We start from the raw sequence: 144,179 nt of genomic DNA, 5'->3' as shown, positions 1-144,179 counted from the left end.
GTACACAGTGCTTCTGTGATAAAGGGAAAAATAAGAACCCTTTACAGTGTGTACACTAAACGTTAACTGTACATATTTGTACAATGGAGGGCAAAAATCACTAATTTGTCATTTTGTAGACTATTTTACCAAAGACACTTAAGTATACTATTTCTTGGGCAACCTATCTTAAACCCTTTAAGTGACCAGCCCATATTTTTAAGCACTAGGATACATTACCTCTGGAAAAAGTGAACCAGGGACTAAAGGTCGCTAAACAGACTCTTACACTCGCACATTGAAGTGATTTATCAGTCACTGGAATAAACCATCGTTCTCTATTTTAAAGGAAATAACTCTAGCAGAACCGTAAACGGGCAGTATTGTGTCTAACACTAAAGCACACAGACTGTATTTGAATTTGGCTTTGAGCTGTTAACCCTCTGGTCTGACTGCATGCAAGCTGCAATTTAAATGTTTTACGACTCATTTCCCACATTATCACAAAACGAGTTGACCCGTAAAATACACTCTTCAGAAGTGTTAATAACTTCCCGTTGGTGTGTCTGTGATCACTCATGACTTGCAATCTTAAAAAGGTGACCTATCTGCAAGTTTCTCCCATGAACACCCTAATCAGCAACTTGAGGTCTGTGTTCACAGTATGTATTGGTTCTTTCTCCACACCATGTGTCTTTTATCTCCATTTAAATGCTGAGATGAGTGTGCAGGTTCCGTAGGTATTTATTAGCGGGACTCATGTGGCTTTTAAAGCCTGTGATGAGAGAGTTTTCCTTGCCGCCACATCTTCTGATAACATCAGAGAGAGTTCCTTATGATCGCTTGAAAAGAGCTCCGTCACCCTCAGAGATTAGATAAACATCTAAATCAAGATCTAACTGTGATCAAATGTCTGGGAGAACTGTTTAATTTCAGTGTACCTCCTGTGGCGAATAGGAAATGCCTGCCTTAAATTCTTCTTGAATGAAAAGCGGGACTCGTTATGTCGATGTGGGCTTAATTTAACTGACAGGATGCGATTAAAGTCCATATGTAATTCTGTTTGCAACATATGTTACAAACATAATCAGATTTTTGAAATGGGATATATTTGACGAGAAAATCTTGGGTGGGACTTGAAAAATGGGCATTACGTACTAGAATGGTCCGTTTCAGAGGCGGAGAAAGTTATTACATTTTGCTAAAAGTTTCTGATAAACATTTTAAATTGTGATTTTAAGAATCACCCTACAAGAACGTGCATTATGAAAGTAAACAGGCTCAGTTTTGATTTCATGTTGGGTTTAAAACAGCATTTTATTAATTTGATTTACTGGACCTTTTTGTGGGGTAAATAGTTATATTATTTATAACTGGTTATATTTTTGCATGCAAGAGTAGAAGTGTATTGTTTATCCATTACACTGTAACATTCAGGCCTATCAAATTAGCTTTTAATGAGCACGTTTACATGCAAACCACCAAAAATCAGCATATTAAAAAAATCTGTCAATGTAAGTAAACCACAATTCAATTTGAAATAATCAGATTATTCTTTGCTTTTGACTAGGGATGGGCATTTGGTTGTGAGGACTCTAACCCACATAAAACGATTAATCGATTACTCGTAAATCAAAATGTAAGTTAAAAATAACAAGTTTGACATGTTCGTGAAATGTATATTTTCACAAACTTTACCAAAAATGGTTTCAAAATAATCTAACTTTGACAAACTATGCTTTTCTTTTTGTAAAAAAATATGAAATGAGCAATGTGCATCAACAACAAAAAAAAAGATTAAAAAATATATGCGAAAACAGTTGCACTCACTCGCTTACAGAGAAACCAATTCTGATGACATTTGGGTAATGCACATACTTTATATAAACTACAAGGTTATAACAGTTTTATCGTTTTTAATAAAATGCACTTCCATCTCTTATCCAACACCTCGACAACACACATCTACAACGCCCCCAGTGGACTTAATTGGAACTGCGAGATTTGGTAAGCGATTCAGAGGGAAAGTACAAGGAAAATCAATTTGCAATATTAAAGGTGCAATATGTAAAATTTTTCACGTAATATTCGCCTTTTTTGCCAATGTGTGAACGGCTTGTAATGCAACTTAAAAAATGAGCCCTTCCCGGACTTCCTAGGTTGCTTAGTAAAGCCTGTAGACTGATTTTCATGTGAAGGGAGCGGGTCGCTTTTGCCGGGGAAATCCAAAGGATGTGACATTTATCCGCACTCCCAAGAGCCTTGCCTCAGTGCTTCTCTTCCGCTATTCAACAGCGACAACAAACTAGGTAACGTTATCTTAGAGATGGAATCCAGCAAACGTCCGGATCCCAGCACAACATCGACTCCTACACAAACTCTGAGTAAGCCAAAAAAAAAAAAAAAATGTATCTACTGAATCCCGTCTGGCTAAGCAGGAACGTGATCATAGTTAAGTGAAAACTAGAGTGAACATCGGCAGGGCATTTGATTCTTGGGGGGACCTTCATTTGGTTTTGGGGATCAAAACTGACCCTGAATTGGCGTTCTTCTTATTGGACAGGTAAGCCTACATAACTGCAAAGAATGAGAAATATAGTGCCATAAGGACTGATCTGTGTAATTTTAGCTAAACTACAATAACACATGAAATGAATGCTAGACAATGTTCAAGATAATGCAAAAGACCCATTCATTAGTGTATCGTAACTTGGTTATACAGAAAATATATACAATCTATTATTATAAAACAATAGCGCATTGATATATCAAAATGACAGTTGTGATGGAATCACATCAATACCGATTTGTGTCAACATATTTATAACGTACAGTCTATTTTATAAACAGCTACTGTCATCATCCACCAAATTTAGCTAACAGCTATTGATAAAGCTGGCTAGCTAGCTAACGCCGACATAGGTTATCGTATAAATGCAGTCAATGTATCATGCAAAGAAAAGTGATTACTTAAAACTACAGTCTCGCATAGTCAGACCTATATCCACACTTTGTTTTAGCCCTGTTCCAGCACTGGAGAGTCAAATATAATATACAGTCTCAAAGTTTGTAGTAAAACAATCATAACTGTAATTTTAATTATGCTACCTCATCTGTCAGCATGATGCTGGTGAATCACGTTCAGTGTCTTTGTTTTGGTCGATGCTCGCGTCCCTATGGAGTGTGTGCGTGCGAGCAACAGGCAGCTGGCTGCAATTCACTTAACGGCCACAGGTGTCCTTAATAACAAGGGTTTCTGAATCTTACATACTGCACCTTTAAAATAGTTTTTTGAATGGTCGACTAGCTGGTGCCGAATGAGTACTTGATTAGTTGATTATTCGTGCACATTCCTACTTTTGACGTCAAAAGTAATTAATCAACACTCGCGTGCATTGAAAAGCAGGTAAAGGTGTTTACGTGCAAAATGCATAATTGGGTTAATGGCCGAAAATCTACCTGTTTGATTGGTTTTTGCTTAACTTTAAGCTGTACCCTGATAAAGGAAAACCGTTTAAGACATTTACAAGACCACACACGTTGTTGGCTAATATGAGCATAATCCTTGTAAGGTTTTGCATGTATATGCACTCATAATCTGATACTTGAGTCTGTGTGTTTTTTCTACTCAAAATCACTTTTTCATTTGTCACTTCTGCACGCAGCACAGCTGGAATCAAGACAGCCAATGATTTCACCTGAGAGTCTGCTAATGTAATCGTGTATAAACCCTGTTGTCTTTCTAGGGCCAAGATGTCCAGTGAGGTGCAGAGACCAGACGATAGCCCCAGCACAAGTGGAGGGAGTTCAGATATCGAGCAGCGGGAGACGGCACCACCTCAGCAGGAACGTGACCTGGTTGCGCCCAAGAAGAAGGAGACCAAGATCTCCAGTAAAACCGCTGCCAAACTCTCCACCAGTGCCAAGAGGTAACACTCAATCAGTTTGCTTTAAGCAAAGCTGGTCTATGTCAGTGGTTCACAACTGGTTTTGCTTCAGGACCCAGGTTTTACATTTGGCGAAATACTAGTTAAAATGATATACTGGTAGAAATGTGTCAACCTGTTAGAAGTCTGGTAATTGATTGCAGTATTGTAACAATAAACATACAGTTTTAACAAGGCATGACAGCCCCTCAGCACACTAGAGCGTAAGGGAAAAAAAAACATTGGCTTACCATTTATCAATTGCAGAAACTAAACAGAACAATCTGGGATCATGTGAAACAATGTAACAGTCACATTAATTACTTTTTGCAGCCTGAACGTGTTCAGAACTTTGAATCTTTTGACACCTGCGTTAAAAACAAGCTAGACACAATGTGGCGCAACAAATGAAACAGAGCACAGGTGTCTCAGCTTGCATTTTTGAAACTTGAAACCATTATATGTCAAGATAAAACTTGACAATGTGTCTATAAATGTGGCAGTCCATTTTTTAATTTTTTTATTTAATTACATACCCGAACCTGATCTGAACCTAAGTCACACAGTACTTAGAAAAACTGACCTGAAACCCAGCGGTTTCTGGGGTCCAGTTGGGCCCGGGTCGGGTTACACAGTACACATTTCAAGTATCGTCTGTCTATATCACGTCTATGGAAAATTTGCTTGAGAATCAAAGTGCTTATATGTTCAAATAATGAGAGAAGCTGATTTTTTTCTTGGATTGAAAAATTATGCAGAGAAAATAACAGTCCAAAAAATATTTTTAAAAATGTACGCATTTCAATTTCATAACAAAATTCCATCATATTAAATTGATTAATCTATAGTAAAATAAAAGAACCAAATATTTTCATTCATTATTTATTCAATTTTGTTAAACATTACACAGTTCAATTTAATGGAATTTTGTTATGAAATTGAAATGCGTAAATCTGAAAAAAAAAAGACAAAAATATTTTTTTGGATAACATTTTTGTTTTAGTAATTAGTACTTTACTGATAAAGTAGCTTCATTGCTATGTACAAGACTGTCCAAATTAAAAATAAATGTTTCAATGTTTTACATGTGTAAAGGTGTCCAATTACTTATAGTATAGTCAGGACATTACTGATGTAAAAAACAGCACCATCACTATTTGAAAAAAGTCATTTTTGATCAAATCTAGACAGGCCCCATTTCCAGCAGCCATCACTCCAACACCTTATCCTTGAGTAATCATGCTAAATTGATCATTTGGTACTAGAAAATCACTTGCCATTATATCAAACACAGCTGAAAGCTATTTCATTCGTTAAATGAAGCTTAACATTGTCACTGTGTTTGTTTTTGAGTTGCCACAGTATGCAATAGACTGACTTGTCTTAAGGTCAATATTAGGTCAAAAATGGCAAAAAAGAAACAGCTTTCTCTAGAAACTCGTCAGTCAATCATTGTTTTGAGGAATGAAGGCTATACAATGCTTGAAATTGCCAAAAAACTGAAGATTTCATACAAAGGTGTACACTACAGTATTCAAAGACAAAGGACAACTGGCTCTAACAAGGACAGAAAGAGATGTGGAAGACCAGATGTACAACTAAACAAGAGGATAAGTACATCAGAGTCTCTAGTTTGAGAAATAGACACCTCACATGTCCTCAGCTGACAGCTTCATTGAATTCTACCTGCTCAACACCAGTTTCATGTACAACAGTAAAGAGAAGACTCAGGGATGCAGGCCTTATGGGAAGAATTGCAAAGAAAAAGCCACTTTTGAAACAGAAGAACAAAAAGAAAAGGTTAGAGTGGGCAAAGAAACACAGACATTGGACAACAGATAATTGGAAAAGAGTGTTATGGATCTTAACCCCATTGAGCATTTGTGGGATCAGCTAGACTGTAAGGTGCATGAGAAGTGCCCGACAAGACAGCCACATCTATGGCAAGTGCTACAGGAAGTGTGGGGTGAAATGTCACCTGAGTATCTGGACAAACTGACAGCTAGAATGCCAAGGATCTGCAAAGCTGTCATTGCTGCACGTGGAGGATTTTTTTTTGTTTTGATGAGAACTCTCTGAAGTAGTTTAGGAAGTTGTGATCGGTACCAATTTCTTTCCATAAGAGCAAAATCTGTACATTATTCCAAACTTTTGGCCACCAGTGTAAATTTTTGCTTATGTTGCCCACCCCTACATTGGACATCAAGTGGTGAGGTAGCACAGTACCAGAACTGTTTAGTGAACAAAAATGTCCTTAAAATCAAACATTGAAATGTAGTAATACTACAATAAACTGCATGTTGCTTGTCAAAAAAATTAAAAAAAAAAAATAGCTATGGGAAGCGTGTTCTCCATTTTAAAAGTTGATAAGCATACTTTGTTACAGTAACTACACATAATTATATAATTAGTTGCAGTTTATTATTCGCATTTAACATTATGTGTGACCCAATCAGAACAGACCTGCGACCATTTTTTGGAAACAACTCCGCATCAAGGCTTTCAACTTCGATCCAAACTCAAATAACATTGGATGCATTTACACAAGATCTCTATAATACCTGTAAAGATTTTAAAAACATTTCATCTGTTTGTGCAGTGAATGTGTGTTTGTCTGAACTGCAGGCTGATAATTGGAGCAGGTGATTAAACAGTAGCACGCTTCACTGCGTTTCTGTTGTTCTACAGGCTGTGAAATGGCCCTCGCTGCCAACACTGTAGATTTTCCAAAGGCCTGACTGCAGTATGATAGCCTTATGCAATTTGTCGAGCAAAGCTTTGCTGGCGACATGGTGCCTTTCATAACAGTGACTGCAGCACTCTGTTTCCTCTGTTTTTAATGCGTTTCAAGATCCAAATATTCAAACTTGAGGGTTTTCCATGCTTGACGTTACACAATACTAGAAGCTCCGGGTAGGGTTTAGATCGTCAACATCAAAGCTGTTTGTTTCTGAATAGAAAAATTATGTAGATATTTTGTGCATTCAGATAGAAGGGTAATCTAAGTGCATTTTAAAAAGAATTTAATTATTCTGATTCCTCTTAACGATTGCAGTGCCTTAAAGGCTCTGTAAACAATTCTTTTATTAATTTTGAGGAAAAATGGACATTATGACAATTCATAAAGGAATGTTCCGGATTCAACAGTGTTTGTGGCATAACCACTCCCTCAATTTATTTAAAAAAGCAAAGTGTTTTTGATTGAACAGAAGCAACATCATAAATAAATTATGTGCATTTACAGACAAAAAGATTACCCATTCATTTATTTTGCTGTCTTTATCTCTCTTAAACATACTTTGTATTAGTTTGTCTTTGAGGCATGCCAAGTGTGACCGATCTCACACTTTCTGTTTACACAGACTTTTAAATCCTATAAACGATCCAGTCACACACTCGAAAGTTGACTGTTGATTCTTGCTCACAACCGACAGAAAACAAGACAATGGCTCTGATGCTTATATTGCACGTTATTGCAGTTGTTCACTTCCAGACATGGAGACAGTTCTGAATATGAACCAGCTCTTGATTCCCAACCCTTGTTTTAATTAGTACCACAGTTGCATAAAGACTTCTGTGCATGCATGCATAAGAGCTATGCAGCCAATTTTTATAAATAAACTTACAGTTTGAAAAACTTTAGCTTTAATTCTAGCTTAAATCTGACAGAGTGGGCCTTAAACGCTCATAGTAACCCACTACTCTAGGACAATGTTTAGATGATGCATGGTTTCCTGTCGTAGCTGACTGTCGAAGGAAACATGTGGCTAAATAACAGGCGTCGTTGCAGTCACTGTGTGTGTGTGTGTCACTTTTTCATGGAAATGAAAAAACGCTTGATTTCACACACATTGACTCGCTTTGACATCTGAGATAACAACAGGTATCACTTATAAAAGATGCCAGCATTGTTCAGACTTGAAATATAGCAACAGATGGGTCCTGGATGTTCGTTTGAAAGTTGTACAATTTTGTTTTAATCAGAGTTTAAATTAGAGTTAAGTCTATTAGGAGTGAATCCTCTAAATTATCATTCTGTGTGTGTACAGAATAAAAGAGTGTCCGAATGAGAGTTTACTCGCCCTCATGTTGTTCCAAACCCATATGACATTTTTTTTTTTTCAGTGGAACCCAAAAGGAGATTCGGAAGAACGTTAGGGACTGACAGCCTCTGTCACTATTCACTTTCATTGCATAGAAGGAAAAAAAGTAGCGTCAACATTCTTCAAAATCTTTCCTCTTGTGCTCCATGGAAGAAAGTCATACAAGTTTGTATGGACATGAGTAAAATACATTTTTGGGTGAACTAAGGTAGACTGATATATCGGTTTTACAGATTAATCAGTGCCAATAGCTTTTTGGAATTATTGGTTATCTGAAAAAATCTGTGCCATTTGTTGCGATTTCGTTTTTTCTTTTTTTTTTTCAACTTCATATCTTGTGAATTATAATAAACCTTATTCCTCATTAAACCTCATATGGTGAAATATACAGTATATACACAAAACCCTTCAGCTGATGAATATATAGCTTTAAAAGCTTAACTTTGGAAATGCTTTAATGTAGAGCATTGTGACGCAGCCAAGTCTCTGTCATTTCAAAATAAGAGTCACTGGTTTCAGGCTTGCTTTTTAGTTAAATGTTCCACATTATGCACCAAGATTTTGGTTGAACAATAAACTGCATCTGGGATTTTATTCATTTTGGACTCTTGTAGCATCTCTGTCTGTGCCCATCATAGTAAGGAATGAATAAGAATATTTTGTAACATTCTCTAAATCGAGTATTAAAACTATCGGCTGATTAATCGTTATCTGCCTTTTCCACCACCTTAGTTATCGGTATTGGCAAAATCCACTATTGGTCAACCTCTAGAACTAACTCTTTAACAACTTCAGTTCTGTTCACACTGCACAGATTTAATTCAAATTTTGTTACCATTACACATTTTTTGGGATTGATTTCAGTTGTAGAAATTCAGAACCAGTTTAATTTTCAGGAATTACCCAAAAAATTATTTGTGACTTTCGTCCATCCTTTTCTTTTAAAAATATATAAAAAAAAAAAATAAAAATCCGCTTGTTAACATGATTTTAGTGTGATTAAAATCACATAGTAACCATTTCTGCGTAAAGTTATATCCAATTTTACAACTTCATTGCCATGATGACGTAAAAGTGTAGAGCCTAAAACCCTTAAAATTATTATTTAAAAAAAATGTACAGCTCAAATAATACAGAAGATAATGGAAGAATTCATGTAAATGCTTTTTTAAATTTCTGCCTTTTTAAACCCTCCCAAAATTGGCCCCATTCACTCCCATTCACATCCCTCCTAAACGTGGATTGAATATGCCTTTTTACGGAACCGGAATCGTTAAGAGGAAATACAATCGTTAAATTCCCATCTCTAGTGCAGAATGTCTTTAAAAGAGGAGTGACAACCCTCAGCTGCAGTGTGATTGAGACCTTTAAGAATTAATGAATGATGTTTCCATTGCAGGATTCAAAAGGAACTTGCAGAAATCACACTTGACCCTCCGCCGAACTGCAGGTAAGCGCATGTTTCTAAACGGGCTGCTCTTTTGTGCTGGCTTCTATTTCTGAGATAGCGAGAGGGGGTTGTTGGGGATAATGGCAGAGAGAGGATAATGGTTATTGTGTGTTGATGAGGCTGTCAGGCCGGCGAGTGAGAAGAGAGCTGCCACATGTGCTGCAGCGGGGGGTGAGGGACTGGGGCTCCCCAGGGACCGTGGAGAAAAAGCCAGACCTTAATAAAGCACATAACTGGAACTGACACGGTCATTGATTGCCCTTTTGTTTGTATCAAGAGAATAATTTCCCAAAAGAAATTTCACAGCATCACATGAGACTAGGTAATAAATTGTAGATTTCATACATCTACTTAGAATAAAATATAGACAATGCGGGATGACTAGGTTTGGTGTTTACCTGTGCAAAACTCTCCACTAAAATGCTAGAGTTATTTTTAGTAGTGGTTAGCTGTTTTTATTTTATTGTTTTGTGGCTGATATCTAGAGAATTAAAAATAAAATTCAATGATGGCAATTAAGCTGAAAACACAATTTCTGGAGTTCACCGATGTATAAGCCTATCATCGGTGATGGCCGATAAAAGCAATTATCTGTTATATTGGACATCAGCCGAGCCGATTGTTTGTTTAAAAACAGCAGTTGATCAGGTCAGATTATTTCCTGTCAATCAAAAGTGGGCGGAAAAACACGTTGGACAATTAGCCTACAACTCGTGCTGTATGCGAAAGAAAATGTCTCTTGTGTGGAATTACTTTGAATTGGGTGACAATGACAGCACAGTTGCAATTTGTAAGGTTTGCACTGCTAGAATTTCACGAGGTGGATCAACTGTCAAACATTTTAACACAACTAGGTCAATTTTATTACTCACCTTAAAGCTCGACACAGCAAGGAGAATGATGAGTTTGATAAATCTAAAGTGGAACAAGCTTCATTGTTTCAGAATTCCTTTAATATGAGTTAAGAACATAAGAAATAAGAAATGAAGCTATTTTTGATAAAGATTATCAATGATTCCCAAATAAACCAATGTCTGTCATTTAAGATCATAGATAAAGCTGTCAAATTTGGTGTTCCCACATTTGTAGGGTGGAACAAACACCCAAATCTTGCATTTTAGGAATTATTCTGTCAGTAGCGGAGTTTCCACTAGAGGTCGACCGATAGTGGATTTTGCAGATACCGATAACTAAAGTTGTAAGAGAGGTAGATAACCGATTAATCGGCTGATAGTTTTAAAAATTGATTTTACAGAATGTAAAAAAAAAAATGTCTTACTCTTTCCTTACAATGATGGGCACAGACAAAGAGTCCTAAATAAATAAAATCCCAGATGCAGTTTATTGGTCAACCAAAAGATTTGGTGCATAACACGGGACTTTTAAAAGGATAGTTCACACAAAAATGAAAATTCTCTCATTATTTACTCAGCCTCATGATATCCCAAGTGTGTATGACTTTCTTTCGACACCAGAACACATTTGAAGAAAAATAGAAAAATATCTTAGCTCAGTAGGTCCTTAAATGCAAGTGAATGGAAGATTAAAGATTTCTCATTTAAAGCTCCAAAAATCACACACAGTCAGCATAAACGTCATCCATACAACTCCAACGGTTAAATTAATGTCTTCTAAAGTGACACGATCACTTCTGGTGCGAAAAAAGATATTTATGTACTTTTTAACTATAATCCAATGCTTCGGTCTCATGTGACGTATTCACGTTTCCATGGATACAGATGTAATCTCATGTTCTCCACTCGGTTGAGTCCTCCTGGATGAGCACACAAACTCACCATTGTGAGTAAAGAAACGGATCAATACAGATTTAAACTAGGGATGGGCATTCATCAATAATTTAGTTTTAAAATATTTAAGGTCATAAAAAACGAATACTCAAATATTCTATTATTTAAATTAATGTAATTAATTAGAAAGAAACATTGTAAAATAATTTAAGTCAAAAAGGTAAAAAAAAAAAAAAAAAAAAAAAAACCTTATTATATCCAAAACAAGCTTATATTATGTCCTTTTTTTTACATTTAAACGAGCAATGCTTGAAAACAAAAAAGTACAGAATGAAAGCATTTAAGCTCACACAAAGCGAAGAAAAAGAAACCGCTAATAAAGTAGACTGATGCAATTAACGTACATGACGAATATAAACACTTGACATAAAATAGTTATGTTTATATTGTATCTCATGTCATGTTTTTGTTGAGAAAAACAAGCATATCCACATGCTCAGTAAACTATACCCATTTATACACACCAGTTTAAATAATGGAATGTCCCTCCGCTAGCGAAGTCTTTCTCGGATGCCATGTTTGTTGTTTACAGAAGCGTCGCGGGATTATGTTGCTATGGGGATGCTGCTTTCTCACGAGCTGCACATATACGTGAGTAAAGAGTACACCACTTAAACAGTACATTTAAACAGATTTATAACTGCCAGTTTTAGTTTGTGTGTTCAGGATTTAACATGCATCTCACTTTACATATGGCCAGCAAAGCAAAACTATTTATTTCGTATTTTTACTTTTCGAATAATTATTGCAGAACGAATGCTTGAGTATTCGACTACTCATGCATATCCCTAATTTAAACCAAAACAGACCAAGATATGGTACAGCATTCTTCCTTCTCAGTTGTAAACAGTGCTGCTCTTCCGTCTGTGATGCGAGAACTGACGCACATGCCTGTTTCAAATACCGATGCAATTACATCACACACGTGTACAGCTGCCGACTGGAAGTGTGATTTAGAGTAAAAAAAAAGTACTTAAATATTTATCTTTTTCACACCAAATGCGATCAAGTCGCTTTAGAAGACATTAATTTAACAGCTGGTGTTGTTTGGGTGACGTTTATGCTGACTGTCTGTGATTTTTGGAGTTTCAAAAGAGAAATCTCCATTCACTTGCATTTTAAGGACCTCTTCAAATGTGTTCTGGTGAAGAAAGTAAGTCATACACACCTGGGATATCATGAGGGTGAATAAATAATGACAAAATGTTAATTTTTGGGTGAACTGTCCTTTTAAGTATAAACAAGCCTGAAACACACCGGGGACTTGTTGAAAATTTTTTGACAAACTATCGGCAACTATTGCCATAGGTTTTTGCAGATAACGATAATTCCAAAATGCAACTATCGGCACTGATTAATCGGTAAAACCGATATATCGGTCTACCTCTAGTTTCCATCCATCTATTTTTATGCACATTTAAAAATTTTATATGGAAACGCTTGATATGTGAATTAACTCTCAAAGTTCGCTTAAAATTAAGTGCGCTACATAGAGGTGGATTTTCTAGAGTTTACGTTTTTTAGTTGAAATGCGTATTAAAGGTGGAGTAAGCAATTCCTGAGAAAGACTGTTGATATTTGAACTCAACAGACAAACAAACACACCCCTCTCTTCAGTTCCCCTTCAGAAGCTCCGCCCAAATTCATGCACGCGCAATAGTGTTGTGTGGATCAGTCCGTGCCAGGGCTGTGTACGAACACCGTTTTTTTTTTTTTTTTTTTTCAGCACACACACAGAATGGACAGTTAGCGGGCCGTGAAGAGTTATTCGTGGAATTTGACAGTGTATTGGATTTAAATGACTTACTCCACCTTTAAGGTGATGGAAACCATTTATTTGCACTATGCTATGTTATGAGTGTGCGATAGCTCGATGTGACTGGCCCAGCGAAAGATCCGATATTCGGAAGTGTTTTACCCACAGCTGGTCGTTTAAGTGAATCCTCACAATTAGGGCTGGGCGATATATTGAATATTAACGATATAATTGAGATCATTTTGCTGAAGATGTAAAATTGACCAGTATCGTGAATATCGCGATGATTTTAATGTGCTTTCATTTGGCCATTATGTTTCATAAAGAGAGCATCAGTAGACTGATTTCACGATCCTTCAGGACTGCACAATTAAATAAAATAACATCAAAATGACAAGTTGGTCTTATGAGATTATTAATCCACAAAAGGCTGTGATTTAAAGACAGATAAACATGGTCTGGGTGTGATTCAGAACAAACCAGTGATGCGCTGATCTGTGTGTACACGCATGGCGCCGCTCTCAGATCAGTTCACGTGCATTGTGAAATCAAAGTAATGCGGGTTCAAGCATTTGCGCAATTTCAAACATTAGTAACAGTTACAAGTTATTATACAAATCTACAAACGCGGCACAGAGTAATAGAAAAGGGGGAGATTACAGTGTTTCAGGAAATGCAGAACATTGTAAACTGTCAAATACACATTGCCTTTTCTGTGTCTAAATAAAAGCTCCTTGTGAAGTTGAAGTAAATACGACAGCACTTTCGGTGTCAAAATAAAAGCCCACAGGTGAAGATGAAGTAAACAGGACATAAATATATTACTTTTGTATAATGCAAATCTAATAATCAGAATAATAATGATAATTCAGCATTATATTACCGTAATCAACCTGACGTGTCCCACATTAATAATTTAGTATTATGCAATGTTCAACTGGTGTTTCAAAAAATAAGTCGGTGAAGTAGCTATTCACAGTAAAAACATTTGAAGGTAAATAGTGCTTTTTATTAAGCTACTATGCATCATTGTGTATGAAATATAAATATAAAGTGCATGTCAATGAAAATGATTGAATTTCACTCTCCCTTGTGTATATTTAATGAAAAACGAATTATTAGATTTTATGTCTTTAAAATATTTAATCTACTTTGCTTCAATGGCTGTTTGGATGAAATGATGGTTCCTCTGATTAAAAAAAAAAAAACAACAACTCTGAGCCATTTTAGAGCAAATACATAATTATCGAGATGTATATCGAATATCGTCAATGGACTGAAAAATATCGAGATATAATTTAAGACATCGCCCAGCCCTACTCGCAATCTGCCAGAGCAGTTCTGAGAGTGGGCACTCCCAGGTATACGGAGACTGGCGGCGTATGGACAACGCAGTCCTCTCAGCCCTCATTATTTCAGATATTACACTTATTCTGGAGCATCTCCTGGCAGCGTTTAATAAAACTAGGTACAATTGCTTCAACAATTCCAAACTCTCCCAAAAGCAAGGGGATCATTCAGCTGCTCCATCATGACAAGGCAGCTCCCTCAAGATAATGTGCATAACGTAGTGGGTGGAAATGTGCAACGATTTGTATTTTCTTTAGTCAAATTTTTTAGAAATTTGCTTAATGTGAAACATTTCTATGGAAACCTAGCTAGTGAAGTCCTTATGGATTCCTATCGGGTTACTTCATTCATAGCTGAAAGCTATATCCCTTCTGCCAGATGATTGATGAACTAGATGCCAATGTAATATATATCTGATCACTGGTACTTTGTTAGACATTCACTAGAAGGCTAGAGCCAGAATTGAGTGGTGTGTTTTGTGTAAAGAGCTTTCTATTCAACCCTTCTCATATCAATAAGAGTGTCTCCAAATTGATATTGAGTTTATGCCGCCTGCAAAAGAAAGCTGTAGGTGTTCTTTCAGTATTTGAGCACAGGGAGTGTTTGTGCCTATGAGCTGGAACGACATTAATAGGATTTCGTCAACAAAGAAAACGAGAGGCACCGTTTGAGACTGAATGCTTAGGTCTAGGAATAAATAATGTTACACTTTTTTTTGGCTGAGTATTGGGGTTGGTAAGCTGTCGTGGAACCATGCAGCTCCGATTTTACTAGAAGTGAATGACACCGGCAGGGCCGAATCAGGAAAAAAGAAACTCGCTGGCCGGCTAAATTCAGACTGATGTGATGTAATTGCAATCAGATGGCTGGGTAGAACTGTGTCAGAGAATCTCATCTGTGTTTTACTCATTGTTAGGGCAGGACAATAATGGTAATGTGCAACTTGAGAAATGTGTTAACCAGTACAGATTCTGCTATACCATTTATACTGCTGTCAAAGTGCCCACGTTAATATTAGTGGGCAGGACTGCTTTCTGTTTTTTAAACGTGAAACTAATTTTAATGATCAAAAAGTAACTTACCCATTCCTTTTATTGAAACATATTATTTAAAGTATTTAAACATGTCGCATATTTTTGTATCAGAGTTGCAAAGGTTTGCAAGCCCCATATAAAATGAAGAAAATGGCTTTATAATTATATTATTAGTTTGCTTAATAGTTTGACCTTTTTCATAAACATTTTCTGGAATTTGCACCTTTCACTGACCATTTGTTGAAAGAGAAGAAAAATTACCTATAATTTAGGGTTCCCACACCTTTATGAACAATGAATTTCCATTACTTTTTTTCTGGTGATTTTTGTGATTTACTTCAAGGATAAAAACAATTTGCTAGTTTGTAGCAAATTAAATATTTTAGAGCTGAGCATAAATAGAAACATGTATATTCACTATAGAAATGTTCTTGACCTTTCCTGTCAAGATTTTATTAATTTCTATGAAGTTTCCAGGGTTGGAACTCACAATCATTTAAAATTATTCGATATTTGCAGGTTTTCCATGAAGGGGCCCTATTTTGCACCCGATTCATGGAAACTGCCATGAATACTTTTCAGACACTTGTTCCCATGTGTTCAGGTCCTGATTTATCCAGTACAGAGCATTGGGAAAACCTGAAAATTATGCCAGTATGTTGTTTGATCTGGGTCCTATTTCAATACTTTCTTTAAGGCAGGATATGTTTGCCATATCCTGCTGCACTACTTTCCCAAATCATGTTGTAACTCGCAAACAAACAGGAAGGAGGGATTTGGCTCTGTGATCGTCAGAACAGCAGCATTCACTGCATGACACTTCGAATTAGATACCTGTTTATTTTAGTGTTCTCCAAACACCACGTCTTTTGGACATGTTTGCATAGCTGCGGTAGAGGGGTTTATTTAACACATTGTGCAGTGTTTATCCCAACACCATCTATCGTTCCTTAAAAAATATTTAGCACATGAAAGGTTTTCATGGCAGCATTTTGCTGCAACAAGTTTTTTTTTACCATCTTGATTTCTGTTTAGCATGGGCTTCTATTTTTATTTGTATTTTATTTTTTTCTATTTACTTTTATTTCTTTTTTATTGTTGAGTGTTAATGATTGTTATTGTTAATATAAGGGCTGTCAATCGCTAAACAATTTTTTTATCAAATGCCAATTAATTGATCGAATTAATCACAATTAATCATATAACAATATTTACTGAAAAAGACCCCCATATAAAGATAGTATGGTATTTAATTATATAATGTGTAATAAATATAGTGTGTAATGGTAACACTTTACAATAAGGTTCCATTAGTTAACATGAACTAACAATGACCAATACTTAAGCATTTATTAATCTTAGTTAATGTTAATTACAACATATAGTAATACATGTTCAAAATAAAAAGTTGTACTTGGTAACATTAGTTAACGCAGTGTGAACTTACATGAACTAACAATGAAAAATAGTATTTTTATTAACTAACATTAACAAAGATTAATAAATTGTGTAAAAACAATATTAATTGTTTGTTCATGATACCTAATGTATTAACTAATGTTAACAAATGGAACGTAATTGTAAAGTGTTACCTATGTAATACATGTTATTATTAAATTATTATTATTATTATTATAAATATGATGCAATAGAAAATCGTTATTGTTCATATATTTATCACACTAAATTAACATGTTAAATCTATAGCCCTAGTTAATATAATAAAATAATAATTATTTTACAGTGCCCAGTCTTTCTCGAAACATAAAATTCACAAGATAACAGTTCAGTTAAAATATTTTTTAAAAGTTGCAGTTGTAACTTACACCTGATGTGGACGCATCTTAAAGTGTTAAACATGTCAAGAGATGACTGACAATTGTTTTGGGTATCTGTTACATGTGTGAGCTAAGAAACTCACGTTTAAAGCATTACTCTCTGCTTTAAAGACTGATCTTTTCTTTGAAAGCCATTTTTTTTTTTTTCGATTAACACTTTTTTTAAAATTATTATTGATTCGTAGATATAACACAGAAAAACACAACATTTGTACATTGAATCAACATTTAACCCCCACTATTACTCCTCCCCCTCCCCAGTCACCAACCCCACCCTGACCCCCAACGAACACCTCTGTGGTAACACATAAGAATACCAAAAAAAAAAAAATGTGTGTGTGTGTGTGTGTGTGTGTGTGTGTGTGTGTGTGTGTGTGTGTGTGTGTATATATATATATATATATATATATATATATATATATATATATATTTTAGTCATACACATCCAAAACTATACCTCTCTCTCCACAGCCCCTCCCCGAGAGTCCCCCAAAAACGCTAAATAACTGCCCCGTTTCCTATCAAACAAATCCCAAATCCCCAGCCTTCTACATGAAACCTCCTCGAAAGCTGCCACCCTCCCCATCTCTGCACACCACTCCCGAAATGAGGACGCTCCAGCCGACTTCCATCCCCTTAAGATAAGCTGTCTGCCTATCATAACACTGGTCAGAACCCAATTTGTTATGTGTTTATCCTCCATATTGATAACCACCCCATCACCCAAAATACAGAGTCTGGGGCAAAATGAAATTTGAGTGCCCAATACGTCACATAAAACTCTGAACCTTCAACCAAAATTTTTGGATCTTAACACACCACCAAAAACATGGGTTGTGTCTCCATCTTCTGATTGGCATCGCCAGTAAGTGGGTGTGTCTTCAAGACAATCTAAAGGGGGTCCAAAAGTATCTATGTAAAATCTTGAATTGCATAAGGCGCACCCTTGCATCTCTAGATACAGACTTGATGTTTTTTAGAGTCATAGCCCACACTCCCTCCTCCAATACCAAGTTTAAATCTTTCTCCCATAATCTCTTGATAGAAGTTAAAGCTCCATCCCCCAGACTCTGAATTAGCAGGGAGTAATACACTGATTCCTCATGACCTTTTCCAAAAGCAGTAATCACCTCTCCCAGAGTATCTGCCATTTTAGGGGGGTGTATGCTACTCCCAAAAATAGTACAGAGCAGATGGCGCAGTTGTAAATACCAATAAAACTGAGATCTGGGAATCCCAAATTGTTGAACCAAATTTTCAAAGGATCTCAACAATCCACTCTCATATAGGTCACCGAGCATATTAACCTCCCTAATATTAATCTCTCACAATCCACTCTGACCAGCAGAAAGGGAATTTATTAATAAATCATTTGGGGTTCAGCCATATGCTCGAGGCAACATTTAAATAAATATCCGAATTAAACACTCTGGACACTTTTGTCCATATCGAGTGCAAATGCGAGATAACGGGGTGTAATTTAACTTATCCGAATAGTTTGATAGAAAGGCTTTGCAGTGGCAAAATAGGGGCAAGAACATCCTGTTCAATACAAAATCAGGGAGGAGCTCTCTCAGGTGGAAGTTACCAATGAGCCAAATGTCTGAGACCGAATGCATAATAAAAAAAAATCTTGGGTAGGCTTAGCCCACCATTGTCAATCGGCTTATGTCACTTATTGATATGTAATCTGGGATGCTTACCACTCCTAATGAAGGACTTTGCTATGCTATCAAATTGCTTGAAATAAGAGAGGGGGACATCTACAGAGATGGCAGCAGGTAGTTGAATTTTGGAATACATTTCATTTTAATAACATTAACCTTCCCAATCATAGATAAATGTAATGAAGCCCACATCGCTCAAAAACCTTTTTATTAAGGGGTCAAAATTAGCTCTAACTAAATCACACAATTTTTTTGCGAATAAAATGCCCAAGTACTTAATGCCCTGTTTGGGCCACTGGAAGACGCCCGGCTAAAAAACCTGTCGCTGGGCAGTACGCCGTCAGAGCCAAAGCTTCGGATTTAGACCAATTGACTCTGTATCCTGAGAATTTAGAAAAGGAATTAATAATTCTGTGGAGGCAAGGCATAGATCTAGTAGGGTCAGAGACGAATAATAAAATATCATCTGTAAAGCAAAAGCTTATGCGCCATACCTTCCGCCACTACCCCTGGAAAATCATCTTCCTTTCTTATCGCGGCTGCTAATGGATCCAGGGCAAGACAGAACAATAATGGGGAAAGAGGGCAACCCTGCCGGGTGCCCCTATCCAGAGTAAAATAATCTGAAATTAATCCATTTGTTTGTACCGCCGCTACAGGGTGTCTATAAAGTAACTTAATCCATCCAATAAAAGTATTCCCAAACTCGTATATTTCCAAAATCTTAATAAGATAATCCCATTCTACCATATCAAATGCCTTTTCGGCGTCAAGTGAGATGGCAGCGACCGGAGTCTGATCATTCGCCACTGACCACATGATATTGATGAAACGGCTAATGTTATCAGAAGAGCTGCGGCCCGAATAAACCCCACCTGATCTATATGTATAAGAGATGTCATAACTTAATCGGTTAGCCAGAATTTTTGACAATAATTTTACATCTAGCTGGATCAGGGAAATTGGATGGTAACTCTTACACTCACTTGGATCTTTGTCCTTTTTAAGAACCAGACTGATCCGGGCTTGTGTCATGGTTGGCGGAAGCTTTCAATTCTTTAATGATTCCATATAAACTTCTAGCAAAAGTGGAGCCAGTTCTGTAGCATAAGATCTAAAAAATTTAGCGGCAAAGCCGTCTGGCCCCAGAGCCATGCCTGTAGGCAAGGCCTTGATTACCTCGCCAAGCTCCTCCAAGGTTATCTCCGAATCAAGAGAATTTCTTTGCTCCATCGTCAGTTTAGGGAGTTCTTTCCACAAAGTTTCTAATATCTTCATCAGTAGATGAAGACGTGGAACTATAGAGATCAAGATAGAATTCTTTAAAAGCATTATTAAGATCAATGGCCGAGGTAAATATTTTACCACCAGCAGATTTCACTGAGGGAATGGTAGAAAAAGACTCTTTCTGCTTTATATATCTAGCCAAAAGCTTCCCTGGTTTGTGCCCCGACTCAAAGTATGACTGTCTTGCCCTGAATAGCCAAAACTCCACCTTCCGTGACAAAATAGTATTATATCTGTATTTCAATCGGGTCAATTCCCTGAGGCCATCAGACGACATTCGGCACTTCAGCTCTGCCTCGGCACTTTTAATATTCCCTTGCAACTCCACGAGTTCTCATGCTTCGGATTTTTTGGTGAGTGAGGCATACTGTATGATCCGACCCCTAAGAACTGCCTTAAGTGCCTTCCAAGCCACACCCACATTGGATACTGAGGACCAGTTGGTCTTCATATAAACATTGATTTCAGCCTTTAACATTTGTTGGAATTCAGGATTTTGCAAAAGGGATACATTAAAGCGGCAACTATATGATTTATTTTTCTCCGTATGTGGCAACATCTCTAAACTCACCAGGGTGTGATCTGAGACTAAGATGTTTCCAATTGAGCAATCTACAACAGATGAAATTAGGAACTTAGATATAAAAAAGAAAATCTATGCTAGAATAAATTTTATGGACTAATGAAAAAAATGTATAGTCCCTACCAGATGGGTTCAAAAGTCTCCAAATATCTGTAAGACCAAGATTTTTACGCATGAGTGTTGCTCTTGGGGGCTTACACACTTTTGCTTCATTATGATCAAGGATTGAGTCCATCAATAGATTAAAGTCTCCTCCCAATATTATATTATGAGGGGTGCCAGCGGCTTGCAACATCCCTTCAAGATCTATAAAAAAGCCCTGATCATCAGCATTAGGTGCATAAATATTAGCTGAAATCAACCTTTGTCCCTGAATTTCTGGTAAAACAATAATGACTCTTCCTAATTTATCTTTAATCTGTTTGAGACATTCGAATTGTAGATGCTTATCAGTGTAATGACTCCCCTGCTCTTACTTGAGCCAGCACTCAAGTTCCTTGTTCCTTTAAATTCAGTTTACAGTCATAAACCAATTGTCCATTTTCAACATCAGAGCTAAAGATTGCATCATATTCTTAAGTTTAAAGGACTTAAAATGATGTTTTAATTAAAAATGAATTAAAGTCAATTTACTTCTCGTAAATGGCTGAGTGCATTTTTATGCTTCAGAAGTAATATCACTCATGCACACTGTACAAAGCCTGTTTATTATTATAATTATCTGCAATGAATTATTTCTAGACGGCCTAATGCGAGCATGTGAGTTTGACTGTTTGGGTGGCATTTTCAGATTTTATTGAATTTTGGGGAAATGCATATAGTGTTCTTTCTAAATTCTTTAAAATGCTTTGAAAATTTGTTATCTTGGCATTTTGTAGATCCATTATTATAGGTAATGTGATAGATATACAGTAAGTGCTTGGTCGCTAACCACACGATAATGTTTGACAAAATGCCCATGCACTTAATGTTTAAAGGGATAGTTCACCCAAAATTGAAACTTCTGTCAGCATTCACTCACCCTCATGTTGTTCCAAACCTATATACATTTCTTCCAGGGAAGTGAATTTATGAAGAATATCTAAGCTGTTCTTTTCCATGTAATTCAAGTGAATGGGGACTAAGACTTTCAAGCTCCTAAAGTATCATTAAAGTAGTCCACATGAATTTGTATAGCTCACAAGTAATATGGAAAACTTATAATGCTTATATAGTTGCCTTTTTTTTTTTTTTTTTTTTTTTTTTTTCATTTTGGAGACTGACAGACCTTATCCCCTTTCATTACTTGGAAAAGAGCAGCAAAATGCTTAAAAAAAACATAAAAGATTAGCTTCATTCTTTTCCATTCACGCTCATGTTGTTTCTAAATCCCTGTGACTTTCTTCTGTGAAACACAAAGGTGAATACCTTAAGCTAATCTTTTTATGTTTTTAAGTTCTCAGTTGTACACTTAAACAGCATTGTCTATCTTTATCAATTGATGTCTTACTGTAAATGAGGCACATAATTAAAAAAAATTGTTGTCTGCTAAATTCATCAATGATAAAATGTGTCAAAGCTGTTCAGTTAAAACTGAACTATGTTATAGTTTATTACAACTCTGCCAGCTGCTTCTGTTTAATTCTGCTCTGACCTTCTGGCAGAATCTGTGTTGGCTAATTAGATTTGCACATTGACAGATCGTGCAGCCTTGCCTGCAGCCCACACATTAATAATCACACATTGTTTCATTGCTTCACAATTTCTTTTCGCAGTAATTGGAGGGTCTGTAAAGCAGAGGTACAAACCAAGCAAACCGAGGACGATGGTATGATGTTTGCTGTAGAAAACAATTCAACTTTAGGTTCTAAATTTTTCTTTTTGTTAAACTGTTAGGTAGTAGCCAGAAATGTTCACGTGAACTGTGCTTTAGTGATGCACTCTTTAGAAATGCGTGTTCGTTTGGCCACTATATAAACTCAAAAAGGATATTAGATCATTTGAGCAAAAACAGTGTTTGAATGCTTGAATGCTAAATGCTTAACATAACCAATTACATTTACAAGCATGTTCAAGTGCAATCAAATTAGGACTGGGTGATAAAACAATCTCTATATTTATCGCGATAAAACAATGCATGATATCGATGATATGCTTTTGAGTCATTTTCGATATTTAGCCTATGTTCTTAATCTAGACCCAGGGGCATTCAATTAAAATTCCATGAGTAATGGAACATTTCCTTCCCAGCAAAGGTCAGGTCAATAACTTACATGGTGTCAGTAGTCAGTATAGTTATGAAATGACATAAGGAATCCTTTTTTTAAAAAGGTATTATAAATTTCCAAGTTGGCAGCAGTAGTACTTTGTGGAAAAAAATAAAAAAGTTAAAAGATAAAACCGTTTCTTGAAAACTGGGCAGGGATGAGGACATGTGGCCCCAGAGACAAAGCCAAAGTTGTGGGGTTTGGGGGATCTTTTACCAAAAGATTTAAATATTTCAATGAGTTCATAAATCATGTGCACTTTGATATGAATATTAAAAGATAAAATTAACTGTTTGTTTTGAAGCTAAATGACAACAGCCCTGTATTTGTGTTTGAATATTTTTAGATACCCAAGGGGCACAATGCTTTGTGACTAAGGAAAGATACTGTTTGGGGGTTGAGGGGTATCCCCCAAGAGAAAAGTTTTAAAATGTAAAAGTCTGAATGAATCATATTTATATTTTCTGACATATTTATATATCTGCTTATGTAGACACTGAAGGGCAGTAATAATAATAAAAAATGTTTGATCTCTTATATCTACATAAATTATGAAAGGGGTGTGAACATTGATGAGACAAAAGAGGAATGCAGACTTGCATATCTTCTCAGCTATATATACAGTTTATTAAACTACATTTTAGACGGGAAAAAAACGTTACTTTAAAGGCCCTCTGGAAGCGCATTGTCCCGTCACAAGCCTGGTTTAGCTGAACGGTTGGATTCATTTCAGACACATGAAGTTGAATTTACTTCGCATTATTCTCGTTTTCTGCAGTGTGTTTTACGAAAGACGCCAGCATCCATCTATATTGCTGCTCACTGTATTTCTCCGCTATGGACTACTGTCGTTAAAATAACCGCGTCTGCAACTCTGCGCACACTGCCACATATGAAAGGATGTAAACGAAGCAAGTTCTGCAATAGAGAAAATATTTGAGGATACAGTCTGAAAGATCAGTTCTATCTACACCCGAGTACTTGCAATATACACAGCTCTGTTGCTTTGTCTCGCTGATCACTTGAAGTGTAAAAACGGTGGGGCAATCGATGTCATGATGTCTCGTGGTCCGGATGGAACCAAACCTGGGTCCGAACCCGGACCATGATCTGCTAATTGGTGACCACTGAGTTTGGCTTTCTCAAGCTATGGTTCCTCTGGCGTGGAAGAAATCCGCTCAAAGCCACTCGCAATACTAGGGAACAGCTTGCTCCGCACTGCTGTCAGTCCTACAATCCACCTTGCGAGCATGACGCTCAGATTCCATAGAAATGAATTGAAAACGCTCGCTCAGCTTCGCTCACAGCGCATCAGTGGATACGTAGGGTCAGACTGTATGAAGTTGCTAATGTTAGCTGCCTTGCTAACGATTAGGCTACGCCGATCACTGCGGTCCAGACCCCGGATTAATTCCATCCAGACTGCAAGACTTCATGATGACGGTTGTGCCCACTCATCGTTTCTAGTGAGCAGCACGACTAAACAACAGTGCTATGTGCACCAGCTCTGATCTTTCTGCATTGTATTCTTATATATTTTACTCTAGCACTGAACACGCTTCATTTATGCCCTGTCATGCTCTGCACATGTTGCCTCTTTTCCCCGAATGTGAGTAGACATGAGGCATCGCATAAGTTAACGTGGTTCCAAAGCGCCTTTTTACCATAACGTTTTTTCCTTCTAAATGTTACTTTTATTAATCAGCCTGTTACGAACCTTTAATAATAAACAAATATATTTATGTTCTAATTTTGTGAAAATTAATCAGATGTCATCATCTCTGGCATGGATGACAAGGAAAGACAATGAAATTACTAGATGGTTGCCTAGTCTTTCTCACTTTAATGAAAATATACAAATGGCCCACAATGCAGTTTTGTAGAGACTATTTGACTGTTTAGGATGGTTGCTGTTTGATATGGTTGCTGTCAGCAATTGCGTTTTTCATCTCTCATTTGCTTTTTATGACACTGTCGGTTGGGTTTAGGTTCAGAGTTGGGAGGTAGGTTTTGTTGATTTAAAATTTGATAGGGCATTAACTTTAACCTCATCTTGTTTTTTTTTTAGCGCTACTCGGTGGGCATTTCATCTCGGAACCACCAAAATACATGTAATTAACTATGTAATACTGTATCATTTTGCGAAAATGTCGCCACAGTCACAATTTTTAGCAAATCGGGCTCAAAATATAACGGGTTTTCCATAAAAATGGAAATCATGTAACTATTTACTCACAGATGAGTCGTCAGCTTTGTCTAGATTCTTTGTCTAGAAGGTACGTCAAAGTAGTAGTGATAGACCGATGTTTAGACCAGACTGACAGCAAATAATGCCTATTTTGAGATTAACAATAAAAAATGGTGCCTGCTACAAGTAAAATGTTTGGTTTTCAATGTTTTTTAGTAATTATTTTGTAAAATAATTGTTCATTGAATTAATTTTTTGCTGTCATTAAATTGTAATATATTGTATACATGCTGTATATATCAGCATATATCAGCCATTAGTGTAACCATGCTCTCTAGATATTTGTATTCGCATCTGCAATTAAAAAACTCATGCAAGTCAACCAATAGGTCAAAGTATGTTGTCACTGAAAAGAATGTATCGCCGACACGTTACGCTGGACTAGAGTGGGGCATTTAGATTCAACACTAAATCAAGTGGTCCGTATGTGCCTGCATGCAGAGAAAGAGTTATGTCCTTAAAAGCCTTAATTGACATACACAGCTTGTGTTCAGAGGTTACTTGTTTTCTCTAGAGTCTTTAAAGAGCAGCTATTATGGTTTTTAAATGTGCCTAATTTTAAAGGTCTCATACAATAGATTTACATGCATCCAAGGTCAAAAAACACTTTAATTTGCTCATAATTTAAATTGCAGCATTACCTTATTTTCCCAGTGTCAAAAACGACTCGTTCAATGATCCGTTCTAAAGGATTCATTCTAAACTCCTCCTTTCAGAGAGCCTACACTGCTCTGATTGGTCAGATGTCCCAGTCTGTTGTGATTGGTCTACCGCTTAGTGTAGTGTTTGAGGGCGGGTCAAAGCTGTTCGTGAGCAGCCAATGAAGACCAGAGGCAGGTTTTTTGTTACCATATTACGTAGGTTAGTACAGGAAGTAAGTCTGCAATTACTAACGACACATTTCAGGTGTTCAGAATCAGTTCTTTCTTTTGGGAGTCAATGGCTGTGTCTCGTTTGGAAGGATGCGTCCTCTGGAGGTTGCATTTGACGGCCGCATACGTCATAGAGGCTGTCTCGTTTCAGAAAAGTGAATAGGACACTTCGAATACGACCTGCTTTCACGGGAATTCAGAAGATGCATGAGGTGTCTCCTTCGTGGGCACTCACAACCCACAATTCTTTGCTTCAACGGAAATGTCTAAAAACAAATGACGCCAATTTGCCTGTAAATATGATGTTCAAACGCAAGGAATGTTAATTCCCAAGTTGAAGTACCTCAGTAGATGGGTGCAGAGTATATAATATGTATAATGATATTAATATATAATTAAAATAAATATATTAGACTAAAAGTACACCTGTAAAATCTATTTTCTTTTCTCTTTACATCATTATAACTCTCCTAAAATGTACCTCATACATTCCCTTCCAAAGGGACTTTGTTCCCTTCTCACTCAAAGCGCTCGCGATTGTTAAAGAGTGGCGTGCTGTCATAGCAACCATGTTACCTTCCGTTTCCGTTTGTCCTACGAAGGCCATCTCGTTTAAACAAGGCTTGTTTAAAGGAGGACACTCGGTATACTGCAGCCTTCAAAGGACGCGTCCTACCTAGCATGCAGCCTTCCAAACGAGACAGCAAATAACTCCATTTGTTGTGCACTTTGATTTTTGAAACTTTGCAGACTTTTTTTTACATTCACAAACAGCTATATAACACACTACATGAACGGTAATATTTGAAAAACCATAATAGGTGCTCTTTAAAGCTTGTAAGAGCTGCATGGAAAGAGTTTGGCTGATTTTCTTTTTTGGACATTACATTTCTGTTCCAAGTGAAGTGCATAATCTTCTTTCCAAAAAGCACAATGGTTGTCTCGGCAAAGATGAGATTTCCATGCACAAGTGATACATTTTGATTTGTTTTTCTGCACTTTAAAGGAAATTGTTATTTTAGTTCTCCACTGCCACTCTTGTTTTTGCACCAACATGACCACAACGCAAGTACCACTGTTCTTCAAAGCGAAACCACAGACGTCTATGGAACTCTGTTTTGTATGAGTAACACTAGACCATTTTGCCGTGTGCTGTAACAAAACTTTAAAGCGCTTTCGTCAACTGCTTATACAGCTACGACAACATTTGGTTTGTTGGTTAGAGGTGGGTTGGATGACCAATATCTTATATCATGGTATGAGTATTTTTATATCATGCTTTCAGTATATATATCACAATATTATAGTAATTATGAAGAGTGCAACAGTGCCTGTTTATTTTTTCAGCAGTCTTTGTTCCGTAAGTATTTTTTCCACTGAATTTTTTTCCCAATGGGAATTCAAAAAATCCTTCATTCTAAGCCATGAACAAAATCAGCCAGCTCCGAGCTGGATCACAACATTACAAACTTTGATTTGAAGCGAAAAAGTATTAGAAAATCGGACAGGATGATAAAGGTACAAGACACTGTGTACTTAATGTCTTTAATGAACAAATGAACTAATCTAATTAAAAAAGGTAGAAACATTTTTAAAACCATTGATTTAAAAATGTTGATTATAAGTATAGAAACGATATATTTGAATTTAATTGCAAAATATTCAGATGTTTGCAAATATACAGGTAGTTTGAGAGTGTAGGGAGAGCGACTCGATTGCGTCATTCATAGTGCGTCGTGGTAGTGGGCAGTCGCTGCAGAGCTCTTTTGGTGCACTTTTGTTTGCCGATCTCTGATTGGTGGATCTTTCTCTGCTGGATCAATGGTTGTGTAGTTCTTAACCAGATTAACATGATTTTTAAATATTGAAGTTGAATTAACGTGGGCTGATGGCTTCAATAGAGGCATAGCATTGGTAAACAACTCCAGATTTCAGCTATTTGCAACAACAAAATAAATCATACTAAAGAGCTAAAACCTCTATGAATTTTTAAAAACAACTTCTTAAATGTCCCCAAAAGTTACCTTTGTCCAAGCAAACATAACCTAAAATAATTCAAGTGCAAGGGATTATGGGTATTCCCTACCGCCTCAATTTTGTTCTTGATCGTTTCAAGTTAACACTTAAAATCTTAAGTCTCTGTATTTTTTAAGATAAATAAGTTCTTGAAAAAGATAGTTGATTTATGAGCCTAAAACTTGACATTTCAAGTAATGCTTAAATGAAAACAACGTTTTCCCAGTAATGACAACATTACGGTTTATAGTGTACTGTATGATAAAAGGAGAAACCCAAGCTATACGTATATAGAACCAGAATAGTCTACAAATATGGGCATTAAGCAACCACCAGCAAAATTTGAAGATAGCCAGAATGACAGATAAATATAATGAAAAATAAAAGATTTAAAAAAAGATGAAAACATATATAACATGAAAAAGGTTATTTTGCTCTTTTAAAACATTTTTGCATAGAGATGGTTCGCTTTCACTGTTCTAAACTATAAAATGCACATTTTACATATTATGAAAGAACATTACAAATTATTCATTTATTTTGGTAGGTACTTTATATGATATAAAGAAAAAATTATAAACATTATACAATGCAATAAATGTATGTAATTCATTATAAATACACCATTGGTAATTTGGTCAATAATTGGCTGATAAATATCTGTGGCCGGTACATCGGTGCATCAGTTCGGCGAAATCAATTTTGAGTCAAGTCCCCCATGCGAGTTGCTGCCTATGGTTTGTGTCCCAAATTGGTCACTTATGAGTTAGATTGTACTACATTTACACCCCTCTTCCACATTGGAACGGCATTGTCCTCAGAGCAAAAACAGAGCATTTTGAAAATGCTCTCCATTACCACATACTTCAGAAAAAGATGACTCAAGAAAACAGAAAAGAGTTGGTGTGGATGTGGCCTGTAATGGCAGTTGCCTATGTAGGCAGTAGACTATAATGCAGCTTACTAGGTTTTGGAACAGAGTGTTTCAAAGAGAATGTAGGAGCATCATGGGAAAAAGAATACCCTTTACAGACCACGCTCCAGTGCCTACTCAAGTGTGTTTGTTTGTGTCCACTGCTGTTTAACTGAGAACAAATCTAATGATTGTTTATTTTCATGGGCTTTCAGAGCTGGATATCGTCCCAGTCTGTGTTTCTGGCATAGATACAGCTGTAGACCAAATGGCCTGAAAATCTTAAATATGACACTTATCTCAGGGGAATCTGGCAGATGTGACAACCCTTTTCACAAACAAACAATTACAAAGTTAGTGATCTTAAAGTATGCTACCGTCTTTAGCTCAGCTGTCAACTTCATTTTAGCAGATGTTAGTGTGAATTTACACTTATTTTATGCATTAATGTCACTTTCAGCCAGAGGGAAAGAAACGCCTTTGTCAGCTTCTGATTTTCTTCGAAGCATCAATTTCAAGTGCTTCTTTTAATTGATCGTTCATCTTTCTGAATGAATTTGACCTGAAACAGCTGTGTTAGTTAGTCGGATAAAGTAGTGTGTCATATTGCTTTGAATTCTGGAAGTTATCTTAGTCGAGTCATCTACAGGCTACATTTACACTGCAAGACCTAGTCAGTCACAACAGAGTCATACAGATATTTTTATTTTATTTTTTATTATTGGGGCCTAACATTACTGAATTTGCAGGGGCTTTCCTCAAAAATTGCGATGCCATATGCTAAATTATTATTATTATTATTTTTTTTTTTTATATTCAACCTCACCAATAAATTTAGTTCATACAGTAAACGTTAACAAAAACGTTTTCCCTGTCAGACATAAATACATGAACTGTGTTGATCAATTTGATTGGCTTGTGATTAGTGGATTTTGATTGGCTGATATTGCTTTCTTTATCCCCAAAGTTTGCCTTTTATGCGGCAATATTGCCGATAGCTAACACAAGCAGATATACTCATGTTTAGAAGGATTTAATGCTTTAAATCCTTGCGTTAATATTTGATTTATTTGTGCATTCACATCATTTCCTAGGGTGATTCTCGTGAAAACCTGTCAAGAAAATATCCTGGCCCGATTTAACTCCAAATAAAAAAAATAAAAAATAAGAACTGATATTGTTGCATATAGAAAATCACGCATATTTTTTGGGCCATTCTTGACATTATTTTCATGACTGTTACACGCATTTTGCCCCCCCAATTCTCATTACTGCAACAAAACAAAAAAAAGTTACAAAGTTACGAATTTCTTATTACCGCAATGTGAAAAAAACATTTCATTTAAATTGTGAAGTATTTATACGTCATAGTAGTTCTCTGTTTGTAATGCCTTTTAATTTTCACAGATTTTAATAAAAAAAAAAACCACATTATACAACAGCATCTTTTTTTTTTTTTTTTTTTTTTTTTACTGTAATACAATAAAAAAAAATGACTGTCACGGTAATGAGAATCATCACTGAAAACAATGGGAATAGTAATATTAATATGTCCGGACGTGTTATGATAATGATATTTGGGTGGTAAAATATGCTTAACGCTGCACTACGGAACTTTGTACTCTCTAGCGATATCTGTGGTTGAAATTTAAAATTGCAAGCAATTCGCGGAAGCACACTTTACGTGAGTTGTGTTTCAGCACTGCTCTTCTGGTGGATGTATCTCATGATTTGAGCTTACCCGGACATCGCCTGTGTGTGATCATGACCGGGAGATATTCAGAGCTGGAGTCATAACGTGCTATTTTCATGTTGATATAATGTTATACGATTAAACATTTAAAACTGAAATATTACTTGCTTTGATGAAGACAAACAACGCTCGTATTCATATATTTTCAATGAATGGATTTTACACATAGCGCTTTTCTGACACTACACTCAAAGCGCTTTTACATTCATAACAAACCGCCACCAGTTACCAGTATATTTTAATATGATCAATCAAGTGTTTTATCTACTATTAATGTATGTATTGTACTACACTTATCAATTTAAGAGGTGATACTCGTGATATGGTTGATATGAGTTCAGTGGAAGACTTTTTTTTTTTTTATATTATATTGTACAGACTCAGTTGATAATGCAAGTGAAACGTATTACTAAAATAGTACATCTATGCACTGCACACAAAAACACTAAATTAAAAACACAAAATGAGGATTTAATAATGATGGGGATGAAATGTTCTTAAACATGAAATAATATGCAGAAATATTCAATACAAAAATTACAATAATATGTTTAATGAATAATTTCTTTAGCAGTAAATATATATTAGATAGATGGTTATACTAAAATTAATATGTAGATACTAGGCTATAAAATCTGTACATTTTAAACAACTTGAGATGATTATACATTGTAAACAGACATTTCTGCAACTGGGGCAAAAGAAATGAGAGAACATATCCAAGCATTATAGCAAACACTTTGCCAAACAGTTAACAGATAAACGTCAATCCAGACTGCAGTGATGCTGTCCTGAACTGTGTGACAGTAACTGACTGAACTGAACAGCGTTGTTTCCCTGCCTTAAAACATGACAGTTGGTAGTCCTTTTAGATGTTTACGGACATGATGGAAGTATGAATGATATGAGCCTGTGATTTCATGCCAAATCTGACAGCTCAAAATACAAATCATTTTTGTAGATTTACAGTAGTGAATTAGGATACGGTATGAACTCTGTTTTGAGCACTGTTTTTTGTATTATTTTTTTTATGTACTCAGTCAATAATGGCATTTTGTTATTTTTAACCAAAAAAATCGTCCGTAGTGCAGCTTTAATTGTCCTGAAAATAATGTCACAATGCAAAAAAATATATATATATTCATGGTGCTAAATATAGGCTTCATTTTCTTCTTCTGAGAGAGTTCAGTCAATGAAGATGCAGGTCATCTAAATGAGTCGCCATACTGGACAAAAGTGAAGCAAATTCTTGCACATTTGCCGCAGTTTAAATAGTGATCCAGTCACCATATTGGGACGCATCACTATGATTGAATCGTTAGCTAGTTGACAATAACCAGCCCTATTAGCCTCCAAAATTCCATCAAACTTCCATTCTTTTATTTCAAAAGAAAATCTTGTTTTCCATGTTATAGGCCCCTTTTAAGATGAGGCCGATGAGTTTTTCCATTGGCACCAATGTCTTCTAATGTCTTGTTCCCATCTTGGCTTTTCACTCTTGAATTAATGATGATTTATCTTCCTGTAATGACCAGTCACTCACTGTTCCTCTTCTCATATCTTCTCATAACAGTGCTGGTCCCAAAGGAGATAACATCTATGAATGGAGGTCGACTATTTTAGGACCGCCGGGCTCTGTGTACGAAGGAGGGGTCTTTTTCCTTGACATCGCATTTACACCGGACTACCCATTTAAACCCCCCAAGGTAAGGGCAGAAAAATATCTCTGGCACTGAAGTATACTTCCGAATGAGTCACCACATTTGGACATTTTATTATCAACATTTGGTAGATTAATTGGTCGATTCGGTTTTCTTTTTTTTTTTTTGAAAATCATAAATATATTTTATGTATATATCAGCATTCTGGTCTGTAGATTAAGCTATTATCATAAACAACATTGCTAAAATAAAACTTGTATTTATATTACACTACATTTCTTCAATTCGCAAAACAATATTTTTGAAAACTGGAAATACATGCTACAACCTGTTCACAATGTGTTTTGGGTGCTTTTCCAATTGCGATCTCATCACTGAAAATGCATGTTAATGCCAGGCGTAAATTGGGCCATAGTCTTTTAGAGAATTAGAGGGATCACGCCTTTTCTTGATCGGTGAATGTGATGGCCCTCTGACAGAAGAGGGTAAGATTATGGCGAAAATGGTTGTTTGGTGTTTTTGTGGTATCAGAGTGATTTGCTGGTGTGAGGGGATTCTCTGGTAATGGAGGGTGCAATCATAGGGCCAGCTGTTCTCTCTTTGTTCCTCAAGGGACATGTCTTTCTCTCTGTCTCTCTCTTCCCAGCCCCCCACCTACAGACCCTTGGCTGACAGCAGCAGACACCCAAGCATGTCTCAATAGCATGCGGCCCCAGAGCCCCCTGTGTCTTTCTTTAACCTATAACACCCCTTTCAATCAGTCTCTTAAAACCCTTGTAAAATAAGATGTTTGTTTGCACGCGGGCCACATTATATCATATATGCTTTTGTTCTTCCAGCTGTGGGTTTGTTGGGGGGCAGGATGGAGTCAGTCATTCTGGTGGCAATTAAACTGTCATGAATCTCAGGCATGGAATGTCAGGGTCCATTACAGATTACCCCTGAAAGCCTCGGGCACTTACACAGATGTCTTACACGCAGAACATGTTTATGCTTTTTTATACTTCCTCTAATTCGTTCAGAATCATGCCTCCATGTTAGCATGCAAAAATGCCCCTGTTAGTGTCCGCTCAGAATGAACACCTTCTTGCTTTTAAAAAAAGCATGACGCAGTGCAATGAATGGAACAGAATGCAGGTGTCTGAAGATGCACTTTTAAAAGTGGTTTTAAATACAGGTAGACCGATATATCTGTTTTACTGATTAATCGCTGACGATAGTTGCTATTTGGAACTATTGACAGTATGTATCCATATTTTTCATGCCACGGTCGAAATCACTGAGATCACATTTTTTCCCCATTCTGATGGTTGATGTGAACATTAACTGAAGTTCATGACCCGTATCTGCATGATTTTATGCATTACACTGCTGCCACACGATTGGCTGATTAGATAATCGCATGAATAAGTAGGTGTACAGGTGTTCCTAATAAAGTGTTCTGTGTGTGTGTGTGTGTGTGTGTGTGTGAGAGATATATATTATATTATATTATATTATTTATTATTAACTAGTAACACTTTGTAAAAACTATGTGAATTCAAATGCACAATCCAGAAATTATAATAGCCACAATATGTGGAAGGGTTGACACTCCTGTGAACATGTAATATTTAATTTTTAATCATTCTTGTTCTCACATTAATGCAGAAAAACTGCCATAAACAGACGTGACCGTTGTGAAAGCTACAGTTGTTTAGGCTGCGTGATGAGGGAAACCATCCAAAACGTTTTGAAACCAGTAGACTTTGAATTCTGAGACAAAGGGGTTTTGTTCCTTTGGTTAAAACATTTTATTTTTCCATGATGTGGTTGACATTTACATGGAATTGCCCAATATATGCATAGTATAAATTTGTAATGTTCTATCATATGTAGGACATACATGTGCAAAAAATTTTAGATTTACAAAATAAAAATAAAAAATCATTTTCATCACCATGTTATAGTATTTATTTATTTTATTTATTTTTTTTATCTTATTTATCCTTTTATCTTCTATTTATCTTTCATTGTGGCTGTCTTAAAAACAATTCCGGTCATGTTTTCAACAGATCCAGTCCATGTTCAAAGGAAATTATTTATTGTTATATCATTCTATTGTTAGTTTTTGTACCTCTTTGTACATTTTTTAATGTAAAAAGTGATCTTAAATATTAATTTCGGCCTAGTGGGTTTTTTTTTTTTTTTGGGGTTATCGGCCTTTTCCATCACCTTAGATATCGATATCTGTAAAATCCACTATTGGTCGATCTCTAGTTTTAAATTCGCATGGTGACTTAGAGACGCAGTGCAATGGTCAAAGACATCCATGTGCATGTTTACGTATTAAAACAATTCAAAAACAGTGCAGATGGACACAAAAACTTGTTTGATGTGAATGACCCTAAATACATTAATCTGATGTAGTTTTAACTATTCTAATCCAGGCCTAGTTATACATATTAGGACAAAGTTTTCTTAATTAAATTTGTAAGTAACAATCTAATTATTCAGACTGAGAATTATAGATAAGTTTATCTGAAGTGTTTGGCATAAAAAGGATGACAACAGTATTTTTATTTGTGTAGACAAAGTATGCCCTCTTTAAGTTAGAAAAGGCCAATAAAAATTAACTCTAGAGAGAAAATATTGTCCCAAAACGGAAAAGTTTGTTTCTGACACTGATTTAAGCTCTTTTGTAGTGTGGTATGGCTAGGGCTGAGAAAAAATATTAATTTTACCATTTATCGCAATATTCATTTGAATGATATTGATTGATTGATTGATTGATTGATTGATTGATTGATTGATTTTTTTATTGCAATATCTTTTATTTTGAAGTTTTGGTTGTTTTAAATATTGCATCTGTTTTGAACTACATAGTTTGGGCCCTGTTGTTCATTTTTAAAATGTATATTTATATAATGTACCAAGTTTCCCCATATAACTTGACTGTGACTGTGGCATCGTGAGTTTACTGAAATAAGGGGTAGATGGTCATGGAGCTCTATTGGATGATTTTGTGTCTTGGTGTGATATACACAATTTAGAATTAAATGTAAAAAAAAAAAAAAAAAAAGGATATGGTTATTGACTTTAGAAAGTGTACACCTGTTCCAAAGCAAACTGTTATCAAAGGGAAGGTCATTGAACTGGTGGATAACTATAAATACCTGGGGACTGTTATTGACAACCACTTATATTTTGAATCAAATATAGATGTTATCGGCAAGAAGGTTCTTCGATGTATGTTCCTCCTTAGGAAAATGAAACATTTTAATGTGTGTGGAAAAAAAAATTATGTCCCTGTTTTATCATAATTATATTGAATCTGTGTTAACATTTTGTATGGTGGCTTGGTTTGGCCAATTGAGTCTTGTTAATAGAAACAGACTGCAGAAATTGATAAATGCTGCCAGTAAGGTCTTTGGGACAAGCCAGACTCAACTGTCAGTGTTTTATGACAGGCAAGCCTTAAGGAAGGGGGAGGCCATTTTAAATTATCTTGACCACCCTCTTAAGGGTCAGTTTGTATTGATGCCCTCTGGCCGATGTTTTAGAGCTCTCAGGATACATTCCAAAAGAGCGGGAAACTCTTTTATTCCAATAGCGATTAGAATGTTGAACTTGCAGAATAAGTAGTGGAAGAAGGGCAGTTCAGGTTTTTAATTGATTTATTAAATGGAACAGTATTTTTATGATTGTGATTATTGTGGGTTTATATATATATATATATATATATATATTATATACATACATATTTATGGTGTCTTCTACTGTAAACCAAATTTCCTGAAATGGATAATAATAAACTGTAAGCAAAATGGACATTATAACTTAAATATACCCAAATGAATGAGAATTTAATTGGAATCAAAGATCTTGTGAATTGTGAAATCTGTAGCAATACCCAGCCCTAGGTTTGGCCTCTGTCTGGGCCTGACTAATAGTAACCAAAATAATGAGGACTGGGGAATTCTCTCTGAATGAATTGTACCTGTTTATAGAATTGTTTATTTGCATGTGTTGTGCTGGTACCTGATTCAGTTTTAAGAAAAAAATGCCGTTTACATACAGCTAAGCCTAGCCCTAAAAGCCCTTTCATACTGAACGTGACTCGAAAAGGTGAGACGAATTGCAGACAAATGGCCCCTTCACACCAATAGCAACGTGAATACTCACCTGCACATTCATGCTGATCAACAATCAATTTTAACCCAGTAGAGTAGGTTGTGGAACGCACCTGTCAGCTGGTCCGCCTATCATGGATGAGAACTAAAAATATTTGCAAAACAACCATTCATTCACATTACAATCGACAAGCAAGCGATTAAAAGAAAATCCTTTCAGTCTTTCAGTGAATTTGGTATGTTTTCCCAGGTAACGTTTAGAACGAGAATCTACCACTGTAACATCAACAGTCAGGGTGTGATCTGTCTGGACATTCTGAAGGACAACTGGAGTCCTGCGCTCACCATCTCTAAGGTGCTGCTGTCCATCTGCTCTCTACTCACAGACTGTAACCCAGGTGAGACTCAAAACCTTGAGCTTCAAATGAACGGTTTAGAGGTGGTGCATTTAGTATCCACCACAGACTTTTCTTCTAATGACTTGTAGTTGCCGTTCTGTGATATTTTGCAATAAGGAAGGCGAATCATGACTTGTGTTGCTAATATTCAACAGCCTTCTAGGCCACGACCACACTATATGCATCGACTTCGCTAGGTTTACGCCTCTCATCCACACTAGAACGGCATTTTCCTCTACTGAAAACAGAGCTTTCAAAAACGCGCTCCATTACTGCATACTTTGGAAAACGATGATGTTAGGAAACTGAAAACAGAGTTTTCAAACGAAAATGGATCAGTGTGGACGTGGGCATAGTGTCGAGGAAACGTTTAGCCCCAGAAAACCGATCCATAGACAAACAAGCCTTTATTGGCTTTGTGAATAAATAAATAAAGGTACATTCCTAGTTTCAATGTTATTTGTACTTCAGACCTTTGTTTTGCTGGACAAGGAAAAACTAGCTTCATACCATGTCACCCACATTTGGTTTTCGACCATTGAAATTGGGCCCAGTTTAACCATTTATGCATGGAGCCACATTGAGAGCCCCATATCTCTGGGATTTAACCATATAGAGCCTTGTAAATGAAGATAGAAAAGGGAAAGTTTGTTCAGAACCAGAATCTAAAAGGATATTAATGTATCTTTGAAGCTTGTGGAGTTATAGGCACTTTCCCCCCCATTTTTGGACTCTCACCATTGGCATATAATGCAACAAGTGGTGCTGAAGTCAACTGATTTAAGTAATAGATCTGCCCATCTCTGTGTAAAAGTCAAATAATGATGCTGCCACCTTTCTAATGTTATTTGTTTGACCTGTAGATTTGCTCCAAAACCATAGGTGAAAATGTATGTTTTTGACCCCCTATACAAATAATGGATTACTTGGTAAATATTGACCTATGGCATTTAATATGTTGGCTTTCATCATCAGTTTATCTTTCTTTTCATTCTAAACTTTCTAAACTAAATCTAAAATTTCAGCCAGGGAATGTTTGGTTGCACTAGTGGCACAAAATGACACCCTTTACTTTCAAATGACCTCATTTAGTCCCTACAGAGAAAAAGGTGGTTGGTATTTGTGCTCTAGATTATTTGGCTCATTAATATGCTGATGTTCTTGTGTCTGCAGCTGATCCTCTGGTTGGGAGCATTGCCACACAGTACTTGACCAACAGAACGGAACATGACAGAATAGCCAAACAGTGGACGAAGAGATACGCCACATAAATCACTCTTACAATATCGACACAACACACACACACACACACTATATCCCCTCCGTCCCGCTCCTTCTGCGCCTCTCTACCTCTCCCTGTCTGTTCAAAGCACACTAACCAAGTGCAACAATACATCTGGCCCCCCCTTCCTTCAACTTCCTGTAACCCTTTCTGTGAAGACGACTGTCCTTTTTGTTCCTTGTTGACTTGAAAGCTTCTTTTTATACAAAGAGTAGATTGGGACTTTATTTTCCAATTATCTGAATGTTTGAATTACCTTAGGAGAAAAGGAATACTATTGTTATCATTATTATTATTATTATTATTATTGTCCTTCACCTTAATGTATATCCTCTCTTTTTTTTAAGTGGCATCAGGAACAAATACAGCTTATAAACCTTTTTTTTTTATTACTGCATAGTGTATTTCTTTTTGTTTTCGCTCCATTTTGTTAGAAGTCAGTAAAGTTGTGCATATAACAGGATGACAAATTGTGCATCCATCAAAATCCAAACTTGGTCCTTGTTTTGTTTGTATGTATTTTTAAACTCAAACATCATGGCAGCCACTTGAAAATAGGCTTGCCTGTGAATTAAAAAGATATGTACATATTGCTACATGCCACCTCTGGCCAGAATGGACTGTTGTGCACTTGCTTCATGGAAAAACACCATAAATAAACACTGGCTGAATTGTCATTTACTGTATGAAATGTCTTCTGTTCAAGTCAGTTTCACTCCAGTTTTTGCTATTATCGCCAGGTTCAAATGTTTATCATGCATGACCTCTATTGCAAGCCCTTTTTGACGTTTAATCACAGGACATGAAAGTCATTATATCAGGAATGGAATTACTACTAGTGAAAGTGCACATTTTTTATATCAGTAATTACATTTGCACTAGTAAAACGTTAACTCTTGATCACTACTTGATGTCATTACTTGCAGAAATACTCATTCCTGATATAAATGTTTTTATTTCAACAAGAAAAAACATAAGATCTGTCATTCACTCATGTTCAAAACGCAATTACAGATATCTATAATTACTTACTGGTTGAAATTACAGTTTCACAAATAAGCAGTGCACTTCTTGCTGGTAAAATTGATAATTTTTGATATCAATAATTACATTGTTACTAGTGCAAATGTCCAGTCCTGATATCAAAAACTAGTGAAAATGCTCTTTTTTTGATATCTGGAATTTGGTTTTCCCTAGAGGCTATGATAATTCCAGATATCTGTAATGTGATTGCAACTAGTAAGAAAGCCTTTAAAGATATCTTTAATTAGTCTCCAATTGATTAATATCAGAAGTCCATTTTCAGATATCTGAAATACCAAATATAACATGTTGAAATACATTTACAGAGATCAGACTTCTGCATTTTCATTATAGTTGTAATTTAATTGTTTAGGGTTAGGAATGGATATTTTTACTAGTAACACTGAAAATACTGAGATGAAAAGTTATCATTTTTACTAGTATGAAGAAATACATTGCTGATATGTGAAATAAAAATTTCAACTTGTAAGGGATTATGTATCGCAAGCCCTTTTGACATTTAATCATGTAGAGGATATGAATTATAAATATCTTCAGTTCAATTTTCACCTGTGAAAACGCTCATATATTAGTATAAAACGTTAATTCTTGATAACATCATTACTCGTGGAAATACCCATTGTTGATATCAAAAATGGAATTTCAACTAGTATCACATCTAACATGTTGAAATACATTTAGACTAGAGATTTGAGCATTTCCATATTTGTACTAGTAACAATGCATTTATTGATATAAAAAATGATCCAATTTTACTAGTAAAAAGTACACCGCTGATATGTGAAATTGCATTTTTCAATAGTAAGACACTGATTCTAGATATCTGAAAATGCATTTTGAACAGGAGTGAATGAGAGATCATTGTGATATTTTACTATCAATGAAATTAATAATGAAAATGTTGAAATTCCATTTTTGATATCAATAATGCATATTCCTATGAGTAATTACGTCATTTGTTATATCAAGAATAAACTTTTTTTTTCTTGTGCAAATGTAATCACTAATATCAAGAATTTGCATTTTTACTAGAAGTAATTCCATTGTTGATACCATGAATTAGTATTTTACCTAGTGAAAATTGAATTGTAGATATGTATAATTCTTATCCTGCACATGCTTAAGTGCAAAAAGGGCTTGTGATATGGCGTCCATGTGTCATTGTTTTATTAAACAACAACCCAGTTTACATTGTCTGATTTCAGCTTAGACCAAATTGTGTTTGTTAAGAGCTGGTGAATCATTATATAAGTCACTATATCCAGTTTACAGTCATAAGATGCTTGGGAAACATTCCATTTGAAATTTTATCTCTGTTGGTTCATTCATTCATATTAAACATGATATAATTTCCAAAGTAGACATACTGTATATGCATGAAAAAAGTGATATCACATGTATCCACTAGATGTCAGTAGTTGACTGTTTGCTGACTGTTTAGTAGGGAACATTTTGCAAAGTGATCTGTATGGACATCAATAAGTTTAGACTCACCATCTCAGAGGTGCTACCATCCATTTGCACTATTCACAGATGTTAACAGTAGTAAAGGAATTAAAAGAGAAGTATATTTAAACCTTTTAATCTTGCATAATGACACCCATCCTCCAGTTCTGCTCCAGTCGTCTGTGATACTTCGATTAAAGCAGTCAATTTACTAAGAGAGATCAAGATCTGGTTAATGATTAATAGATTGTGGTTAAATCTAATGCGATAGACCTACTAAACCATATGGCTATTTTAGTATTTCACCTGGTACATTTAACCACGCCTGTTCCATCAAGTCCCAGTGTTCCCGGCTCTGGTGACCTCATTACTGGAGAATGTCAAAGCTGAAAGTGTTACACATTACCTTATTTGACACCATAAAAAAAAAACAGCACATTGCCAGTGTCACTTACAAAGTAATTGTACAGTCTTGGAAATAGCCGAATCAAATTTATGGCAACTGTTACATAGCTATATTTATGATTCTTTGGTATGTGGGTCATTCTTTAACTACGGACACTTCGCAGTCCAATCAGGTGGGTGGGGGGGATACTACCAGTACCATAGCAATGTCCTAGAAACCATACAGAACACCTTAGCAACTGCCTAGTAATGCCTGGTCTACTCAAAACTCCCTAGCAACCTCTGAGTCCTTTCCAATGGCCAATCCGACCCTGATAGCCAACACAGACAAGCAGAGTGATACAAGCAATGAAATGTTTAAAAGTTTTAAGCATCTGCCATTTGCACCAAAACTCTTAAAGCTGAAGTGTGTTATTTCTGCACCACCAAACGAAACTGCAAAAATAACCACTTTCCGAAAACACCCTTCATCTGCCGGTAGTCGAGCAGACAGATAGTGCCGCCACAAACTCATACCATCTTTTGGGCCGATGTTGCTGTGTCGGGCTGGCTGGGCCGCTCAACCTGTAAAGAGTGTAAAAGTAAACTTGGATCAGGTGAGTCACACTCTGTGTAAATAGCACCTGCCAATTGTTTTTATTTTTATTATTATTATTTTTTTTTTTTTTTACAATTTTCTTTACATTTTATAGGTTTTAGTTCACTTTGTTACACCTGCTGTGTTCCTGGTCAAAAATGACCGGCCATTGGAAATATATGGGCAGGGCTATAAAAAAACAAAAAAGAAGAAGAATTCAGGAGCCTGTCCAAAAAAAGAGGTAGATGTCCATACGCTGAAATTAAAGCTCCAAACTTTATTACAAAAAGGAAACGTTTCGACCAGTTAAGTCTTCATCAGGCACATCCAAACATCTGATGAGCACATAAAGTCCTCGGGCATATGTACACACTCATACACCCATAGACACACCCACACACAAACACTCAAACACGCTTTTGTTTCCTAGGAAATCTCTGGAATTTTGTATGATTTTTACCAATGCAGCTGAAGTTTAGAGGTTTCCTGGAAATCCAAAGGGCATGTGGGGGTGTGTGGGTGAGTGTGTATGTGCTCGGATATGCACACACACACCTGTGATGTTCCCAGTCAGAAATTACCACCTATTAGAAATGAATGGATGAGGTTACAAAAAAGAAAAAGAAAAAAAAAAGTGTTCTGGAGCCTGTCTAACCATTAGATGAGCACATACTGTATGGTCGAACATAAACACACACCCTTTGATTCTTTGACATCACAGGTAACTTCTGAACATTTCTTAACTCCACAGGAACAAAAGAACACTGGAAAAAATATTATGACAATGTGTTTTGGGAACTTTCACATACACTCATTCACACACACACAGGTTTGTTTCACTATATAAGTGAGGACATCTCATAGACTTCCATTGATTTCATAGGCCCTAAACCTAACCCTCACAGAAACCTGTGCACATCACAGTTTTTTGGCCAATTTATGAGCCTCTTTTTTTTTTTTTTTGTTTGTTTTTTTTTTTACAAGTAAGGACCACCTAAAATGTCCTCACTAGTGGGTTTTCTACTAATTTAACTATATTAGTGAGACATTGTCTTTTCAAAATGTGGCACTCACAAATATAGTGAAACCATACACACACACACACACACATATCCCTGGCAACTGCTGTACTACTCTTGACCCCACAGGAACAAAGGAAACATTTTAAAATGTGCTTTGGGAACTTTCACATTCTCACAAAGAGTAAGAACAATGTTTACTAATATACAGAGGTGTTCCCTTGTATAAGGTCAAGTCAATAAAGTGTACTATCAATAAGTTCCAAAAAGAAGAACAAAACCTGTTCTAATTTGTAGAAATCAAGTTAACAAAAATATCTAATGCAATATCTAGTGAAAATGTAGTATATTCCAAATGAGAAATTTACATTCATTTTAATAGGCCGGTCATTTTTGACCGGGAACACCACAAGTGTGACTTTCTGCCATTTTTTACAAAATAAGAGTTGAAAAAAAATTCTGGTTAAATATTAAAACAAAGTAGTGCGATAAACAGGACAGAAAATTGTATGTATGGTATTAAATATAATAAAAATATCCATAAAAAACTCTCTTTAACAGCAAAAAAAAAAGTTGCATTAGCTCAGTTAATTTAGGCCTACTGTCAATAAATTCCAAAAAGTGGTACAAAAATATCTAATGTAATATTTAGTGATAATATATGGAATATGTGAGATTCATAAACCATTTAAAATGTAGGGTTGCCACCCGTCCAGGATTTTCCGTGATCATCCTGGTTTTTGGCCATCTGTCCTGGAAAAATTAATTCCATTCCGGGATGCAAAATGTTATGAGGAACACGGTGTCTTGCCAGACGGCAATGCAGGGGTTGTTATGGACCATGCGCAACACAGACGGGTTACGCCATTGCGCACCGTCTCCAGGACGCGAGTGGGGTCCGAGTTGGGGCTCCCTATGTCTTCAATGGCGATTTGGAGTGACCGCCCCTTTTTGGAGCAATGCCTGCAGCTATACCCTTCTCTGAATTTGAAAATTTCAGATCTCAAAACTTAATCCCCAATGAAATAAAAGCATTTACTGAGACCAAGCTGCCAAAACGCCCCGTTCTCTACTTCCGCGACAACCCTACGTCACTAGAGGTACTCATTAATTCATGACCCCCTCTACAGCAACAACATCAACGCCTACTTTACATCATCACACACTTGGCCCCGCCCACTTTGGCTCAGTTTCTAAAGAGAGAGTGAGAGAACAGGACACAGGCCTACGGTGGCCTCACTATTCACTAACACCAAAGGGGAGGCATCTGGACTATTTTGAATTATTTTTGTATATAAGCATGCACTACACAGACGCCTTTGTCTATTGTCATGTATCTTGGACTGCTTTTAAAAGATGCAGTGTCAAGTTTCAACTCTGAAGAAAAGACACGTTTTCATCAGCTGCTGTGCCTCTTGTTGTTTTGTGCTTAAACTGCTCAATAAACTGTTCTTTCGCCCATCTGTGCTATTTTTAATTGTTGGTGTATGTAAACACGCACTAGATGGACGTCATTGACCATTTTGATGTGGTTCCAGTGATGTGCACCTCAGTGCAGGAACATACTGGAAACTAGATGTGTGTGCATCTTCATTGTGCTTTGGACTATGTATGTGTCATTTGGATGTGTCTTCAGTGTATTTCAGCGTGGACTACATGTTTTGTCGACTGATATCAGTGTGGATTACTTGTGAACCAGTCATGATTCAAGCTTCGCTAAGGAATTGTCATTAAAGGATATTGGGCAGTTAAAAACACTATTGGACCTCATAAAAAAACGTAAGTAAACAGTTCCATTCATGACTGTTTGATAGTTTATGATGCTGACACGCTGTCTGCACCGTGTGCGTCCGTTGACGTGACACAACGGCTTGAGGCTGTCTACACCGGGCGGATCATTGTGAACTTTCTAAACCGGTTATTTGTGTTATTGGCAGAAGTAGCGTAAGTGCAAAATGGAACAGGACATCTGTTTACTGACAGCGTGACGCGCCACAACGGACGCTTCCATGGTAGACAGCATCATTGATTATAATGGGTTCTACTGCTTTTGATGTCACACGCCTCTCACGTCCAGTGTAGACAGGGTGTGAGTGTTAACAGTTGTGCTTGAGATGAACAGTTTAATATATTCGGATGCAATGTGTTGGATGAGCGTCATGTGTAAACCCTTAAGTTTAGTTTTATAACATTAAATTGTTGTTAATTCTCTTCCAATTGAGTTTTTTTTAAAAATGGCTGATTTCCAGGTGCTGCACAATGTTACCCAATCAGAACAGTGGGCGTTTACACTGAAGTTTAAAGGAGGAGCTGAGGCAAAAACAAGTGTTTAAACCGATGGCCAGAGACAGGGTGGAAAATTATCATATATTACTAAATTATGACTGTTTTGGTGAAGAAGAAAAAAAAAACTTTACTTACATTATCAGTGGACCTCAGGGAAGATAATAAAACTATATATATCTATCTATATACATCTATATATATATATATATATATATATATATATATATATATATATATATATAAACAAAGTGCATTTCATGACCTCTTTAAATGAGTGGGTCATTTTCACCCGGGAACACAAGGAGTGGTAGCCAATGTGGAACATAACTTATAATGTCTTATTTCATTTCGTAGAAATGATCGCCCTTATTCCTCGTTGCCACTATAGATCTAAGGGTGACCTTGCCTTTTCTGTGGTAGGTCCTGATCTGTGGAATAGTCTCCTTTTCCATGTGAGGTCAGCTTCATCATTAGCCATTTTTAAATCTTCTTTGAAAACGTACTTTTATTCTGTAGCATTTGAATAGATCCTTGAATAGGTTGAAATGGATAAATACATGATGCTGTATTTAAAGGTTTTTATTTATTTTATTATGTTTTATATTTAACTTTATAGCAATCTGTTTTTATATCACTCTGTCATTATGTATTTGTTTGATCTGTAAAGCACTTTGGGTCAACTTCTGTTGTTTTTAAATGTGCTCTATATAAAGGTTGACTTGACTTATTCCGTGTAATGTTGTCTTGTTTTTTGGCGTTTCCTCCCCCCATTATCAAGCGCTGGCGTTTGTTGATATTTTGGCTGGGAGTGGCGGTGTTTCGAGAGCAACACGATGTTCCCAAAACCGCCGGACTCACGTTGCAGCAGATAGAGACAACGGGGTGGCGAGCACCGGCTTTGACTCCGCCTCTGGAGCGCTGAAAGTGTGTCACTGGGTTAAATTGAAACCTGCCAGTTTGTAGAGACGGAAACAAACGGAGAAGAACATTCTGTTCTGACTGGACGATCGCTCGCTTCTGATGGAACACACAATGATACATTCAGTGATACATTCAGCGATACATTCAGCGATCTGAGTATACATTGTTACATTGTCGCCTCTAGGCATATAAAGCTGTTAACCTAGTATTATTTTTTACCGGTCGAACTGTAAATATCAGGATCTCCGAAGAGTCAAACTATGGACGCAGCAAAACAAGGTAAGACATTTGATTAAAAAAAAAAAAAAAAAAAGATATATATATATATATATATATATATATATATATATATATATATATATATATATATTTTTTTTTTTTTCCTATGTATGCGATGGATTTAGAAACATCGCTTCTGTTATTTAAAGAAACTGGTTTTCAGTTGCATTCATGTTCTGATCGAGATCTACCATACGAACTATTTGAATGTGACCAGATGAGTTCATTTAATCACAAAACATTGCTTTTCATAAATTTGACCCTAGAAAATATTAAACACATCTAAACAGTAAACTGACGGGATGTCCATAAATAGAACGTATGTGAAAATGAATTGCATTTAATCATGTTTTAGCCTCCATGTTAACAGAAACAATGTAACATTTTTCATGGAGGACGTGTGATCATTGTTTTCAAGTTGAAATTGTATCTTATAATCAGTTCTCATGAAACTGGGAAAAGCCGACTGGTTTTTGAGTTGTTTAAAGGGCTCGGGTTCTTTCACACCCCCAAAAGAGCACAAGGGTTAAAAGTATGCCATAATTAATGCATTTATCTTTGCAGTTCAATAAAACATTGTTTTTAAAACATCTTTGCATTAAGTGCATGAAATGACATAGTTTCCATTATTTGCACTACACAGCTGCTGCGCAGTGTGTATGTGGGTTAGGAGTGCCCTCGACGTCACGAGCGGTTAGTACTCGGAGTACTAGAACTGTCGAACTCACATGGCTCTCGTTGCCTAGCCATGTGCACGTGTGTACTATGAGTCGGGCGCTGTTCTCTGATTGGCCGACATTGGACGGGGCGGGACCATCGCATAAGCTCTGATTGGTCGAAACGAGAAGCTTGCATAATTTAGCACGCTGCGCAGGTTCGAGACTCACTGCAGCAAAACGTGAGGACAGCTGTACACATCTTGTGACCTAGATTCTTTCCAGAACTAAACATGCGAGTTCCACGTGTGGGTGGGTCTGAGAAACTGAGGGTTATTGCTGGTAGTGACCTCCCCTGTCCATTTAAAAATAAGGATGGGGGCTGTATGTGTAAAAATAATAATAGTATGTCTTGGAATAAACCTTTGTTTTCCCCTTAAGTGTTATTAACTATATAATGATATTCTGACCGAATCAAAACCCAGTAGGCAGATATTATTAAAGATTTGACTTGTCTATTGTATAACAAAATATAGTAATATAGTATCATTGTTTCTATTCAAGTCACTTTTGCAAAGCATCAAGTAGAATTTGCCTTAAATATCAAGCCATTTAAAAAGCATTTAAACAGAACGTCTCTTTTTTTAATTTTTAATTTTTTTTATTTTTTTTGTTTATTTTTTTTTAGCAGCTTTGGTTGGTTAATGCAAAAGAAATTAATGAATGAACATACTGATTGTAAGTTACTTAAATATGGTGTAAAATCAGAACTGCATGGAAAAAGATTTTTGGCAGCACTTTTTTTTGTGTGTAATCAGTCATCATGCTGTTCACATTTTCACTCATTTAAAAGTGGGTCAGGAGTTTTCAAAAATATGTGGGTCATAAACAGGGAGATTGTGTAATTATTTTATTGTGACTACAATAAACGGCCATTTTAAGCACTTTTATTTCTCATTTTCTTTATGCAAGCTTATATGCATGACTCCATATTAAGATGACGTTGTAGCTGACGCCCAATGATTGGAGCACACCAGTTGACATGAGGTTACTTGAGATGCAATAAAGCAGGTCAAACCATATCATAAGAATGTGCTGAAATCCCCAGACCTCAAGTTTCAAAATAAGACACTGTCATAATCAGACCAGCAGGTCTGAAAATAAAGTCTTTCCATCTAGAAAAGAAAAATGCTTGATCATTTTCATAACAATTATTCTGTTATCTAAACTTCATTTTTAAAATAAATTAGTGTCTGTTTTGTAAATTACGAAACTGGTCATACTCTTCTCAAATTTGAATTCCTTGAACGTTCTTTGCTAACGTCTACATTTTTACAAATTTCCCTTTTCCTCATTTCCAAGGAGGCGTCATAGCATACGTTTGCTCCACAAGCTCCACCCCCAGCCCTGAGTCATGCATGAGTGACAGCTCTAACAGCCGCTCCCCTTCATCCTCACCACCTCTGTCCACCAATCAGAGCCTCACAGTTGGACTACTCTCAAAGCAGGCTCACCCACGCGGCCACGCCTCTGACAAGACAGGGATGACACTTGCCGCCAAGAGCAGCATCACAAGTGAGTGTCAATTTAAAAGTTTTTATGTACACCACCAGCATTGGCTCAACCAATGGCATGAGTTTTGGGCGGGGCTATCTGTTTGTCTAACCAATGGAATATAGGGGAGTGTTCAAGAAAACAGTTCAGAAAACTATCATTATTTTTGCAATTCTGTTTGGTGCTGTTAGTGCATTAGGAACGAAATGGTTGAAGCTGTTCTCAGTTACATTTCAATATGATCTAGCCATATTAATGACCTTAAATGATACTATACTGGTGTATAGTATGCCAAGAACAACCAAACCATCTTCAAAATGTGATTCAACTGTCATTTTTACGGTTTATAACAACATCTTCAGGCTTTGTCTTTAGTGTTAGCCTACAGTGAATATACAAACCCAAGGATGTAATAAAATGTTTACGTTTTGGATGACCAAATATACAATATTTCAGACCGATCAAACTGTGAAATCTGCATTAGAAAGTCGAAAGTTCTGCTCTGTTTACCAAAATTCGAATCCCTGCCCTTAGTGGCTGAAACTAGAAGTGTTGTCAAAAGTACGGGCACGCTTGAGCTCCAGTTCCTGGATGAATTGTCCACAGGGTGGCGCCAAAAGCAAGTTGTATTTTTAGCTGTAAATTATGCAATACGTTCAACAGGAAAGCATATTTTACCAACATTATTCCCTAAACCAAACCCCAAGCCTAAACCTAACTGTCAGTGGAGTAAAGATGTATGTCATTTTAGAACGAAAATGCAATCTTCAATTTGTGCTCACGATTTATTTTGAACGCAATTTTTTCCTGGTTTCCATGGGACCAGAACCTGTGTCTCGGAGGTTGCGCTACAGGGGGATGGCACTTGTCAGTGATTCAGCTGAAAGGGGTTGAATTTGGGGCACATGAACTATCGAATGCAAAATATAAATTTCCCGTGTGATCATGTTGCATATTTGGAACCCATATTGGTCAGCCATTAATCTGAATGAACTAACCTGTACATGATGATATTTTCCAGAGCTCAGTGGAATGGTGCTACTGTGTAAGGTGTGTGGAGACGTGGCTTCGGGCTTCCACTACGGCGTTCATGCCTGTGAAGGCTGCAAGGTAAGAAAACGCTCCCTCTTCCAGGATTCATCTCCAGGTATGATATTTGCTAGGGAGTAATTCCATTGATTCATGTTTTACAGGGTTTCTTCAGAAGAAGCATCCAACAGAACATTCAGTACAAGAAATGCCTAAAGACGGAGAGTTGCGTTATTGTGCGAATAAACCGCAATCGCTGCCAGCAGTGCCGATTCAAGAAGTGTTTAGCTGTCGGCATGTCACGAGACGGTAAGTTTGATCACCACGATTTGACTTCCTGATGAGCTCAAGCGTGATGAGCTTGACGCTAGGGTCTGGAACTATAGGTCATCCTGTCAATCACTTTTTTGTCCCTTTTTAAAAAGATTGGCAGAACAGAAAATATTTTATGACTTTCGGTTCCATTAACGGTTCTCGACGGAACACCGTTCTAAAATACTTTGACAGTATTTTGTGCAGTACTGTTTAGTGGTGCTACCAAATCTACAGCGCAACCAGTGTAGTCCAATTCCTTACTTGCCACCTCAAAGACGTATACAATTACAAGAATTGTATTACTTTTTGTATTATTTGTTACAGTATATTGTTGAAATCTGAGATGATCTCATCATTTGGTCAACAAAATTCTTAGGGCAGTATATGCAATGTTGTTCCAAACCTATATGACTTTCTTTCTTCTGTGGAATGCAAAACTAGATGGCAGTAAAGGCCCAGGTATACGTAGTTTTTCTGCGTTCCAAATCGTATCATGCCTGGTAAACTGTGTTGCCTTTCAGAGTATACTTTTTGACCACAAGCGAATAGGAACGATGATATGCACAAACGAGGATTGTCCACATAGTGAAAATCTGGCCCGCACGTGGACAATCCGTGCAGTCTGTGCTGATGATGAAATTTCCATCATGCATACTGTGCGCGTTCCGATCAACATCAGGGTCAAACAAAGTGTTCTTTGGCCTTCAGTTAGCCTTGGTCACCATTCACTTTTGTTGCCATTAATTTTTTTCCATGCAATGAAAATGAATGGTGACTAATGCAAACATTCTGCCTAACATCTTCTTTTGTGTTATATGGGTTGGGAACAACATGAGGGCAAGTAAATGATGGCAGACTTTCTTTCTTGATGGGCATTTTGAGGTTGCCGTAGTTCTAAATAAGCACAATATTTTTCAGCTGTTCGATTCGGACGCATCCCCAAAAGGGAAAAACAGCGGATGCTTCTGGAGATGCAGTCGACCATGAATTGCATGATGAACAACAGTCAACTGCAATGCATGCTTCATGGCACACAGACAACACCGTGTGCTATCGACACCAGCCAAAGCGACTCCAGCTCTTCCTTGCCATCGCCGCCAAATTCACCACAGTCCTCATTTGATCTCTCCCGGGACACTGAGTCAGTCACTCCCATGGATACATCCATGAGTTCGGCATCGTCCTGCTCCTCGGACAGCGGGGAAGAGGATCCGGTGAGCAATGAACGTGCTCCAAGTGAGGAACTTTTCAGGTACACCTGCTCCATCTCGCCGGCCAGGTCGGACACGCTGAGCTGCAGTAGCAAGGATGAGGAGCAACAGCAAGAATGCTGGAACCGTTTGAACAGGAGTAGTTTCGTCGACAACCAGCAACACTCTGACTGCCACAACAGCCTGCAAGCCACCACTGCACCTAACAGGGAACATGTGACTGGATACCATACGACCCTACAATGCAGTCGAAGCCCTAGTGGAGGCCAGCAAGAATACTTGTCTTACCACGCACACAATGGGAACAACATCAATGAACTTCAAAGAGGAGGAAACAGACGGCATCTGGTAAGTGACCATTTGCTGTTTTAAATTTGAAAGGGATAGTTCAACTAAAAATGAAAATTCGGTGAACTATGACTCATATGCAGTATGTGCATGCGCTTGGAATTATTTTAAAACCGGGAAACTCAACTGTTTCAATTGTATTTCAGTTAAGTGTGCCATTAGCATGTTGCTAAGCTAACAACGCAGTACTATAAATGCATAGCACACACACTAATTGAACAAAATAGTCCATATTGAGCTATTTTTATCAATACTTTAAAGTGTTGAACAAATTATATTTATAAGCAGCCTTTCTTATGCTTTGTCCGCCATTTTGGTTGAATTTTTTCTACTGAGCTCGACACAATGCTGAATGAGTATGCGTGTGTATCTATTGTAATTTCCCTCCAATTGTAGTTTTCACCATCTTTGCTTGTGATATCATCTCTCAGGTATGTCCCATGAATTTTTCCCCCTTCGTGGACCCCTGCAAGCCCGGTCATGATATCTGGGAGGAGTTTTCTAGGAGTTTCATCCCTGCTGTGAGAGAAGTCGTGGAATTTGCAAAGCGGATCCCCTGCTTTCAGGATCTCTCCCAAAATGACCAGGTCAACCTCCTCAAAGCTGGAACCTTTGAGGTAATGCACATGAAAACATTTGTAAAGCCTGCAAAGAACTGACCATTTCCCAAGACCACCTTAAAAACAAATTGCAAAGGGTCAATTTTCTGTGAACAATTGTCGATGTTTGTGATCATTACAGTGTCTTACTAACCTTAAATTTCTGATATCGAAGGCTGATCGCTAGACTAATGTTCCTCCTCTCTTTCATTTGCACAGGTGTTGATGGTGCGGTTTGTGTCTTTATTTGATGTGAAAGAGCGGACTGTGACCTTCCTCAGTGGCAGGAAGTATAACGTGGACTTGTTGCGCTCTCTGGGTGCTGGAGAGCTGCTCAACTGTATGTTTGAGTTCAGTGAAAAGCTGACCGCCCTGGAGCTCAACGACGAGGAGATGAGTCTCTTTACCGCTGTGGTGCTGGTGTCTGCAGGTAAGACCTAGTGAGCTGCCAACCTAGGCAATATTTTAAGGCATCAAAGGAGTGCTCCTGATGCAAAGGCTGTTCCTTGCCATAGGCAGCAAAAGAAACCGAAATCTAAGTTAAAATTAATGTTCCATCCAAAATGGAAGATGGAGTTCAGGGATTTCTATAGAACTATTAAATACCCTGCTGGAAAACACTGCTTAGACCACCTTAAGATGGTTTGCTGGTCTTTTTTGGTATAAGATGGTCTCCCAGCTTGACCAAGCTGGTTTTCAGCTGGTCTTCAACTCAAAGAGTTGAAAAGTGCCCAAAACCCCTCTTAAACAAGTCAACAGACCAGCCTGGGAGACCAACTAAAACCACCAAACCAGTTTAGGCTGGATTAGCTGGTCAGCAAGCTGGTCTCCCAGCCTCACCAGCGGAAAAGTCCCCACACCCCTCTAAAACCAGCCAACAAACCTGCCTGGGAGACCATGTTAGACCAGGAAACCATTTAAGCCGGTCGTCAAGCTGATCTCCAAGCAGGGGCGGACTGGGAAGAGAAATTGGCCCGGGATTTCACGGGGGGTGTTTGAGACTGGCCCACAAGTTGTTGAGCCTGCGAGACCAACTAAAACCAGCAAACCAGCTCAGGCTGGTTTAGCTGGTCAGCAAGCTGGTCTACAGCATCAAAATATGAAAAGTGCCCAAAACTCCTTAAGCCAACAAACCAGGATTGGAAACCAGCCAAGACCAGCAAACCAGCTTAGGCTGGTTTAAGATGTTTATTTGTTTTTTCAGCAGGGATAGCTATATTTTCTTAAATTATGAGTAATATAGATAGGAAAAAGCTCAATATAACTATGTTCAATATGACTATTTCACCTAGTATTTGTGTATTCTCTGTATTTTTGTGCCGGAGTTGCAAGTTGTTAGCTTAGCAAAATGCTAACGGCAAAATTTATTGGAATCAACGTTAGTCGAGTCTAATGTTTTATAGTTAATTATACTTGATAACATTAGCATTACCAAGTTTCTGATGCACTTCATGTACAGTATGAGCATAAATGAAGTTGCCATTTCGGTTAGAATGCCAATTTATTTAAACAAAAATGTCTTGAGACATTTAAAAGGTGATAAAGAGCGTCCTTACGCCTGACTTAAAAACATTTTGTTTGCCTTTGCAGACCGGACAGCCATTGAGAACGTAAAAGCTGTGGAGATCTTGCAGGAGACTCTAATCCGAGCTTTGAGGAACCTGATCATGAAGAACCACCCGAACGAAGCGGCCATCTTCACCAAGCTGCTTTTAAAACTCCCTGAACTGCGCTCGCTAAATAACATGCACTCCGAGGAGCTGCTAGCCTTCAAAATCCAACCTTAAACCAACATGTGCTTCCTGTACTCTGTCTGGCCATTATGGATTGTACATTTTACTCTTGAATGTATTTAACAGGCTTTTTTGACTCTAAAGGCTTAAAGTGTTTAAAAAAAAACACACACCATTTTTTGTGAATAAAGACTCTTTGACTACTGTATACTGAAACTGTAGTCTTGTTACCTGTACTGCTAATGCAGGCATTCAAATGGTTAAAAGTATATTAGATATAGATTTATTCATGGAACCACTGTGTTTTCTTGCCAAATCTAAGATCACACACTTTTGTTAACACTAGCTAGACTCCATGCTTTTCAAGCAGAGCTTGGAATATTATGTATTTACATTATGTGCAATAGCTGCTAATGCATGCTATTCATAAGAGCAGCTTCATGTTTTATCCTGTCCAAAAGAGTATGTCGTCTTTTAAAGATTAATTATGTGTCGATGTCATTGTTTTCTGAATGTCTTTCTATTGCTAGCAGTGACTAGCAGTCTTGATGCATGTTAGCATCGTTTTAGCCTGTATGACAGGCACGATGCCTTTGCACAAGGTGTTCGGAAGTAGCGATCACAAACCACAGGTTTGCGTTCGCATTCGCGACCCTGACACCATATTTGCGGTGCACTGGCAGAATGGATCTGCCTATCAATTGTAATTTATGAGCGGAGTCACTTTAAATGATAAGAGGATAATGTTTTACATTTGTTGTCACTTTAAAATAGACCACATAGAGAGAGGTGTTATTTGTCTTCCAATATGCATTCGGAAGCATAGTTGACATGAACAAAGGATGTTTCGTGCACAATTTGAAAGAGATGGAATTGTATTTATGGTTAGTAAAGATGTATTTGGATTGCCTTATTGCCACATGGACAGGTGACATATTTTTTCTTGCGCTTTATCAGAGCAGGGAAACAATGTTAAAATCCCAGTTTTTTGGGATACACTGCTCCTGGATTTACTCTGTCCTAGATTACTCTATGCATTTGGAAACAGCTTGACAATATGGACATTTACTCAGCCTGTAATCTATAGGAAAGTAATTCGCTCAGTACTATTCCCTTGTTCAAATGTGGTGTGTCCATGTCTTTGTTTCTAAAATAACAGTGCAGTATGTATAGTTGTGTATATCTATTTGAAATCTATCGATAAAGTAAATCATTAAATATTTACTTGCCAATTGTTGTCATGTCTCTTAATTGTTTGTCTTATATTTTTGCTTAATACATAGCAATGTCTCTTTATTGCAGAACCTTTGTTTAACCACTAGACTAGTGGTTAGTGACTAGAAGATGTGTTCTAGCTACTATTTCTAAGAATAGTTAGTAAAATAGTATAAATTATGTATAAGGAGGACTCGTGGTTTATCTAACTTTCATTCGGTTCATTTGTCACACTGGAAATGGAAGGTTAAGCGCATTGCAGTGTGCATACAGAAAATCTGTTTACTACAGATTTAGCAAGAGTAGTTGTTAGTATGCCATAAACAATGCCATGTAGCTTATAGAATAGTTTTTAAGTTAATTTTAAAAGTGCTTCATCAGTAACACAGGACAGAGTAAACACAAGTACTCAAGAAACATATGTGTAAAGTGTGCAGATCATCCTGAGATATGAGTGAAAATTGATATGAGGAACATGTACAGTAGGGTCCAAAAGTCTAAGAGCACAAGTGCAAATGCTTCTATTTTGCATTATTTTCTTATTTAACACAGTCTTCATAACAAATTATATTATCGACCATTTAAGTGCAAAGTATGAATAATAATCAAAGAAAAAAAATCTGATGAATTTCAGAATGTCTTGGTTTTTGGTACGTTCCCTGTTCATTTATTTTTTTTAAACAGAATGCATGTTAATGTGCCAATGTCACAAATTTGCTTACATTTGATTAGTGGCCTAGAAATAGTGCAAAATCTTACAATTCCTCTTCATTTACCTGCATAAACTTTTTTTAAAGCCTACAACTTTCCATTTATTTCTAGGATTAAATAAAATAAAATAAATGCAGTGTCTCAGACTTTTGAATCCCACTATATATCCACTGACATTTGGTTTTAAAAGCTATTATGTGACACGTCTACAAAATTATATTATATTATATTATATTATATTCATCACACATTATAAATTCTCTGAATTTTGTTAAATCTATGTCCATCTTTTTGTACTTCACTCTCCCGTGAAACAATGAATTTCTAGATTTAATTTAGCAGTTCAAAACTAAAGTACTAATTTACACTGCAAAATAATAATAATGACAAAAATCTTAAGGGGTATTTTAGTTATTTCCGCAGCAAAATATATTTTTATAAAGATTACTCAATTCAGTTTGATGGAAATTTGTACAATTAAAATGCGTAAATCTTAAACATAACTCAACACTTCATATAGATTAAAATATATATTACACTTAAAAAAAAAAAAAATTATATATATATATATATATATATATATATATATATATATATATATATATATATATGTGTATCTTCAAAAAGAAAAAAAAAAAGGAACAGGATTGTTTTAAACATATACATCCTTTATAGGGTTTCAAAACTGTGTCCCTACTTTTTGTCAACGCTGTCAGATATTTATGAAAATATTAGTCTTAATATATAAGTCAGTTTTCATGAAGACCTTTTCATATTTCACATCTGAAAGCTCTGGTGAGCTTTATAGTCACATTTATAGTTTAAAATGATATAGTTATTTTCCGAAATAATTCCTTGGGAAATAAACTTTTATTTTTCCAGTTTTTCTGTTTTATCTCAGTACTAAAGAATCAGTAAGCTGCAATCAAACGTCCTCATAGGTGAGTCCATCTTAAAGAATGGAGTAACCTGATTCACCTATAAAACAATAAGAAGATCTCAACGGGGTTTTTAATGGTTTAAAATTAAGCCAAGTGGTAAAATTGACTATCTACCACGGATTTCGAGACTGGATCATGGACCACCACTCCCTGCTTGCTGATGTCATCTCCACCAGTTCCTGACTGCCTTGAAGGACCTGCTAACACACAGTTTCAAATAAAGAGTCTGTTAAACACTGTTCAGCTCAAAGGACAATGCAATGAATTACATTTCCACTGAAATTGACCAAAGTAACCACTAGATGGAGTCTTTGCATTTTTTTTCCCCCTTGAGGGTTGCCTATAAGTTTTCAACTCAACTAGAGCTTTTCACCATTCAGAATACAATTAAGAATACCACTTAAATTCCAATTCAGTTCCTAATTGAACTTGAGTTAGCAAACAGGATGTCTAATTGTAATTTGAACTTGACTTCGAGCACTATATACAGTATATATGGAGTGCCAAATTACTCAATATTAAATCATTAAATAAATATTTAAAGGAATATTCAGGGTTCAAGTTAAGATCAATCGACAGCATTTGTGGCATAATAATGATTACTCAATTCAATCAATCAATGAATATTTTAATAAATAATTAAATACAAATTGAAAATGTAGAAACAAAACTATAAAAAATTTAATTAATCATTAATTCACTAAATAAATCAATAAATGCTCCTTCATTTTAGCATTAGTTTGCGTCCATTTTAATTATAGCCATGTCTTTGGTAATCCTGAAAAGGAAAAGACATGAAGCTTGTGCTTATGAAAAATCAACCATTTTCCATTTAAGCACAAGCTTCATGTCTTTACATTTCCATTTTCAGGATTACGGTTTTCAGCACGCCACTCAACGACAGTGGGTGTCACTTTATAATATACAATGCTCGTGCTTAAATAAAAAATCAACCCAAAGAGAATGCTAAAATCAAAACGGTGCAAACTAGTGCAAAATTGAAATAAAAAGAGCATTTTTTTTTTATTTCTTTAATAATTTAAAAATATTTTTATATTTATTTTTAATATTTATTTCATGATTTAATTTTGAGTAATTTGGCCTTCAATATACAGTATACAGTATATAGTATGTGAAACTGTATATTTTATTTTATATTCTTTTTGATGCAGAATTGTAATTCTAATTTGAATTTCAAGAATTTTAATTAAAATGGAATGAAATTCAAAGAAATTCATAAGTAGACATTTTTAAATAATTCAATAAAATAATATATAAAATGATAATTTAATTTATCTATTTATTTATTTATTTATTTTAAGAACGACCCATAAACATGTTATCATACACAAAATATATGGGGTGTTTCCAAAAACATTTAATGATATTAATAATAAATGCTTGAAAGGTCACCTTTAGACATTTACATTTAAGTCATTATTGACACATTATTATTTACATTATTATTGACACATATACATACATATACACCGGCGGCCAAAAGTTTGGAATAATGTAAAGATTTAGCTGTTTCGGAAGGAAATTGGTACTTTTATTCACCAAAGTGGCATTCAACTGATCACAAAGTATAGTCAGGCCATTACTGATGTAAAAAAACAGCACCATCACTATTTGAAAAAAGTCATTTTTAATCAAATCTAGACAGCAGCCATCACTCCAACACCTTATCCTTGAGTAATCATGCTAAATTGCTAATTTGATTCTAGAAAATCACATGCCATTATATCAAACACAGTTGAAAGATATTTGGTTTGTTAAATGAAGCTTAACATTGTGTTGCCACACTATGCAATGGTAAATGGTGTGCATTTATATAGCACCTTTTAACCTTAATGGTTCTACAAAGCACTTTACACTGTCATACACACACTGCCATGCAAGGTGCTAGCCTGCCACTGGGAGCAACTTGGGGTTTAGTGTCTTACCAAAAGACACTTCATCATGTGGGCTGGGAATCAAACCACTAACCCTGGGATTAGTGGACAACCTGCTCTACCACCTAAGCCACAGCCACCCACTGAATGATGCAATAGACTGGCATGTCTTAAGGTCAATATTAGGTCAAAAATGGCAAAAAAGAAACAGCTTTCTCTAGAAACTCATCAGTCAATCATTGTTTTGAGGAATGAAGGCTATACAATGCTTGAAATTGCCAAAAAACTGAAGATGTCATACAAAGGTGTACACTACAGTCTTCAAAGACAAAGGACAACTGTCTCTAACAAGGACAGAAAGAGATGTGGAACGACCAGATGTACAACTAAACAAGAGGATAAGTATATCAGAGTCTCTAGTTTGAGAAATAGACGCCTCACATGTCCTCAGCTGACAGCTTCATTGAATTCTACCCGCTCAACACCAGTTTCATGTACAACAGTAAACAGAAGACTCAGGGGTGCAGGCCTTATGGGAAGAATTGCAAACAAAAAGCCACTTTTGAAACAGAAAATCAAAAAGAAAAGGTTAGAGTGGGCAAAGAAACACAGACATTGGACAACAGATCATTGGAAAAGAGTGTTATGGATCTTAACCCCATTGAGCTTTTGTGGGATCAGCTAGACTGTAAGGTGCGTGAGAAGTGCCCAACAAGACAGTCACATCTATGGCAAGTGCTACAGGAAGTGTGGGGTGAAATGTCACCTGAGTATCTGGACAAACTGACAGCTAGAATAACAAGGATCTGCAACGCTGTCATTGCTGCACGTGGAGGATTTTTTTGATGAGAACTCTGAAGAAGTTTAAGAATTTTCTTTTCAAATTGTAATAGTAATTTTTCACATTATTAATGTCCTGACTATACATTGTGATCAGTTGAATGCCACTTTGGTGAATAAAAGTACCGATTTCTTTCCATAAGAGCAAAATCTGTACATTATTCCAAACTTTTGGCCACCAGTGTGTATATATATATTCACACACACACACACACACACACTGATCAGCCACAACATTAAAACCACCTGCCTAATATTTTGTAGGTCCCCCTCGTGCGCTGGATGTTTTTGTTTTTGGCACCATTCTGAGTAAATTGTAGAGACTGTTGTGCGTGAAAATCCCAGGAGATCAGCAGTTACAGAAATGCTCAAAACAGCCCATCTGGCACCAACAAACATGCCACGCTCCAAATCACTGAGATCACATTTTGTCCCCATTCTCATGGTTGATGTGAATAAAACTGAAGCTCCTGACCCGTATCTGCATGATTTTATGCACTGCACTGCTGCCACATGATTGACTGATTAGATAATCGCACAGATGATTGTTGGTGACAGACAGGCTGGTTTGAGTATTTCTGTAACTGCTGATCTCCTGGGATTTTCACCCACAACAGTCTCTAGAATTTACTCAGAATGGTGCCAAAAACAAAAAACATCCAGTGAGCGGCAGTTCTGCGGACAGAAATGCCTTGTTGATGAGAGAGGTCAATAGAGAATGGCCAGACTGGTTTGAACTACAGTAAGTCTACAGTAACTCAGATAACCGCTCTGTACAATTGTGGTGAGAATAATATAATCTCAGAATGCTATTCTGAGATGCGAGTTGGCGCTGTTTTGGTGGCACGAGGGAGACCTACACAATATTAGGCAGGTGGTTTTAATGTTGTGGCTGATCGGTGTATAGACCTGAACAAATAATGCCTTTTCATACAAATGACAAAATATCTTTTTTAATAACTTTACACACTTTCTTGATGGTCTAAAGGGGTCTTTTCTGTGATGTTTTTTTTTTTTTTTTTTTTTTTTAATGGCAACCTACATTAAACACCACTTGACTTTTTAGACAAAGTATTAATCATATTATAAAACAAAAACCCACAACTCACCACGCCCCACACCGAGAGCGAGAACCACATTATAGTGACCATGAGGAGGTTAACTCAACATGACTCTACCCACCCTAGCAACTGGGCCAAAAACTAATAATCTGTGTGCTATTAGTTGTTAATTATTGTAACTTAGATGAAGATCAAACCAGATTTTAAGACAAATTAAAACATAAATTTCTGTAATTCCAAAGGGTTCACACACTTTTTCTTGCCACTGTAGACAGACAGACAGACAGACAGACAGACAGACAGACAGATAGATAGATAGATAGATAGATAGATAGATAGATAGATAGATAGATAGATAGATAGATAGATAGATAGTCTAAATGATAAAGGTGATGACATTGTACCGTAGTTTAGATGCTCACAATTATTTCCTCAGTGGAGAAATCGGGAATATTAGATCGCTCCTATTATAATCAACGAAGCCATTTAATGAAGTTGTCTGCATGACCTGCGGACAAGTTAAGGATTTCTTTTTTGTGTGTTCCTAGTTTTTAAGTCATTTAGGATAAAAGTGTCTGCTAAATGACTAAATGTAATAGTAAATGACATGTGCAGCTTCATTCATCATAATGGGAGCAATCTATAGTCACCTTTAGAGCTCCACCTCTCAAACTTACAGTTAGTTGGCATAAATTTCGTTCACCTACCAGAGATAAGATGTGTGCTACAATTGTTAATTCTGCCCGGATCTAGCCATCTCGCTTCACTGCAGAGGTTCATGCGTCTATCTGTTGTTGTTTTTTTGGAGATCTAAACACTTTAATTTCTGTTAGTTACAGGCATCCAGAGAGCATTCAGCCACTAAAAATCATGGTTCACATTTTCATGATTACATTTTATGACAATCGTGTTAACGTTTATAATTTTAATCGTATTAAAGTCACTATGAATGAAGCTCCTCCTGCTGTTGTTTTGAATGAGTATGACAACTAGCAGGAAATGTTCAAGGAACGAAGATGTCACTTCCTTAAACCGACAAATAGTCCTTGAAATTGTCTATTTACTTTTTAATACATACCCTGTTTTTATTATACAATATTTATCAATGCACAAATCCCTCTTACCTTGTGAAATGTTTATAACTTACGTATCGCACACAGATGCTCCTGTACTGTACAGATAATTGCTGTAGAGAAGAATGTGACTGAGCGTGATATTTTTACTTCCAAAAGTAAAGCCAACAGCAGACCACAACCACACCTGGCTCATCTTTGACACAAACGTGAAACCATTGCAAGACGAGGATGCAAGACGAGGCACAACTGTTTCCTACATCGCACAGAACACTATTGGACAGGGATGGTCACAAATTTTTTTGCTAAAGGTCCACTGTGAGTGCAGCTCCCTTTTGCAGAGTTTTATGGCTTTTAGTTCATGTCTGTTAGATTTGAGACCATCTATATGCAAGTATACTCCTAAACAAGATGGCGCTGCAGATGGCCACCTCGGTGTGTAGCTCTTCAGTTCTTTTGTTGTTTTTGTTTTTTTGTCCTGTGTTTAGTAATCTTTTTCCAGTCAGTTTTACCAGGGCCGAACTGCTGAACATTCAGCATCATATACCAGACAACCTTTTCCCGGTTTTTGAATATTCGGATGTTTTGCTGGACATTTTAGTCGGAGGCGCGGCTGTGTTGTTTAAACGCACTAGGAGACACAGGCGAGGGAGACGAGCAGGCGCGCTGGTCAGGCTCTGTCGGCGCGGCTTTCGAACAGTGCTGCCAAATATTCATCTAGTGAATCTCTGCTCTCTTCCTAACAAAATGGACGAACTACATCTCCTCACCCGCACAAACAAAGACTTTTCAAACTCTGCTGCCTTGTGCTTCACAGAAACCTGGCTGAGTGAAGCCATTCCGGACAGCGCGTTACATCTGCCGGGCTTTCAGCTGTTCAGAGCAGATCGCATCTCGGAGTTAACGGGGAAAACGAGAGGCGGTGGAACATGCTTTTACATCAATGAAAGTTGGTGTACAGATGTAACAACGTTAAAGAGGATGTGCTGTCCTAATTTGGAAGCGCTCTTTATTAACTGTAAGCCATTCGTAAGTCCTCGTTTATTCTGGTGAGTGTGTATATCGCACCAAACGCGTGTTTGAACACAAGCGCTGCAACAGCTGGCTGATCAAATCACAGACACAGAACAACAATACCCGGACTCAGTTATTATTATTCTTGGGGATTTTAACAAAGCAAATCTCACACGTGAACTGCCCAAATACAAACAGCACATCACATGCCCCACCAAAGACAGGAACATACTGGATCATTGTTACACAACAATAAAGGATGCATATCGCCCTGTCTCTAGAGCAGCTTTGGGACTCTCTGATCATTGTCTGGTTCATCTTCTTCCAACCTACAGACAGAAATTAAAATCAGCCAAGCCTGTATTAAGGACTGTAAAGAGATGGACCAACAAAGCAGAGCTGGAACTACAAGCCTGCTTTGATTGCACGGATTGGAGTGTTTTTGAGGCTGCAGCCACAGACTTGGATGATCTCACAGATCATCATACATCATATATCAGTTTCTGTGAGGATATGTGCATTCCTACTAGGACTTATTTAAAGTTCAACAATGACAAACCGTGGTTTACAGCAGAGCTCAGGTAGCCTCATCAGGCCAAAGAGGATGCTTAGAGGGGTGGGGATAAAGTCTTGTACAATCAGGCCAGGAACACACTGAAAAAAGAAATCAGAGTGGCTAAAAGGAGATACTCTGAGAAGCTGAAAAACAAGTTTTCAGCTAACGACCCTGCATCAGTGTGGAGTGGCATGAAACAACTCACAAATTACAGGACTCCTACCTCAAACCCTGTGGTGGACCAACAACTGGCTGATGAGCTGAATGTGTTCTAGTGTAGAATTGAAAGGCCCAATCTCACACCCCACACCCACTCTGACCTTCACTTCACACAAACACCAAAACCTCCTGCAACCCCTCTCTTCCCCCCTCCTGCTACTCAACCTGCACTTTAGATCTGTGAAGATGATGTGAGCCGGGTCTTTCGGAAATAAAAGACTAGGAAAGCTACAGGCCCAGATGGCGTCTCACCAGCGTGTCTTCGATCCTGTGTTAACCAGCTGGCCCCATCTTCACACAGGTCTTCAATAGATCACTGGAGCAGTGTGAAGTCCCATGCTGCTTCAAACGCTCAATCATTATTCCTGTCCCAAAGAAACCAAAAATCACAGGACTTAATGTCTACAGACCTGTCGCCCTGACGTCTGTGGTCATGAAATGATTTGAGAGACTGGTGTTGGCCCACCTGAAGAACATCACTGGACACATTCTAGATCCCCTTCAATTTGCTTGTCGAGCAAACAGGTCTGTGGATGATGCAGTCAACATGGGATCATGTATATATATATATATATATATATATACAGGTGCATCTCAATAAATTAGAATGTCGTGGAAAAGTTCATTTATTTCAGTAATTCAACTCAAATTGTGAAACTCGTGTATTAAATAAATTCAATGCACACAGACTGAAGTAGTTTAAGTCTTTGATTCTTTTAATTGTGATGATTTTGGCTCACATTTCACAAAAACCCACCAATTCACTATCTCAGAAAATTAGAATACATCATAAGACCAATAAAAAAAACATTTTTAGTGAATTGTTGGCCTTCTGGAAAGTATGTTCATTTACTGTATATGTACTCAATACTTGGTAGGGGCTCATTTTGCTTTAATTACTGCCTCAATTTGGCGTGGCATGGAGGTGATCAGTTTGTGGCACTGCTGAGGTGGTATGGAAGCCCAGGTTTCTTTGACAGTGGCCTTCAGCTCATCTGCATTTTTTGGTCTCTTGTTTCTCATTTTCCTCTTGACAATACCCCATAGATTCTCTATGGGGTTCAGGTCTGGTGAGTTTGCTGGCCAGTCAAGCACACCAACACCATGGTCATTTAACCAACTTTTTGTGCTTTTGCCAGTGTGGACAGGTGCCAAATCCTGCTGGAAAATGAAATCAGCATCTTTAAAAAGCTGGTCAGCAGAAGGAAGCATGAAGTGCTCCAAAATTTCTTGGTAAACAAGTGCAGTGACTTTGGTTTTCAAAAAACACAATGGACCAACACCAGCAGATGACATTGCACCCCAAATCATCACAGACTGTGGAAACTTAACACTGGACTTCAAGCAACTTGGGCTATGAGCTTCTCCACCCTTCCTCCAGACTCTAGTACCTTGGTTTCCAAATGAAATACAAAACTTGCTCTCATCTGAAAAGAGGACTTTGGACCACTGGGCAACAGTCCAGTTCTTCTTCTCCTTAGCCCAGGTAAGACGCCTCTGACGTTGTCTGTGGTTCAGGAGTGGCTTAACAAGAGGAATACGACAACTGTAGCCAAATTCCTTGACACGTCTGTGTGTGGTGGCTCTTGATGCCTTGACCCCAGCCTCAGTCCATTCCTTGTGAAGTTCACCCAAATTCTTGAATCGATTTTGCTTGACAATCCTCATAAGGCTGCGGTTCTCTCGGTTGGTTGTGCATCTTTTTCTTCCACACTTTTTCCTTTCACTCAACTTTCTGTTAACATGCTTGGATACAGCACTCTGTGAACAGCCAGCTTCTTTGGCAATGAATGTTTGTGGCTTACCCTCCTTGTGAAGGGTGTCAATGATTGTCTTCTGGACAACTGTCAGATCAGCAGTCTTCCCCATGATTGTGTAGCCTAGTGAACCAAACTGAGAGACCATTTTGAAGGCTCAGGAAACCTTTGCAGGTGTTTTGAGTTGATTAGCTGATTGGCATGTCACCATATTCTAATTTTTTGAGATAGTGAATTGGTGGGTTTTTGTTAAATGTGAGCCAAAATCATCACAATTAAAAGAACCAAAGATTTAAACTACTTCAGTCTGTGTGCATTGAATTTATTTAATACACGAGTTTCACAATTTGAGTTGAATTACTGAAATAAATGAACTTTTCCACGACATTCTAATTTATTGAGATGCACCTGTATATATATGTGATTATAATTTTTATTTGAAATAATGATAATGAATTACAATGCTAGAATAACAGCAAAAGTACAACAAAAATAATAATAAAATAAAAAAAACGTAAGTACAGTAAGTAATGCTACAGGGACTGAGCTGTAATATTTTTATGTTTTCCTTCAAATGTGTTCTGGTGAAGAAAGAAAGTCATACACACCTGGGATATCATGAAGGTGAGTAATTAATGAGAGAATTTTCATTTTTGGGTGAACTATCCCTCTAATTTGTACCATGATCTTGCTCATCAACATGGGTGGACTGGGAACATGGCTGAAGCCAGTTGTGGCCCGTTCGGCCCCGTTTCGTGGCCGGCCCACAGGGAAAAGTCCCGGTTCTCCATATGGCCAGTTTGCCCCTGCAGTCATCAACTTTCTCTGTAAACTCAGGCTTTGATCCTGAGTTTAGGATTAGTTCATCCTCATGTGCATGAATGAGTGGTGTTTGCAGCATGGAGATAGGACACGATTCAGATTCTTCTCACAAGAGAGTCAGTGGGATTTACCATCTCCACTGCAGCCCGATCGTCATGAAAATATGGAGAATTTAAATACATTTAAACAGCACAACAAGAGATTGTTATACAAACATGAAAAATGTAAATGCATTTACACTGCACAAAGATCACCATGAAATCGTGAAGAATTAAAACATGATTTACACAGCACAAGGAATCACTGTACAATTATAAAGAAATTAAAGACATTTATACAGCAAGATGAAAAACATTGAGAGCTCAAGAGGACTGCTGGAAACTAATTCTGAATGTGATAGAAATAAAAAACAACTGATAAATCATTGCATAAATGAATTCATATAGGTCCACGAGGTGCAGTGGTGGCTTGGCGGTTAAGGCTCTGGGTTACTGATTAGATGGTCAGGGATTCAAGCCCCAACACTGCCATGATGCCACCACTGGGCCCTTGAGCAAGGCCCTTGACCCCATCTGCTCCAGGGGCACTGTATCATGGCTGACCCTGTACTCTGACCCCAGCTTAGCTGGGATTTGTTAAAAAAAAGAATTTCACTGTATAATGTGTGACAGAATAAAGGCTTCTTCTTCACATAAAAAACAAGAACACACAGGATTGTACATTTTAAAATAAATTTTTGAGAATTTTAAATATATATATATATAAACTTGTGGAGTGATTAAGCTTTTAATATTTTAAAATCGATCATTATTGGCAGGTATTATATGAATCATTCTTACTAGCTGTTTTATAGATAGCTTAATGCTATATTATGTTTATATTTTCATAGATATTTTAAGGCTAGGGCAGGTAAATAAAAACAAGACTGCATCTATCGAAAATTTATATTTAGACTCTCAAATAAATAATTGATCATGAAGAGTCGATTTTGTGGATATCTACTTTTCTTTCTCTTTTTTTTTCTGTAAAGTGCGCTTTAAGGGACACTTCATTGCATCAGAGATGTCACTTTACTCACAGCTGATTGGTTCAATATCTGTTAGCCATCTGTTACCCAGAACAAAGCCTGCTATGGAGCAGGTTAGCCGTGGTAACTTTCATGGTACCTAAAACCCAGGATTGACACAAACTAAACTAAAACTTACCTGTCTAGCCACTGAAACCAGCTTCATGGTATAGGCCCCTGGTGTGTGTATTATTTATTTATTTTTTCGATTTAAGAACCTTGGCTTATCCAATGGTGTGAGTTTTGGGTGGAACTATCTGTTTGTTTGACCAATGACAGATGGGGTGGGGGAGTATTTGGAAAAGATGTTTGAAAGCAATCATTATTTTTGCAAATCCATTTGATGACACTAGTAGTGCGGAAATGTCGTCTTTAACATAAAAGTAAGCTGTCAGCCTTTCAACAGTACGGCATTTGTGCATTCAAATCCCAGGCAGCAACCACTGAGATCTGATCAGATTAAGTCAGGTGAAGCCACATAGGACTGAATTCGAATGCCAAGATGCTGTCTATGAAAATGACATTCAACATGCTCAACTCTACATCAACACTGCTGTGACTCAACACAAAGAGATAAAAGCTTTGGATACAACAATTCATGCATACAAAGATCATTCACCTACTGTACAGTGGCCCCAAAAACTATTTGGAAAATTAAGTCACCTTTAAAATGTGAACATTGCATTTATCTGTTTTGATTATCTCAGAATTTGTTCTGGATCAGTGAAAACTCAGACATAAGATGCTTTAGTTTATGTCTCTTACAGGATAAAAATCTATATGATAACATCTACATAAATTCTTGAGCACTCTTGACAATGCCACAAGATCTCAGCAGTTTTCTCGGGCCGGTCACAGAACATCTCATGCTTTCTTAATTTAATATGCCATGAAATATAATATGGTATGCAAATGTTATTGTCATAAACAAGTCAAGTCATTTTTATTTGTATAGCGCTTTTCACTACACACATCGTTTCAAAGCAGCTTTACAGGAAAACATGCATTAACAGAAAATGAAATTGTAATATCTATAATGTCTTAGAGTCATCATTGTGTAGTTTGATTAAATATGATTGTAAATTTTTAAAAATAATTATAAATAATTTTAATTAAATAATAATTGTATTTATAACCCCAGTGAGCAAGTCGAAGGCAACTGTGGCAAGGAACACAAAACGTCATAAGATGTTGGTTAATGGAGAAAAATAACCTTGGGAGAAACCAGGCTCACTGTGGGGGCCAGTTCCCCTCTGGCTAACATCATGAATATAATGCCAATATTAGTTATTTGTGTGCAGTGCAAGTCATGGTTTAAAATGTGTAAACTAAGTATGTGTTAAGGGCCAGTGTTTAAACAAAGATTTTGTATGAACTGTAAGATTAATGACTAATGACTTTGAAGTCCATCCTGGATTAACTGCAGAAGTTCACATGAGTCTTTTGCTGTATCTGTGAACTATACCATTGCGAAATTTCAAGGGAACTGTATTTCAGTCATCATGTTCATGGTTAGCCAAAATATCCAAGGCCATTATTTATACTAATAATTCGTCATTATTCAAATTAATTTAGTTTTTATGTTCCAATGCTCCCAATACAAAATATATTTTTTGTTTCAAGTTTTTAGGCACAAATGTGTTTGTTGCAAGCTGAACACAATTTTGATAGCATTTGTTTGCATTTTGTTTGCATCCCTACGCATATATATTAAACTATGCTTCCTTTTTTTAGTTTAGATGTATGAAGTCAGTTTACCTCAAGTTTGCAGTGTCTTAGCAGAGTAACCACAGGTGTAGGTCCATCACATTAACTATGGACAATTTGTGAAATGTTTTGCTTGAGCAGTGTGCTTATACAACCCTACCACTGTTTTGGCGGCACGAGAGGGACCTACACAATATTAGGCAGGTGGTTTTAATGTTGTGGGGTTAGGTGTGTGTGTGTGTATACATATATATATATATATATATATATATATATACACACACTACTGGTCAAAAGTTTTGAAACACTTATTCTTTATTATAATTTTTTTTCTTCACATTTTAGAATAATATTAAAGTCATCAAAACTATGGAATAACATAAATGGAACTATGGGAATTATGTTGTGACTAAACAAAATCCAAAATAAATCAAAACTGTGTTATATTTTAGCATCTTCAAAGTAGTCACCCTTTGCCTAGAATTTGCAGAAATGTACTCTTGACATTTTCTCAACCAACTTCTTGAGGTATCACCCTGGGATGATTTTTAAACAGTATTGAAGGAGTTCCCATCTATGTTGGGCACTTATTGGCTGCTTTTCTTTATTATTTGGTCCAAGTCATCAATTTCAAAAACGTTTTTTTTATTTTTTTTATTACATTTTAGTTTATAATGAAATAAATGAATATGGTGGCACAATTATATTTTTGTCTACAAAACTCATTTCAAACATTTAAGCATACACCTTCAGATCAAAAGATTTTTAAGATCATGAGAAACATTTCAGTCAAGTGTTTCAAAACTTTTGACCGGTAGTGTATGTATGTGTGTGTGTGTGTGTATATATATATATATATATATATATATATATATATATATATATATATATATATATATATATACACACACAAACACATATAAATAATTATTATTTGGGGTCAATTTTAAAGTGCCTGAAAGAGTAAATACAAATGTGCAGATTATTTTATGCTTAAGTATGTAATTCATGGCACTAGCATCAGCAAACGGTAGGGATTGGCGGATCAATCGTAATATATCGATACTTCCAATACTGATGTTGTATCTAGAGGATCGATAATCACTTAAAAATCAATAACATTTTTTTACTAAACTAGTGATTTTATTATTTACTTACCAAGAAAGTAATTGCACTTCATAAGATTCAAAGTGGAAAAAAAAAATTAATTAATCAAATAGTTGCGTATGGCTGAATCTGTTTCTACTTCCGCTCATCTTAACGTGCAGAAATGCGCTGAAAGACACAAGCGCTCAGTCACAACGCTCGCATGAAACTATTTAAAATAAAACATGTTAAAAGATTAAAAATGTTCTGTTACTGTTAATAAATGATAAACAAATATAGATGTCTAATAGTTTCAGGTTTAGGCCTATAAACATGGCTTTTAAACGAAATGTTAAATGGCTCAAATAAAAAAAAAAAAATAGAAATCGCAACAACAAAATCTGTTTAAAGGGGCGGTCACACTGCACTTTGCGCTCCATTCACTCCCATTCAAACGCATCCGAATGCAGCAGAGCGGAAACAGAGTGAAGAAATTTCATACTACGCTGCGTATCAAAGTTCAAGCTTGGTGAACTCTGAACCGTGAATTCGTACAACAAGAGGACGCGCGACCAATAGGAGACTGAAACGCCACACGCTGACCTCTTTGCGAATTTCAAATTATACTTATTTCAAAGCTGCGAGATTTATTGTTGCAGGAAAGTGAGTAGACAATATATTTTAAAATTTGTAATATGTTTTTTGTGATCTATAATTTATTTACAGTATCCTGGTCCGTTGCGTTGTACGAAAAAATGTTGCATACTCAATGCCTATTGTGACCGCCCCTTAATAGAGGTATCGGTATTGGTATTGATATCAGCAATATGGGCCTTGAAAGTAATTGGTATCATATTGAAAAGAAACATATTAATTCCTTATAAGGAATATTCCGGGTTCAATACAAGTTAAACTCATTCGTCAGCATTTGTGGAATAATATTGATTACCAGAAAAAATTATTTTGACTTGCTCCTGCTTAAAAGAATAAAAATAAAGCAAAAATCTGGGTTCCAGTGAGGCACTTCAAATGGACGTAAACATTAAAATACTCACTGTTTCAAAAGTATAGCCACATGACATAAAAAATATGTGTGTTAACATGATTTTAGTGCGTTAAAATCACTTACTAACCTGTTCTGTGGAAAGGTATAGCCAATTTTACAACTTCATTGCCATGACGATGTAATGTCAACGTACCCTAAAACCTTAAATCGACTGTAAAAATGACGATTTATACAACTTTACAGCTCAAATAATGAGCTTTGACAGAAGAATTAATGTTTGTGCTTTTATAAATTTTTTTAGCTTAACTAGTATTGAGCCCGGAATATTCCTTAAAGTGGGATAATTCAAAAAAATCTGTAGCGCCTTTAAACAGAATTGCAAAAATTAACGGTGTTTTCAAACAGCTTTTTCGAACACTCCCCATGTCTTCTGCTGATCGAACAAACAGACAGTCCCGCCCCACACTCATGCCATTGGTTAAGTCAATGTTGTTGTGTAGGGCTGGACGGGTCTTTCGAAACAAACAGGAATTTTTATATTATTAAATTAACCTACTAATGGCTTACTTATAGTTGCTTCTGCATACTAAGCTGGGATAGGAGAAAGTATTTTAACACAGAAAAAGTTACACACTTCAACTTCAAAGTCTTGAGACACATAAGTTGCCTGATAAATTTAAGTCTTTTCTTTTGTTGTCACAATGATAAACCACTAGGTCATTCTGTCCATCTACATCTTCACATTTTTGATTGGCCTCCCAGCCAATATACTGGCCATGTCACTTGGTGACGAACCCGGCTCCTCTTCAACTTGACGGCTTCAGATCTGGTCTTCCTGATTTTTCTCCCCTTCAAGATGTATGAAGCAGCAGCTGGCATGAAGTGGTACTTACCCCAAACATTGTGCTTCCTACATCTTTTTCACCACAATTTACACCAGCTCTCTGTTACTCAGGGCTATCGCCGTGGATCGGTATTTAGGACTTGCATTTCCTTTAAAATACAGACAATTGCCAGGCCATTGTACGCCATGGCAGGTTGCGTCTTTATCTGGTTGGTTTGTGGCGCGCACTGCAGCATCGTGTTCGTCATCGTCCACATGCCTGAACCGAACAGCACCGCTCCAAAAAAACATGTGCTATGAGGACTTCAACGAGGAACAGAAAAGGATTTTGTTGTCAATGTGGCTTGAATTTTTTGTCGTTTTGCATGTGGTGCCACTCTTATTTGCATTTTTTGTTATGTGAACTGTATCTACATCCTGTATACCAGGCCTCACATCATCAAAGAGAAAAAAACAAAGGGCCATCGGCATGGCGTTGTGCACGTTGAGTATCTTTCTACTGTGTTTTCTACCATACAACACCTCCCATCTGGTGGGTTACAGTCGCTACAATAGCCCGCAGTGGAGATACTGTACGCTTTTGCTGAGCACTCTAAACACCTGTTTGGATCCATTTGTTGTCTACGTCTCTTCGTCAACTTTTCGAGATAACGTTAAGATTTCTTTCTTAAAGATGTTCTGTGATAGACACGAGAAAGCTAAAACTGTGCAGACGGAGATTAAATGTGAAAGTCCCAGGAGATGATCAACATATAAAATTGAACAGCTTTGGCAATAGATAAGTTGCCTTACCAGTGGATTTCCAAGTAATAATTGCACTGTATAATATAAATACTGTAAATAGTCATCAATTATTATGCAGTTATTAAGGTGCTTTGAAGCCAATATTCCAGCCTGATCTCATTGAATTTATGTGACTGTTGCAAAATAATATGGTTCATCACACGTATCACGGCAGTGCCGAGTTGAATTGTCCAATGTGATTTTTGGAGATACAAAGGTCTGATCACCATTCACTTGCATTATACGGACCTACAGAGCTGAGATATTCTTCAAAAAAATCTTTGTTTGTGTTCTGCTGAATAAACAAAGTCATACATATCTGGGATGGCTTGAGGGTGAAAAAATGAGAGAATTTTCATTTTTGGGTGAACTATCCCTTTAAGTTTTATCCTCTAATGAGTTTTAAATCAACAAAACCTACCTACCTCCCTACCCTTAACCTTAAAGCTAAACCTTACCGATAGTGTCATAATAAGCAAATGTGAGATCAAATACACAGTTGCTAAAGCAACCACATCATTTTGTGGTGCATCTATGACAATTTCAGCTCACGTTGACTTGCATGCTCTTCAGAACTCATACCCCGGTCCTGTGCATCGCAAGTGCAATGCTCTATCAGTTGAGCTACCACGCAATTTGTGCTTAATCAACCTTGTAAATGTTGTAGGTTATGTAATGCAAACATTAAAATGTGACCCCTTACAAGTCATGTGCTAGAGTAAAGTGTTTAGATCGGGGGCTAAAAATGAAATGTTTTTCATTTCGGTTCGTTCTGAGCAGAAACAGTTTTTTTGTTCCGGTTCAGAAGTTCCACAGCCTCCTTTCCAAATGGTAACCGGTTAGAATGAAATAAAAGAACTGTTAATAATCTTCTTTTTTAATATGACAGTAATCTGTGCGATGAGTGGGTGATATACCAGTTGCAGTGTTTCCAGATCTCACAAGAGAAACGAGGCACCTGTTTTGGAAAAACAAGCTCAAATTTAGAGACTTGCCTCACCCAAAAGAAGCAAAAATATGCGATCCATTTTTTTTCCAAACTGTATTTTCAGGATAAAAATCATAACATGCATAGTATAGAGTTGCATATATAAAGTAATGTATTTTCAATAAATGTATTCTTAATATTAAATATATCCCCAAAAATATTTTAAATATTTCAGAAATACATCTGGCCATGTACAATTATTTAATAGCCAAAATCTAACTCTCCTGCATGCACACACAGTGCATGAGCACATTTGGACTAAACAGTGGCGGATTTAGGCATGAGCGACATGGGCAGATGTAAATGTTTATGAACGATAATTTACCGTTTTACTCGTGATTTGTGTAAAAGTGAATAAAAGTTGTTGTTGTTGTAGCACCTCTAGTGGTCATTTCACCAGGAAACTGCCTTGACACGTGCAATGAGCCACAAACATGTTGATATAGTAATGTGAATTCAATGCTTGTCTTGACAAACTTTCCTTTTCTAGGCATTTCTGTTACAACAAAAGTTTATTTCATGTCAGACAGTAAATAAACAGAATGACATCAAATGGCAAGAGAATAGTCTTTCATTTTATTGGAGGTTTTCGTCACTTTGTGGATGAAAAATGATATGAGTTTTTATTATGGATTGGGGATTCATTTGCACTTCATCTTAAATTATTATTTCATATTATATTGGTGTGGGTTTCGGACAGAGGCTAAACAAATGCTGCTAAAAGATACAGAAAAACCTGCAGCATCTTTGACTGCATCTTTGAATTTTCATTTAGTGCTACTTTTGCTTCCACGTTTACTGTTACTTTTAAGTTAAGGACCAGGGGGGTGTATTACAGAAAACTTCCTATCTTAAGTCTTAAGTTAAGATCTAATCAGTTAAGTTAGGATTTTTCACAAATACATATTACAGAAGCAAATCTTAACTTGATTTAGGATTTTTATCCTATCTTACAAAATTGTACCTTATCTCTTATTAGGAAATCCTAAACAGCTCCATTGAGTTTGATAATCAACTCTCATGTCTTTTATCAAGCAGATAAGATAAGAGTCTAAACTTAGGATATTTCTGTAATACACCCCCTGATACCCAGACATCCAGACAGATACAATTAATATTTAGGCACTTCAGTGTTTGTTTCTTTTACATTTTAGCGAGGGCCGGCCACTCTTCGGCATTCATGCATCCTGTAGGCACACATGTAAAATATACCTGCAAAAACAAATATATTTCATAAGATCAACAGTTCTTGACATCAAACTTTTGTAAAAGTGTCTTTAGGCATCTTTACACTGCAAAAGGCAGCACACATCTGAAATGGCACATTTAGAGGCAGTTCAGACTGGATGCGTTCTTGCCCTAAAAAAAAAAAAGCTAGACACAATGCAACAAACAAAAAGCATTTTTTTACAGTAACTTGACATGGCATCTAAAAAACATGCCACTCCTGGCGCAACTGTCAAAGATCATCTAGTGTATGTTTACATAGAAAAACAATTGAAAAACAGCACGGATGGATGCAAAAAATGCTTTCACTGTTTATTGTGGCACAGGAGCGGCATTAATGTACATTAACTCTGGAATCATTTATACAGTCAGCAATGAATTGTGCTCAGATGTTACATTTTTACTGTTACACAAAACCAAAGCCGATATATCATAGCAGGCATATCTTAGTACAGCTTTTATGCGCCATTGTATCTTGGCACCAAGATGTTTCGAGAAATGTTTTTTAAAGTTAAACTACTTTCTACGAACTACGTTCATAACGTGAGATGCTGAAAAACAACATAACGGATACACATACGTAAGAACTCATCCTGTGTGAACAGCCCCTTTTTGAGAAACATGTTTAATGTAACTTTACCAACCTGCAAAAAAGGTCATGAGTAAGGCGACCCAGCCCAGTATGTAGGACCAGGAGAAACGCCAATCGCCGAAGCGTTTTCCTAGGAAGTTCACTGTTACACCGGTGTAGATCGCCATGGCAAGCAGCACAAAGAGTGCTGGAGGAGAAACAAATGAGACTGAGAATAAGATTTGTCAAAAAAAAAAAAAAAATTCTTGTTGGCAAGTGTAAGTGTTTGTTAGCGTAAATGATTTGCTCAATAGTTTGCTTAAGGAGAAAGACTTACTGGAAACAAAAAACATGATCCCTGCTGCAAAGGAACGGTTGAACCGCTCAAAAGCGGAGAAGTGCGCGAAGGACAGGATGCCTGCGATGATTCCCGCAAAACACGACATTGCAGAGAGGATCATGAAGGCACGGGTTGCGTTCCAGTAAGCTGGAAAGAAAAAGAAAGAAAGAAAGTCAGTCTTCACACCTATTAGAAGTTGCCACATCACATCACATCACTGTTCATTTACATTAGATGTCGACCGATATATTGGTTTTGCAGATTTGTCGGTGCCGATAGCTTCTTTTAGGAACTATTGATTATCGGCAGAAATTAATGATGATAGAAACTATTTGAAAGTTGTTTTTATTCATAAAATAGTTTTTCACCAAATTTCTCGAATATTTGTTGATATTTCAATGTTGATTCAATAAAAAATTATGTAGAATCAACATCAGAATCTAACATTGATTCAATAACTTAACATTGATTTTTCATTGAGATTTCAATATTGTTTCAACATTAATTGAGTAATGTAGTGATGTAGATTCAACATCAGATTGTAACGTTAATTCAATGCCATTAATGTGGATGCATCAACATTGACTTAACATTGTTTCAATGCTTGTTTGCTATCTGGGTAGAGAAAAGGGGGGAAAAAAGTGTTTTAATAATAGAGGAATACCAGACATTTATGACAATCGTTCGCTGATGATGTTGATGAATTACTGCTCATACAGTATTTATTAGCTTATATGACAATGTTCACTTTATGAGACCAGGCTGGAGACCAGGCTGGTTTATACTGTAATACATTGTAGATGATTGCAATAGTGCATATTTTGTGTTCCTTAACAGTTTGTGAGGGCAGGTGGGACATTTCAAAATAAGAGTCCCCAGAGTTTTTTGGTCTAGTTGATGGTTAAAAGTCCAGCGTAATGCACCAAATCATACTGTTTTCTGGTTTTTATTTGGATTTGCATCAGTGATTTAATTTACTTCAGACTCTCGTAGCCTCTTTGTCTGACTTAGAACACTTTCTTAGAAAGAAAACACATTCAATAAATCAATTTTAAAAACTATTGTCCAATTAATCGGCTTTTACCACCACCATAGTTATCACAAAACCCAATAGCAATCAACCTCTGATTTACATAAAGTTTAACTTTTCTCAAAAAGCTGGTTTATCTTATCTTTAAGATAAAATAAGACTCTAGAATGGGATAAGGCACTACTGAATTGTCATATGTAACCATAAAGAAATCACAGATAAACAGACAACTACAGACAACAACTACGCCACATACTTACCAATACTGTCTGTCTGCGTGTAGCATTTACCAGACATACAGTATCTCCACAAGCCCTGGTGAGCGAGGCTGCCAGAAAGTCTGTACTGCATCCAGTAGTCCGTCGCCGTGGAGACCACCAACAGGATGTTGCCCACGAAGGCACAGAAAAGACCCCCTCCCATAAAGCTGTACATCCTGAGTGGCACTGTGGTGGTGGCAAAGCTTAACACACTACACAGATTAGACACATTTCAGTGAATTAGTCACATCTATAGCAATTCCTAACTCCCACTTTATATTAGGTGTCTTTAACTACTATGTACTAACATTAAAATACATACAATACAGTGTATTTATTGTGTAACTACAGTACATGTTGTACTGCAAAATTATCACAAGATTTACATTAGCTGCTACTGAGGTTGAGGTAGGGGTAGGTTTAGGAGTAGGGTTAGGGTTTAGGTTAAGGATTGGATTAGTTAGTTAGTTAATTTACTTTATTATCCACATTGTGGAAAATTGTCTCTGGTTTCACCATGCGTCAAAAAAAAAAAAAAAAAAAAAAAAAATTGGGTTAGTTTTAGGATTAGAGGTAAGGTTAACAGTGTAAATACAGATGCAACTAAATGCATGTGCTTTAAATGTAAGTACAATGCAACAACAGTTAGTTAGGGTTAGTTTTAAAACCCTAACGCTTAGTATTAAACATCTGCAATTAATTCCACCAGTCCGACTCTACCACTTTTGCTCATAATAAGGGATTTGAGCAAATGTTTTACTTTTCCTTTTTTTTTTTATATATATATATTGTTCTTGTTATATTAATTCAGCCCAAATCACTTAAGGTAAATATTCCATTCGATGGTCCCCAAAACTTTTGCATAAATAACTTTTCCCAGAAATGTGTGCATAATTTGTACATAAAAAAAAAAAAAAAAAAAAAAAATATATATATATATATATATATATATATATATATATATATATATATATATATATATATATATATATATATATATAATGTAAATTGTCACATTAAATTAATATAAGAAGTTTGCTCAGATTGCGTACCATGAATTAGGCCCAAACTTTGTTTCGTAGATAGTTTCAGCTTTTGTAGGCATGATTTTTAGTTTGAAAATCTACCATTTGAGGAAAAACAAATAACTGCAAATAATTTGCAAAAGAATAACAGGTTAGTGGCATCAAATCTTTGAATGATATTCAGTTTCGTGAGGCACTTTCAGTAAGTAAATTGAATATTCAAAAGCAGAATTTATATACATAGCCTATATTCTGCTTTGTTTTAAAAAAGGGGTGGAAACATTATTATTATTTTTTTACCATGGTATAATACAGTGTATGTCACATTATAACAATACAAACTGTGATTGATCACTTTAAATATCAGTCAGACAACATCTAAGTGGGTGGTCCTTTGACATTTTAAGCCATAGTAAAAAGTCAGGCAACACGAGATTACCAACCACTGATGTTATCATATTTGTAAGTATATTTGCATACTTAATTGTGATTTGTTTTATTTCTTACATTTATATGCATGCTGAATTATGAATTTGACTTATCCTCCTTGTACACATATTTAACAATTTATATAAACTTTTATACTGCACAGTGACTACGTGATTGATTCTCATACGAAGCCGTCAGAAAACAAGTCACACACCGGTTGTAATGACAGCATCAAAGTGGCTCTAATGTTGCATTTCATTTACACAGAACGAAAGCGAAAACCTAAGCATACCTTAAACTTTAACGTTGCAAGCACTGGCATTTCCTTCAAGAAATGCAAATCTGGTGTGTATATATCACTGTATGTTCAGTTTTTCACATAGCCAAATTTACATCACAGGTTGTATGTGCGTATGCAGCATTCTTTGTTTTTAAAGTACACATCAGAGTTTACACAAGCAAAAAGTGTCATCCACCTCTATATCAGAGCAGGATGTAACTTTTTTATTTCTCAAGAATATCTCAGACATCATTTTGTTATGCAATGCAACCGCAATATGTTAACAAGAGAGCTGCACTGTCAACTGTACTGTACCAATGCAAAATAATGCACATGGGGCAACATAAAAATCAGTTCACAGTGACCACAGCTGTCAAGCTTCAAAAAGATCAAAATTTGTTGTAGTTCTTCTATGCCCCATCGCTCAAATCTTATCCATTTCACATTTTCAATAGGGTGCATTATGTTTGGTTAATACACATGCAAGAACCATTGGCATTTGGTGTCAATGTCAAACCTGGCAACTTAGATTTCAGTCTGTTCATCACACAAAGCTATTGCATGACATCAACTTGTGGAATAGAGCGCACAATTTGTATGGACTACTCTTATGGTGTTATTTTGTTCTTTTGGAGCTTGAAAGACGTGCCGTTATATTGAAAAGAGCTGTGTAAAGATTCCTCAGAATTTCTTGATTTGTGTTCCACATGAAAGATAACAGCATTTGGAATGACATGAGGGTGAATAAATAATGACAGAATTTAAATTTTGGGGTGCACTATCTCTTTCACCATCATCATGACTAGGTAAGCGATAAAGCAATACAATTACTTTTAACTTGGCTCATCCAGTTAGAGATTAAATCTGATCCAAGAGAATAAACTTGCAAAACCCTTGTTCAATATCATGAAACTTTTAGAGTAACATGACGTATACAAAAGTTTCATAAATACATTTAGACAGTTATTATGCCCCACCAGGGACAGAAATATACTGGACCACTGCTACAAAACATTAAAGGATGCATATCGCTCGCAGCTTTGGGACTCTCTGATCACTGACTGGTTCATCTTCTTCCAACCTACAGGCAGAAACTTATATCAGCTAAACCTCTAGTAAGGACTGTAAAGAGGTGTAAAGGCTCAATGAAGCAGAGCTGGAACTACAAGCCTGCTTTGACTGCACTGATTGGAGTGTTTTTGAAGCTGCGGACACCAATCTGGATGAGCTTACAGATACTGTGACATCGTATACCAGTTTCTGTGTGGATATGTGCATTCCTACTAGGACTTGTTTAAGGTTCAACAACGACAAACCATGGTTTACAGGAAAACTCAGACAACTTTGTCATGCTAAAGAGGATGCTTACAGAAGCTGGGATAAAATCTTGTATAATCAGGCCAAAAACACACTGACTAAGGAAATTAATGTGGCTAAAAGAAGCTACTCTGAGAAGCTGAAAAACTATTTTTCAGCTAATGACCCTGCATCAGTGTGGAGAGGCCTGAAAAGCATTACTAACTTCAAGACACCACTGTAGGAAACCAACAACTGGCTGACAAATTGAATGTGTTTTATTGTAGATTTGAAAAGCCCAGTCACACACCCCACAATTGCTCTGACCTTCACTTCACACAAACACCAACACCTCCTGCAACCACCCCCCTCCTGCTCAACCTGCACTTAAGATCTGTGAAGAGGAGATATGCTGGGTCTTCCAGAAAAAAAAAGGATAAGGAAAGCACAGGGCCCAGACGGTGTTTCACCCACTTGTCTAACATCTTGTGCTGACCAGCTGGCCCCCATCTTCACACAGATCTTCAACAGATCACTGGAGCAGTGTGAAATTCCCTGCTGCTTCAAATGCTCCACTATCATCCCTGTCCCAAAGAAACTCAAGATCAAAGGACTTGATGACTATAGACCCATCGCTCTGACGTCTGTGGTCATGAAGTCATTTGAGAGGAAGGTGTTGGCCCACCTGAAGGACATCACTGGACCCTTTCTAGATCCCCTTCTATTTGCTTATTGAGCAAGCAGGTCTGTGGATGATGCAGTCAACATGGGATTGCATCATATCCTGCAACATCTGGACAGACCAAGGACATATGCAAGGATCCTTTTTGTGGACATCAGTTTGGCTTTTAACACCATCATCCCAGCTCTCCTATGGAATAAATTAATCTGTCAAGCTCCTGAAGTTTCCAGATGACACTTCTGTCATCGGCCTCATCCAAGATGACGATGAGTCTGCATATAGAAGGGCGGTTGAACGGCTGGCTCACTGGTGCAGTCATAACAACCTGGATCTCAACACGCTCAAAACAGTGGAGATGATTGTGGACTTTATGAGGAACACCCCAACATTGACCCGCTCACCATTCTAAACAGCACTGTGGCAGTGCCCTCCCTTCAAGAACTGTACATTTCCAGAGTGAGGAAAAGGGCTGGTAAAATCACTCTGGACCCCACTCACCCAGCCCTCTACCTTTTTGAACTATTGCCTTCTGGCCGACGCTACAGAGCACTGAGCACCAGAACCATCAGGCACAAAAACAGTTTTTCCCTCAGGCTATCCATCTCATGAACAGTTAAAACTATGCTATAATTACGTGCAATATACAGCCTAGTCAATTATCTTATTTAGCATATCCTACCTCTTCTGCATAACATTCCTTTTCACTGTATATAACAGATTTGTATTTGTACATACTATATGTATATTTGTCTTATTGTGTATTTCTATGTATACTTATATTTCTATTCCCTTTTTATTTTTATTCTATTTTTCTTTTATTATCTCTGTCTTGTTGTTGTATTGTCTGTGCACTGGAAGCTTCTGTCACCAAGTAAAATTCCTTGTATGTGGAAGCATACTTGGCATTAAAGCTCATTCTGATTCTGATTATTTTGTAATTACAGGCACAACATATGAATTCTCCAGATCCATACGTTAAATCATAGACACAAAATTCTCAAAAAATCTGAGACCACAGACTAAATTTGAAAACAAAGAAAAGTTATGAAGTATAATAAAGAAATATTTTAGATTCTGCACTATATATGGAGCAAATGTAAAATAAAACTTTAAGTCAAGACTAAATACTAAGAAAATGCAGAATACAATTTTTTAAGAAAGTATAAAGTAAAATAAAAAAAGATTTTAAGACAATTACATCCTTATATCAATCAAGTTTCATGAGTAAGTTTAGACATGGTTTGTTCAGATTGGATGTTGTTAACACTATTTCACGAAACAAACACATTTATCCTGAACTCCATCACAAACTTGAATTTTTCAGTGACTGCTTGGCAAAGGTGTTTGAATGATGCTTACCTGAGGTCTTCAAGATTAATAAACCTGCTTGAGAATTGACCACCCCAAATGGAAAGAGAGTAAGATAGACTGGGAGCCCACTGCGTGCACAACCTCAAAGAGGATCCGTTAAGCCAAATTCCAAAAAATTATCCCCTCCGCTTTTCTGTTGATGGTGGCAAAATCCTTTAAAATGCCACACAGAACAAATGCACTTGAGCTTGCCGGTGCCTGGGGCACGTGACTGCTGCTCACCGGGCCCACGGTCAGGGTTTGGAGGGGGGAAGTGGACCATAGACTCTTTTTTTGTTGTTGTATTGGGCGTTCTGGAACTATGGATGTGCAGATGCTTGCAGTACTGCTGCAGTCAATACAACATGCTGAAGCTCACACTTTCTTTCAGCTGTGATGTGAGCGGGGCCAGAGTGTGACACACTATTAGTGGACACACACACACACACACACACACACACACACTCACTCTCTCTCTCTCTCTCTCTCTCTCTCTTCCTCTACTAGAGGTCATGCACACATAAAAGATGATGTAGCTTATGCACGTTTCATTAACATGACTGCTGTTGTGAGGAGCAAAAAGTAGAGGCTTTTATCATGCAGCAGATGTAAAATGTTATGCAAGATAAAAAAAATATATTATTAGCATAGTGTATTATTTTTGTCTCAAAGGAAAAACTTTTAGGAGGAAAAAGGTTAAGGAAACGAATGTAAAAGAAAGTTTGGAAGAAAGGAATTTTTAGAAGGAAAGAAAATTAGAAGGAAGGAAAGAATATTAGAAGAAAAGAATAAGAGATGTAAGAAAGATTAAAGGAAAAAAAACAAAGTTAAGAAGGCAAGGAGTTTTGAAAGAATGAAAATAAGAAGGAAAGAAGGTTGAATTGAAGAAAGTTTTAAGGAAAATAAATTTACAATGAAGGCAAAAAGGAAGAAAGGAAGGAAGTTTAGAAGGAAATAAGTTCGGAAGGAAGTATGGAAGGAAGGAAGTTAAGAAGGAAAAAAATTGAAGGAAGGAAGGAAAGACAGAAAATTAGAAGCAAGGAAGGAAAGAGGGAAGAATTGAAGAAAAGAAAATGAGAAGAAAGGAAGAGTAAAGTAAGGAAGTTAAGAAGGAAATTAGTTTTGAAAGAAAGGAAATTAGAAGGAAGAACATTTTAAAGAAAACACATTTAGAATGAAGGAAAGAAAGAAGAAAGCAATTAAGTTTAGAAGGAAGGAAGTTTATTGCTTTTACAATGAAATGTTGAATAGCATCATCTCCTCCAAATAGCTCACACAGAGTGCCTACACCTATAGAAAAGTGCACAGAATAATAAGTAAGTGCCCTAAAAAAAACATGTATTTGCATGCTGGGACATTACACAATGTGTCAGGACATGCAACAAAACAAGTATTTCATCATAGATCAGTCCTAGTGTGTGTGTGATGTGTGGGATCGATCTATAGCAGCACAGGTGGAGCTGCTCCCTCAAAAACAGATCAACAGGAGTTTAAGGAATTTACAGCCTGTGGGAAGAAGCTGTTTTTCAGTCTATTTTGTACGTGTTGCCACTGTTCTGAACCGCCTTCCCGATGGCAACAGCTCAAACAGTTGGTGTCCCGGATGAGTTGGATCTTTGCTGATGCTCCTAGCCTTCTTAAGGAGTCTGTTTGAGTGTAACTCATCCAGGCTTGTGAGCTCAGATCCAATGACCCGCTGTGCTGCCTTCACTACGCGTGTCACGTCCCATCGGTCAGCTGCAGTGCAGCTGGTATACCACACTGTCATGCAGTAGGAAAGAATACTCTCCATAAATACATTTAGACAGTTATTATGCCCCACCAGGGACAGAAATATACTGGACCACTGCTACAAAACATTAAAGGATGCATATCGCTCTGTCCCTAGAGCAGCTTTGGGACTCTCTGATCACTGACTGGTTCATCTTCTTCCAACCTACAGGCGTACTGCGATAAAAATTACTGAGGGTCGGCAAGTGGGCCGTTCTTAACTTTCATAGGAAAAACAGTCTTTGTTGGGCCCTCTTCACTAAAAGTGATGTATTCAGGGACCAAGTCAAATCTTGTGTGATGTAGATTCTCAGGAATTTGATACTTTCCGCCCTTCCCACCTCCTCTCCATTGATGTAGAGGGCAGAATGAGTGCATTTCCGGGTCTTCCTGAAATCTACTATGAGTTCTTTTGTTTTTGAAGTGTTAAGGACAAGATTGTTGCCAGAACACCACTCCGCTAAGTGTTTCATGGATAGAAGGAAGCTTAGAAGGAAGGAAGGAAAATTAGAAGGAAGGAAGTTTAGAGGAAATAGGAAGGGAGTTTAGAAGGAAAGATGTTTAGATGAAGGTTTGGACCAAGGAAGTTTAGAAGGAAAGAAAATTAGATGGATGGATGAAATGAAGTTTAGAAAGAAAAGAAAATTAGAAGGAAGGAAAGAAGTTTGGAAGGAAACAATTGGCTTCAATTGATAAATGACACCTCAAACATGAATTCTGTAAAAATGGGTTAACATGTAAACCCATAACTTTATTTAGAATAAATAACAGAAACATTATGTATTAGGTAAAATTACTAAATATAACTAAAATCTTACATTGGTCGGGCAAACTGTCCCGCCCTGAGCTCACATTATTGGATGAGTCAATGCTGTAACGGCCGGCCCAGTCTCCATAAACAGCTCAACTAAAAGACAGCAATTACTTTGAAGCCGCTAGTGGAATTTGCACGTCACCTTTAAATAAATGTAACTATATTGTAGGTCAGCATCATACAGTGGTGGCCATTCTCACACGGGAGTTCACAGAAGGCATTGGACCCAGTCGTTCAAACTGCACCATGTTGAAAACAATATGGGACAAAGTCAGTAAACACAGAAAAGAAGTAACGTCTCAATGATTTTAAAACAAACTTGAGTTCGGGAAAGGTACCTGTTGGAGTCTGTACTCAGGAGATTGTTTGAGTCAACCAGTTAGCAGCTTATGAGGTTTAGCCAGACCAGTCTGAGAGATAACAACCTGAAGAGAGAAAAAGGAAACTTTAGAAATGTCATATAAAGATGAATAACAGGCTCATCAATACAAAATCATGTCTTCTCTTACCTTCTCCACTGCTTTTGATACTGGATACCTGGGGTCTTCATCTGTTGAGCAACAGATTCATCGAACAGATCGTTGTAGTGGTATAAATATGGTGGACATTTTGTGGTGCTGTACGGCAAAATTAAAATCTGTTTTAATGCCTGTGTTAATGTTTTTGACAGTATTAAACTTCGCATTGAGAATTGATGATGCAATTATTGATGTTTTGACACAAAATAGAATTCCTGTATAGCTGTGCTAGTTTCATGTCTCTCGTTTCACTCTACAGTCTTTTTCTTTTCAAATAATTTCAACTCAAATCAATATTTCATGTCCATTTGTACATTTAGGGTGTTACAAGACCGTTTGCTTTGTGTTGGGGTCCTGATCGCCCTGTCAGAGTTTATTTTGTATAAAGACAGGCTAACTGTACATTTTCCCTGACCTACATATAGTATTATACAATTTAATAATGATATAAATGAGGCTTAAATAACATTTTTGAGTAGTATCTACTCTAGAAATATTCACAAATTAGCTTTTTTCTCCCTTTTTCTCCCCATACTGGAATGCCCAATTCCCAATGCGCTCTAAGTCCTCGTGGTGGCGTAGTGATTTGCCTCAATCCGGGTGGCGGAGGACGAATCTCAGTTGCCTCCGTGTCTGAGACAGTCAATCCGCACATCTTATCATATGGCTAGTTGAGCATGTTACCGCAGAGACGTAGCGCGTGTGGAGGTCCACGCTATTCTCCAAGGCATCCACGCACAACTCACTACGTGCCCCACTAAGCGCAAGAACCACACATTATAGCGACCATGAGGAGGTTACCCCATGTGATTCTACCCTCCCTAGCAACCGGGCCAATTTGGTTGCTTAGGAGACCTGGCTGGAGTCACTCAGCATTCCCTGGATTCGAACTCGCGACTCCAGGGGTGGTAGTCAGCATCAATACATTACATTATATACGTGTACAAAAAAAAAGTGCATTATTCACTGATTATGTCCATTGCCAATACCGATAATCTCAGAACGGTCAATTATCAGCTGATTAATCGGCCTGGCTGATAAATATTGCTTTATTACTTTTTTTTTTTTTTTTTAAGTGATTAGCTTATAACACTCACCACGTTTACTACAGTAAATGACACCCAGCACAATGAGGATGATGAGAATACCGCAGGGGATTCCAGCAGTAATACCAGCAATAGCAGCTCCAGTGAGCCCAACACCTTACAAACACACAGCTTTAGTACATCAATACTTTTGCATTGAACTTGTTGAGTAATAGCCTTTGTAATACTTTATAATCTTAAATGGGCCTTACTTTCATTTGTTTTACTCTTTAATTTTTTCCATGAGGCCCACCTATGATATTAGTAAAGTATTTCTGTGCCAAAAATAGTTTAAATGTAGTTTTTATGACCTTTTTCTTTTTTTGCTGCTATGCCTTCAAGACTTCTACATAAATACCCTCTTTGCATGTAAAATGAGAAACAGCTGCACTTTTACTGTCGAGATTAATCTAGATTTTAATGGCTGCATCCTTCTACAAAAGCCTCTTTACAAAGCCTGCATTACACTGTGAAATATTCATAAAACAATCTGTGCTGAAATGTGTCGCTCAAAATGTTTAAATCAGACTGAAATGATCAGGAATTTTGTTAAGAATACATTTCAGCTGCTCGTTTCTAACGCTGGGATTCTTCAGAAAGGTGCTACACACAGTCAGAAACAGCACAAGCTTTGACAAACTTTACCCCATTTTACTCTTATCATTAGTTCTTCTGGTGTTTAGGAATAATAGTATCTGTTCTTCTTCCTTCTCATTATCTCACTGTGCACGCATTGGCATGTAAATATCGGTGCACTTACATACTGTAATATTTCATGTTTCTGATGTCAGAAATCCAAGGAATTTAGAGCAAGCCATTTTTGCAGCTTAGTTTTAATAAATGCTCTTTGTGGACTGAAGAGAAAGTTTTGACTTTTTTGAAAGTAACAGTATGTTTACTCTTTTTTTTCATAAAATGGTCAAGGAAAACTTGATCCCTTATCATACGACCCCCTTAAAAGCTTTTTCAGATTTGAGATCTGTTCAACCTGGCCCAATCCTGTGTTGCTCTGACTGTTCTCCTGCAGTTCTGCCTGCTTTAGGGATGATTCTGAAGTAATATGTGGATTTTGGGTCGAGTCCAGAGATGTTTGTGGTCCTGTCAGAGGCTGACATTGTTTGGATGGTGCAGAACTCTGATGTGACATTTCGAGGTCTGAGGCTTAAGAAGCCTGGACCCTTCAACTGGATATCAAAGCCTTGAAAAGTACAATACATTCTTAATACAAGTTGGAAGGAACCACTTGGTGTTCATTATAATACTTAAAACTTGAATGAGAGCAATGTACAGTATGTATGTCCAGTACCTGTAATAACAGAGGTAGGAGGAACTTCCCATTTTAAAGTCACTTCAGTATGATCGTCAATCAGGAAAACACCTGAAGTGGATATCTGAGGGCCTTAAGTAAGAAATAAACAATAAAATCAAATGAATGTTCAGAGTCCAGTACAAATTAAGCCCAATCGACAGCATTTGCATTTTAAAAAAGCAAACACTGCAGTTACATTAACAACAACTGTTCATAGTGATCATACTGTAGCTGTCAAGCTCCAAAAAGGATAAAAAAAAAACACACCATAAAAGAAGTCCATCCATCTCATGCACTATATTTCAAGTCTTATGAAGCCATTAAATAGCTCTTGTGTGAGGAACAGACAGATATCTAAGTCGTTATTCACTGAAAGTGTCCTTATATGGAAACATTAAAAGTTCAAAACTCTCCTTGTGTTCCACAGACAGAAATAACAGCCAAGGGTGAGTAAATCTGCTTTAAAAAGCATTTAAAGGTAATTTGTTTTTTTGTTTTTTTTGTTGTTGTTGTGCTTTTGGAGCTGTGGCCTAGCGGTTAGTGCACATGCAAGTTATGGGACTTATGCACATCATGCAAGTTCATATCTGGCTTGCAACATTTTCTGAATGAATTTTCCTGTTCTCTACATCATCTGCATCAATAAAAGTGGCAACTTTTAAAACTGCAAAAACAATCCACAATTACTAACAATAAACTGATTGAGAAATAAGCGAATGGCTAGCTTAATTGAACATCATGAACCGACCCATACCGAGCAGTTTAGCATCCATGATTCTGCTGCCGAGAGGGTTGATGGCAGTGCAGGTGTAGGTGTCGAGATCTGTAGAACTGGCGTTAAAGTCCTGAATGAAGAGTTGAGCTGTAATGGTACTAATCTGGTATTTGGGCCCGTTTTCCAGTCTGTGGCCATCTTTGACCCAGTACATGACGTCTTCAGGCATGGCCTCAGTATAACAGTGGATCACAACAGTGGTCCGTTCATCTTGGCTCATGTTGGTGAAAATTACTGGTTGAAAATCTAAAGGAGCACCTGCAACATCATTTAAATAACAATTTAATGACATAAAGAAACCTAGTGAGCTGCCTTGCTGTCTTCTGCCTAAATAGGCAGCATTTTAAGGCATCATAAGCACACTTCCAATGGGAAAGATGTCCCAAAAGGTAAGTAGAATAATTATGCTGCCTTCTTAGAAACCTTGTGGACAAATTGTAATGCAGCATCTCTAGTATCCTCTGTTGATACTTTGCAAAGAAAATACTTACAGTATCAACATACTCTATAGAGTGCAACAGTCTGGTTCCAGAAGTATGTTCGTGAAAAGAGCTCTGCAACGGCCGTCTACTCCCATGACGCACTGTGAATGACGGAATTGAGTCGCTCTCCCTACACTCTCAAACTACTTATACTGTATATTTGTAGTGTATATATGAAAATATTTTGTAATAAACAGCTTAAATCTATTGTTTCTACACATACAATAAACAATTTCAAATCAATTGTTTTACACTTTTTCATCCTTTTTATTTTGTTTCCATAATTCGCAATGGTTCATGGGATGGTAGTTCATTCACTCTTTAAAATGTTAAAGTGATATTCTGGGTTCAGTACGAGTTAAGCTCTATCGACAGCATTTAATAATGTTGAATACCACAAAAACTACTTTTGACTGGTTCCTCGTTTTCTTTAAACAATAGCAAAAATTGAGGTTACAGTGAGACACTTACAATGGAAGTGAATGGCTACATTTTTGGAGGGATTAAAGACAGAAATATGAAGCTTATAATGCACTGGTTCTTGAGATAAGGGACAACACATGTCCTACATGCAAAAGTCATCTTTATGTCAATAATCAAGAAATTCATAATAAGAAAAGTTAAATATAAAGGAAATGAGTATATTCATGGCATGTATTACTCATATTTATTTAATAATTTCATTAGATTCTTTTTTTTTTTTTTTTAATGCATGTGGTTCTATACTTGGAACCACATGTAACTTAATCTGTCTTCAGCATGAGGTCACAATGTTAAAATGCAACAAATTCATAAAAATAAATATTTTACAGATCCCTACCATTCATTTGGTATCAATCAATGCATAAAGTAAACTTTAAATTATATTTTCCATAAAAAACGGTCCATCAAAGTGTCCTCACTTTGCGTCAACTCCGTCAGATTTTTTTTATAATTCTGAATAAATCAGACAATGTCATGTTCAGCTTTAACTCTGAGTACACATTTCCCACTTCCTGCTCATGGTAGATGCAACAGTAGGACACGTGGTCTGGTAAGTTCTATATTTTTTTATATTTTAAACAAACAATGTTTAAGTCTCTTAAGTCACAGTTTCAACATGTCAACTCCATCATTTCCAATATGATAATTTCTGTTAAGAATTGTGGGATAAATTTGGGCATTTTAGTTTAGGTTATAGAGGCAGTTTTTACTGAGGAAAAACATGGTTAAGATGGAAAAACATTCAGTTTTGTCAACTACGTCATGAATGTTCAGAATAGTGTGAAAACAGAAAAAAAAATTATAGAATGTATTTTATCACTTAACTCCTTTACTGAACACCATTATTAGATCATTAAAGGCTTTACACTCTTATTGGATGGATCAAGTTAAAATAGTATACATTTTAGTGTGTCAGATGGAGTTGACACAAATTACAGTAAGTAATTTAAGTTATGACGTGAATAAATGTCATTAAAAAAAAAGCAGTTTTATAAAAACCTGTTTCCTTACATGGTTTATTAGCTGAGACATTTATCTACAAATATATCAATTTCAAATTATTTTAGCATGTGTCCCTTATCTCAGTAATCAGGGAATGTTAGAAAAGCACTTATATTAATTCTTCTGTTAAAACTCGTGTATTATTTGAGCTGTAAAGTTTAATCATCGCTTTAGGGTTTACAGCGTTACATTGCCATGGAAACGAAGTTCGAAATTGCATACTACTTTACACAATAAAGGTTAGTAAGCAATTTTATTACACTAAAATCATGTTAACACGCAAATTGCTTCGTCTTGTGGCTATACTTTTGAAACTAAGAGTATTTTAACATTTACAGATTAGCCCCATTCACTTCCATTGTACTGTATATCTAAGTTCATAGTCTTGTACTCAGTACTCAGGGACTAAAAACAAAATGTTTTTAATTTTGGTTTGTTCTGAACAAAAACTGTATTTTTTTCATTCCAGTTCAGAAGTTCTCCTGTCCAAAAGGTTACCGGTTAGAACAAAATAAAAGAACGTTTAATAATGTTCTTTTTAAAGTGACAGTACGCTAAGGGGTGGGTGAAATACCAGTTGCAGTGTCTCCAGATCCTGCAAGAGAAACAAGGAACTTGGACTGGAAGAAAAACATATCAAAATAAGCCACTTGTCTCAACAAAATAAGCGAAAATAAGCAATTTTCCTGTGTGGTACATTTATCAGCATAGAAATCATAACAAGCAATCAACAGTTAAATATAATTTTAATTACAGATCTACTGCTTCTCAGTCAAAACCCTACAGCATCAAATCTGTATTAATGCATCATATCTAACAATAATTCAGTGAAGACATGGAAACAACTGAGAAATATACTTTATACATCTAATAATGTTTTCTTTGTATCTGGATTAGCCATGCATGCACAGTATACAATATGTAGTAATTATACATCGTTGTTAAAAAGGTCTTCATTCAGAGAATGTGACATCCACAACAGGCAATTGGGCAAAGAAATGTGTGATGCAGCAGTTCCCTATCTGTCACTCACTCGATGTTGTATCGATGTAGTGACACTAGGGGTCACTCTTGGGAGCCCCAAACACCTCTGCTTTTTTGAAAAAAGGCCAATGAGAATTGGCGAGTGGAATTTGCATGCAACTCCCCCGGACATACGGGTATAAAAGGAGCTGGTATGCAACCACTCATTCAGATTTTCTCTTCGGAGCCGAGCGGTTCTATTCAATGAAGCTGAATTCATCCACAAGTTCATTCACGTCATCTGCTGGATTTTACGGTGCATTTCATCGGCTTCTCCCCCTCTGCACCCGTGGTGTGCAGAGAACGCCCCTGGGCACTTTGGCAGAACAACAAAAGAGTATATTCTTAAAAAAAATATTTTCATTCTAAAAGAGCGGCACACATGGAACGTCTTTTTAAAGATGCCTTTCCGTTTGTGTGTTATTCCTGGTTGTGGTCGTTATCTCTCTGCTTCTGACGGCCACGATTGCTGTCTTACGTGTCTTGGCGCTGCCCATGCGGAGACATCGTTCGTGGATGGGTCTTGTCCTCATTGCGAGAACATGACCATGGCAACGTTGCGGTCGCAGCTTGCATTCGTAAGAAAGCAAGCCACCCCAGCAGCTCCCCGCCTTGGTCCTTCTACCTACGGGTATGAGGCCGTGCCGGTTAGCACTGGGGGTGATTTGGGGACATCAATGGGACCACCTCTGCCGGGTATCCCCCCACAGACCTCCCATTCCCCAGCACGCTCGCTTGCCCCGGTCAGGCGCTTGGACGAGGCCGCCGGCTCGTCTCAGGGCGAGTTCGACCTCTTGTTCGGAGCCCGGGAAGACGACAAATTATCGAGCGCAGCATCGGAGACCAGGCGCGTCCAGTTGGACGCAGAGGCTTCGACTGGGCTTCTTCCTTCGGGAATGGTCGCCCAGTCCCAGGGCGACAAGGAAATGACGGACATGCTTTCCCGGGCGGCCACGAATGTCGGGCTAGAGTGGAACCCTCCACTCTCCCCTGAAACCTTGCGGCTTGACGATTGGTTCTTGGGCTCGGGACACCGTTGTCACAACTCGCCCGCCGTCTCCTCCTCTAGAATCAGCAGCGCCTACGAGCCACTCACATCCCGGGTGACATCAACACTGCAGCGGATGCACTGTCACGTCAGGTTACCCTCAGGGGAGAGTGGAGATTCCACCCTCAGGTGGTCCAGCTGATTTGGAGTCGATTTGGTCGAGCACAGAATCCTCCCACTGCCTACTTTGGTATACCCTGACCGAGGCACCCCTCGGTATAGATGTGCTGGCACACAGCTGGCTCCCTGGACTACACAAATACGCGTTTCCCCCAGTAAGCCTACTTGCACAGACCCTGTGAAAGATCAGGGAGGACGAGGAGCAGATCGTCCTAGTAGCACCCTACTGGCCCACCCAGACGTGGTTCTCGGATCTCACGCTCCTTGCGCCAGTTCACATAACACAGTTCAGAAAGTTGTGGTGTTTTGTATAGGGACCCCTAGTGTCACTACATCGACACAACGTCGAGTGAGTGACAGATAGGGAACGTCATGTTTACTTTCATAACCTCCGTTCCCATTATAACTACTCAAATTTACCAAGAAATTCAAGAGAAACCAAGCAGAATTAGTAAGTAAGAGAATTGATAACATTATAAATGTTAGACACAGAGTATCACTTACGTGGAATGACACTGCACTGTGTCTGAATTAGAGGATGTTCAGCATTACAGATGATTTCCTGCCCATTTAAGCTCTGAATGGCACTTGAAGTGATATTGAAATTGCCCTCTCCAGTGCCATTAGTGCTCAGGCTGGGGAAAGACACCTGAGCTTCTGGAGTGCCACCTGGCCACACACAGAGGAACTGCAGCTCACTGTTTCCATTCACAGGGTGTAATGAGCACAATGGCTCACCACTGGGAGTCTCTGCAGTAATGGAAATGGGTTGATGAAGGAACCATTAGAATTCAAGACACAAATAACAACATTTCTATTGATTAGTTCTGATTGGATGAGCCCTGTTACAGAGATTTTACCAAGAATGGGTGTTCTTAGGCCTAAAACCCCCTTAACCATGTTTATCCAATGATTTTCCCACAAATTATTGGGTATTAGGTTACGAACAGCCCTTACATGTGGCAAAAGTATTTTACAGCTCCTTGGCAAAATCACTGTAACACGTGGTCCTTTAACACGGTGGTTCTCGACCGTTGCTACCAGGAAAAAAACGTTGCTAAATAATAAAATGCTAACCATATAATTGTGCATAGTTCGGAAAGCATACCAAATAGGCTTAGCATCTTTTAAAAGAGAGAAGAAATATTGTTTGTTGTTGAAAGCCGTGTGTCCAAAGTCCAAACATACTTGATATTTTGGCGCAAATTAATCTGTCACTTGGAAGAATCCAGTCAAATTACACACATAACATGGATGTACTGTACATCGCTCTGGATGAAAGTGTCTGTTAAATGTATAAAAGTAATGTTATGTCAACAATGTCAACTAATGCCTTCATCATCGAAAAACCATGAACAAAACTACACAAGGTAAACGAGAATAGGACCCAGACTTCATACATTAAATGACTCAAAAGTAATCCACTACAAATTACTAATTAATTACTCTCACATTGTAATCAGATTACTTTGCTAATACTCATTAACACATTCTAATCTTTGATTTTAAGGACATTTTTGTTTACTTTTGTCTAATTGTTTTATATTGGTCCTGTATTGGTTCACCACATGGTTTCCTACGTAAAAATGGATCCTGATGCAAAACTAATTGAGAGCCAATTATTTATCCAAGAGTATAGTTACACACACAACATCCAAACATGCTGATACTGCTTACTGATTCTTGAGATAAGGGACAAAACAAGTCTTACTTAAAAAAGACATCTTTATTTTTTAAAATCAAGAAAATTTGTGATAACAAAAACACTAAAAAGTTAAATCTAAAGGAAATGAGTATATTACTCAGGGCATTCATTACTCAATGCATGCTCTATTGTATACTTGGAAGCAGATGTAACTTAACCTGTCCTTAACAAGAGGTCGCAATGTCAAACTACCAAACACAGTGTTTAAAAATGCAACAAATTCATAAATATGAAAGGTAGGGATCAAACAAAACAAAGTAAACTTTAAATAATATTTTCCATAAAACAAACTGTCTATCAAAGTTGTGTCCTCACTTTGCATCAACTCCGTCAGATTTTCAGACAATTTCATGTTCAGCTTTAACTCTGAGTACCCCTTTCCCACTTCCTGCTCATGGTGGATGCAACAGTAGGACACGTGGTCTGGTAAGTTTGATATTTTCCATATTTTAAACAAACAATGTTTAAATCTCTGCAGTCACAGATTCAACATGTCAACTCTGTCATTCCCATTATGATCATTTCCCTTAGAATTGTGGAATAATTTTAGCATTTTAGTTTAGGTTATAGAGGCAGCTTTAATTGAGGAAAAAAACGAAATGGCTCCAGAGTACGACACATGGTTAAGATGGAACAATATTCAATTTTGTCTACTCCGTCATAATTTTCAGAATAGTGTGAAAACACATGGTTCGTTTGCTGAGACCTTTGTCTGCAAATATATCCATTTCAAATTAATTTAGTATTAAAAATTAAAAACATGTTTTGTCCCTTATCTCATGAATCAGTGTGCTATTCTTGGCTCTATATTCTACTTGCAAAAAAATAATATTTGCATTGCACAGTCCTACCATAAATATTTATAGTGATGTTTCTCTCGAGCTTTGCACCAGTCCTTGTGTTCATCATCGTGCAAGTGTAAATGCCAGTTTGACTTGTCTTTACACTGGTCAGATTGACGGTTCCTGTTGAAGATGTTGGAATGGACCGGCCATTGAAAAGCCATGTGGTGGAGGGAGGCGGTACACCAACACCCTCACATGAGAGGAAAACAGACTCGCCCGAAACAAAGACTGCTTTTGTGGGGCTCGCCTTTAGAATGGGCATATCTGGTCCATCTAAAGGCAGCCAAAGGAGGAAAAAAAAGACAGAGGAAATGAAATGGGTTATTGTTGGAGAAAACAAAGGCCTTTTGAAGGCATACCAAGGTAACAAGAAGCACAGGTGATTTAAACATCAACATAGACCTTTATGAATGAGAGCTCTTGAAATACGAGCTAGAGCTCCATTTTTGTGCGTACATACTGTAGATTAGACTGGGAGAATGTAACCAATAATAGAGAACATCTGAAATTAGGATGCTAGTTTCATGTCACTCATATGACTCTCTTTTGTCTCACACACTAAAATAATTTCAGCTCAAATCAAAGTTTATGTCCATTAATGTCAAATGAACAAATGTAAATATACTTACACAGCACTGTTATGTTCCTGTGACATGTCTCAGTGATAAACGGGTTTGTTAGGACTGCGGTGTAGCAGCCTGTATCATTTCTGCCGGGTTTATTTACATAGATGAAATAATGAGATCCATTTAGCAATAGGATCCCATTAAAGAACCACAGCACTTCTTTGGCCTCCCCTCACATTGAACTGAAATACAATATGAACACACCTTCACCTTCAATGGCCTCACCTGGATCAGTGTGCAGGGATACATTCTTGATGACATCTACTGAAAAAGAAAACCGAAGAGTCAAAGTGTTAAACCGATTCATGGAAATGAATCGAACTTACCAGTAATAATGGCATTATTACTACTACTTTAGTTTAAAATGTGTCTTAACGCTTTCAAGAAAGTATCATTAAAATGAGTCTTTAGGGAACTTAATGGCCCAGTAAATTTCACAATAAAATCATTGCAATATTCATTGTGATGTTGCTTAAATATATCACCAGAAAAACATCGCAAATAAATTGATAATATTCAATATGTAGCCTAAGCTACATAGTGACACTTTAATTAATTACATTAACAAACAATTATAAACATTATTTCAAGATATAACATTTAAACTTTGGTGCCTTGATCCTTATGGAGGGCCAAATTACTCAAGATTAAATAATGAAATAAATATTTAAATAATGAAATAATTATTTAAATACATAGTGAATTAATTATTTGCCTCATTAAATAAATTATGAATTATATAAATCTTTATATACATAATGAATTGATTCAATGCACCATTAAATCCTTAAATAAATATTTAAATAAATAAGTAAATACATAGTGAATGAATTAAATGCATCATTAAATCGGTACATAAAATCTTGCATGTGTTTCATATCAGCACTAGCTTTGAATCAATTTCATTTCAACAATAGCTCTCTGCCTCCATTTTCATTTAAGAGCTTGCTTTGGAATATTTTTCATTTAAGCAAGAGAATTACCGACACACCAATCAAAGCAGGTGGGTGTTATCAGCACTCCTTTGAGATTTTCTCATTGGCTCAGAATGTCAGCAGTCCAAAGTCGAGAGTACGAAACATGCAAAGTTTGATAAAGAGTGAAGAAGAAACAGAAGCTGTCATTGTCAACGTTTTGGTTAGCAACTTCATCTGCAAGAGTCAACAAGACATCTCTGATTGTACCACGCCCAGCCATAGTTGAATTGTGAGAACCAGAAGGTCCAAAGATATCGATTCTAAAGGTGACACCTACTGTCGTTGAGTGACATGCCGATAACCATAACAATGAAAATGAAAAGACACGAAGCTCATGCGTAAATGTAAAATTAACCCTAAAAAATTATTTTATATTTTTTAATTTCATTATTAATTTCATTATGAATTTAATGATATATTTAAATATTTATTTACTAATTTAATTTAGCAAGTTATTCATTCACTATATGTATTTAATGATTTATTTAATCATTTAAATATTTAATTATTTAATGATGCATTTAATTAATTCACTATGTATTTAATTATTTATTTAAATATATATTTAATGATTTAATTTTGAGTAATTTGGCCCTCCATACTCCATAGTTTATATCTTACACTTGCAAATGTATATCTTGCATTTGTAAGTGCATATCTCAGAATTGTAAGATGTAAACTCACAATTATGGGAAATACATTTTTTTTTTCCAAGGCGGAATCTGCCGTTAGTGCCACCAAACAGATTATTATTATTATTATTATTATTTTTTTATATATTACATGAACAATGAACAATTAGCACCACATTGTGAAAACACACACACTCACACTCACACACACACACACTCACACACTCACACACACACACACACACACACACACACACACACATATATATATATATATATATATATATATATATATATATATATATATATATATATAAAAATATATTCTGTGGTATCCTGTGACTCCTGTGAAAGCCCTTTACATGATTGTTTCCAACAAGTGTCCCGAACACTGCCTTTGGTCTGTCATACTCACCATAAACAAAGAGGTAAAATGTAGCACTGACTCTTCCCTCTCCGATCTTAGTCATTTCCACGGTATATGTGCCATTATAACTAAGAGACACATTTCGAAAGGTGAGGGATTCATTCTGTTTGGCTGTTAACACATTGGTGTAGTTTAAAGCAAAATCTGGAGTTGAGCTGACACCAGCGGTCCATGAGGCGACAGGAAGGCTTCCCATGAACCACGTCACCGCCGGCTGAGAGACACCACTATGAGATACTTCAAGTGTCACACTGCTTCCAACAAGAGCTTCAGCTGATACAGGACCTGTGGGTGAGATGACCAGATCACATACATTACCTACAGTATGATCGGACAAAACACAACAACAATGTAAATCCTAATATTGTTATTACTGGAAAAATCAAGTTACATCTCAGCTCTGTATTACATACAATGCAAGTGAATGGTGACCAAAACTTTGAAGCTCCAAAAAGCACATAAAGGCAGCATAAAATTATTTCATAAGACTTCAGTGGTTCAATCCATGTCTTCTGAAGCGATCCAACTGAGTTTGGATAAGAACAGACCAAAATATAACTTCTTTTTCACTATTAATCTTGACATCAGCAGTCTCATGATTACAAGCTCGATTACACTTCCTAATGCTTTCACCTACAGAGCTGAAATATTCTTCTAAAAATAAATCTTAATTTGTGTTCTGCAGAAGAAAGAAAGTCATACACATCTGGGATGGAATGAGGGTGAGTAAATGATGAGAGAATTTTCATTTTTGGGTGAACTATTCCTTTTAATTCAACATGAAATCTAAACTGCCCATATTTATTTTCTTGATGCATGCTCATGGTCTTTTTGTGCATGGTATAGTTGTAATGTATAGTTCTACTTTCATTTAATTACCTTATTTAAACAGTCAGTTCATTCTATATGAACACAAAACTAAGTGAACTTAATTACACAAGTTTTGGAGATGCCATTACGCAATTCAGCTGAGGGAGAGAGTATACTCCTTTAAATGTGTAAGTCAACTTATCAGGGTTTTCAGTGAAAAATATGCTAAATAATAACAACATAAAATATTAGACAAATTTGAATAATGTTTGGTTATTTGTAATTTAGCAGACCTTTCTCATCCAAAGCAACTTGCCGTGCAAATGCAAAATGCAGTAACTACCCATTTTGAGTTATTATTGGAACTGTCTTTTTAATACAATCAATACATTCTAGAAAAAAAAAAAAACTATTTACTAAAAAGAGCACTTGATCACTCCCAGTATCAATTCTTGCTGGTATACTTTGTCTACAGTGAAGCAAATGACAAGTCCTTTATTTAGCATCAGGTCTACGACATGTAGCACTTTACATTAAACATCTAAATCACACATTTCTAACATCAACAATCAAAAAGAAAAAGATCCCTCACCAACGGCATAGACTTGGTTTGAACATTGGGGGGGTTGAAGTGAAGCATGGGGGCTTCTTCTACATATCTTTGTATAAATATGGTATAAATATTTGGGGGGGGGGGGGGGGGGTTGTACTAACTTGTCTTGATTATTGGAGGGGTTAACGTTAACCCTCCCACCCCATCCTCCCTGAAATCTACGCCACATCCCGCACACTGCTGCTACTAGCAAGTATTCAAATTTATTTAGTAAAATGTTTAAATACCTGAGGAAAGTTGCATGACCGAAACATTGTAGCCTACTCATTAACCATTATGCGACCTTAGGGACATTTTTGTCTTTTTCATTTTTGTTTTTTCGATCATTTTGGCTTTGTTAATGCCAATGACATAAATTTTGCCAAAGTTGTGTATTTTTCAGGTAATTTTGATATTTCAACCTCAGTTCCTATAATAAATCTATAATACACTGTGTACACAAAATAGTCACACTCAGGACCTTCAGGACAAAAATGTCCCCATTGAAACCCATTAAAACTGTAATATCTGATTGCAGTGCCATTAAAGCATAAAATCATGAATTCTATGATATTATGCTTTCATTCCGGAGCCCTGGCTTCAAAACTGTAATTTTTTATATTTTCCACCAGATGACGCCATTTTTCTCATATTTAGCCTATGGAGCAAATACATGCTTTTTCCCTATTTTCAATTTGCTGTTTTATAGAGCACTGCAGGCCAATTGAATAAATGATGCAGCTAAAATTGTGTGGGTGTGTTGGTATGGATGTCAGAGTGTGTTTTGCATGTGTGTATTGAGAAATTTGTGTTTGTGTGTGTGTGTATGTAAAAAACAACAGTGGCATTATATAAACAAACTGGCATTTAAAGGGTTAAAATCATGAAAATGAATGAATATTTGGTAGTTATGATCAGGACTGATGTTGGTTAAAAAATCTAAGTCAGTGAAAGTGGAAAATAATATTAATATATAATATTTTTATGCCAGTTTTTTGACGCAGACATTTTTGTCCTCAAAGGACCTCTGAGTAACTTTGTTTTTATTGACTCACAAGGGTTCAATTGTATATTCACAAGCAGCAGCAGTGTGTCTTGTTATTTTTTCCTATGCACCTGCTGATAATATATCAGGTGTATGTCTCAGGGTTTTTTTTTTAACATACAATCAAAAATAGATCTGGGATTTGTCCTGATAATTGGGGAATGATAAAGTGAAGGCTACTAGCAAGTTATTCAATGGTATTGAAAACTCTTCTTTCTCTTCATTGCATAATTTGGAATTTTAAAAGTAAACCTATTTTATCATCGGATGTCCTGCTGATGTTTATGCAGTAAGAGTATACAGACAATTTTCATGATCACGTTCATTAAAAAAAAAAAAAAAAAAAAAAAAAGAAAAGGTATTATGAAAAAAGAAGTTCTAGCATTAATCTCTAGTTCAGATGATAACTAGGCCTACTGAAATTACATTTGATTAATCTTAATTTAATTGGACTGATCTTTCATTTACTGTCAATACAGACCTAGGGACCCTTCAAAAATCTTTAAGTTTTTAATGAAAATTCACAGAAATGTTTCTCTCATTGCAAAAAGCATTACTTTTCAGGAAAGTTTTAAGTGTTATCCAAAAATGTATTTAATGTTGCAGTAATACAACTGCCGTTAAAATAGTGACTTTTTATATTTATAAAACAGCACACAGCTATTTAACACATTCTGATCGATGCAATAAAATGTAGCCTATATAATAATAAACCAGAAACGTTATTATTATGATTTCCGTCATGTGTATTTCTTTCTTTCTTTCTTTTTTTTTAAAGACCTCTCAAATATTAGGAATATTTCTTGCTTTATTGAAGTGAGTGAATACATTTGCGACCTTCCCCCCAAAATGAGACATCTAAAATATGATTTCCCCTTACCTGTAATGAAGAACAAAATAACACAAACCAAAGCAAACTTTGTCTGCATGTCGACAAACACAAAATAAAATTCACCTGTAGGTAGGTCAGACTTTACATTTAGATGATGATTCAGAAAAAGTCATATTATTCACTCCATCTTCACAGTTATGAAGTCACTGAACTCTTGAGCTCCTTGAACTGAGTTTTTCTGAGCAGTATTTTTAAACTCCTCCTGTCAGCCACACAGGTGTGCCTCACCTGTGCAAAACCAGCCAATGAGATGAATCACTAACATTAATATGAACATATAAACGTCTATTCGGTTTCTATATACTCAGAGTTGGGTTTTTTTGTGTTTTTTCATTATAATTTTCTCTTCATAAGACGTTTATCTGTAGAGCAGTACAATGAAAACAGAATAAGCTGATGTCGACGACAAGGCGTGACTTTGCGTACAATGGGTGTAGGCCTAATAATAATAATAAATAAATAAATAAATAAATAATAATAGCTATATTTTATACATTCAATGTGTATTTTCTATTCAGTGTCTATTAAAGTTTGTAGGTATTATTTTTCAAGTTTAAATAATTGTTCAGAATACTACCGAAACGGCTCAGAACGACGATGTCACGTGATACCTGTTACTTTTCTCAGCGCTGGTCGTGACAGAGCAATCACAGTCATTTGTGATTACTGCAAACACGTTTTCAAAACTCGATTTCACAGAACTGTGCCAGCGAATTCTCATTTTTAATGTCAGGAATAATTACGTATATATATATATATATATATATATATATATATATATATATATATATATATATATATATATATATTTTACTATACTTTATACTGCGCACAAGAAAAGAACAATGTCGTGAGATTTGAATGTTCTCAGAGCCATCAAGCGCCCCCTGGAGGAAGGTTTGTTTCTGTTTTGATCCCAAATTATGCAGTTAAATTGTTTAAAATTAAAGTATAAAAGCGTTATATTTGTCAGCATCAAAATAAGCGTTTTTACGATATCCAAGGCAAAGGATAGGCATTTTTTCTTTGCGAAAAGTTGATATATCGTTTTTGGAAGTAACATTTCTAATTCTAAAACAATTATAAACAGCACTTATTTTACTATTCTTTTACATTTATTATGACTTCATATTAATCAGTAACTGCATGGAATATTTGTACTTTTAAAAATTCATTTGGCACACCACAAGACCATTTAAACTTACCTGGTGAAGGCAAAAAGGGGATCAAAAAGTGGAAAAACATTAAAAGAAATGACAATCAGTCTTCCTTGACTAAGATCCAAACCATAGAGGACCTTTGTGGGCCCTCGTCAAAGGGCCTAAGACAACATTCCCAGTTTTCCCCTCTGATGACAGCCCCACCCACAGGTGTCCAGTCTTTTAAGCTTGTTTGGTTTCCAGGAATTCACAGTTTGCAGCTAAGTTCAAAGCGCTGACATAGAAACAAAGAGTCTGAAGAATGGCTTTGAAAAGTGAAAAGACATCGAAGCAAGATGAGAAATAAAGATCCACGAGAAGAGACCCAGTCAAATTACCAGAACTAAACCTGCATGGACTCTTTATTTTCCCAGTAATCTGTGTTTACCAGTAAACCAGACTGGTGATACACGAGAACGGTCTGGACGCCTCCATGTTTTCATATCATATTCCCACACAACAGGTTAGACAAGTGTAGAAAATGAGAAATATTAACAAACAAACCAACAGACAAATAGATGTTCCCCACCACATTAGTATTTATCTATATTACTCTTTTGTAGGAACTGCAAAAATAATGATGTCCTGTTTCCAAACAGGTTTCCTGAACACACCTACCGCCCCTTTCACCCGATCCTCTATCTGTTTTTTTGTTTGTTTGTTTGAGTCTTGTGCTATCACACAGACAGGTGACTCCTTGAGACATCTATTTCAGAGACACACTCAAAAAAAATTACTCTTTGAGTTGAGTTTTCTTAAATTAAAATTAGCATGCAATTTTAACTTAAATATTTCAAGTAGAGGGAACCTAACTGAATCAAATAAACCAAACAAAATTTAACATGTCAAAATATCTCAAATTAAACTCTTTTTTGTTAGCTAGTGACAGGAAATGTTAGCATGCTAATCGCATGCTGGTGGGAAGCCCGATGGGAGAAAGGTGCCATCCGTTGTTCCTGGCAGGCTACTCTGCTTTATAGGCTCCATATGGTTCGGATTTGGGGGGGGGGGGGTTAAGGTATCTTCTGCCTGCCAGGAACAAACTGTGGCCCCTATGTGCAATGGGCGTGGGAAGCACTATGGAATGCAACGTGATCACCATTTTATGATTAGCACAGCAATTGCTCACTGGATGAAGCAATATACAGAACACTCCATATTTATTAGTCCTTAGTCTAGGCTCAAACGCCACTCTTTACCGTGATGGTAACCCCCAAAACTACATTATATACCAGAAATTCTTCTAAATCTCAATATAACAAAACATTAAACACTAACAAGTCTCCCTGTTTATATTCATCTTGCACAAAGACACAAAATAACACTTAATTTTAACATTTTCTCTCTCTGTCAAGTCAAAGCATACTGGGAACTAGAAATCATCTGCCTAGTTAGCTTACAGCACATTTAAGGTCAGCTGCTAACAGCTAAATTAATAAGACACAAGAAATAATGATACGAAAAAGGCATTTTTTTTTTTTATTGTCATCGAATGATACTGTACAATCACAACTATTTCAGAGGCACGAAGTGTTTTTGATCATGCTAAGAGACACAGTCCGGCCAAACATGATGGTTAACTTTAAACAATATAACCTGAAAAAGAGCCACCAAAACCTGTGCTCACTCATACTACTCTGATAACAGCTTTTCATTACACAACCAATGACAGCAAACACAGATAAGGTCCCTCCAGGTCAAGTGAGGTTACAGATGTTTTGAGTGAACATTTCACGAATAGAATGGCTTATTTTAGCAGTTCATTGAATAGACGTTGTCTATAAATGTTCCCTACAGTATTAAAGATTCTATCTATTGAAATACACAGAAAAACTGGTGAACCCATGCTAGGACGGATGGGGTTTTAAAAGCACAGTGTCTCTCAGCATCCACACAAACATTATGGAGTCAAAAACACAGAGGAAAAGGAACTACAAGAACTGGTCTGGATTTGTGATGGGGCCGACTCCGATTTTACTGGCCTCAATGTTTGATCGATGTTCGTTCCATCACCAGTGATTGAGAACCTGAAGATGTTGGAGGAAAAGACAAAGAAAGTATACAATAGACACAGTGATTATTAAAAAGCATTCATAAAGACTAAAGGCTGTTAATAATGTGGACATCATTTCAGTACAGACTGCAAGACATAATGACAAATACTGTAAATACTATTAGATTGAATTACATTTGGGTCAATGACATGATACTCATTTTTTATTTATTTATTTTTGTCTGGATCAATTAAGTATTTCAAACATCGTTAATCTTCCTATTGTATTAGGGTCATTTTTGACCCGGAACAGGTAAAGAATATGTTATAAATACTGCATAGTTTTTGGTACTGGAACCAAATGTTGTGACTTTGTCAAGACCATTAAAACTAATTTTTGTATAAAAATGGTTTAAGAGAAATAACAATTTAAAACAAATTGTTCCTACATTTTTGACCCGTAAGGGAAGAACCAGTTGAAAACGTTCACCGTAGGACTTTTTGGATGTTTTACAGCTTTAAATAGCTTTCTGTACATTTAAGAATCAAATCTGACCTAAAAATACTGTAACATTTTCTCAAATTTAGCCCTTAGCCCCATTCTGTTCTCTAGCTCCCCTACCTTCTCTACTCGGTACTGCATCTTTCCTACACATTGCATATTTTCTCTAAAACAGGGTTTGTGCACACATGCACAGTTTTTTACAGTTTTGAACATTAAAAATAAAATACGTTTACTAACATGATTTTATATGATAGGGTACTATGGGGCTAAAGCCCCCCTAAATGTAAAAGACAGTGGGAACATTAGTGGGAAGGAATTTTGACTGAGAATAGAGATTCACATGTTCTCAATTTGTAACTCTAAAATGCACACTGTTGTTTTGTACGAGCAGAATAAATCAGAAATTGTTGTAATATAGTTAAGATATTATAAAATGTTAAAAGTGATTGAAATAAATGTAAATTGAGGAAATTTTCATTATACACTTTCAGGCCACAACAAAACAGGTTTACCTTAAGGGGTGTCTTTTGTGCAACTGTCAACTAATCAAGAGTTTCTGCATTTTTAAAGAGCAGCTATTATGGTTTTTCAAATATGACCTTTCATTTAGTGTGTTATATAGCTGTTTGTGAATGTAAAAAAGTCTGCAAAGTTTCAAAAATCAAAGTGCACGACAAATGGAGTTATTGACTCCCAAAAGAAAGAACCGACTCTGAACACCTGAAACGAGTCGTTAGTAATTCCAGACTTACTTCCTGTACTAACCTACGAAATTTGGTAACAAAAAACCCGCCTCTGGTCTTCACTGGCTGCTCGCGAACAGCTTTGACCCGCCCTCAAACACTACACTAAGCGGTAGACCAATCACAACAGACTGGGACATCTGACCAATCAGAGCAGAGTAGGCTCTCTGAAAGGAGGAGTTTAGAATGAATCCTTTAGAACGGATCATTGAACGAGTCGTTTGAGACACTGGGAAAAAAAAGGTAATGCTGCAATTTAAATTATGAGCAAATTAAAGTGTTTTTTGACCTTGGATGCATGTAAATCTATTGTATGAGACCTTTAAAACTAAATTAGGCACGTTTAAAAACCATAATAGGTGCTCTTTAATGGTTTTCAATACAGGTCAAAAATGACCCGAAGGACTAAAGGAGGCTGCAGTTTCTTAAGACAATAGGAGGGGTAAAAAGGCTATTCACACACATTTTGACATTTCTATGAAAAGGCACATGTCTAACAGGTCAGAGTAAACCCAAGAAAATGTATTGATATTCATAACTCAAAAATGCCTGATACTCGTGTGTGTGTGTGTGTGTGTGTATATATATATATATATATATATATATATATATATATATATATATATATATATATATATATATACACTCAAGGTGAAAGGAAAGTACTGTATCTTTTAAATTATGGTTATACCATTTGATATTTTTAAGTTATTAAATGTTTCTTTCTTCCTCTTTTTTTTTTTTTTTTTTTTAGAAAATATTTGAAATGATTTTCAAAAATGTATTAAACCAACATGGAAACAAATATGAAATTTCTATGAGCTTTACAATTTTAAATCATCACGGACAACCTTATTTGTCAATGACCCCTTAACTTGAGGTTCTCTTGGTTAGTATCATCATTTTCTCTCTTTGTCCCTGCTGTTTTTTTCCTCCTGTGCCTTTAAGAGTTTTATGTAAATATCCCCTTCTCATGTGAAACAATAAACAGTTCTTTGTTGCGCTCATACACTCGTTTCTGGTTTACGGCCGGCTCGTTCTTATGAACAGGCCAAAATGTAATTAGCTCATCACTGATAACCTTCCCCTCCACCAAAGCTCTGAAATCTTATTTGCACATTGCGCCAGGTTTTGACGTCACTGACGCCAAATGATGACGTTTAAGGTGAACTATTCCTTAAATCCCATTCTTCTTACCTTCACTGTTAGTCTGTAGTGCCCCTCCAGCATCTTCTTCCTCTATATCCTTCCTGCCTCTTTCAGTTTGCCCACCAGATCATCCACCGTCTCCACTTTGACTCCAGCTAGTCTCTGAGGAGGTTCATCTACCCGAAGCACCTCCAACCGTGATGTCACATCCACTCCCAGGTCTCCAGGCTTCATGTTTGTAATCTTCTTCTTCTTGGCTTTCTGCAGAAGCACAAAAAGAGAGAGCCATCATAGTCGTATCTTTACAAATAGGGATCATTTCATTGTCTGAATGTCTCATTCTCTGAAAGTCTCCCTGTGTAAATAGTGTAAGGTCACTGTACCATAATATTAGGCAGCGTGGCATATCTGGGCGTGTTGAGACGGAGGTCAGCGGTCACTACAGCTGGCATTTTGATCTTAATGGTCTCCAGTCCACCATCAACTTCTCTCACCACTTTAAGCTTGTCTCCATCAATGGTCACCTCAGATGCAAATGTTCCCTAAAAAATGAATGAATGAATGGTTAATCCATAAATATGTTCGAGTAAACATTATTCAGCTAAAGGATTTTACCAGATCATTGGATGCAGTGTGAAAGTGAAGAAATTACGACAGAAATATATTTCTATTGTATAATAACAACAATAAATCAATAATATATTACAATATGATATTCAAGTGGACTCATCTAAACTAAATAAGTTCAGAGTCAAGCAAAACCAAATAACTGACCTGTGGCCAGTCCAACAGTGCTGCTGTCATCTGCCCAGTTTGATTGCAGTCATCATCTATAGCCTGCAAGAGCAACATCACCATGATCAGAATTTCACTGGAAGAACCTCTCATGAATATTTATTTGAAATATACAGTATTAAAATATATTTGAAAATATTTCAACATGGCTTTCAGCTACCTGTTTACCCAGTATGATCAAATCTGCTTCTTCTTTCTTGGCCAGGGCAGCCAGAATCTTGGAGACCTGCAGGGGACCAAGCGTCTCGTAGTCTTTTCCAGAAACTTCCACATGTATGCCGCGGTCTGCTCCCATGGCCAGAGCCGTCCGGATCGTCTCCTACAATAAACACATTTCTACAATGCTACAATGACCTTTACGAAGTGCAGGGCCCAATGAAATATTTTCCCAAATTCTGCGTTTTTCATTTTGAATTTTTTTGGATACCATGTTTTATGTTTCAAAACGGTGTCTAATGAAATGAATTCATAAAACGCTAAGTAAATTAATAAAAGTATTATTAATAATAATTATATAAAACAAATATTTCATGTAACATTATTGTACAAAGTAATTATTATTACTTCTGCTGTATGATGAATATCATATTTTTCTATACAGTAATAATATATTTATGTCATAAATTTCACACAACCAGTTGAATCTTGCTTTTATTTTGCCGGAAAACTGAGTGAAGAAGACTCACTGATTCAGAGGCGCACAGTGCAGGTAGACTATATATTATTTATTTAATTTAAACTGCATCCTTTTGTGGTTTTATAATCATACTTGGCCACATTTGAATTTTATTAATTTTCAAATTGTCATTAATTTCATCCTACATTTGTCAAATTCCATGAAATTTTGCATTTCAATTCCATTTTTATGGCTTGGCATTTTCCACATCACAGGAATCATAGGGCCATAGAAGTGTATTTCATTTAAAATCCTCTTTAGTAATTAATGAGTCAAAACCGTATTAGCGAGGACACAGAATGGCCACAGATGGATCTACAACTTACACCTAAAAACAAGTAAAAACAAGTAAAAAATGTAATTCAACAACAGAAACAAACTGGTACATTTTGTAGATTTACTGTTTGAAACATTAAAACTACACTAATGTATATATATATATATATATATATATATATATATATATATATATATATATATATATATATATATATATATATATATATATATATATATATATATATATATATATATACATACATATATTATATATATTAGCCTGTTTTTAAGATTTACAAATATCAATTTCATAACAAAATTCCATTGAATTGTTTTGTGCAATGTTTAGTCAAATTAAATTAATACAACTTAAAATATTGTATTTTTAATTTTATTTTATTAAAAATTACTCAGTTTAATTTAATGGAATTTAGTTATGAAATTGAAATGCGTAAATCTTAAAATTACTTTTGCAATTTTCAAACCATTAGGCCTGGATATCAGGAAGCATCTTGCAATAAAATAAAAATGATAAAACAGTTCCAAGTTCCAACTCTCCAATCTGATTGGATGAGCTACGTTTAAAGCCGATTTAATGAATACGGGTGTCTTTTATCATATTGCTCTTGCTGCTGTTTTAGAAAAGCAATAAGCAATGAGAGGTTGTACATTACAGTGAATTTACCAAAGAATTACCACATACAACCATGGTCTTTTGGACTACATTTATGGTGCTTTTATGACATGGGTGAAATATATCCCTTTAATACCAGTAGTACAACTGTTTCTTACCTGTACTTGTTGAGGACCACAGCTGACTGCCACAACCTCCTTCACAAGCTTCTTCTCCTTGAGTTTGACGGCCTCCTCCACTGCGATCTCACAGAAGGGGTTCATCGAATGCTTGACGCCATCTGTGACCACTCCTGTGTGATCCGGTTTGACTCGGATCTGAGGTGAACAGAGAGAGTGATTGAAAGAGAAATGTCTTTCATCATTATTTTAATGTTGATTCCATTATCAACATAAATTAAAGAATAAAACCATTTATTATTGTTTCTGTTAGTTTTCTTATTATTATTCTGCGTCCATTCTTGACGTCTATGGTTGCCCATAGAAGTGTATGTAGGAAAATGATGAAATTTGGCAGACTGATAGGCGTGGGTATCACTAGTCTCCACACAAAATTTGGGGCCTCTAACTTACACACTCTAGCGCCACCAACAGTTCAAAATTTCACCTACGTTTCGGCTTTTGATAACTTTTGAATCTTTTAGAAACAAAATTCCTTTTTCTTCCTTCGGTCATGCCAAGTTTCAATAGGTCGCATCATTTTTAAGCTCCACCCACTATATTTTTTGTCATTTTAAATTTTCCGGGGAAAAAAAACAACAACTACTTTTTCAATCTCCTCCTAGACCGTATGTCCGATTCACTCAATATTTTGCATGTGTCATTCTAGGGACAATTATGACAAAAAAAGTTTTGAGATTCATGATCATAGACCAAACTTTTCTCATCATCTGCATCAACAGACTCGACTGTGAGTATGCCAAAATGGACGTGAAGCTGTGCCTTCGCAACTCTTTAGCATACTGATGCGAAACTTGGTATATGTCTTCACAAGCATGACGTGAAAGTACCTGAAGAGTTTCCGCACAGCGCCACCTAGTGGTCAAGAAATACGAAAAATGGCCATTTTAGCTTATATAACTTCTGAATAGTTTGACCTAAAATCATGAAACTGTTCTCTTTAGATTGCTTGGGGCATACAGAGACGAATAATATCCAATTTGCCATGGTCTACCATACTTCCTGTTGAAAACCTACTTTTTCAAACTCCTAGGCCATACATGCGATTTGCACAAAATTTGGCATGTATCATGTAGGGACACTTATGATAAAAAGTTATGAAAGCCCTTCTGATAGACCAAACCGTTCTCGTGTAACGCATAAACAAATTAAATGGCAAGGTGCCAATAAGAATCTGAGACTATCTCATGAATGCTTTGGCATATTGCAACTTCGAATGTGGCATTGTGACCAAGCCCTGGCAATACCATACCATTTTGTGACAGCGCCACCTATTGGTCAAAAGTTATAAGCACTTTTGTTACACAACAAGTCATTAAACTAATTTATTTTTTCACCACTATACTTAAAATAATCACCGGAATTCTAAATTCAATCAAAATGTTTGCCATTAGTGTGGTTGGCCCTATAATTGCTGCTTGCAGTTATATTCATTATATGATTATAACCACTGTACAGTCTTTAGGTAACTGTAGTATTTTTCATTTATAACAATATGGTATGGTTCGATAAAGATGGTCACTTTCACAAAGCAGAACTGGGGATTGTCAAAAAAAAAAACTTCAACAGCGTCTCTTATTTCTAAGTGAGAGGCTACATGTTCGACCTACAATGACCTGCACGCATAGTTTGCCAAAGATGGCATGGAGGACACAGACAGATCCAGATACCAGGCTGTTTTATAGTCCAAAACATGCAGACAACACAAACTGATCAGTCTGTGACCCCAGCGATATCCTCATGTAAAGGTATAAGGATTATTAGATCATATCTGAGTCTCCCAATTTGATGATAACAAACAAAAGCCTGCAAACTATGACAATAACCAGCCCACTGCCTGTTTTAAAATGCTTTGAATGGCACAGACTGATCGGATGAGCTGTTATGACTATTATGATGATATTGGACAGTGTATTATGAAAGGTAGCGTGGCCGAGCGGTCCAAGGCGCTGGATTAAGGCTCCAGTCTCTTCGGGGGCGTGGGTTTGAATCCCACCGCTGCCAGTGTGATCTTTTGGGGCAGTGGTGGCTCAGTGGTTAAGGCTCTGGGTTACTGATCAGAAGGTGAAGGGTTCAAGCCCCAGCACTGCCAAGATGCCACTGTTGGGCCCTTGAGCAAGGCCCTTGACCCTATCTGCTCCAGGGGTGCCGTATCATGGCTTACCCTGCACTCTGACCCCAGCTTAGCTGGGATATGTGAAAAAAAGAATTTCACTGTATATGTGCAAATGTATAATGTGTGATAAATAAATACAATTATAATTATAATTATAACCAGACCTGACAATCAGCCAATCAGTGAGTTACATAAAAGAAACTCACTTTTTGACCTCTGGTTGCTTGATATTTGCTGACAATTTCCAGCAGTAAGCCTCCATCTAAAACTATTTCAAAACAGCATTATGCAAATTCTTCTATTATTCAGTTTTATGATGTCACATTAATTGAGAGGCTACATGGTATATTTGTACTTTTAAAAATTCAATTGACAAGCTGCAGGAACATTTAAAATGAACAAATCAATGCGAAAACGATGATAAAAAAAGTAGTGAAAAACATAAACTACCTAAAATATTTAACCTAGAATCTTGATGTTGATTAAAAAAAATAAAAATAAAAATAATAATAATAAAAATGGCCACGGAAACGTTATGCGACTTGCCAAAACAGAACAGTTAAAGACCAAAGATGCCAAAACTAGCCAATGAGTTTTGCCTCCAGATCACATTTTCATATCTGACCACATATATTTATATTGCTCTTAGATAACTACAGCTGTACAGGTGAGTTCATGTGAATTCTGCAGCCCTGAGAGTGAACACAGAGCTCATTATTGATCTTGAAATCCACAAGGCAAAGTATTTTGTCTATTTACGGATGATTTTGTGTAAGTAAAGCAACAAAGCCCATATATAACACTGACCTTGATCTAAAAGTTCAGTTCACATGTCTAACCACATTCAATAACACCGCCGGCCAACTCTCTTCGATGACAGTTCTAAGTAGGACAACTGGATATTTTCAAATAAACAAAAGCATTTGCGAGACTTCAGTAAAAGATAAACTCATGTTTACCTTGACAGCATAGTCAATGACCCGTTTAACTCCGACCAGAACTCGAGCGCTCATCGTGAATGTTCAGTTGTCTGCTGGAGAACCGCCGGAACGAAAACACTTCAGTAGAAGAACCGAGCCGTAGCGATATTGATGTAACGCCATTTGGGGGCGGGACGTTAAAGGCACGCCCATCCCCTGAGCCAATGAAATCGTCCAGATCCGTGAGCTGTCAATCAAATCCAGGGATTTGGCCAATCATGTACTCCGGGTGCTCTTACAACTGCGGTCGGGTTGAACCGACGGTAAAAGTCGTTCCTTTGATAAGTAGGTTAAAGGTCGTGTGATTGTTGTGACTAAAACGCAGCGGTGAGAGCACATCTAAAGCATACTACTATTAAATGACCTCCTAAAAAATGATGGGAGAAACGAAGCTTTCAGAAATCACGAACTGAACTGAATCAATTGCTTTGCAAAATGATTCACTGTTTTGCAGTGATCTAAACAACGCATGCTTTTTTTAAAATAAAGTTGGTCTTCATACTAATTACATTTTTATTTTATTTTTATACTCCTATATTAAAAATCAATTTATGCTTCCAATTTCTAACATCGTCTGTAAGAAATAAACACACACTTGTAAGCGAGAGGATTAAAGGATTTGAACTCATGATATACGAAACAAGTCTAAATTGATTCCCAACAGAGCGCAACAGTTTGGTTTCGGAAGTAAAAAATCCCATTTATTTTTTCCATAGACAAACTGATTTTCAAGTCATCGATAGCTTATAAACGTCCATCAATGGTATATGCTTCCGTTGAAGCCGTCAGTCCACGTTATTTCAACTTCACTGTTTAAAAATCGTGTTTAGTTGCGGAATTCCTGGTGAACAACTACACTACCCATGATCCAGCAGAGAACGATCCACCAATCAGAGAATAATAAAAATAAATAAAAAAAAGTGCGCCAACAATGCCCAGCAGTGACCGCCCACTCCCATAGCGCACTGTGAATGATGAAATCAAGTCGGTCTCCCTTCACTCTCAAACTACTTATATATTTATACGTATATATGAATATTTTTCAGTAAACGTATTGTTACTTATAATCAACGACTTCAAATCAATAGTTTTATATATTTTCCTCATTTTTTTATCCGATGATATCATTTGCAATGCTTCATGGGATTGTAGTTCATTCCCTCATTAAACACGTTAAGTACACAGTCTTGTACTTTTGTCTTTTTGTCCAATTTTAAAATATTTTTTGCTTAAAATCAAAGTTTCTAATGTTGTGATTCACCTCGGAGCTGGTTGTTTTGATTCATGCCTTAGAACTCTTTTATAAAGGATTTTATGAAAAGCCTATGGGAAAAAAAATGAATGAGAATAATATTTCCGAAACCAGACCGCTGAAAAAGTGGACGGGCACTGATGCGCTCTATTTATTTATTTATTGGGCTACACACTCAGGTGCAGACGCTCATCTGTGTTATATCCAACACACTCTCACGGTAAAATCATCAGGATTCGTACGATTTTTCTAAATTTGGCTAATTCGTATGATATCCTACGACTGCACTTGTATGAATTCCTGGCTGTCACTACAGCCAATGACGTCGCTGGACTTCGTTTCCATCTAATACGCGACAATTACTTGCTCCTTTCACACACAACATCCTCCTATCATGTTTACACACTACTGATTGGTTAAGTTTAGATAAGGGGTTTGGGTAAGGGCATAATAAGAATAAGTATGTCCTTAACGCCTCGTGCACAGATCTTGCGCTTACTTCTCATTAGACATCCAGGAATTTGCACGTGATGAAGTCGTTCCAGTTTATGCGAACAACATCGTGCTAGACCATACAAAATAGCCAACTCGTAAATTCTGTACGACTTTTCATGAGATCGGGTTGGTTATATCAGAGAAAAGAAGTAGGCCAATTAGGTGTTTTCAGTTATGAGAAGAAAAAAAATAGTTCCAACAAATTTCCGTACAGGCTATCTGAATCTCATTAAATTAATTTAAATATCACAAAAACACCAATGTCCTTCTCTTCTGTGAGAAAACACACATTTTTGTTTACAAGGCCACAAAATTATTATTATTTTTTTAAATGTGTTTGAAGTATGTTTTGGTACACTTCAAATTAGTTTTTGCATCCGTCTGCGCTGCTTTCCTGTTATTTTCTTATGCAAACATGGGATGGACTGACGTTTCTGACCGGTGCACCACTACTCGCTGTTTTTCTCAATGTCTCTTGCAGGAGCTCTGCGTGTAAAACGTATTGTTAGGTTCAAAAGAATGTAAACTTTTAAAAAACACGTCTCGAGACACCTGCGTTCTGTTAAATTTGTTGCGCTCCGTCTACCTTTTTAGCACAAGAACACATTCGATCAGAACGGCCCCTCAGATGATCGTTTCATTCAGAACAACATGTTTGAATCAGATTGATTTTATGAACCTAACTTTTATAAAACTAACTGGTGATCAGTGCATACAAATCATTTGTTTTGTTTTTTTTTGACACTATAGTTTCCCTGCTTTTTACTCCAGTTCAGTTGGTGGCGATAATGCACCAGAAGTTAGTTTTGAACCATTAATTAAAAACAACAAGTAGCAGAATCGTCACATGACTTGAGTGTTTGTACCCGTGATCAGCTGTTCCACTCTCTGTCAGTTCAGCGTCACATCACTGATGGAGATCACACACTGCTGCAAGGTAATGCATGCAAGTTCTAGAGATTCAGGGTTTGTGCATTGCTGATTCTCATAGAAAGTCATTAAAAATGTATAATGCATGTATGGAATTCTATGCAGTGTAATTTGAGGATGCAAGAGTTAGTAACTTTAATGCAATTTTGGTGTAAATTCACCATGATCTGATCAGATCATATATGTTCTGCAATGGGGGATCCATATATATATATATATATATATATATATAATTTATTTATTTATTTTCAAGCTACTGCTGGTCCTCAAAGTTGTTTTGTATTTTAAAAAGAGTTCATTTTAACTTCAGAGGAGTCAAACTAAACTACGATTGCAAAAGAAGTTGTTGAAAGTAATTATGTGTTGGTAGTAATTAATTTTCAAAGGTAATCTTTCACTTTTATGTCACGAGAAAAAGAGTTCAGTGAATGTTGCAAGAAAAATTCTATGGTATTAATAAGTTGTATCGTCTGTCTGTCTGTCTGTCTATCATCGATGTTGAATGTAACAAAAAGTATTATTGTAAAACAGTGGGTAAAATTAACTAGGTGTTGGTACTAGTGAAACTTTCTAGAGGCATTGTTTTCTTTTATGTGTCACAAGAGTTTTAGTATTATGAATGTTGCAAGAACAATCAGTGTCTGTGGTAGTAGTAATATTGTTACGGTTTAATCTGTCTGTCTGTCTATTTACAGTAACGAAAAACTAGAAAAGAAGGTTGTACAAATATCTGAAGGTATGTCATTACATCTTGTTCATGAATGTCATGTGATGCTCTCTGTTACTGATCAGAGGATATCTGGTTCATGATTGCTCACTTAATTTATAACAGTTTTCTCTTGTACTGATGTTATGTATTCCTGAAGGAAGTTTTCTTTATATTCATCTGGGTTCTTTCACCGCAAGTGGGGCGTTTATAGGCTTAACAGTCTACAGTGTTCCCTATTCTTCCGCTTTTGTGGATGGCAATATTTACTATCAGTTTCGCCCAGAAAATACTGGCGGACAGGTGGGATTTGCTGTCAATATTATCATTGATAAATTCTATTAGTTTCAAGCTTCTTGAGAGCAAGATTTGACCGATCCCATTGCAGAACACTTATATAGATTATCTATAGTATATATATATATATATATATATATATATATATAAAATACATTTTTTTTTTTTTTTTTTTTTTGTTTTTGTGGATGGTAAGGAAAGAATGCTACTTTTCATTTTGTCTCTATCGATTAGAGTGAATCTAATGAAACTTGTCAAGGAAATGGCCGAGTCATATTTCACCATGAAATCAAAAGAACGAAAAAAGAAATATATATATATATATATATATATATAAAATATTATAATTATTATTATTATTAATATATATATATATATATATATATATATATATATATATATATTATTATTATTATATATAATATATATATATATATATATATATATATATATATATATATATATATATATTTTATTTTTTTTTTTTTTTTTTTTTTTTTCAAAGAAAAGAAGCATATTATTTTTAGGACCATTCATATTTTTTCATTGGGTCATTTTTAGTGTACTTTTTCTGATTATCCAAACACACACAGTCTTATTCTCATTATAGTAATGTAAAATAAATCAATAAATCAATTGTAAAGTATTTAAATACATTATGGTAGTATTTGTTGAACTGCCAAAAAAATGAGGCTGATATAAATACACTTATTTAAACATTGTTTTACAGTATTTATACTGTAATACAAATAAATAAATAAATAATGAGTAATGAGAATCACAATTGTGATTAATGATAATTACAAAAACATAATAACTCAAAAGAGAATCATTTATTTAAATTATAGTAATAAGAATTGGATGCAGTGGATGCATCATGCAGTGATGTCACAATGCAAACAAAATCTTAAAAGGTCCTAAAAGGCTTCATTTTCTTTAAGCAAAATCTAATTTATTTTTGTTTTGTTTTTATTTCTCTACCGTTTTGCCGTTAAATGTGCCCTGGACATGTTTTCGTGAATTCGACCCATTAGCACCGTGCTGAGTCATGTGATTTCAATCTCTCGCTGGAATTGGCACTGGGCTTGTGTCACATGCCAGTCAGCAGGCGAGTCACATGACGAGGGTGATGGTGCTGTTCAGGGGTTTTTCACAAATATGTATTCTTTTAGTGAACAAGTGTGCCGTTCTAGACCTTTAAATTAAATCATGCACAGTCCTCTGCACAGACAGGAGGGATGAATGTTTGTAATGGATGAATGGAGAATTCAGCCAAGAGAGGCAGAGTGCTTGGAAACATTCTCCTGAAAACTTTTAAGGGGAATTATTCCCTTTAATTAAGAGTCAGGTTGGGCAGTTGTCAAAAAGCAGCATTGATATATCTTTTCTGTTGGCTTGTCACAATATCTTAATCACATCTTATAGTACGATACTAGCTAAAGTACTATAACACAACACCATTGATGCTGTTTGGATGCATTGTTTGTCGTATTAATTCTCTACAGGGTTCCCACGGTCATACAATATTAAGAAATATCAGGGAATTTTAAAGGTTATGTGTAAAAAATGTTTTGTGTAATTTGCAGGTTATTATACAGAGTTAACTATAAGTAAGGTATTTGTAGATTTATTCCCCCGAAAAGTGTAAAGACTGTGGCTCTGAGGCGGTATCAAAACATTGCTCTGTTTGTTTGAAGGTCCTTACCAGGCTGACACAGCAAAACTGGCTTAACCAATGATGTGAGATGGGGTCAGGACTATTAGGCGATGCAAGTGGCCTAGAAATAACACAATTCACATTTAAAATGGTGTTGTCCAGGCCTGAAAAAGTTACGGAAAGTTATGAAATCTTAAATGTCTGGGGAATTTCAATAGTGAAGAAACAGTATATCTTTGTATTTATGCTCTGCTCTAAAATATTTAATCGGCAGGTTATTACTCTTTCATAGATCTTTTGTTGAGTAAAACTTGCTCGCAAGCCATAGTGGTGTCCAATTTGTGAGCCCATGTGAGAGGCTTTTGAAATGTAATAGTCATGTGGAATTGCGCAAAAGGTGTGATTACTTATAATATTGCGTGTTTTGTTCTATATAAGGGTGTTTCTTCAACTTTGGGCACTTTCATCTCCTGTTTTTTTTAATGTATTTTTTTATGAACAGATTACTCACCCTCATGCCATCCCAGATGTGTATGACTTTCTTTCTTCAGCACAACACAAAAGGTTTTTAGAAGAATATCTCAGCTCTGTGGGTCCTTACAATACAAGTAAATGGTGAACAGACCTTTTGTAGCTCCTAAAATCACATAAGAGCAGTATAAAAGTAATCCATAAGTCTCCAGTAGTTAAATCCGTATCTTCAGAAGCGTTATAATAGGTGTTGGTGGGAAACTTGGCAAAACTTAAATCCTTTTTTATTCTAAATCTCCTCTTTCACTTTCACTTGAAAGTCACTGTTCAGTTTCACTTTCTTATCTGAAAGTGAAAGTGAAAGTGGAGATTTAGAGTAAAAAATAACTTACATTTTGATCTGTTTTTCACCCATACCTATCATATTACTTCTGAAGACATGGATTAAACCACTGGAGTCATATGGATTACTTTAATGTTTGCTTTATGTGATTTTTGGACAAAAGTGATATTTGAAGAAAACAAAGAAAAATCAATGAAAAAATCCCTTGTGAGCAGAATATTTTTATTGACCGTCATTTCCAGTAAAGCTGTAATTTTGCAAAATGACTCAAGTAAGTGTGAAAATATTATTTAATTATGTGTATTTAGGATACATAAAATGTTAGCTATGAAATTAGCCATAGCAAGACAAAGGCATCGGTCATTTCATAAAAAAAAAAAACGTTAAAAATGTTGTTTCCATCAGCGTCACTGTCACCACAGAATCGATTATACACAATACAGAATTTGAGATGTGCTGGAAATAACACTGTGGTGGGAATTTTCATGACTTAGAACACAAAAGTGCCATAAATCTCCTTTGATTCATGTACAGACACTGCTGGACATTGTTTGTAGACAAATTAAAATAATTATTGAGAGTGTAAAAATTTTTACAAATCTAGAAATCCACAGTGCTAAAACTGAGCGAAGTTGAAGACACACCAGTAAGCACTTCTTTGATAGGAAAGCATAGATTTTGAGTTACTATCCAATGTACATTTACTGATACCTAAATTATTAACACAACTTAAATAGGGCTAAGTTAAAATACTCTGGAGTTTTTCTTTTGAGAGCTGGAAAGCTACATGGTTTTCTTGCCATGCCGTACCATACACTGTCATGTAATCTTTTACTTTGAAGTAATGTAGTCTCTCTCACTCTCTCTCTCTCTGTCCTTTCCAGGTGACATATCGAGTCTCAGATCAGCAACTTCAGGCCAGAGGAGAAGGAGCGCCGATGAATGTGGTTTCCACAGCTAACATCAGCGGAGCCCAGCACGCTTTTACACAGGTTTGACAGTTAAAAATAATCGACATAATTGACACCATGGCAACCAGCTCTGTCCCAGCATCAGCACCACTTTCACTTCCCTTCCCACTCATAGTTCAGCATGACTCTTATTCAGCAGAACATGACAACACGACCTGAACGATGACGAACACCAGGCGTTATAATGGATTGTAAAATGCTTCATGCCTGTTTACTTTCAGACAGTAATTCAAAACTCTTTCAGTAATGGAGGAAGCTCTGCAGGAGAAGGGACCGGTAACGAGGCCCAGTGTGCGTATTATTCAGTATCTTCTGTGAGTGAGGGAACTGCCCCAGCTGTGTCCATGCAGGCGAGCACTGATCCCGCGCTCACGCAAACCGCAGGTACATCCAAGTTTATAGTAGTGCTGGGCGGTATGACAGTATACACTGCACAATAGTAAAATAAATACCAGAATATATACCACAGAAGATATTCAGTATACAGTATGTGCAGTTGATACCGGAGTATGTTGTTTAAACATGTTAGCGATAAAGAAATACAGTATCTATCCATCCATCCATCCATCCATCTATATACAGTACTGTGCAAAAGACTTAGGCGCATTATATTTTTCACAAAAACATTTGTCTTAAAACGGTTATTTTAGCTATTCTGCTTCTAGTTTATCAGTAGGAAATATCAATTTTAGATTTCAACATTTCCATTGCAAATAGAATTGAATAAGAAGAGCAAGGAGCCCAACAACAGATGGTATGGCCTCCACAGAGCCCGGATCTCAACATCATTGAGTCAGTCTGGGATTACATGAAGAGACAGAAGCAAATGAGGCAAATAGATAGAAGAACTGTGGCAAGTTCTCCAAGAAGCTTGGAACATCCTATCTGCCAACAACCAAGAAAAACTGTCCAGATGTATCTAGAATAATTGGAGCTGTTTTGGAAGCAAAGGTTGTCACACCAAATATTGATTTAGCTTTTTTATGTTTACTGGACTTTGTATGAGGGTACTTAATAAATAAATCTATTTATGTCATTATTTTTGAAGACATCCTCACTATGCAACATTTTTGTGTGCCTAAAACTTTTGCACAGTACTGTATATGTATATATTGTTGTTTCTTAATTTCCTCCAGAAATAACTATGCTGTGAACTATTCTGTTGGATGTTACATCAATTCAGGCAGTTTTAGCTCTGTGAATTTCTAGAAAGTAAAATCCCATTAAAACATTTGTAAAACTTTTATTTAATTTGTCTACTAACAATGTCCAACAGTATATGTACATGCATCACAAGAGATTTAAGTAATTTTTGTCATTTATTTTCTGAAAGTTTTGAAAGTCCCAGCACAGTGTCGTTTCCAGCACATCTCAAATTCTGTATTTTGTTTAATAGAATTCTGTGCTGGAAATGACACGGATGGAAATGACATTTTTAACGTAAAAAAAAAAAAAAAAGGCTGATTAATTTGTATCGCTAAGGTTAATTTCATAGCAAAAATTTTATGCATCCTAAATACACAGAATTAAATAATATTTTAAGACTATTATACAAGACTATGTATTTACTGTGTAACTACATGTTGTTCTGTAAAATGCCCACATTTGCTGCTACTGTGGTTGAGGTACGGGTAGGTTTAGGAGTAAGGGTTAGGATTAGGGGTTAGAGTAAGGTTTTGGGGTAAGGGTTGGGTTAGGGGTAAAGTTAACAGTGTTTTACAGTTTTCAATTACAAATGTAATTAAATGCAAGTACTTTAAATGTAATTACAATGCAACAACATGTATGTACATAATAAGTACATTGTATCAAATGATTAAATAAATAGTAGTTAAGGCCACCTAATATAAAGTGGGTCCCAATTGTTCATTGTTAGTTCATGTTATTTCATGGTGCACTAAATAATGTTAATAAATACAACTTTTGATTTTAAAAATGTATTAGTATATGTGGAAATTAACATTATTATAGAAGTATTGTTCATTGTTAGTTCATGTTAACTAATGTTGTTAACTAATGTTAACAAATAAAACCTAATTGTAAAGTTTTACCAAATATTCTGCTCACAAGTGAGGTTTACTTTGAATTTATTTATTTATCAAAGATATACAGTTACATCAAACATTACATGTCTCATATTTCATCTCAAGCGTGCTCTTCGTTGACTCTTGTCAACTTGGTTAACAAGTCCACTAACTTCTGGGAAAACATCATTGGGGCAAAATTGTTTGTTGTGTTGTAAATGACACCACAACTGTGGGACAGTCACAATTTTTTATAAATTAATAGAAATAATTTTCACACACATTTTATTTATTTATTTATTTATTTATTTTTTAATAGTTTATGTATATTTCACTCTTTGATTAGATTATCATAGTTTTAAACATGGAATCATTTATATTTTATAATGGATGACATTGAAAATCTGGATCTGGGATGAAACTAAAAAAGTTAAATCTACATATAAAAGACATTTAAAAAGCACCAAAAATAAATAATCAAAATCAGAATCAGAATGAGCTTTATTGCCAAGTGTTCTCAAGTACACAATACATTTTTTTGGTGATAGGAGAACATTACAGTGAGACACAGAATATACAACAAGGTAAGAGTATAAATAGACATACATATAATAGGACATATAACATGGAATGGCGTATGTACATGTGCAAGTGGTGATGTATGTGCAAAGTAGGGGTATGTACAGTTATTGAATTAAATATGTGAATTAACATATGTACATGAGATATGTATTTACATTATTGTATTATGGGAGAGTCCTGAGGCAGTTTAATTGTTCATGAAGAAAATGGCCTGAGGATAAAAACTGTTCTTGTGCCTGGATGTCCTGGGGCTCAGTGCTCTGTAGCGCCAGCCAGGGGGCAACAGTTCAGTAATGAAGGCCAGATAAAAAAACAAAAAAACAAATTCAGTTGTTATGAGACCATCATATAACAAAAAGAAACATTTTGAAATATGTTGGTTTTAATAAAAATCAACCCCTGGGACATGAAATTGCCCAGAAATTTAAATGCTGTAGAAAAACCCTGTTACGGTAATATAATATTACTTAATGTGATATACTGTATTTTGGTAATACTGTCCACCCCTACTCTTGAACTACAGGAAACTCTCTTTTTAGTTTTTACATTAGTTTACTGATTATAGTCTTAGGAGCAATCCAGCATTTATCTTCTCTCTTGTTTAGGTCAATTCTACGTGATGATGACTCCCACAGATATATTACATTCTGCCACACAGCGGACTATAGCTCCACGCACACAACCGTATACTTTGTAAGTAAACGGGGAAACCAAACAAGCTTCAGGTTGTTTGTTGGGGGCAAAAATATATATCAGGATTGTGACATATTCCTGAAACAGAAGCTGTACATTTTAAAGGAATATTCCGGGTTTAAAGCAAGTTCAACTCCATCAAAGAAAATACGTACTCTTCCCTTAGTTTGTAAAAGTTTATCCACCTAGACAAGTAGTCCCACTACTAAAGGGATGATTTATATAACTTTACAGCTTAAATAATTCCCTTTTTGTATGGAGAAATTAATTCAAGTGCTTTATCAAATATACAAGCTGCACAATTCATCGAAAAAATAATCGAGATTACAATTACAGCTGCGGCAATTAACTATTCGTGAAAAGTGTCAGTTACATCATTCCATCTAGGTCTACTCTCGTAGCATTTTTTTATTTTTTTTTATTTACAACATATTTTTTGGTCCGTTGTGTGCATAAATGCAATAGCAAATCAGAGATGTTTCAATTAGTCTGTTCGCATATCAGAAGCGCCATCATAGTATTCTAGAATTTTTGCACACTTTCTGTGTATAATTTAGTTAAAAGTTGAAAAAACCTTTTGTTTGCCGTGCAATAAAGCAATTCAGGAATAATTCTCAGCTTGTTTTGGATGTGTAGCCTACGTAAAGAATATGGCATGCAGTTGCCTCACAAGTGTTTTAATGTAAATTCTATTAATCAAACTGAATAATTGCAGTTACAATATCAAGCGAAATAATAGAAAATTACGATTTTCTTTGCCTTAAAATAAGATGCACGTTTCTACTTTTAAACCCTTCGGAATGCCTTGCCTTTTAGACTTTCATTGTAAGAAGTAGGAACAACCAAGAATTTAGCTTGTTTTTACAAACTGGGAGACGATTCTAAATTATTATTTTCTGTTGTAATTGACAACATTAATGTTATGCATGAAGCTTAACTTGTTTTGAACACTGAAAATTCCTTAACATTTGATTATATTAATGAGAGAAGCATACTTAGTGAGCAGACACATTTACACCTTTATAACTCAAATGACACACTCATTCAGGGGTCTGCCCTTTAAATTTGTCATGGGATATAGCCAGGAAGAGAGAGGCTACAGACTCTGTGCTGCACCTTTGCACTTTCTTTGTGCCTTGCTCTCCATTTAACCTTGGGATCCCACCATTACAGAGGCAAATCCATAGGAAAACAGGGCTGTTTGTCACAGTTCTCACAGAATCATGTGCTCGAATTCAGTCATAATTGATGGGAGAGTGTGGTTTGTTGTGCTTCCTTTGAAGTTCTTATACTGCAAAAGCAGAAGTGTTGCTTTAATGTTGTGTATGTGTTGGTGCGGTTGCAACATCCTCAACCTCTAAAATAAGGCTGAAGTAACATCCAGTTGAAGAATCACATGTCTGTTGAGTTTTTTTGTTTTGTTTTGTTTTTTGTCTTTTTTGTTTGATTACTTTGTTCTTTTTGACACATTCAGCTTTTGGTTGCAGCATAAAGACTGAATTGAGCAATTGTGTCCTATTTTTTCCAGTTGGGTCATTCTGTATCAACTCAACCAGAAGCCCCAGGCTTACATTTTTGTTTTTGAAATGTTTTATTTTTTAATGGTGAAATATGAACATTAATGATGTTGAAAGACAAACTGTTAAATGCCATGGATCAATATTTACTGAGTAATGCATTATTTTGCAGAGGGACATAGACAAATGGCCTAGGATGATTTTGAAAGCCCCATATTTCTGGAATAAAACCAGATAGGGCCGTAAAAATGTAAAAAATTGAGATACAAAATGGTTGTTGTAACCAACTTTGGAATAATCACACAAAAAAGTGCTTTTTCCATTTTTTTGGACTCACACCATTGGCATACTGTATCATGCAACAAGAGGTGATGAAGTCAACTGATTTTATTAACAGACCTACCTATCTCTTTGTAAAAATAAAATAATGATGCTGCCACCTTGTAACAGGGTTCAATGGAAAGGAGGAGAAGGGAACCGGACGAAGCATCAATGTAATGTTTTAATAAACTCAAACACAAAAGCACACAAACATAAACACATACAGGGCAGTTGCCTGTAGCTATCTCTCTCCTGAACTGCTGCATCTCGTTGCACTTATCCCTCTCCTCAAGGGGAGGGAAAAGCAAAACAACAAAAAGAGGAGAGGGAAAGGCCAACGCGGAGCGACAATGAGAGAGAGAGAAAGGAGAAAGAGGAAAAAAGTACTTGCCGGTTCCCAGACACGCCGTCGCCTGGTCCTCGATCACTCCACCCTCTGGCGGACAACAGCCGTTCCTTCCCAGGCGGACCGGAGACAGTCCTCCAACCCCTGGTGGAGAGAACGCCCATCCGCATTTCGGCTGCCGGTAGGGAACTCCTCCGCCCCTGGTAGCAGCTCTACCACTCCAGGCGGTCGGCAGCGAGCCCCTCCTCCCCTTGCGGACAGCGGCCGTTCTTCCGATCCTGCCGCATTTTGGCGGCCGGTAGGGAACTCCTCCGCCCCTGGCAGTGGCCCCAATGCTCCAGGTGGCCGGCAGTGAGCCCCTCCTCACCTCGTGGATGGCGGCCGTGGATGGTAGTGGCGAGGACTCTACGACGGTGCATCCCTCCTCCTTCCTGGGCTTCGGCACCAATGTAACAGGGTACAATGGAAAGGAGGAGGCGGGAACCAGATGAAGCATCAAAGTAATGTTTTTAATGAACTCAAACACAAAAACACACAAACATAAACGCATACAGGGCAGTTACCTGTAGCTCTCTCTATCCCGAACTTCCGCATCTTGTTGCACTTATCCCTCTCCTCAGCTGATTAGCCCGATTGGGGGCCGGGCGTGCGTAGTCACGGCCCAGCCCCGCCCTCCTCCTTGTCACACTCCTCCCTCCTTTGCCTCAGGCCGGGGAACCTGGCCTTCCCCGCCTTCCACGACCTAGGAGGGAGACAAGGGGAGGGAAAAGCAAAACAACAAAAAGAGGAGAAGGAAAGGCCAACGCGGAGCGACAGTGAGAGAGAGAAAGGAGAGAGAGGAAAAACATACTCGCCGGTTCCCAGACACGCCATCGCCTGGTCCTCGATCACTCCACCCTCTGGCGGACAACAGCCGCTCCTTCCCGGGCGGACCGGAGACAGTCCTCCGACCCCTGGTGGACAGAACGCCCATCCGCATTTCGGCAGCCAGTAGGGAACTCCTCCGCCCCTGGCAGCGGCTCTACCGCTCCAGGCGGTCGGCAGCGAGCCCCTCCTCCCCTCGTGGACAGCGGCCGTTCTTCCGATCCCGCCACATTTTGCCAGCCGGTAGGGAACTCCTCTGAAGCATCAAAGTAATATTTTAATAAACTCAAACACAAAAACACACAAACATAAACGCATACAGGGCAGTTGCCTAAAGCTCTCTCTCTCCCGAACTGCCGCATCTCATTGCACTTATGCCTCTCCTCGGCTGATTAGCCCGATTGGCCGTGACTACACACGCCCGGCCCCGCCCTCCTCCTTGTCACACACCTTTCTAAAGTATTTTGTTTTTACTTCAAAATTAAAGGTGAAAATTCTAATTTTGACCCCCTCTACAAAATGATGGATTACTCAGTAAATATTGATCCATGACATTTAATAATTGGGTAGCTCAGCGAGTATTGACGCTGACTACCACACCTGGAGTCGTGAGTTCAAATCCAGGGAGTGCTGAGTGACTCCAGCCAGGTCTCCTAAGCAACCAAATTGGCCCGGTTGCTAGGAAGGGTAGAGTCACATGGGGTAACCTCCTCGTGGTCCCTATAATGCGGTTCTCGCGCTCGGTGGGGCGCGTGGTGAGTTGTGTGTGGATGCTGCGGAGAATCACGTGAAGACATGCTACGTCTCTGCAGTAACGCACTCAACAAGCCACAGGATAAGATGTGCGGATTGACGGTCTCAGACACAGAGGCAACTGAGATTCGCCCTCTGCCACCTGGATTGAGGCGAGTCACTACACCACCACAAGGACTTAGAGCGCATTGGGAATTGGGCATCCCATATTGGGGAGAAAAAAGGGGAGAAAATAATAAAAAAATAAAAAATAAATTGACTTTCATCATTATTTATGTTTAACTTTCTTTAGACAAAATATTAGCTAAATAAAAAAAATTAAGCAGGGAAAGTTTCTGAAATTTGGTTGATTTGACATTTGAACTTGTTATTAGACATAAAGACAACTACAGTCAGGTAGAATGGGTGAGGATTCACATTGTGGACTGGAATACTACCTACTGTAACCACACAGTACACATAGAATATTGCCTGATATTTTTTTATAATTATTATGTGAAATATTAAAGTAATTTGCATTATAATTTACATTGCATCATGCCTAAGAACACACTTTACCATTGCTATTCATTTAAAGAGACAGAAGACTTCAATTTCCTGTAGTTTAAATAAGAAAAAAAAAATCGAGTTGAAAACACTTTACAACTCTTTGTTTTGCTTTAGCACAGATAAAGCGTATCTCACCTCCTCTGTGGCATCTTGCGAGGCGTTTTACCCCGGCGTTATGTACTCTGCCCTATGAGGTGTGACAGACTCATCGCTGTGGAATCGTGACTTAATTAAAGCATACCTGAGGGAAGACTGAACGGGAAGAACAGTTGTGTTATTAGGCTAAAGCTGAGCCTCCTCGCAGACGGCAGCTGGTTTGCTGCTCTGCAATTTATAATGTAATGAACGCAGCCGACACCGAGACTCCCCGGAGAACAGCAGGGAAAGGGCAGAGAGACAATATGCAGATATCTGTCATTCCACTCTTATACTAGCTTTAAATTTGTTCAGCTTTGCATAGACAGGGGCTAAGCTTGTCATATACAGACTGGTTGACGGATTTGTGTTTTTCAATGCCTGATGGTCGATATTATGCCAATATTTATATATAATATATTTGAATAACAGCAAATCAGATATACACTAAACTGCTGAAATGAAATGAACACTTATTTTACACAATATTTACTTAAAGTTAATTAAAAACGTACAAACAGAAGTTATTACCCACTGACAAAGCTGCCAGTAGATTCTGGAACTGAAAGTAGGAGGAGGTTGGACTTTTTTGGCCAAATTGGCCAAACAATTTTTTAATTAAATCAAAGTTTGAATTTGCCATCAAGACTTAATTCCAGGAAAATGTGTTCGATTTTTTTATTTTTTTTTTGTGTGTTGTGTTGTTTTTGTTTCAGGGGGGAGGGGGGGGGCGGGGGGTTCTTTTCTGTTTTGTTTATGTTTAGCTTTGTTCATGTTTGTTTGATTAATGTTTTGGGGTATTAAATAAAAAGTGTACACAGGTTAAGGCACTGATTTGATGAAATTAAGAGATGTACAGTATGAAATATTGGTCACATGCGTTTTATTTCATTTTTCATTACTACTATAGGAAAATGGACAGTCCACACACGCCTAGAGATGAGAGGAGAAGGGCACAACATAATGAAGGTATGTGAAATCTCGTAATGTAATATGTTGTTACTCTATGGTGATAGCCAAGTAACATACACAGGGCCTGCATGTTAACTAATACTCTGCCCACCCTTAAGATGATGATACTAAAAAATGAATGTCAGCAGAGGCCAGTAGAGGCCAGTAGAGTGTTTTTGATAGGCTGAACATTTGTTTTGGTATAATGAATATTGTGGCTCAGATTTAGCTTTTTGCCTCTTCTAATCTCCTTCATATTGTTAATGTGCAGTTGAGAGGCGACGGCGAGACAAAATCAACAACTGGATTGTGACACTCTCAAATATCATCCCAGATTGCAACTTGGACAGTACCAAGACTGGAGGGGTCAGCAGCACCAACATCTTACATGAGAAATTACTTGTGAAGGGAGACAGAAAATAAAGATTTGACCTTGTTATTAACCTGTAATAATAACTGTAAACCTTATTTTCAGCTGACACTAAGGATGTACAAAACGACATTTTTTTTTAAGTCAAGTGGTCAGTGGATTGTCTGAAGGACTTGTCGACTAATCGTCTTAAACTCTGAGGCTCATAATTATGCTGATTTCTTATGGGGAGTTTGCATAAGAATGGAAAACAATGTAGGGGCCTTGAGAAATATTTTTTTAAAAAGTGTGACTATTTTTATGTGTAAAATACGAGTTGCATACAATACACCCACAGTTTCACAGCACTTGCACGTTGTGCTGGCACAAAAATTGTGCGAAGAATGAGCACTCTCACAAAACATTTATAAGGTGCAGAGCAACAAGCAACAACTGTGCACTGCGTCATGAAAATAGAGCTCTGAGTGTGTTTACATGCACAATACGCTGTCAAAAATCATCTCATTCTAAACAAAACCTAACAAAGCATGAAAACCACATTACATGACATTTGAAATCATCAGGTTTTTCTCCGATTTTGACATGGAAATGTTTAACAGACACTTTTTTACTTGCACAAGGATGGTAAAGGTGTTCACATGCTAAATCAGGTTAATGGGCAAAAACCTACAGTATGTGTGCAGATTGTTTAATTACCTAAACCGTTTATGACCTTACGACGGTTAAAGAAAACCGGTTAAGGTGTTTACTTGACCTTACACGTTGTCAGCTTATTGAGCATAATGGGTGTAAGATTGTGCATGTAAACTCACTGTGAAACTGCTTCTCATAAATTCTGCACATGGCTCTTATCTTCCAGAGTAAAGGTGGGATTCTGTCAAAGGCGTGTGATTACATCAGTGAGCTGAAGCAGAATAACCAGAGACTGCAGGAAAGTTTGAGAGAGCTGGAGAGAGTGCACATGGACAATGAGTTGCTCAGACAGCAGGTACTCTAACGTTTGACAAAGCACAGCTAAGTGTAATGGGAGCTTAGTTGCAACTTGTCATGTACCATATGATGTGATGGAGTCAGATTTTCCTTCATCGCTTTTCAGCAATGATGCTCTGATGGTTCTGAATTTACAGCGGCATGGAAAAAAATTATGAAAGAAGTGTCAGAGAGTGTCACCGTCATTGTGGGTTTTGGGTGGGATGTTAAGTACCCCATATGCCTGTAAAAATGCTTGTTTTAAAACTTATGTGCCAGATGCAGTCTCCTTTATGTGAAACTAGGAGATCTCAAACCTGTACATTTGTAATAACACTGGTCAAAAGCTAAAAGTGGCGAAAGTTACGTTGCCTCAACATAATTCAAATTATGACCTTTAACACATATTTAAATAGTGGAAATGACAAAAAGAATCCGCAATAAAAATGGCAAAAAAATCAGCTGCAGAAATTGAATTTTGTGGACAAAAACACTGATTCACATTACTCGTTATTTGCTCTTATCTTCATTTTAGATCACATGAACATTTTCCAACATTTTGAACTTAAACATAGGGGCCATATTCTACACTTTTGAAGAATTGTATATATTTGTTTTTTCCCCGAAGTCCACTTATAATGTTAGTCAAGTATAATGTTTTGATGGACCAAAAATAGCTGCTTCGATCTAACATTAAATTTTTTTTCTCTTGATCTTAAGATCTAACATTTCAACATTTTCCCCCCTAGATTTTTAGACGTAAGAATTCAACATTTTTATCTACATTTTTCGATCTTATAATTAACTTCGATCTAACTTTTCTATGTTTTTCTCTAGATCTTTAGCTCTAACATTTTAATATGTTTTATTAAATTCTAACCATTTTTTTCTCTATCCCTTTAGCTTTAATTAACTGAATCCTCTAGATCAGGGGTTCTCAACGGGGGCGTTCAAAGGATGCCAGGCGGCGCTGAGAACAAATTAGAAGAGAGGGGGGCGTTAGGTCACAAAATGTTTTACGTCATAAAAACGTTTATCCAGTCTCAGAATATTAGCCTACCAGTTCTCCATTATACGGGTTGGGATGCATTTGTACCGCGGTTCATCTGATTCTGAACTGAAGTCTTGTGATGCATCTGAAGTATCTGGTTTTGCAGCGTCAAATAGACAGGCAGGGTCACAACTTCCGCTAATGTGCCTGTATGGCTCTGTAGTTGGATACGGCTCAATTGACAGAGAAGGTGCGTTGTCACAGTTTGGTTCGAGCTCTTAATCATGCAGTGCTGCGAGAACCAGTGAAGCATGGCGCGAGACGCGGAAACCATTTGAATTCGGCACAGAATTCTACATCACCACTCTTGAATTTACTGTAGTAACACTAACTGTACTTTGGGCAGTAATAGATTCATAATAAATATTATTATATCACTACTTCAGCTCTATTAAATTTGTAATAGGCAACATAGAGGAGTGAGGGAATATCATTCATTTCTGTTACAACTTATAAATGTTTATATTTTGCATTTATTGTTTTTAAATGTGTTTAGGCCTACAGTTTATAATTACAAAAAATGCAGTAGTTTGTTTTATAGAAGTTACATCTAACCATGGTAGTGAAAATCCATATTCTATGTGCTTACTATAGTCTTGTTACAAATAACAGTTAAAACTAAAAAAATAAACAAAATAAATTTTTTTTTTTTTAGTGTAAGTATAACTGGTTTTGTTTGCCTTCAGACATTACAAAAGATTTGAATCAATAAGAACCTGATGAAAGAAGTCCAAACTCAGTCACACAGAATTATTTAGCCACATAAATTAGGTGTTTACTTTTTACTTGTTATAAATGTTATAGATAACCTCACTGTTGTTGATACCAGAATATTTATATCTGCATCCAACTCTAAATCAGTGCCATACTGTAGAATGAGCATTTCAGTGGGACAAAATATGCAGTACTATTGGTCATTTCACTTATTTTTTAAATATAATAATAATAATATCACTTTTATTATTATTTTCAGTCTATGCATGTTCATTTTATAGGTCCCAGATAAAGTCGTCATTGCTTGAATTCAAGAAACGCAAGGTTTGGTCTCACATTTATAGTGCGAAAGCCTGCTGAATTTATTAACAAAACTGTAAAATTATAAAACTGTAAGTTGCAAATTAAGTAAATAACAAAAATATTTAGCTTTCAGATTATGTCACATAATTTGGTATGGGAGTGGAAGTGGGCGGCATGAGGTCAGGTAATTAAGTAGGGGGGCGTTCATCCAAAAAAGGTTGAGAACCACTGCTCTAGAGCTTTAGATCTAACATTTTAACTTTTTTCTCTATATCTGTAGGTCTAACATTTCAAAATGTTTCATTATGTCTTTATATTTAACATTTTAAAAATTTTTGGTAGCAATTTATTTTACAGTACTGTTACAACACCTATAGTAATTACTAGGTACTAACCCTAACCCTAACCTTAACCCATATTAAGTATGTGTAGTTACCTAATGTTAATCAGTATTTTATTGGGTAAGTACAGTGTAAGTTTACTAAAAGTACACTGTAACACATTCATGGAATGGAGGAGGCGAGAACTGGCTTGACAGTATAAATAATATTTAATGAGAAACTGAACCAGAAGACACAAACACACACAGGTGTCGGACAGCTGTCCGTAACTCTCTCTCTGTCGCACTGCCGTCTCCAGTCAGCCTTTATCCCTCTCGGGCTAATCATCCTGATTAGGAGCCGGTGTGTAGAATCACGACTCGGCCCCGCCCTCCACCCTGCCACATACACATACTGTAAAAAAAAGGGCAACCCAATTTTCTCTAGATCTTCAGATCTAACATTTCAAAATCTTGCATTACATCTTTAGATTTACCATTTCAACCATTTTTTCTCTAGATCTTTAGCTCTAATTAACTGATTCCTCTAAATCTTTAGATCGAACATTTCAAAATTTTCTTTAGATCTTTATATCTTACACTTCAAATGTTTTCATTATATCTTCAGATTTAACATTTAAAAAAATGATCTAGATCTTTAGCTCTAATTAATTTATTCCTCTTGATCTTTAGACTTAACATTTCAATGTATTCCTCTCGATCATTAGGTCTAACATTTCAAAATGTTTCTCAAGGTCTTTAGATCTAACGCTTCACATTTTTTATTAAATCTTTAGATTTAACATTTCAACCATTTTTCTCTAGATCTTTAGCTCTAACTGATTTCTCTAGATCTTTAGATCTAACATTTTAACATCTTTCTCTAGATCTTTAACTCTAACTAACTTTATTCCTCTAGATCATTAGATTGAACATTTCAAAATGTTTCTCTATGTTTAGATCTAACACTTCAACATATTTCATTATATTTTTATATTTAACATTTAAAAAAAATCTTCTGGATCTTTAGATCTAAGAAGTAACTTATTCCTCTAGATCTTTAGAAACATTTTCCCCTAAATCTTTATTTCTAACAATCAGCTTTTTAGATTTAACATTTCAACATTTTTTCTCTAGATCTTTAGCTCTAATTAATGTATTCCTCTTGATCTTTAGATGTAACATTTGAATGTATTCCTCTCGATCATTAGGTCTAACATTTCAACATCTTTCTCTAGATCTTTAGCTCTAATTAACTGGTTTCTCTAGGTCTTTAGCTCTAATTAACTGGTTTCTCTAGGTCTTTAGATCGAACATTTTAACATCTTTCTCTAGATATTTAGATATAACATTTTTCAGGATACAGAATCTTTAGATTTAACATTTATAGATATTTGGATCTAACATTTCAATATCTTTCTCTAGATCTTTAGATTTAACATTTCAACATTTTTTTCTAAATCTTTAGCTCTAATTGATTTCTCTAGATCTTTAGATGTAGCATTTCAACATCATCTCTTTATGTTTAGATCTAGCACTTCAACATTTTTCATTATATCTTTATATGTAACATTTCAAAAAATGTATATAATCCCTTCATGCCTTAAAATGGCTTAGATATAACTCTACACCTTTGCCTCATTTAGTATGTGCAGATGTATGAATATGCAAATTAGCCTCCACCTCCATCTCCACTCACCCTTGCACCGCTCGCCTGCAGCTCGGGCTCGCTGTGAACCCAGGATAAATTGATGGAACCGTGTTGGGTTCCATATATATTTAGTGGCAAAACCCATCAGTTTTTGGGTACAATTTTCAAAATAGTTCTCTGGAAAATGACAACTGCAAACCTGAGTTTTCTCTGGAAGTTTTGCTGGGACATTATGATTTTACCAAATAAACTGCACCATTTATCTCGGATTTTCAGATCCTTTGGTAATACATAAAGGCTCACCATTTGTTCTTTTGCAACTTTGCATCCGAAAACAGAATATGTCTTGCAAAATACCGATACGTAGCTACACCTGGCTTCTCCTGATACCCCTTGCTTTGCCGTAGCATATGCTATTGATATGGAAAGCCCCACCCTGCAAGTTGACGGGATTGGTTCCTTAGGTTTGTGACATATGAAACCCTGTCTGTCTGAATCCGTGTTTTTGAGATTGTCTTTCGTACACTGCAGTGCCAAGGCGAAAATGCTCAGCAATGGCAATGACTGCTGATTTCACTCATGGTATGTCTTCTAGCATTTAAAAAACACCATATGGACATGTAAACAAGGTTAAAAACTTGATTTTCACTGGAGGGGGTCTTTAATAATTTATATTTTCCTCCAAATCTTTAGAAGTTGTATTTAAATATGTCCCTAGATGGGTAGAAATCTAGATCTACTTCAACAGTCTTATAATCAACATTTTCCCCTAGATTTAGATCTTTACATCTACTGATCAACATGTGTCTGTAGATCCAGATCTTTAGCTGTAATAATCAGTGTTTTCTGTGGTTGGTTTCAGTTGGAGGAGCTGAAGAATGAGAACGCTCTTCTTCGAGCTCAGCTGGAGCAGAACGGCATTGAGACTGTAACAGACACACCAGCACAATAAGCTCTAACTCTGGACTTGTGGGTCATTCCAGATGACAAAATGATCTTTATTGACTGAAGTGGGCCACATGAAAGATGTTGCAATATTCTGCCTTGAGCTTTAAGAGTGCTAACTGAGTCAGGAGCTCTCTCTCTCAGTATTTGGACACTCCTGATAGTCATATTTTCTGATACAGTGAAGCCACACCCTCTGCACATGAGGTCAAAGGTCAAGAAGTTTTCATCAGAGCAGACACCAACCGACAATTCTGTTCTCTGCTATTTATTCAGCCTAACACTTGGACTAATCTGTGGAATATACCTGCAATGCAAATAATAATTTTCTTAATCAATACTTTTGTATTGTTTTCCAGCAAAATATCTAAACATCCTTTACTTGTTACTTTACTTGTTGTGTAAAATAAGACTTGTTTTCAAAGAAAATATAATGAATTAAGTTTATTTGTATATTTAATTTTTTCTTGTTTTAAGCACTAATCACCATTAAATTTTGTTAGGCTTTTACTTAAAACTAGAAAAGCAAATGTGTTAATGGAGTAAAGGAAAATAAACTTGATTCAAGCACTTTTCTCTGAAAACAAGTCTTAATATAGTATGCAGTTTTCTCCTTAAGTAAATTTACTGATTTAAGAACAGGTTAAGAAAAGGTTTTTTTTTTTTTTTTTTTTTTTTTTTTTTTTTCATGAGCTGTTATACACTTTTACCCAAATTTTTCACTTTTCCTAATTTTCCAGCTTTGTTGATTTCACATTTGTTTCCATGTTTTACTTGGAGCAGTACTTGTTTGTTCAATGCCTCGTTTAATTTCAAATTGTTCCGGAGAAAATCTGGCTTTGTGGTGTTTCGGAAGGTCATTATGGAAATTGTATTTGTGGTTCCAGTGAAATTAAGTGTTAAAATCAGAACAATAGCACCTTTGCATGCAGTCAAGCTCAGAAGATTCTCTGATCCAGGAAAATGAGCTCCGTCTAGGATTATTAGCTTCATATCTCGGATCGCATTCAGAAGACTGTTTGGAAAGGCATCTCCTAATTTATGAAGCAAATGAGTTTTGGTAGTTGCTGAATGTAGGACATCTCGGATAATGAAAACTATTTGTTACTGAGTGTTAAAGTGTCTTGAACTTTCTTGGTAATCACCATATCTACAAGACTTAAAACCCCACAGGTTTGGACTGAGAACAATGCCATGAGATTGAACTGATAAAGACAGAATTTAAATTTTATGTGAACTATTCTTTAAGACATTACAGTGAATGAAGCAAAGAAGGACCATGTAGAAACTAAAAAATATATTTTGTCTGTCATACTGATGTCTATGCAGTATATACCATGCAATAATTGACTAGCCTACAGCTACAGTTGACAAGAAAAGGAGGGACAAGTCGAAATTAACTTTTGTGGTTATCATTATTATGCCACAAATGCTGTCGATTGAGCTTAACTTGTATTGAACCCAGAATATTTCTTTAAGTCATATGATCTCATAAAAAATTGCATACACAATTATACAATTATATAAGAATGATTAAAATGATGTTTAAAATAGTCGTAGATGGAGTAAATCATGTCACACTACACAAATACCTTTTTGCTTCAAATCAAAGTAATGTTGTGATTCATCTCAGGGCTGGTTTTGGTTCAAGGCTTAGAACTTGAATTATTGAAGTTTTTTCTGAAATGCCTAGAAATTGAATGTGAAAAATATGTCAGAAGCAAGGCCGCTGAAAAAGTTGTTGCTGTCTGTTCATACCCTTGTTTGTCCTTTTTCGCATTTTTTTTTATTTTTTTATTTTGCAGTCATCACACCTTTACCTTGACTTTCTAACCCAGTTCTACCCTGTCTTCTCGTTTGGCCCGTCTGTCAGTCGCCAGTCAAACACACAATGTCTGGTGTCGGTTTGTCCTCTGCTCTGTTTGACGTGACTGATCTATGGACCCGTGTTCCAGTAAGACATCAGTGTCTCTGTCGCTTTGCATGTTTACAGTAATAGTAATGCTGCAAAATACATGACACATTCGATTGCAAGCTTTCTGGATGTTGCATTAAAGAGATAGTTCATATTTAAGTGAACTATCCCTTTAATTATGTTTGCTTAAATGTGCTGTTATTTATTTATTTTATTTTATTAAATAATATGCAGAAAACGTTCTTATTACCTCTCAGATATCATTGAAATAGGTGCCATCTAATATCACACCCTGTCTCTGTAACAGCACTAGGATGGGTAAATGTAGGCAAAAAAATCTTCGCAGGCCGCGGTCAGATTCTTTGTTTGACAAGCAGGAAGTCTTGTGATTGGCTAATCATTGTGTGCATTTACACCCTAACAACCATCTAGTAATCACTTAGAATACCATAACAACTGCTTATAAACACCCAAACAACCGTCTAGTAATCACTTTGGACACCTTAGTAACCACTTATAAACACCTTAGAAACCATCTAGTATTCAATCAGAACATCACAGCAACTGTTTATAAACACCCTATCAACTGTTTAGTAATCACTCAGAACACCTTAGCAACCACTTATAAACACCCTAACAACCATCTAGTAATCACTTAGAATACCTTAGCAACTGCTTATAAACACCCAAACAACCGTCTAGTAATCACTTAGAACACCTTAGTAACCGCTTATAAACACCCTAGAAACCATCTAGTATTCACTTAGAACACCTTAGCAACCGCTTATAAACACCCTAGAAACCATCTAGTATTCACTCAGAACACCACAGCAACTGTTTATAAACACCCTATCAACTATCAAGCAATTACTCAGAACACCTTAGCAACTACTTATTAACACCCTAGCAACCATTTAGTAATCACTTAGAACACCTTGGAAACTGCTTATAAACACCCTAACAACTGCCTAGTACTCCCCTTGAACACCTTAGCAACCGCGTATGAACACCCTAGCAATCATCTAGTAATTACTTAGAACACCTTAGCAATTGCTTATAAACACCCTAACAACCATATAGTAATCACTCAGAACACCTTAGCAACCATTATAAACACCCTAACAACCATCTAGTAATCACTTAGAACACCTTAGCAACCGTTTATAAACACCCTAACATCTGTCTAGTAATCACTCAGAACACCTTAGCAGCCGATTATAAACACCCTAACAACTGCCTAGTGGGGGCCTGGGTAGCTCAGTGAGTATTGACGCTGACTACCACCCCTGGAGTCATGAGTTCGAATCCAGGGTGTGCTGAGTGACTCCAGCCAGGTCTCCTAAGCAACCAAATTGGCCCGGTTGCTAGGGAGGGTAGAGTTACATGGGGTAACCTCCTCATGGTCGTGATTAGTGGTTCTTGCTCTCGATGTGGAGCGTGGTAAGTTGTGCGTGGATCGCGGAGAGTAGCATGAGCCTCCACATGCGGAGTCTCCACGGTGTCATGCACAATGAGCCACGTGATAAGATGCGCGGATTGATGGTCTCAGAAGCAGAGGCAAATGAGACTTGTCCTCCGCCACCCGGATTGAGGTGAGTAACCGCGCCACCACGAGGACCAACTAAAATAGTGGGAATTGGGCATTCCAAATTGGAAGAAAAGGGGATAAATAAATAAATAAAAAATAACAACCATGTAGTAATCACTTAGAACACATTTGCAACCACTTAGAAACACCCTATCAACCGTGTAGTAATCACTTAAAACACCTTAGCAACTGCTTATAACCACCCTATCTACCGTGTAGTAATCACTTAGAACACCTTAGCAACTGCTTAGAAACACCCTATCAACCGTGTAGTAAGCACTTAGAACACCTTTGCAACCGCATATAACCACCCTATCTACCGTGTAGTAATCACTTAGAACACCTTAGCAACCGCTTATAAACACCCTATCAACCATGTAGTAATCATTTAGAACACCAAAGCAACTGCTTATAAACATCCTATCAACCGTGTAGTAATCACTTAAAACACCTTAGCAACCGCTTATAAACACCCAAACAACCATCTAGTAATCACTCAGCACACCTTAGCAACCGCTTATAAACACCCTATTAACCATATAGTAATCACTCAGAACACATTAGCAACTGCTTATAAACACCCAAACAACCATCTAGTAATCACTTAGAACACCTTAGCAACTGCTTATAAACACCCAAACAACCGTCTAGTAATCACTTAGATCACCTTAGCAACTGCTTATAAACACCCAAACAACCATCTAGTAATCACTCAGAACACATTAGCAACTGCTTATAAACACCCTATCAACCGTGTAGTAAGCACTTAGAACACCTTAGCAACCGCTTATAACCACCCTATCTACCGTGTAGTAATCACTTAGAACACCTTAGCAACCGCTTATAAACACCCTATCAACCGTGTAGTAATCATTTAGAACACCAAAGCAACTGCTTATAAACATCCTATCAACCGTGTAGTAATCACTTAAAACACCTTAGCAACCGCTTATAATCACCCAAACAACAGTGTAGTAATCACTTAGTACACCTTAGAAACCGCTTATAAACACCCTATCAACCATGTAGCAATCACTTAGAACACCATAGCAACCACTTAAGAACACCCTATCAACCGTATAGCAATCACTTAGAACACATTAGCAACTGCTTATACACACCCTAACAACCATCTAGTAATCACTTAGAACACCTTAGCAACCACTTATAAACACCCTATCAACCATGTAGTAATCACTTAGAACACCTTAGCAACCGCTTATAAACACCCTAACAACCATCTAGTAATCACTCAGAACACATTAGCAACTGCTTATAAACACCCAAACAACCACCTAGTAATCACTTAGAACACCTTAGCAACTGCTTATAAACACACAAACAACCATCTAGTAATCACTCAGAACACATTAGCAACTGCTTATAAACACCCTATCAACCATGTAGTAATCACTTAGAACACCTTAGCAACCGCTTATAAACACCCTAACAACCATCTAGTAATCACTCAGAACACATTAGCAACTGCTTATAAACACCCAAACAACCACCTAGTAATCACTTAGAACACCTTAGCAACTGCTTATAAACACCCAAACAACCATCTAGTAATCACTCAGAACACATTAGCAACCGCTTATAAACACCCAAACAACCATCTAGTAATCACTCAGAACACATTAGCAACTGCTTATAAACACCCTATCAACCATGTAGTATTTATTTAAAACACCTTAGCAACCTTCAAAGTGTATTATGTTGTTTTTGCAGAATTTAAGACTTTGGTTGAATTTTGCAAGGCTTTTATGTGATTCACTGTGAAATTATGTTGTATTTGAAGCTATAAACCTCGCTACTTGAGTTCAAAGGCAATGTTTTGTTCTGAAAAGCTATCTGTTTCACACATAACAGAGACATTTAAACATTTAGGGCTGCTGTTGCCTCAGAACACCTCGCAACACTGTGTTCTTGTTGAAGGACTTTATTGTACAGCGCAACGCTTCAACATCCCTGATGTCAGACCAGCGGTGAACTCGGCTGTTCGCTAGCCCATCTCTTTTGTGTTCTTCAGGACGGGTTTTACAGTGCCGTAATACTGTTTCAGCAAAAACCATTGTTTACTGGCTGTGTCTCCGTGGCTCATGCTATCAGCTGGCGGTTTTTGTGTCGGGTGATTACAGCCAGGGTGCTTGTTGTTTTTATTTATTCATGCAGGTCCATGCCTCTATTCCCCAATGCCTCTCAAATCGTCTAAGAGCAGAAGCACTGCACTGTTTCACTTTGCCTCTCCAGTTTCCAACAAAAGAGCTAGCCACGTTTCACTTTAGTGAGCAGCCAAGTGATTTGGAACGGGTGGTGATGTGCTCCTGGGAGTGGTAGGCGATGCACCGGGCATTCACGCCTGTACCACCAAGTTCCTCATTGCTTTTTCTTTTAATTTAATTATTACTGCAGACGTTTCCTTGTCTTTTGCACAAATAAATGCGAAAAGGTCAATAGCAAACAGATTATTTGGATGAGTGCATTTATCTATAGAAATCATTATAAATGTACTTTTCTAGATATGAAAAGGCTGATATCAGTCGTTAAAGGAAATGGAAATTCACAAATAACAGATCAGAACAATAGCAACAACAATAGAATGTGAAAAAAATACAGTTAAAAAGGAATAAATCAGACCAACAAGCTCTGACATGATTCACAACATTACAAACTTTGGTCTGAAGCACAAACGTATTTGAAAATCAGTAAAAAAAAACACACAACCTAGCACTGTAACTGTGTAGTAATCACTCAGAACACCCAGAACATCTTAGCATGCACTTAATCACTCCAACAACCGCTTAGTAATCACTCAGGACACCTTAGTAACAGCTTATAAACACCCTAGCAACCACCTAGTACTTACTCAGAATACCTTAGCAACAGCTTATTAACACCCTAGTACCCGTATATTAATCACTCAGAACACCCTAGCAACCACTTAAAAACCCTTGCCACATCAATTAATCACTCAGAACACCTTAGCAACCTCTTCGAAACACCCTATCAGCCATATAGTAATCACTCAGAACACCTTAGCAACTGCTTAAACACCTTAGCAACCATCTAGTTATCACTAAAAACACCTTAGCAACCACTTAAATAACCAAGTAATCATCTAGAAATCACTCAGCACACCTTAGCAACTGCTTAAACACCCTAACAGCTGTCTAGTAATCACTCAGAACACCTTAGCAACCACTTATAAACACAGCAGCAACCATTTAGTAATCACTCAGAACAGTGTAGCAACCGCTTATAAACACCTCAGCAACCACCTAATAATTACTCAGAACATCTTAGCAACCACTTAGAAACACCCTACCAACCATCTAGTAATTACTCAGAACACCTTAGCAACCACTTAAACACCCTAGCAACATCTAATCAATCAGAACACTTTAACAACTGCTTGAACACCCTAGCAACCATCTTGTAATCACTCATCACACCTTAGCAACCACTTAAATACCCTAGCAACCATCTTGTTGTCACTCAGAACACCTTAGCAACCACTTTGTTTCACAACCACTAATGTTTCACAACATTATGAACTTTGGTTTGAAGCACAAATGTATTTAAAAATCAGTAAAAAAGACAAAAGTACAAGACTGCGTATGTCAGTTCTTTCATAATGCAATGAGCTACACATCCCATGAAGAATTATGAAGGATGGTGAATCAGAAACAATTGTAGGCCTACAATATAAAACTTTAGATCGATAGTCATGACTGTAAGTATACAAACAATATTTAAATGTAAAAAGTTTATTGATAAATATTCAGATATATACATAGAAGTACTGTTGTTTGTAGGGTCAGTACACTTTATTTCTTTGAAGAAATGTTTATTCTGAATATTAATGCCAATAAATGCTTAACTATTTAATGAACATTGGTGTATTTAATGGACCAAGAATCCAAGGGGGTTTAACAGGCTCCCAGATTCATGGAACACCGGGATATGTCTGGGAATTTAAAAATGGTGTTTTTCAGGCCTGGAAAAAGTCATGAAATTAATCAAATGTCATGGAAATCCCTATAGTTTTTTCTCTGCTGTAAATATACCAAGAGCTCAATGTTGCTCTTGTGAAGAGTAAAACATGCTCGCAAGCTCTACTGATGCACGATTTGTCAGTGAATCGTTATTTTGAATCAGTTCTTTTAAAAGAATTTGTCAAAACGGATCACAAATCGGTCTAAATGATTAATCAGCAAATCAGTCTCAATCAGAATGATTTTTGAAAAGCTGCTCCAGTAATATTAAAAAAAAAGAGTACGAATACTAGTTCAAGACCCCTTACCTGGGGTAAAATCACTGAACGCAATGCTTCTCAAGTCTTCTTGCTTGATTTTGGACCCTGAATGTTAGATTCATTTAGGCTATTTATTGGTAACTAGACTTTGTTTTCTATTTTCCATTAGCTGAAGATGCTTTATTTAATGGAACATACTGTTCTGCAGTTTGATACCATCTGCTGTTGTTCGTGAACCAAGCAGAGCTACAAACACCTTGACTGAGTAAATCAGTTGTTCAAGATCAAGTGGATTCACTCACCTCTGTTTCCGGTAGAGAATCAAGACCTCTTGTACCATTAAAACAAAAAGAGTTTGTTGTCTAGTATGAACAGAAACTGCCTGGATTTAAAGGCCTGCTTTCTGTTCTCTATTTATTGAGGACAATGCAAAACAAGTGGAAGGGCGAATGTGCTCCGAACAGGAAGGCTTTTCCAAAAGGTAGGCAGCAAAATAGTTGTCTACTAAGATACTTTCTTTTTGCCCAAATCTAAGACCACATAACATTTATCTTTTGCATGTGATAACATCCTTATTATTTCTTAACTGATACCAAAAAGTAAAGTAAAAAGTAAAAAGTAGTTTTTTTTATTTTTTATCTTTGTGTGTACTGTGTATTTTTATGCTTCTCAGAACATCACATTGTTAACTTAACATGCTAACAGCAAACCCTATTGAAATCAATTGTGATTTGAGTTGCATGAGGAGCGCTACGTACAGTAGAGTGTTGCAAAAGTCTCGTATCAAATAGTCGAATGCTGCTTTAGGGGCCATTTACACACTTTTGCGTCCTTCTATGCCGTTTTTAATTGTTTTCCTATGTAAACGTGCTAGATGGGTGTCTTTGACCGTTACACTGTGTCTCGCCATTTCTTAGCATCTCGTGCATGCCGCGTCAAGTTAAACGAACTTTTAAAAACGTGTTCTGTTCCATTAATTGCGCTGCGTCAACCTTTTTTAGTGCAAGAACTTGTCCTGTCTGATCAGCACCAGAAAGTAGCTGCCTATGTAAACAGTAGACTGAAAGGGAAGCTCACTACCCAACAGGGAATGTTCCAACAACTTTGACTAACTTTATGTAAAGGTTAGGAACAAATGTTGTTAAAGAAATGGTCTGAGTTACAGGTTAATCTCAATTGACAGCATTTGTGGCATAATGTTGATTATCATGAAAATAAATTTCGACTCGGCCCTCCTTTTCTATACAAAAAGCAAAAAGCTGGGCTACAGTGAGGCACTTACAGTGAAAGTCAATGGGGCCAATCCGGAAATGTTAAAGTACCGTTTCAAAAGGATATCGACAAGACGTAAATAATATGTCTGCTAACATGATTTTAGTGTGATAAAATCACTTACTAACTTTTTCCATGTAAAGCTATATCCAATTTTACAACTTACAACCCTAAAACCTTAAAACTACCATAAAAACTACATCTGAAACCAATTTACAGCTCAAATTATACATGAGTTTTAACAGAAAAATTCATGTAAGTGCTTTTATAAAATTATGAACCTCACATTTCTGCCTTCAAACCCTCGCAAAATTGGCCCCATTGACTTCCATTGTAAGTGCCTCACTGTAACCTCAATTTACAAGAAAGGAGGTACACATCGAAATATTAATCAACAGTAATATTCAATATTGAATAATAAACATTATGCCACAAATGCTGTCGACTGAGCTGTATTGAACCCGGAAAATTCCTTTAATGGAACATCCTTATGCCGTTCTTATTCAATATTTTATTTTGTATTTGATAAAAGTTCACAATGTGTGGAGAAAATGTACTTAGTACAACATTGTCTATATGTCCTTTAACCCTTTCATACGTACCGTCACACATATGTGACAGTTAATAACTGTGCCCCGCAGAGTAGCGTCACACATATGTGTTTCTGCAACAGCCAGTTATGTTACAAGCTGCCAGATTCAAATTGGCTTTCACGCTGACACAGTCTGCGCTGGTCGTGTCTGTAATTTATATTCGCTCAAACAGTTACTCATACAGTCTTTTAAAACACAGAATAAGTTTATTTTATATACATACATCCAACTAGTCACCAAAGTACCACGATAAAAAGTTTACAGCTCTTATACGTACAGTCACTAAATCAAATGTGATCTTCCTCCGATACGTGCTGCCATTTGTTTACATTAGTAGCGGTTGTCATTCGTTAAACAAACAGCTACTC

General features: G+C 36.7%; 6 protein-coding genes, 1 non-coding gene and 1 pseudogene across 10 annotated transcripts in view; 5 read left to right on the top strand and 3 right to left on the bottom strand.

The window, feature by feature from the left end:
* LOC127453226 (ubiquitin-conjugating enzyme E2 E2) overlaps positions 1-38,959 on the top strand; it is a 41,098-nt gene extending 2,139 nt beyond the window's left edge. Inside the window, exons 2-6 of the mRNA XM_051719473.1 lie at positions 3,726-3,908; positions 9,408-9,458; positions 32,403-32,535; positions 36,853-37,000; positions 38,174-38,959. Coding sequence (XP_051575433.1) covers positions 3,733-3,908; positions 9,408-9,458; positions 32,403-32,535; positions 36,853-37,000; positions 38,174-38,271 — 606 coding nt within the window. The 5' untranslated portion in view covers positions 3,726-3,732 and the 3' untranslated portion in view covers positions 38,272-38,959. The remainder of the gene's footprint in view (positions 1-3,725; positions 3,909-9,407; positions 9,459-32,402; positions 32,536-36,852; positions 37,001-38,173) is intronic.
* A 7,032-nt stretch (positions 38,960-45,991) lies between these two features.
* Positions 45,992-54,936, top strand: LOC127453129 (nuclear receptor subfamily 1 group D member 2-like). The gene is made up of 8 exons (XM_051719305.1): positions 45,992-46,259; positions 48,278-48,490; positions 49,491-49,579; positions 49,663-49,807; positions 50,732-51,372; positions 51,804-51,989; positions 52,191-52,401; positions 53,562-54,936. The coding sequence occupies exons 1-8, from the start codon at positions 46,241-46,243 to the stop codon at positions 53,756-53,758; spliced, it is 1,701 nt and encodes a 566-aa protein (XP_051575265.1). The 5' UTR covers positions 45,992-46,240; the 3' UTR covers positions 53,759-54,936.
* A 16,438-nt stretch (positions 54,937-71,374) lies between these two features.
* On the top strand, positions 71,375-72,262 carry LOC127453366 (free fatty acid receptor 2-like; annotated as a pseudogene).
* Positions 72,263-73,843: 1,581 nt separating this feature from the next.
* On the bottom strand, positions 73,844-81,993 carry LOC127453231 (lens fiber membrane intrinsic protein-like). The gene is made up of 5 exons (XM_051719478.1): positions 81,788-81,993; positions 76,717-76,928; positions 75,424-75,573; positions 75,160-75,294; positions 73,844-74,500 (listed from the first exon to the last, which is right to left on the bottom strand). The coding sequence occupies exons 2-5, from the start codon at positions 76,889-76,891 to the stop codon at positions 74,439-74,441; spliced, it is 522 nt and encodes a 173-aa protein (XP_051575438.1). The 5' UTR covers positions 76,892-76,928; positions 81,788-81,993; the 3' UTR covers positions 73,844-74,438.
* Positions 81,994-84,344: 2,351 nt separating this feature from the next.
* LOC127453141 (V-set and immunoglobulin domain-containing protein 10-like) lies at positions 84,345-102,070 on the bottom strand. Its single transcript, XM_051719324.1, has 13 exons — positions 101,964-102,070; positions 100,822-100,986; positions 97,408-97,704; positions 95,609-95,644; positions 94,764-95,030; positions 92,712-92,957; positions 88,029-88,307; positions 87,272-87,364; positions 86,954-87,163; positions 85,978-86,082; positions 84,872-84,979; positions 84,701-84,787; positions 84,345-84,601 (listed from the first exon to the last, which is right to left on the bottom strand). The coding sequence occupies exons 3-11, from the start codon at positions 97,613-97,615 to the stop codon at positions 84,909-84,911; spliced, it is 1,515 nt and encodes a 504-aa protein (XP_051575284.1). The 5' UTR covers positions 97,616-97,704; positions 100,822-100,986; positions 101,964-102,070; the 3' UTR covers positions 84,345-84,601; positions 84,701-84,787; positions 84,872-84,908.
* Positions 102,071-103,422: 1,352 nt separating this feature from the next.
* On the bottom strand, positions 103,423-112,111 carry etfb (electron transfer flavoprotein subunit beta). Its single transcript, XM_051719450.1, has 7 exons — positions 111,986-112,111; positions 108,890-109,048; positions 107,303-107,461; positions 107,122-107,184; positions 106,731-106,889; positions 106,396-106,608; positions 103,423-103,984 (listed from the first exon to the last, which is right to left on the bottom strand). Exons 1-6 carry the CDS (start codon positions 112,037-112,039, stop codon positions 106,438-106,440), a joined length of 765 nt encoding a protein of 254 aa, XP_051575410.1. The 5' UTR covers positions 112,040-112,111; the 3' UTR covers positions 103,423-103,984; positions 106,396-106,437.
* trnal-aag (transfer RNA leucine (anticodon AAG)) lies at positions 110,833-110,914 on the top strand. Its single transcript has one exon. It is a non-coding gene; the product is annotated as a tRNA-Leu (tRNA).
* A 2,513-nt stretch (positions 112,112-114,624) lies between the features above and the next one.
* LOC127453210 (upstream stimulatory factor 2) lies at positions 114,625-136,257 on the top strand. 4 transcript variants are annotated; one of them, XM_051719454.1, is made up of 9 exons: positions 114,625-114,690; positions 115,379-115,419; positions 119,042-119,149; positions 119,373-119,512; positions 122,340-122,427; positions 127,823-127,881; positions 128,135-128,229; positions 129,093-129,221; positions 134,103-136,256. In XM_051719454.1, the coding sequence occupies exons 3-9, from the start codon at positions 119,100-119,102 to the stop codon at positions 134,190-134,192; spliced, it is 651 nt and encodes a 216-aa protein (XP_051575414.1). In that variant the 5' UTR covers positions 114,625-114,690; positions 115,379-115,419; positions 119,042-119,099; the 3' UTR covers positions 134,193-136,256. The 4 variants fall into 4 exon arrangements, with proteins under 4 accessions (XP_051575414.1, XP_051575413.1, XP_051575415.1 ...); XM_051719453.1 differs by having other exon boundaries at positions 119,350-119,512; positions 134,103-136,255; XM_051719455.1 differs by lacking the exon at positions 115,379-115,419 and having other exon boundaries at positions 114,632-114,690; positions 134,103-136,257.
* The last annotated feature ends 7,922 nt before the right edge of the window (positions 136,258-144,179 follow it).

Source organism: Myxocyprinus asiaticus, chromosome 15 (genome assembly GCF_019703515.2).
Source record: "Myxocyprinus asiaticus isolate MX2 ecotype Aquarium Trade chromosome 15, UBuf_Myxa_2, whole genome shotgun sequence".
NCBI classification, from domain to species: Eukaryota; Metazoa; Chordata; class Actinopteri; order Cypriniformes; family Catostomidae; genus Myxocyprinus; species Myxocyprinus asiaticus.
The sequence above is the reverse complement of the archived record's forward strand: the minus strand, read 5'-3'. Positions and strand labels throughout refer to the sequence as shown.

What these genes read in the sequence shown, in the direction of transcription:
- etfb (XM_051719450.1), bottom strand. Translation starts at nt 112,039, where the DNA reads ATGAGCGCTCGAGTTCTGGTCGGAGTTAAACGGGTCATTGACTATGCT. An exon ending in TGATCATACTGGGTAAACAG is followed by an intron (nt 107,185 to 107,302) that starts GTAGCTGAAAGC and finishes TTGCTCTTGCAG; the next exon opens with GCTATAGATGATGACTGCAA. An exon ending in CCACGCTGCCTAATATTATG is followed by an intron (nt 106,609 to 106,730) that starts GTACAGTGACCT and finishes GTGCTTCTGCAG; the next exon opens with AAAGCCAAGAAGAAGAAGAT.
- LOC127453129 (XM_051719305.1), top strand. An exon ending in GAGGAAACAGACGGCATCTG is followed by an intron (nt 51,373 to 51,803) that starts GTAAGTGACCAT and finishes ATCATCTCTCAG; the next exon opens with GTATGTCCCATGAATTTTTC. An exon ending in TCAAAGCTGGAACCTTTGAG is followed by an intron (nt 51,990 to 52,190) that starts GTAATGCACATG and finishes TCATTTGCACAG; the next exon opens with GTGTTGATGGTGCGGTTTGT.
- LOC127453231 (XM_051719478.1), bottom strand. Translation starts at nt 76,891, where the DNA reads ATGTACAGCTTTATGGGAGGGGGTCTTTTCTGTGCCTTCGTGGGCAAC. An exon ending in CACGCAGACAGACAGTATTG is followed by an intron (nt 75,574 to 76,716) that starts GTAAGTATGTGG and finishes TTTTCTTTCCAG; the next exon opens with CTTACTGGAACGCAACCCGT. An exon ending in ACTCATGACCTTTTTTGCAG is followed by an intron (nt 74,501 to 75,159) that starts GTTGGTAAAGTT and finishes TTGTTTTTGCAG; the next exon opens with GTATATTTTACATGTGTGCC.
- LOC127453141 (XM_051719324.1), bottom strand. Translation starts at nt 97,615, where the DNA reads ATGGGAAGCCTTCCTGTCGCCTCATGGACCGCTGGTGTCAGCTCAACT. An exon ending in ATCCCTGCACACTGATCCAG is followed by an intron (nt 95,031 to 95,608) that starts GTGAGGCCATTG and finishes GGCTGCCTTTAG; the next exon opens with ATGGACCAGATATGCCCATT. An exon ending in CATCACTATAAATATTTATG is followed by an intron (nt 92,958 to 94,763) that starts GTAGGACTGTGC and finishes CCATTACTGCAG; the next exon opens with AGACTCCCAGTGGTGAGCCA.
- LOC127453210 (XM_051719452.1), top strand. Translation starts at nt 114,667, where the DNA reads ATGGAGATCACACACTGCTGCAAG. An exon ending in CGCACACAACCGTATACTTT is followed by an intron (nt 122,428 to 127,822) that starts GTAAGTAAACGG and finishes TTACTACTATAG; the next exon opens with GAAAATGGACAGTCCACACA. An exon ending in ATGAGTTGCTCAGACAGCAG is followed by an intron (nt 129,222 to 134,102) that starts GTACTCTAACGT and finishes GGTTGGTTTCAG; the next exon opens with TTGGAGGAGCTGAAGAATGA.